Consider the following 144,179-nt stretch of genomic DNA (forward strand, 5'->3'; position numbering starts at 1 on the left):
TAGAAAAATAACTTAAAACCTTCTTCTCAAGAACCACTGGGCTAGAAAAGCTGAAACTTGTGTGGAAGTATCCTGGGGCATTGTAGATTCTAAATTGTTCAAGTCATGACCCCTGGGGGTAGGATGGGACTACAATAATCCAATTTTTGCATTGAAATATATAGGGAAAATCTTGAAAAATCTTCTTCTCAAGAACCATTGGGCCAGAAAAGCTGAAACTTATGTGGAAGCATCCTGGGGTAGTGTAGATTCTAAATTGTTCAAATCATGATCCCTAGGCCCCAATAGGTACTACAAAGGGGGGATTAGGTGAAAAACAGCGAGGCAAAAGTTACTCAGGCGAGCGTTGTGGCCCATGGGCCTCTTGTTTTTAATTATTATTATTATTTGGAAACCTTAACCTATATCTGTTTTGATCTGTGAAGCTCCAGGAATGTAATAATTTTGACTATCACAAAAAGTCATCTTAAATATCTGATTGATTGTATGTTATTTTACGCCCCATTCGAGAATTTAAAGTGAAAGGCTTTAAATTTAGACTCAGGGTCATTGAGCAGTGAGTGTTCTTTACCGTACCAACGCCTACCCTGACACGGGGCCTCGCTTTTTAAGGTCTCATCCTTACTTTCGCTTTAAAGTGCCGAGCGCTTGGAGAAGGAACAGTTATACCTATTTTTTATCGACTTAGGTTAGTCGTGGTCGTGATTCGAACACACGATCTTCCGATCATGGAGCGCTTAAATATTTGATAAAGCAGTTGAAAATGAAAAGTTTCCACAAGGAATTGCTCTGGTATCCAAACTTGACGCAAGTAATGTTTGTTCAAAAACTTTTCCAAAGGTACTAAATCTTCTCTAGAATGAGATTAGCCTGAAAGACATTCATAATACCAACAAAAATGAACTTTAATTACACAAGAAATGATGTCTTGCTCTCTTTATTGGTCAATCACAAAGGGCTACGTCTTCAGCATCGACAGAAAATTTGCAAAGGACTTTGGTACTTTGGATATTCAAACAAAAGATCCACTTAGAATTTTTTGCGCATTTTTTCTTTTGGTTTCATTTTCCTCCAAATTTTTTCAATGGGCCTTAGACTATTTTTTCTTCCAAAGAGATCCTTTAATAAAGGTGGAGTACTTTGTTTGGAAAATTTAATGTGTACTTTTATCGGTTAAAGGTAATGCAAATTTTTTTTCATTGTAAATGTTACATTCTAGGTTTCCAAGAGTTGCTTTCCTAAATTTGCTTTTATGCGACATTGATGTTTTACACTGATTTGATTTGAACTAGGACTGTGTCAATATATCGAATATTCAATACTTATCGATATTCAGGAATGTATCGTATCGAAAAAATAACTTCCAATACGTATCGGACAGGCAGTTTTCCTTATAATTCTGTCAAAATGTTGGGAATTTCAGTTACCAAAGATTATTTTTAACTGTTTTGAATTAAAACTGGTCAATAATGAAATAAACATTAAGGAGATAGCACATCTTAAATAACTATTACAAAATACATAGACAACTATATTTCAAAATGTTATGTTAGACTCACCCAGTTTTTATCAAATTTATGCATTAAATGTCATTTACAAGACATTTTTGAAAGACTTAATAAATAATCCAATATATCGCATATCGCTTTATAAAATATCGTATCGTATCGTATCGAAATATTTTGCTCAATACACAGCCCTAATTTGAACATATTTTATTATGTACTGAAACATAAATGGATTGGGCAGCAGGCATAGCCTATATAAGTCCTCTCCACTTTAATGTTTTACATTAATGCCTGTACACATATAGCATTTATTTTCCCAGAGGACATATTTAACATAACAGATCCAGATATATATGACCCAAAGCGAAGTCCTCGACGCCATTATTCACGTGTCACTTTGGTACCACATAAAATTTTCCCGATTTCAACGGTAAAAGGACAAAAGTTCCGATTCTTTGTAAAGTCTTCGATTTTTGGAAAGGGTGAGAACAGGCCAATTTTCATAATATAAGACAATTATTTTTTTTTATTCAAAAAAATTGAAAATTTTAATTTTGTTAAAGATTTGTATGATGGACTTGTTGCACCTGAAATGAGGGAATCTCTTTACGTGCATACATGGCATCCAAACCTGAATTCAACTTGTAAAATGAAATTTAACTTAAAGGTTTGCATATTATTCATATATATACAAGTATTACAGTTATTCAAATTCTAGAATGAGAGTCTCACGTTTTGGGACAACGAAACACAAGCTTTAAAGCAATCAACTATTCTACTGAATTAATGTATTGCAGGTTATGAAGATTGAAGTAATCAAGTTTTCTAATGACATAGAGTTTAAGTCAAACACTGATCATTCAAAATGGACTGTATCTAAAGACAATTTCTGGGCGTGTGTTGGAGACATTAACAGAGCGGTAATTCTTTTCAGCATGTTTTGCCTACATTGTCTTAAAAATTATATAGATTTAAACATGATTGATCAAGACTAGTATAAAATTAGATACTGAAAGAATTCAAGAATTGAATCACTGCGATTTGCAAGCATTTGACCAAGTAAATGAATCTGACCATAAATGTTCGGGAAAAAAAAAACTTCAGGTAAGCTGTCACTTCAAGTTTGATATGACTTATTGATTCCTTTTGGTATCTTTCACAGACATCCCAGTTCAAGAGAGGTGGCGGAACAATGTGTTTATCCAGTGACTCCGTATGGAACGCTTTTAACTCCCTAATCAAATCTGTGCAGAACTGTCCAAAAACATGTATAGAATCATTTGATTTGTCTTAATACATGTAATCATTTCACTGTTTAAAACGGCATTGGGATTGATGCGTGTAATCTTTTTTTCTGAATCTTTAAAAGTGAAAAAGGGTGTTTATCTCCGAGAGGCATTTTGAAACCAACTTCGAGGATAAAATTTTGCATGATGGCTACACGGAGGGCTAGTGAAGAAATGAATGTTTGATCTTAATCGGGAAGAGTAAAGATAGTGTCGAATTTGACAAAAATATTGTCCTGATCTTGCTCTTGCACAGAGCTATTAGAAGTTGTACACATGTAGTGCACTAAACTTGCAGGGTTAAAATCTCTCATGCTACTGTGGATAAATGTACCGTAACTTCATACTAAGGATGGTAATCAGTGTGCAACCGATGAACCGGTTACTCGGTCAGAACGATGGTATCGCTAACCGATGAATAGGTTACTCGGTCAGAACGATGGCAATCGTTTGCAAATGGTGTAATCGGTTTACACTCAAACAAATTTTAATATGTGTATAATTGAACTCAATTATTTCATCAGCATATTAATTTGAAATTCAATTTTAAAAGCTTTAAAAGTTAATGTTAACTAGTGTATTCAAATCTTATAAATCAATTTGGGGATTGAGATCGTTGGGGTAAAAGGTCAGAGTATATCTTTTATATGTGATGATGATGATGACAATACAGAATAAATATGTTATCCCCTCACAACGGAGTTGGAGGGGATATAGTAACGCGCTTAATAATTATTATTATTGTTATTATTGTTGTTATTATTATTATTTTTTTTAATTTATTAATTTATAAAGCGCAAAATTACATATAGTTTCTATGCGCTGTACAATGTTTTTGCTAACAATTAATGACAATATACCAATAAAAGACCTATCATGGCTATGATAAAATTATTATGGAAAGTAAATGATCGAAAGGCCTTTAACAAAACATGGTAGTAAGATGAAAATTAGTGAACTTAGACTAGGCAAGATAAAAAAAAAATAACTGACACACAGGTAGTTGTATTCATATGTTAGTACTGGATTGAAGTTGAGTTTGCAAGAGATTACACATAGGTTCCTTGACGTTATTATTTTACATTCACAGGGCATATTCATGCTTGAACAAGAGTGTTTTAGGTTCTTGCGGAATGCTCCATGTGCTTCAAGCTATCGAAGTTCCAATGGCAGGTTATTCCACAATTGTGCACCCAGTGTGTTTATGGTTCTTGCACCGTATTTGTTTAATGATTTCTTTACTACCTGTTTCCATTTGTCAGATGATGATCTCAAGGTCCTATGTGGCTGGTAAACAGGACATAACTCTCTCATATATGCTGGTGCTGAGGGGGAGTGTAGTGACTAGTGTATGGCTGTCAGCACTTCAAACAAAACACGTTGTTTTACAGGCAGCCAGTGGAGTTGTTGAAGTATTGGCGAGTTATGTTGTCTGCTCATGTTCTTATGAGACAACATGCAGCGTTGTTCTGAGCCACTTGTAATCAGTGCATGGTTCGATCGGTTATGCCAAGCAGAAGGGCATTGTGATAGTCAAGGTGTGATATGACTGTTGCATTGATGACCTTTGCACACGCTTCCCGAGTGAGATGTTGTTTCACCTTGGAGATTCTCCTAATGTTGAAGTACATCTTTCTTACCAGGTACACCAGGAAGAGAAGGGGGCCAATAACAGACCCTTGAGGCACTCCAGTGGACAGTGGCACATCTGAGGACACACTGGTGTTAATCTTTACTACTTGCGTGCGGCCACTCAAGTAAGACTGTACCCAACGGAGTGCTGTGTCCGTCAGGCCAACTTCGTCATGTAGTCTCTCCAGCAAGAGTGTATGATCAATGGTGTCAAATGCTGCACTCAGGTTGAGAAGGACCAGGAGCACGGCGTCACCTTCATCCAGCACTGCTTCTACGTCTGCTTTTATTCGCAGGATGGCTGTCTCAATGCTGGTACCGGACTTGTAAGCTGATTGTAGGTCATCATGCAGACCATTCCTGGTAACATGACTATTAAGCTATTGTGCAACAATGCGTTCGATGACCTTGCTGATGAAAGGAATATTTGAGACTGGTCTATAGTTAGTAAAGATATTCATATCCAGTCAAGGCTTTTTAAGACGTGGTGTAACTAGTGCACGTTTCAGCTTATTTGGAAAGACCCCGGTTGAAAGTGATGTATTCACCAGCTCAGTATGGTCAGCAGCACCACAGAAAGAACAGTACTGTTCTTCAAGAGCGCAGTGGGGATGGCATCCAGTGAGCAGATCTTGTTTGCATAGCTATTGATGACTTTGTTTACTTTATGCGTCTGGACCTTGAAGCAGCCAAGTTAAGGCACCAGTCTGTCCAGATCTGGAGTGTGAGTGGCTTAGTTTGTCCTTGTGTGCGAAACGGAAGTGAGGTGATTTGCATCGGGATCGATGTAGAATGTTGTCTTGGTTTATAGATATGGTAGCTAAACACAGTTTCGTATAAAATCTAGGGGGGGGGGGGTCTCTCAGAGAAAAATGGGTATGATGCGTAGGGATTTTCCCTGCTTTTTCTATGCAGTGTACATGGAAATTGCAGCTTTTTAAATTTTTATTTGCATAGATTAGAGTTTTATCTTAAGATTAAATGAAAAAAGTATACAAATATTTTTTTTGAGAATTAATTTTTCTGTGACTTTTTAATAGTGGGAGATAACTCTAAAAATACCCATTTTTCACACGTGCAGAATTGCATGATTTGAGTAGCAGGTAAAGTAGCTCTTTAAAGAGCTGGAAAATGTACCCTAAAAGTACAACAAAAAGAAATCTAAGGACTTGTTCTGTGAAATGCATAGCACTTATATTTTCTGATTTCTGTGCCGTTTGTGATCAAGGGAGCTAAAATGCATAGGTGTACTACAATTAGACGCATAAACTTCCCCATTTTCCCTCATGTTTCATGTGTCATATACACCCTATTAGTTAGTGATAAATGCAATATATTTATATATTTATAAAATTCACCATTTTATCTTTCTATTGTTATATAGATACCTACGTAACAAGTCTTCATATTATTTCTTTATGGGGGTCACTTTAGCATAACCCCCATTTAGTAATGTCATGATAACGTCATACATAAAACTGTGTTTTGCACCCTATGCTCCTTTCCGAGGGGATGCTCTGCTTTGCATTACATACCCTTGTTTCATCTTGGTATGAATTTTTTTATCTGATATATTTGGCAAACCATTTCTTTTTACCTTTTGTGTACGTGAATAGAGAAGAAGAAAATAAAAGATATCAATATGCAAATAAAAGGGATATTTTGATACGATTAAATGGTTAATCACTCGAAATGTTAACCATTTGCAATTTTGTATTCGGTTGACGTGCCATGTTATTATTTGTTTATGTAATGGAATTAAAAAATTGCATTTATGCTGTATTTTTTTTTATTTCAGATATATTTCAAGGTTTCTTGAAGCCGACTGCAATACAACAATATCAATATATAACAATGACAATACATAATATATGTAATAGATTTGCCAAATCATAAGTCCGTCGCTAAGAGCATAGTATACAAACTAATAACAATCCATGCAGTTAATGATAATTTCGTGCAGCACATTTGAACATCAGCTGAGGGTATACCAAAGTACGATGCATAAGGAACAATTTAAATTCGCAATTTTGGTACTCTCCTTATAGTTACCATCATGGGGTTTTCAAATTGCTTACATGTTATAATAAATAAGGAAGTTACATTTCCTGTATTTTTAGAAAATTATCATTTGATTTTAGTGCAATAATATATAATCTACTTAAGATCAAATACCAATAATTATATAAATGATTGCTCTCAATTGCTTATGATCACTATTTTACTTTTAAAATAGTAAATTTTTGACGAGACGTTGAATTTTCTTAAATAGAACAATGTTAATTCATCTTTCATTTTCCTTAGTCCTATCTAATTTCTTTCTAAAATCCGCCTTGAATCAAGATCATAACACACATAAGCACTTTGCAATTGGATTTTGATATGTCATAGCCAAAATCACATGACATTGCAGTAAGATCATGGCGTATCGTCACGTCATGATTAAAAATATACCGAGTAGTTTGTGTAAAATCTAGATTTAAAAATTTATACCCCAAAAATTGTCACTTTTAAAGCTAAATTCTGCTAATCTGAAATAAATGATTTTTTTTAAAAAATGATATATTTCTTTTTTATCTTGCCTTGCAAAAGAACACCATCTAAAGAATTTTACTCGGTGTTTTGCGTGTCTGTTATTTAAATGTGGAGTCGGTAAATAAATCGGTTTTTGTTTTAAATTCTTGATATCTTTGAAACGCGATTGATTCAAATTTTGTTATTTAAAGAAAAGTTCTATCTTTATAAAAAATAATAAAACAAATAGAAAGATCTTTTAAATTTTGGTTATCTGAACGTAAAAAAAATACGCCATATATGGCTTAAGACAAATTAACTGCCATGTTTCACTAGAAAATTACCATCCAATTTTTAAAAAAATTATGTAAGGTCCTTATGGTAATATTGAAGTACTCACGACGAGGAATTACCGAAAAAATAATCATCAAAAAGATTGGTATCCGTGATCATGTATTTTGCATTAATAGCTTCCGTGTAATTGCAATAAAAAGTTGATTTTTCCAGGAAAAAATGTTAAACAGTTTATGATACACACAAGTTATAGTATGACCTGTGGAAACTCTCCAGTACGACTCAGTATGGGTACATTTGTGTTAATCCTTATGGGCACACTATTGTCGATGATCATGACACTCTGCTTCTGTTTGAATTGTGTGTCACCATCCGGAAAACCTGTAGACTGGTAAGGCATCGGACATTTTTATACCCACATTTTCTAAATTTATGGAAGTTCCGGAAAATTGTCGTTATCCTAGTCCGTCTGAATGTCTGTCTGTCACACTATGTTCTACCTCAAACTAATCTTACATTTTAAGCAGTAACCAACTCATCTTTTGGAATATCATTCCAGATGTGCTTAAACATGTGCAAACAGATGTTGAAATTCTCATCTTTATCCCGGGGACCACAACTGGGTCCAAAGCAAGTTTTCTACAAAAATCTGTTTCCCTGAATCCCTCTTACGCTCTTACATTTTTCACAATAGCCTAATCATACATTTGAATAAGTCTTGGCGTGCCCTGCATATGAGCATTTAGGAATCAGAATTTCGATTTTAATTCCTCATGGGGTAAATCTGGGACTGAAAACAGACTTTTGTAAATTATAGAATTATTGTGGCTTCTTCCCTTGTTCCTCAAATATGAAGGTGGGTACTTTTATAGACAAACACCTCATGCGGGTGATGCTGTCTTACAACAGCATTTAATTTATATTTGCAAAATTGCTTTTTTAATAAGTGTATCTTTAAACCTTCAAAACTGTTTACCTATGTGTAGCTAACTATATTGAATCTTTTAAAAATGCAAATATCTACTGCTCTAAATTGCATACTCTTCTGTTTATAGGTATATAATTTACAAAGTTCCTAAAGCTACGAGGGAAATGCCAATTAAGACAACGGGAGAAGAGTTTTATTATCTGGACGCTCTCAATCCTGTCTTTTCCTATATAAAAGACAATATACAGGAGAAGCAAAATAATCCTTTATTTAATACTCTTCAGCAAATATATGACGGAGTAAGTACATGAAGTGTTCAAGTAACTCTCTCTCTCTCCCTCTCTCTCTCACCCCAGCTCTTTAGGCCTTAAAGAAATTTATTCTTGGTGACAGAGAAAACAGATGTTTTGTTTTAAAAGTACTAATCACAAAAAATAATTATTCATGATTCCTCAGTTTGGAACCATCTGCAATCATTTTATTTCGAGGATATCACGGAAATATTTTACACAAGTACACTGTACATAATTTAACAATTAGTTCAAGGCAAAATATATTTGTGATAAGTAGCCCTCCAAGGTCGAGAAACTCACAGATATTTCTTGAATACAAATAAATATTGGTTCACACTAAATATCATTCAAATATTGGTTTGTACCATTTCTACTCAGTGATATGATTTGATTCATTTTTTACTGCTGCCCATTTCTTTATATCTGGGCTTGTTGGTATCAAAATTTATAATTTCTCAAACCCAAATGCCTTTTTTACATTTACATGTTTAAGTGTTAGGAAGCTGTATTACTCACAAGGAAGTTGAAACACTTTTATGAATTTCAATGTACGAGGGTTGTTCGGAAAGTTCGTGGACTACCGTCATAACTCTTTTACTTAACGTCATATTATAGCCAAATTTGGAAGAAATATTTCAACAGTAAATTCAAATGATGTGTATTAATTCTTTTCAAAATATCATGGTTTATTTTAAACTTATTTAGACTTTTAAAAATGCGAAAATCGGATCACGGAGCAGGTCAGAATTTGGTAATTTACAATTAAGACACTAAATAATGTCTAAAGTCATATCTTCTGTAAAATGACACAAAAACGGAAAAATTCTATACGTTCAAATTCAGAATTGTTTCATCGTTCTGATTCCAAATTATGACTTAATATTTTGCTTCGTTGAAAAGAAATCAGTTTCAGAAGATAGGTAATTCTTATTGAAAAAGGCAACAAAAAAAGATGACGTCATAGAACGTCACGGCGCAGCAGTTAACCATACAATTTTGTGTTGTACTCTGGAAAACTCCAGAAAAAAAAACTCTGAAAATGCCGGAGGAAGTAGGAAATTTGTCATAAGCGAGTCATGTATGTGTGTACATGGTACAAGCGGCATTTGAAGGATATACTATACTCTGCTTAGACGATGGTGATCTGTGAGAAAACGGATTATCTGTAAAAATCTTATCAAAACATTGAAAAGATAGTAACGTCATGATGCTAAGAGTTTGGCGCTTCACAGATGCTGATCTTGTGAAAGCACACTTATGCAGTGAAAAAAATACAACATTGACAAACAAAATGATGCTACTGGAACAATTGTTAGCAAGATAGATTTCACGTGATAGAGAACATATTTAATGAGTGCACTGGTATTGGGCAATACTATGTGAAATGTATAGGGATAGTATTTTTGAGAACCTCATGTCGGTATGTTTTTGACGTTACAGTGTTGTTGAGTTTGCGCCATGGTTACAAAACGTGTTGATTTTTAAATTAAATAACATGAATTCTATTAAATCACATGGATTGAAATTTTACACTTAAACAAAATAAATATTTTTACATATGATAATATGCACATTTTAAATTTTTTGAAGATAGTATAACGAAGAATGGCATAGTCCACGAACTTTCCGAACAACCCTCGTATATTCCTAATACATTGTATATATAATATAAGCAGACTTTATTTAAAAATGATATGAAATTATTATTAAAGCGGACGATGTATATGACAACTCTTTCACAACATTTTCAACCTCATTTTCAAGGCCTGATATAGTTGATAAAAAGGAACATTTTTAGACATGAAAAGTTTGTATCATTCCTTTTCCATTAAAACGCCAGATAAAAATTAAAATAAAGCATTAAATCAATCACTGTATAAAAAGTTTCGTTATCTATCCCTTGTCTAATTCACTGTTCTTTTTTTAAATTTATTTATTACATATTTTATTTAACCATCCATTACTGTTTTACAAGGTATGAATAACTTTCTTCAATACATTTATATGCGTATGTAGCTAAATCAAGTCGAATTGAACATATATAACTTTATTTTTAAATCTTTTGAAGGATAAGCATTTATGGATGAATTTCAAAGATCTTAAGATGTGTGTTTATGATTCAAAAATATGTTTTCTCAGAAAGCACAGGTTTACGCCATGTACAACGACAATCCTCCACCCCACTATGAATATGGAAATACGACACTTATAAACCAAACATCTCAATGGATCTACCATATTGGTGCTCATATGAAAGGTCTTCCATTATTATCATTAACATTATTATCATTACAGTATAAAAACTTACAAGTTGTTGTTGAAACTGCTTAATTTCGAACACTTTCGTATTAAATGCTATTTTTATACAAACATGTAATTTGACTGGACGGAAGGCGTTATTAAATTAAATTTTCCTCTTAGAAGTTCATCCCAGTCCAAAAAAATCCAACCCAGAAATTTAATGACAATCAATCAAAAACAAAATAAGAGGCCCATAGGCAACATATCTCAACTGAAAACTTTGGCTAGAAATAGGCAGAAATAAATTCAGTATTGTTAAGTGATCCACCCCCCGGCAGAGGCAGGGAAGGGTGCATGATTTGAACGAACAAACAAACTTTAATCTACACTAACTAAGTTCTAGGATGCTTCCATATATATATATATATATATATGATTAATCGTTTTTACAGATTTTCACTACGTAGTCCTATGCAATAGTTTGATCTCATATTGTGCCCCTACCCCTGGGGGCATTAAATTAACAATCTTCAATTTACACTTACTGGGGGTGATTCCATATCGATATGATTAATCATGACTTTGCTGCTCTTGAGAAGAAGATTTTAAATGATTTTTTCTATATACTGCTATTTAAAACTTTGATCGCCCAATTTGACCCAACCCAACCCCTGGGGGTCATAAATTGAACAAACATGAATATACACAACATGAGAATGTTTTCTATTTATAAAATCACTGTGCATGACTTTCCTGTTCTTGAGGGGAAGATTTTCAAGATTTTCCTACATCACTTTATGTATAACTTTGATCCTCTATTGTGGCCCACCCTACTCCCGGGGGTCATGATTCGAACATATCTTAATCTACAGTGGTACCTTAGGATGCTTCTATATTAATGTGACTTATCTTGGCTTTGCTGGAAATGAGAAGAAGATATTTCCTATATATATTCCTTTGTATAACTTTGATCAACTGCTGTGGCCCGACCCTACCCCTGGGGTTCATTATTTGAGCAATCTTGAATCTACACTAACTGGGGATGATTCTACATCATAGACCTAGTAGTGTATCAGCCTTGATACAGGCGTTTTGGACTAGGTGAGACTGCTTCTGGGAACTAGGGCTGTCTCGCCCTCAGAGCTAAGCCCGTTGTCAAATAAATTTCAATCCATTATTTCTGTTAAATTCGTGTGAATTAAGAGTAAAATTTTTAGTAGAGTGTTAAGAAAAATATTTTGTTTGCGAAAATTAGATAAAAATCTTTTAAAAATATTTTTATGCTAGAATATCGAGAAAACTATTTTTAAAAAGAGTGCCAAATGATGGTACTTTTGACGTACCTAGTCCAAAATGCCTGTATCATGGCTGATACACTAATAGGTATATATATGATATAAACAACATCACACTACTGTTTTGATCTCTTCCCTGGTTTCAGCCCTCGGATGCTCTCCGTCCACGCCCTCCGGGCTTGGGCCGATACCAATCGCTCGGGCTGATACCAGGGCCGAGATCAAACAGCAGTGTGACATTTTATGCATATTAATATGACATATTCTGGCTTTGCCTGGCATGAGAAGATTTTTAAAGATCATATTTCCTTTATATTCCTGTGTATAACTTAGATCCCCTGTGGTGGCTCCGCCCTATGCCATGATTTGAACAAACTTGAATTTCAATTTGAAATGAAGCTTTCACAAAAGTTTCATTTTTTTCTTGCCTACTGGTTCTTGACAAGAAGATTTTTAAATGATGTCGATAAATTTTACTAGTTCTAATTATCTAGCTCCCCTTGACAGAGAGCATGGCCTTCTTGTGATCAAACTTGAATCCCCTGCATCCAAGGATGCTTTGTGACAAGTTTGGTTGAAATTAACCCACTAGTTCTGGAGAAGGTGAAATTGTGAAATGTTAACGTCAAAGCCGAAGACAATAACGAGAACGGAAGACTACGGACAATTTTTTAATATATATATATATATATATATATATATATATATATATATATACATACAAATATATATATATATATATATATATATATATATATATATATATATATATATATATATATATATATATATATATATATATATATATATATATATATTTGTGTGTGTGCGTGTGTTTATGTATGTATTAGACAAAATTTTCAATGCTTTAGGTGCTTATGCCTTTGATGAGAACGATGGATTTTGGTTAATTTCAAGTATACCGTGCTTTCCAGCTCCACAAAATCAAGGCTATAGTTACACAGACCATCAGCTCAAATATGCACAGAGCGTCCTATGTGTAACCCTTGACAAGAAGTATCTTACAGAAATGAGTAATATGTGCATATATTTTATACATATATAGCTTTTTTATGATGTCAACCCATAGATATATCGACATCACAAAAAGCCTATCGGCTAGAACGAAGTCCGAAGTAAATATATTATTATGAAGTCGAAAAGTCTATGGATGAATTGACGAATAAAAAGGCTACATTTGTCATGTTCTTTTCGGATTAAATAAAAGACAAATTGATTCACTGAATTAAAATTTGTTAAATTTCAATGAATACCCACAATGTTTGATTTTTTTCACTAGTAAGTTTTATTAACTCGAATTCTCGAATCAATATCGTTAATTACATGTAAAATTTTGCATGGGACATTAGAGACCAGACGATTAATAAAAACGGAGAAATTACTAGCTAAGGATATTTGTAAAAGACTTGTATTTTGATATTTTTTTTAAAGTAATCTGTTAAAGGCTAAAACATGTGTACTTTATTTATATTTATGTTGGGGTTTACATATTTATTTATTGGGTGGGTGGGTGTAGTATTGAAACTTGATTAATATATCAATTTTACATTCTTTTAGGTGATCCAACGATTTAACTGATATTTGATTACAATTGAAATCTTTTTTCACTACCTAAAGGACTTTTTTAAATCAATTTACTTTTTAATCTTTAAAGGGGCATGGACACAGATCTTAAGTTAATATTTTCTCAAATGTTCTGTATAATATCATGACTTAATATATGTTGCTAAAGCATTTCACACGGAAAATATATTTGAAAACTTATTTTGTATGATATTATAGAGAAAATTTGAGAAAATAATTACTTCACATATATGCCCAGGCCCCTTTAAACGTAAAACAAATGGATTAGTCTATTTCAGAGAAAACATTTTATCTCACAAAGCCTATATTTTATGATGGCAGTAAACCTGACTTTCAAAAATTACATCACAGCAGCAAAACAGATAAAACTTCTACTGTCGTTCCTTTCACGTCAAAGGGAGAGCAAAAGTTTTTATTATTTGCGAAATCAGATTACTTTGGAAGAGGTAAGATTATGTTAATGATTATAAATTGGTGTATTATGTACGGAAGCATATTAGTACCACGTTAATTTTTTTTTTTTTTTTTTTTTTTTTTTTTTGAAGTTGGTTATTCCAACTTTAAAGTTGGTAATTCCAACTATATTCTTCATTTTTCCAACTTTAATCCTGGCTGTTTCAACTTTAAAGTTAGTAATTCTAACTTTATAGTTTGTAATTAAAACTTAAATCTTAGCTTTTCCAACTTTAAGGGTAAAATTCCAACTTTGAAGTTTGCTTTTCCAACTTTATTGTTAGTAATTCAAACTTTAATCTTGGTCTTTCCAACTTTAAAGTTTGCTTTGCAAACTTTAAAGTAGGTAATTCTAGCTTTTATCTTGGTTTTTCCAACTTGAAAGGTTTTATTGCAGTTTTAAAATTTAATTGTTAATGTAAATCACACAGACTTGTCACGTTAGCGTATTTTGTGAAGCGCGATGTAGCAGATTTCTCTGTGTACGTTGAAAAGGTATTCAAATCGAAATAATATCTTCAGTTTTTAACTCTATCGAAGCAGCAACATGATATACGTTTGTCTGAAATAAAAGATGACAAATCAAATTGTATCATGTTGCATTGTGAAAGCGAGTTTCTACGTCTTCGCCGCGTTTCACTCGCTATCGTCGCTGCTATTTTAAAATGTTGACAGATTTTTCGGATTTTCTCTTGCTGACAGTTTAAACATATAAGGTTGGATATCCGATTTCATATCGACAAAATCAGTAATTTGGCCGTCAATAACGCAGAAAACCCAGGTTGTATCACGTATATTTTAGTAAGATGAGCGTAAAGAGCTGATCAGCCATTATCGCCTTTGAAGCCACAGGGTCATGTGATCGCTATCTAATTAACTCGGATTTTTGATTCAGGGGTTTTCATTTGTGTCAATAATTGTTTAATTACCGCGGTTTATCCCAATAAAACAAGACATTTATAAACTGTGATCATAAGGAAGGTAAAATGCTTTTAATTTCACAAAATTGAGAAACATGCGATAAGTCCTTTAAGAAGGAGATTAGTGCAAACAACTTGATTAGTATATGAATATTATATAAAATCAATAAAAATATCAATGATCTCTCTCTCTCTCTCTCTCTCTCTCTCTCTCTCTCTCTCTCTCTCTCTCTTTCCAGTAAAACATATTTTAAACAATACTTTTGGCGCTAAATGTTCGCAGCATACATCGTCTCCCACAATATGTACCAATTTTGATGCAAGGTACACTTTGTCGCCCATTCTACAAAAAGAAAAAAAATGAAGAGATCATCTCGGCACTTATTGTTACTGCTGACCGTGTCAGTATGTGCCGATGGACGACAATGTCAGGGTGTAGTACCTAAACGGTTGCTATCGGAACAAAAACGCGTTCAATGTTTCTATTCGAAAAATGTACAGCAAATATATTAGAGACACTTAGAACAAGTTGTAATATTGCCAAAAAGTGACCCAAATCGGTTAAGTCTCGGAAAAATCCTCGTGCAAGGAACAAGTCAGGAATTTCTATAAATGATGCCATATGCTTTTTGCAGAATAACCGTCTAAAAATTCATATATATTAAATATTTCCGAAGCCTGTATCAATTTGCAAGTCAAAATACTCCAAGTTTTCATGCTTCTTTTTATCATTTATAGGTTAGATTGTGTTTATTTTGGTATGTGAAGATGTCTCACTCTATCATATACATAGATATAATAAAAACTATTTTTAAAAGTGTATTTTGAAAGAGATTTCTAGACGAAAGACGATATTCTTATTTTGAAAATTTAACTTGTCCAACCCAAAAGAAGAGGAAGTTGATAATTAAGACAACTATCCTTACATGTGTATCGCAGTTCCACCTTTTTTCATAAAGATAAAATGAATGAGTAAATGAATTCAATTAAGAAATAAATACCAAGTTTAAAAACTTCATTGGGAATTGAAGTGGGTCGGTCATGTGATCAAATCCTGTGAAGGCCGAAGGCCTTCTCAGAAGATTTGATCACGTACCGACCCACTTCAATTCCCATTGAAGTTTTTAAACTTGTTATTTATTACTTATATATACATTTGAGATGGACAATAGAATGTAATCGAATATAAATATTGCACTAACTGTACGTCGTAGATTTTGACAAATTACGCTAGGTGTAAATCGGCTTGAAAAGCGGTTACGCTTCAAATTCATCTGGCAAAGGATTCTGTTTTGAAGGGAATATTCTGTGAAAGGCTACTTTTGATCAATTATAGTGAGCATATTGGTGTCTATGGGAATTTTTGTATTCATGAGAACCCATATTCGATGTTAAAAAACACAAGAAACACGTCCGATGTTTGATAATAAAAAGTTGGAGGAATTTCGGTCGGAAAGGGATGGATGGAGACACTTGTCCGGACCAGATAACTTGAAATCAAGTACAAAATTTGATCAAAAACATAAAATCTACGATTTCAGTAAGGCATATTTATTAATTTATGATGTTGACATGGAGACACTGGCGACAGCTTACATTGTTAAGACGACGTCACAACGATCTCGATGAGTGCAGTGTTTGTCAGCTGTTTGTGGCGTGATTGCATTACATTGATATTTTTCAACAGATTTTCAAATTTATTGTGAGTAAAGTTTAATGAAAAAAAAAACAGCATTCAGAGGTCTGCGAGAAAAATAAGGGTAAACGTTGAGACTATGCAGCTCAGACATGAAACTTATAACATGTAGTTTTCTATTCTCTATGTAAAACCGATCAAAAACTGTATTAAATACTCGTTTACATTGTAAATAAAATGATTATTATTTTACTTGCGTATTTTGTACATTTTTATGCATGAAAAACATGCTATATTGCTTAGTGGAGTAAGTCTTTTTATGTAGATATTACTGCGCTGTGTGATTAGGTCACGTAATGACCTATGACCTTCGAAAAACTTCATACAGGTATATTTACATTTGCAAATGTTTTCTTTTATATAACACTGTTAAAAGCAACGCGTATCTATATCCGTATAAACACGGGTTCCTCGCGTCATAAACGTTCGACGTAATATCTCAGTGACGTCATAAAGGGTCGACGCGCAATCAATGGATCAAATACGTGCCGTTGAGTTTGAAAAAATAAAACGTTTCACGCGTTAAAGATTATAATCAGGAAAATATAAAATATGAATAAGTCATAAATGTAAATATAAGTAATAATGTATCATTTTTAAACATCTATCGGGATATAAATACGGGTTGGTACGGGATCAAATTTTCAATAAAGCCCTTCGGGCTTTATGGAATTTGATCTCGTGACCAACCCGTATTTATATCCCGATAGATGTTTAAAAATGATACATTATTTCTTAAATGAAGATATTTGCTCTCTGCATGTTTATATAATAGAGAGATACCACAAATGTATATATTCTTGATTATAATAGAGAGAGAGAGAGATAATCATATAAATATAATTATAGTTTTAACTAGTAATTTTTGATACGTTAATAGTTTCAATGTTTAAATATAGGAAATACATTTTTTTCTTACTATAAAATTACAGAAATAAATCAAAATATATAAAATGCAAAATTTAATCATTTTTCGTCATAATCTTTCCGTAGATTCTCCTTCTCCAAATTCACAATTATGATATAGACTATAGCAATTACGTAATTACCTTACCTGGACAAATTCCCGTTTTGCACACATTTTTTCAATACCTGAAATTCAAATGTGTGCAAAACGGGAACAACCCTAAATAGAAATTTAACACACAGTTTGAATTTACCTATTGATAGTCGTTGACTTTAAATTTATGGTAGTTTGACACACTGTATGTCAGATACCAACATTTTGAGATATTGTTTAGGATGATGAAAAAAATCAAGACATCCATTGTTTTGCATAAATATATCAGAAAGCTTAAAAGTGTAACACATGATTTATCGAGTTAACTTGCTCTTAATCACCTGTCACAAATGTCCCAGTGGAAAATATTTTCATTGTGACAGGAAAATCTTTAAAACCCGATAGATGTAGGTTAGGGGACACAATGTTAAAGAATTTCATTAACATTCAAACAATGTTAATGTAAAGAGAAAAAAGTAACTGAATCTGATATGAATATAACGAAACTTTCTTTGTTTCTTTTTCTTTTTTTTTTTTTTTGGACATAAGTTTCTAAACGTAATTTATAATTTAATTAATTACATTTGTAAAGTAATTGTAATTTAATTAATTACATTTCTAAGTCCCTGTAATGGTAATTTAATTGAAGGTTTTGGGCAATTAATTTGATTTAATTAATTACTTTTCTACGTTATTGACCCCATCCCTGATGCACCGTTTATAAACTGAAATAATGCACCGACTGCTATTTGAAAAATAATTTCTTGTCCGTTAAGAAAATATGGCTGCACAGACCTAAAAAATATATTATAAAAACATCTTAAACAGCATGTGAAGCATAATGTCTACAAATATAATTGACATTTACCAACTTAACTCGTATTTATCGTATCGTGCTCTGCCAAGTAGAGCTGATCTTCGAAAGGCACCACTATACAAAATCCAAAAGAAAGCTATACGAAGGAAACGAAAATTCAGTTTAAATGAATTCAAATGAAAGAATTTTTCCACCTTTCCAAAGCTTATCTTTATTGATTTTTTAGCCTACATAATAACATTTATACTTAGATTTAAATAATATCTAGAAAAATTTAAGTACATGTATAACCTTTGACATTTTTTTCCCCAAAGCATAGTAGTTGCATTGGTACGCTCTAGCTACAGAAAATATAATTAACACGCCATATTCATACCATCGGATCTTAACTGGAGAGGATGTCCGATCCTCCCTTTGGATTTTCTGAATCATTAAATTTATATAGACAAGACGAGACAACCCCCCTGCCGTCATGAAAGAAAGAGGTTTTTCAGATAGTGAAGTGTTCCACTTTTCTGCTTGTCAATTTTCTTAAATTTACTTCTATTTCTCTCCCTTTTTTGAATGGGCTTGGAACCCACCCCCCTTTTTTTGGAAAAAAAATTGTAGATTCGAATATGAAAAAGGCCTAATATATCCAGTAAGTAATATATATGTACATTTAAAGGAGCATTAAATTATTAACAGACATATGTAATCTTTTTCGAGGTAGAAATGGAGGGGGAGGGGAGAAAAATAATTGTGTGCAATTCCACTTTCGTTCTCATTTTCAATATATGTATATTTTTCGGACATTGGGAGTGGTTGACCATACTGTACATCAAAAATTGAAACTAACAAGCAAATTCAAAGAATTGTGGTCCCCCACTTTCGATGCCTTAGTGGATGAGAAGCGATTATTTATGGCATATTGTAACTGTCTTGTTTGTGTGTTCTGTCTTGTCTGTGCATTATACAAAAAAAAAACAAATTATTGAATTAATAACAGTTATGGCAAAGAATATAGCTTCTCAAAACTACATTAAACTTCAAAATCAAGGTCATGAGGTCAAATATCATGATAAAATCTGAAAGGTCTTGTCACAAGTAATGCACATGTGAAAAATTTTTTTTAATAAAAAACAGAGTATACAATAGGAAAGGTCTTGAAACCGGTAATGCACATGTTAAATGTAAATGCCATATCTTCTTCCAATTAGAAGTTATTAGCAATGTTAAAATTTTTGAAAATTAGGTCAAACTTCAAGGTCGAGGTCATGGGATTAAAACTCAAAGTACATTTGGAAATGCTTGTCACAGGTAATGTACGTGTCAAATATGAATGTCCTATCTTCGCTCCTTCAAACGTTAGTAACACTGATGAAATGTTTGAAAATTAGGTAAAACTTAAAGGTCAAGGTCACGGGGTCAAATAGCATGTTCGGAAACATTTTGACACAGGTAATAAACTTGTCAAATATGAACACCCTATCGTATGTCATTCAAAAGTAATCACCGTACAAGAGGGACAGTACTTTTGGTACATATACCATCACAGTCGTTATGGGGTTTGCATGCGTAAGAGTGTGCAAATTGTTGTGTGAAATTATATATTTGTATTTGTGAATTTTCATTCACAGTTATTGATGTGGGATAGGGTATAACTTTATGCCTTTATCAGTTTGACGTAAAGAAATCGTTTATTGATTTATCTCAGAAATGTGAAATTCTTACCCCATTCTTCCCCTTTAAAAATCTATGCATTGCCCTAAAAACTCTCCTCCTGCATACGTCAGACAGGACAAACATCACATGGCAAAAGATCTAGTTTAAAAAGCAGTAGATTAAATTGGAATCAGGTGACATAAAATTGGCTCACAAAAAGTTATATAGTACAAATAAGACGATAACAAAATAAAAGAACATAATATAGTAAACGACTTTATTTCAGACCTGTATGATTCACTTGTTGCTGTGAAACTAGAAGACAATCTCTTTGTGGAGACTTGGAAGCCAAATCTTCCATCAAACTGTTCAACGCATTACGAGGCAAGATCATTTCTTTCTTACATTTTTGTATACTCATTAATCGTTAAAAATTTTTTTTTTCATAATCCGGGATTTTTTTTCAGGTTCATAATGTAAAGAAGGTGAAATTTGATAATGAATCATACTGGTTTCCTTCAACAATGGATCATGCGAAGTGGGCAGTAGCAGAGCACAAACCATGGACCTGTATTGGTGACATCAATAGAAATGTCAGTGTAGTAGAATTTTACTGGTATTGTACGGACAGATTGTACAGTTAAACCCAGTTTTCCTGGACCTTTAATTTTATTTCGATTTTTGCTGTCTCTCAGTACTTCATAATTTGAATTTCTTTGTTTAAAGCTCATTTAAACATGGTTGACATCATGCGGATTCTATAAGAGTTTATTAAGGAAGTATATATGCACTTAAGTTTTATTATAAACCATTGTAGGAATCACAACTTCGCAGAGGAGGCGGGACAATGTGTTTATATCATAAAGGTGTAGCCAGCCTGTTTAGAGAACTTATAAAATTGTTAGCGAAATGTTTATAAAGAATTTCTTCCAATCAATTATGATGATATCTAAAATTTTAACCAACCAGTACTATTTTCAATTTCGAACGCTATAAGTCAAATATTTAAGTGTAGAAAATCTGGAAATACGGCAATTAAGTATTTTTTCTTCAGAATATTTTATTTCTGAAAATGATTTAAATATGATTTTTTAACATTATGATATCAATGATTGATAATTATTTTTAAATTAAGAAAGAATTGATTTTGTCTTTCTAAACTTAAAGATAGCAATGTGAATAATTTACCAGGGTTGATGCAAAAGTATCGTCACAACTGCTTTATAATCTTTAATAATCGAATTTTTTCAACAAATATACATTCTAATATCCGTTTCTATTTTAATTTTTGTCTATAAATTTCATTTTCTTTAATATAACTTTTTTTAAAAATATTAAGATAATACAATACGTTTTGTCTTTCGTCGCATGGTAAAATTAATTGCCTTTTGTTACTTAAAAGTTATGTATTTATACACATTTGCATACATATCCAGTTTTTATGCCCCCTAATCGAAGATTCAGAGGTACATGCATAGTTTTTGCCCCGTCTGTCTGTATGTTTGTTCGCAAAACCTTTAACCTTGCACTTAACTTTTGATTGGTTGGAGCTACAACTTTCATATTTCACATGTGCATTCCTTATGATAAGATCTTTTTTGGGGTACCAACATATTTGACCTCTTGACGTTGGAGTTTGGCCCACTTCTGCAAAAAAAATTACCAAACTTTAACCTTGGTCATAACTTTTGAACAGTTGGTGCTAGGGTTTTCATACTTTACATGTATATTCATTGTGACCTTTCTTGGGTAAAGAAGTTTTTGACCTTGACCTCAGAGTCTGACCCACTTTTAAAAACTTTAACCTTGGACATAACTCTTGAACATTTAGGACTAGGGCTTTCATATTTCACAGGTATATTCTTTATGACATGACCTTCCTTTGGATACTAAAAATTTTGACCTTGATCTTGGAGTTTGACCTACTTTTTAAAAACGTTAACTTTTGCAATAACTTTGAACAGTTGGTGCTAGAGCTTTTATATATCACATTTGTATTTCTTTTGACAAGACTTTCAACTGGGTACCATTAATTTTGAACCTTTGACCTTGACCTTAGAATTTGACAACTTTTAAAAACTTTAACTTTGGCCATAAATTTTGAGTGGTTGGTGCATGGGCTTTCATATTCCGCTGGTACATTCATTGAGACCAATGCGTTCTTTGGGTAACAGCTTTTTCGATCTCTTGACCTTGGAGTTTGGCTTGCATTTAGGAAAGCCTTTGACAGTGTTGACAGGGAGAGAATATGGAAACTTCTGCGACATTATGGAGTTCCTTGTAAACTGGTAAATATCATCCGCAACTCTTATGAACACCTGACATGCAGGGTCATACATGGAGGACAACTGACAGAACCATTCGAAGTAAAAACAGGAGTTCGTCAGGGATGTCTACTGTCACCCTTTCTGTTTCTTCTTGCAATAGACTGGATAATGAAATCATCTACAGACAATAGGAGAAATGGATTACAGTGGACACCATAATCACAGTTAGACGACCTAGACTTCGCGGATGACCTGGCACTCATGCAGGCACAAATGCAGGAGAAAATTACAACAGTGGAAGAAACATCAGCACAGATAGGACTCAACATCAATATTGCAAAAACAAAGATCCTAAGTGCAAACACACCATCACATGCTTCATTAAATATAGAAGGAAAGGAAATAGAGGAAGTAGAACATTTCACCTACCTTGGTAGTATACTGGACCAACAAGGAAGAACGGAAGCGGACATAAAAGCAAGAATAGGAAAGGCCAGAGTAGCATTCCTGCAACTTGGAAACATCTGGAAGACCAAGGGAATTACAACACGCACCAAAGTTAGGCTTTTTAACAGCAATGTTAAGGCAGTGCTTCTCTATGGTTCTGAGACATGGAGGATGACCGTTACCACAACAAACAGGATCCAGACATTCGTCAACTCTTGTCTGAGACGCATTCTCCAGATTAGATGGCCCGACAAAATCAGCAACATCAATTTGTGGCAAAGAACCACGCCCCTATAGAAGAAGAAATAATGCAGAGAAGGTGGAGGTGGATAGGGCATACTCTACGCAAGCCCCACAATAACATCACAAGACAAGCCCTATCCTGGACCCCCCCCCCCCTCCAAGGAAAACGTAGGAGAGGTAGACCAAAGAACACCTGGCGGAGAGATCTGGAGTCAGACGTGAAAAGAATGGGCAAGAACTGAAATTAGGTGGAAAGCATTGCTCAGGATAGAGGGGCCTGGAGGAATCTTGTTAGCGGCCTATGCCCCCAAAAGGGGTAGCAGGCATAAGTAAGTAAGTACTATTAAGCTGTCATACGGGGGCATCAGTGTTTCACAAACACATCTTGTTGCATATGTTAAGAACAAAGTCAGTATCTGCTTTTTTAAATAGTTGAGAAAAACGGTCAACATCATTAGGAATGGTTTTTTTATGGGTATAAACAGGTAATAAAAAAGGGAAAAAGAAATAAGCATGCATATGTGTAAGCTGATATCTTTACGTTTAAATGATGAAATATGAGCCGTTAGATGGATGTAAAGAATTCATTTTAGAACTTGAAATACTCATATTGCACCAAGAAGCAAAAAAAAAAAAAAAAAAAAAAAAAAAAAAAAACATTCGATACATTGACAAGTTCTTAGCAATATCGTTTATATCTCTAATATCAGTTTGGAATATTCTGGATTGGGCAATCCTTCTCATTAGATGTTATTGAGAACAAGCGAATTCTGCTTGACAAATCAACGGAAATTTAAGCTTATACTTATTATGACGGTTCAATTCTCAAATTTTATTGTAAAAATTTAACTTCTGCGTTTGGTTAAGGAAAAGGCAACTTAAGTAGTATGTGAGATCCCTCTTTTCTTCTATAGTCTTTCAAATGACAAAAATTAAACTTCCCTTTTACATTTTTTATCACAATGACTTGGTTATATCTAGGCTTAAAACAAACGTTATGATTGCTGGGTTATATAACAGGAAAAAAAATTATTTGCTTTGATGATCTGAATTTTCTTTTTCCCTCGATATTTATGTCAATATACTGCAGGTTTTTCACTCATTTGTTATTTATTTAGCACATTCTGAAAATTATTTAACATTCAGTTGCCCCTCGTAAATGGGACTTTTATATATATACGTTTGTGGCTTACTGTATGCTAATATTATCAATGTTTTACATACATATGTACAATGTATATAAGTTTTGTAAATACTTATGTTTTTTTATAAACCTGAACACCATAGAAGCTTTGTTGTTGTATCATATTTTGATGAAAAACAAAGGACTTTAACACAAGGTATTTCTTGAATATCTGCCTTCGCAGTCTTTAAGTTTATTTTTTTTTTTCATCTCATTGTTTTGTCTCCAGAAATCATAACCAATCATGAAGTTTGTGCATTTATGAAGTTGACTGTATGCTTGTCGTTAATTTTACATTCTTAATCTTCATTTTAATAATTTTAAAATCTGCCTAGACCTCTCAGGAGATTTATCTCCTAAAACATACGTTTATTAGATATAAAAACATCATTTTTTCCATAAAATATCTAAAGAAAAAACAGACAAAATGCATTTAGATATAAGCACTACAAGCTCGACTTTTTTTTCAAATAATCGTGGAAAATCAAAAGCTTCAAAGAAAGTTTGTCTCTGACTGTATCAACTGCAAAGTAAGATTTCCATTAGAGCACAAAGTACAAGTGTACTCCTTATCTATCGCACAGGTGCTTGAGGACAGGACCCCCCCCCCCCCCCCGATGCAGACCCCCGGGCTTGTTCGACTTTTTTCTCATAAATTATATATGGCTGACACATCTGTGATATAATCTCTATATCGTCAATTCGGAAAATTGACTTAAACAAACATTTTATAAAAAATTACTTTCCTACCCTATATATAAAAAACGGGTAGGAAAGTAATTTTTTATAAAATGTTTGTTTAAGTCAATTTTCCGAATTGACGATATAGAGATTATATCACAGATGTGTCAGCCATATATAATTTATGAGAAAAAAGTCGAACAAGCCCGGGGGTCTGTATCGGGGGGGGGGGGAGTTTCCTGTCCTCAAGCACCTGTGATCTATCGTATATAAATAAAGTACATGTATACAGAAATACTGATGTAACATAACTCATTAAATAATAAAATATAGTTTAAATGAAGCACTAGTGCTTATGACGAGAGATGGAAGTTCAAATATTGTCATGTGATGATCGATTTTTGCAAACAGGATATAAAACATAGAGTATTTACTTCCCTATTGCCAGATTTTATCATTTTAAGGAAATGTAATCATACAAAATCACGAATCATACAAGTTTAAATTTGGTTCAAAAAGAAACTACAGCAAAAAATCAGAATGTTAACACCTGTGTCACCTCTGACGGTTACTCTATTTACTACAGTCCTGGAACTCTATTTCTGTTTAAACTGTGTGTCACCTTCAGGAAAACCAGTGGACTGGTAAGAAATTTTATTTTCAAGGTTGCTCGAAAGATGTATTTTGGCTATGTGCTTAAAATTTGCTTACGGGCATATAACTTCGAACATTTTCTTTAAAAGATATTGATGTATGTTAAACTACATGTATCATATATAGATAACTCTTCCAAAAAGGTATATAATGTACAAAATTCCTCGTCCTACAAGAAGATCACCAGCAAACACTACCGGAAAAGAGTTTTATTATATGGACTCTGTAAATCCAGTCTTTACATTTAAAGATGTCAGTATACAAGAAGAGAAGGAAAACCCCTTGTTCAAAACTCTTCAGCAAATATATGAAGGAGTATGTAACCATACCGTATTTTTGTGACAATCTCTCTCTCTCTCTCTCTCTCTCTCTCTCTCTCTCTCTCTCTCTCTCTCGGTGTTTTCTCTATAAATCAATAACTAAATAGATTGATAGATCCAATTATTTATAAACATGATTTGTATGATATCCATTAAAGTTTTAAGATACAGGGTGTTTCACAATATATGTTCCACATCTAAAGGCAGAAAGAAAAATTACAACAAAATCTGCATATACATTTTATATATCATTTTAATCAGCAGATATTCAAAATTATTATTTTTAGTCAGAAGTATCCAACATTCTCCATTTCCGTTTCTATGGCAAAGATTTCCTAAAATGTTATACTCCACGTGTTTTCCTTACCATTGTCCTAAATATCTTGACAGACTCGTGTTAAGAAATTTCTAACCACTGCGTTTCAAAGGATACTTGACAGATTTCTTGTTTATATCTAACTTTTTAGAACCCCCAAAGTGCATATTTATTTGTTTATTTAATGATTCATTTAGATAAATGTGTCATATCAGAACTACCGGTGTGTGCTGATGTCCACTTCTCTCGTTCTTCCTTTCAATCAATTTTGCATCCTTAACTGACTCTGAATGTCAGTTGGCTTTAAATGCTGCAATGCTGAAATCTTGTATGCAGACACACTCAATTCAAATAAAAAATGTCTAAATACACTTGATACATTTACATTGTCCCAATCCATTTTCGTAACTCAGATCTGACTTTCTAAAGGTTTTCTCAATGATTGACTTCAATTTGACAATGTTCTCATTTGGGAGGGGGGGGGGGGCAGGATGTAACTGTCTTTCATCTTTACATTATGTTTTATTTAAACTTCTTAATTAACCTTATTAAATGAAAACTAGACAGGGCTTTCTGGTCTGGATATTTTCCTTCATCACACCCTGTACAATATTTAGGATATCGTGCTTATAATAAAAGTTTACAAATTCAAATTTTTGTTGCTAGTTGTACTCCATTTTGAGAACAGCTGAAATTATGACATCACTGAATACATCATCAATGAACTTCATGTTATTATAATTTTCCCAAAATTTTGCAATATCATAATTTTATATTAATATGATTGTCTATGGTACTTTGGTATTTTTGGTATCATGCTTGATATTCAGATTATGGCCATTTAGACGTGTGATATATATTATGAAACACCCTGTATATATGCAGATTGCTGACCATTCTTAACATTGAATAATGATTTTTTCAAGCCAATTCTTTCTAGAAATCATCGGTGTATGCCATGTACAATGATGAACGTCCAGATCGTTACACAGTTTGGTTTACAGCAAAGGAAAACAGAACATTTCAGTGGGAGACAAACGGTGGTGCCCACATGAAAGGTCTAGCCATATCATATAGTATTTTACTAAAGGAAACGAGCGAACAAGACGTGCAGATTGCCTATATATCGTCAGATGCACAAAAAATCATATTCAATTTGTGATTTAAGTATTTAGCGTAAAGTACTTATTTCTGAAAATTATGAAATTATGTCAAACAAAACTTTCCTTGTGGGAAATTTTCTCGGCAAAAATTATTCTATTATTAAAGAAAATGTGATATTACATACATGTAATAGGTTTCGAGCCCTAGCATTAAAAATCCTGAGTATCTTTTAAATTTCTTTGAGACTAACACGTTTACCACTATAAGTATTTCTCGGGAAAATACGAATGTTGTATTATAAAAGTGGAATTTTACGGTATAGTGGGTCTTTGCTGCATGTTTTTGTTAACCAAAAATGTATATTTTTACGCATACTTGAGGATACACTTTCAAAAAAAAAAAAATAGAGCCAACCCACAAGTATGGAAAAATTGTGCTACAGTATGAGAAAAAAAGAATTTGTGCCCTTATAGAAAATGTTATAATTGAGAATTAATTTTACACTTTCATATTTGTTGCACTATAGGCATTTTGCTCGCCTTGTTGGTCCATCTTCTTTGTTCAAATCAAATAAAATTGTGTCATTTTCTTTAAATAACGATATAAATGTAAACAATTTATCACACAAGAGAGGGATCAGACATTGTTTAATTGTTTCATTGGGGGTTGGGGTTGGGGGGGTCAAGAGGGGAGGGGGTTCAGGTATTATCATATTACGTAACTTATATTAAGAGCGTGTAAGTTTGATCCCCTTTGTGTATGCTTAATAGTTTACATTTATATCCTCATTTTAATAAATGGCATAATTGATTTCAAATTTTACAGAATAAAGGAACCATTTAATAGGCATTGATTCATAATTGAAAACATTTACAAAAATATTTGCATTAAATCCATAAAAACAGTAATTTTACATGTATATTAATTGTTGTTTTATATGCACATCTTATTAAACAAAGCCCTTTTATGAGGTCGATCCATAGATACATCGGCTTTATTCGTCGTGATAGGTGGATATGCTTTTTCTTTGAAGTCGATATGTCTACGGATTGTATCAAAGGTCAACATTTCTTATATCATTTTCTGTAAGACAAATAAGTAACAAAATCCTCATAGTAGAACTTTTATGGGATCTTGAATTTCCTACTTAATGTGGATTTTCTCGATTTTATTTTAACTTTCCAATATCTGAAATCTATGACTTAGCAAGTGAAATAAACTAAATCACATTCTGAGTTTCAAAGTATATTTAAGGAATAACTGTCTAATTTTTTGGTTTCATGATGTGATCAATCGATTGGCTTGCGTGATAATTTGCATAAACGCCGAAGGCGTTTATGCATTAAATTATCACGCAAGCCAATCGATTGATCATCGTCATAAAACTACAAAATCTGACCGTTATTCTTTTATATATTTACATGCTCTTGATTCTGCAAATTCACGTGCTACAAGCCCCGCTTCTGTCTCTGTCTGTCCCGCCCCGTACGTGATTTTTTTTTCACCACGCCTATCGATGAACCAGTAGATTCATGTAGAAATAAAGTATTTTTACTATTTGAAATTTTATATCGGACAAAGACATTGGAAATGATATATATATATATAAAACAAATATTTTAGGCGCCTATGCTTTTGATGAGAACGAAGGCTTTTGGTTAATTCTAAGCATACCGAAATTTCCCGCTCCAAGAAAACAAGGCTATAGTTACGGTCAATCACAAATCGCAAAGGGACAGAGCATACTATGTGTTACTCTTGACAAGCAGTATCTCAGGACAGAAATGGGTAAGTCTATTGCTTCTTGTTTTGTAACTCTTAACGATTAATAAGAATCACATGCAAGTTCATTGTTTTAAAAATAATTAAGTAGATTAATTTTGGAAAGATATGTACAATGTCTTTTTAATCCAATTGAATCTGGGTTTTCATAAATATGACTATTTAAGGTTTAAAGTGGCTTCCCGGTCAATTTTACTGATTTATTTATTTCAGAAAAAATATTTTATATAACAAAGCCCACATTTTATGATCGTAACAATGTGGCAATGAAGACGGGGCAAAAATATATCAGCTCTTCTGCTGTGGTTGGCTTCAAATCCAAAGGAGGACAGAAATTTCGATTCTTTGCCAAATCAGACAAGTTTGGAATGGGTAATATTACGTTAGTTGACTGTTCTAACAGTCTGTAATTTCTGTATTTGGATATATTACACTGATGATGGTGCTGATATACAAAACCTTCGAGGAGTGAAAGATTACTTTGTACTAAAATATTTTACTGAACAAATTTAATGAAATAGCTTTAGTACAATTAACCTGATTGAAGTGAATAATTTTAATTATGGTGTCCTTATCATATTTAAAATTAATCTTAATGAAGATGGGAGAAAGATGTTCAACCTCAACTACCAACCCACCCCCACTCTATTTTCTGTATATTTTCTGTCCTTTAAATGATTCTATTTCGATAGACCACAACTATTCTTTACAGATATCTCTTAATTTCAGGTGCTATCTGTTACGTTTTGGACATATCTCTATACAAAGTGATATCTCTTAGTTGCAAAAACTCTTTATGACAAAAAAATCACTACATGTCAAAGCGTTATTTCTTTAACAAAAGAACATCCATTCTGAAAGAAATATCTCTTTTGATTAGAAAGATACTTCCTTCCAAAATAGATTTTTTTCATATCAGTCAAAGATATCTTTTTCTACCAAGTTGATATTAATCAAGGAGGTTAAAAGAGAGTTCTCATTTTGCAAAAATCTCTTTTTGAAATAAAAATCTCAAAGAAAAGGAGATTTCTCTTTCTAGAATTCATGGAGAGATACCTTTTGTCAAGATCAAGATAACTCTTTTTAAAAAGTAAAATTACAAAGTTAATTTCATTGTCAAAAAAGATATCTCATTGAAAAGGAGATATCTCCTACTGGAAAATTGAGAAAGAGAAGTATCTTTCATATCTAATGAAATTTCTCATTCTATTTGATAGACATTTCTTTATGAAAGAAATATATCTATTATAACCAAAGAGATATTTTATTTTGTTAATAAATAGTAAAACTGCTTACCATAGTTGGAAAGAGGCCATTGTCTATATACTGAGGTTGGTGTACTTTTTCCATAGCATTTGGTTCTATAGTTAGTAGCTTATTCCCTTTTATTCAGATGATACAGAATACATGGACTCCTTGCATGAGAGAGATACAATTTCTATCAGATGGAAATTTCTATCATTCAAAATTGTAATCGATTTAGGATGTGGTCTGAAAAAATATGCAGAGAAAATGACTGATTAAATTTTCAGAAAATATTTTCATGACATAAATTCCACATTCACAAGTTTCCAATTTGACCTATATTGATAAAGTGCACTGAACTGAACTTTCATTTGATATAAGGAAATCAACCCAATAGTGGAACTTCAGTATCTCAAACTTTGATATCTCGAATACCATGTACATGTTAAAGTGAGTTGGAAGTCCAACCTCCCCCCCCCCCCCCCCCCAAATATTAAACCACATTAGTCTCAGTCTGTCCATCTGTCTGCCACAAAAACTTTAACTTTGGTCATAACTTTTAAATGAAAATTTTAAAAAATTTTAACATTACTTTTGAAGGAGAGAAAATTAGGCCTTTATATTCAACTTGCATTACATGTGACTGTATTATGATTTTTAAACTCATGACCTTGACCTTGAAGTTTGACCTACTTTTCAAAAATTTTAACATATTGCCGTTAACTTCTAATGGAGAGAAGATAAGATTTTTATATTTGACATGTGCATAACCTGTGACAAGACCTTTCCAAAATATACTATAACTTTTAACCCCATGACCTTGACCTAGAAGTTTGTCCTACTTTGAAAAAATTTCAACATTGCTGGTAATTTTTGATGGAGAGAAGATAGGGTGTTTTTATTTGACATGTGCATAGCATGCAACAAGACCTTTTCAAGTATACTATAATGTTTAACCCCATGACCTTGACCTTGAAGTTTGACCAAATTTTCAAAAATTTGAACATTACTGATAACTTTTGAATGAGAGAAGATTAGGCTTTTGTATTTGACATGCACATTACCTGTTTAAAAACCTTTCCAAATATAATCTAATATTTTGACCTGACCCAAAACTTAAAGTTTAAACTACAGTCTTTTTCATTTTTTTTTTACTTAGATGATAACTTTTGAGTGAGAGAAAATGGGGCTTTCATATGTGCATATCTTGTGACAAGACCTTTCAAATTGTATCATATTTAACCTCATGAACTTGAAGTTTGATACAGTTTTAAGAAGCTTCAATCTTGACTATAACCTTTCTTAAATCAAAAATTTAAATTTTTTGTTTGATGGACACACAAGAAAGGGCATACAAACAAAATGGTTACAATATGCCTAAAATAACTGCACCAAAAGTGGGAACCACTTTCTTTGAGTTTGCTTGTTCTTTAAGTTTTAACCTCAATATCTCAAACTCTTGTATATCTTGAAGTGCTTTCTCTGTCCTACTGATTTCAAGATAACAAGATTTGACTGTATTTTCAGAGGTATTGACATTACCAATTCAAAATAGATAAGTGTGACACAAAAATAATTTCATTTATTATTAGAATAAAATAATTTTTTTCAATTATTACAGACCTGTATGATTCACTTGTTGCATTGGATCTGAAAGACAATCTGTATGTGGAGACTTGGTACCCAAATCTGAAATCCAATTGTTCTACAAAGTACAAGGCAAGAACATTCATTTTAGTCCCTCATTGACCATACAATGAAATGATATTTAACCTTCCTTATTACAATTCTTTCAGGTTTATAATGTAGAAAAGGTGAGGTTTGGTGATCATTACAATTTCCTGTCTACAACAGATCACTCTAAGTGGGTGGTGGCAGAAAGTAAACAATGGACTTGTATTGGTGATATCAACAGAAATGTAAGTAATTATTCAAAAACACAAACAATTAAAATACTATCAAGTTCTTTCAATCCAAGTCAGGCAATAAATTATAAGTGAAATCACTAATTTTTGTGGGGTTATTTTTTATTGTTTTCATGATGTGAAAAGACTCATGAATTCATATCCCACATGAAATGTTCATTTTTAATAAGTCATGCATTATGGTATTTCTTTTTTAACCATGAATTCCCCTAAAACCACAAAAATTAGACCCCACAAAAATAAGTGATTTTACAGTATTCATATTTCTAAAAAACAATTGTAGACGTCACAGTTCAAAAGAGGAGGAGGAACAATGTGCTTAAATCATCAGAAAGTTTCCAAGCAGTTTAGAGAAATTGTGGGAGAATTTAATAAATGTTAAAGAACAGGACCTGTCCTCTAAGGTCTTCGGGATGTGAAATTTTTCAGTCAAGAAAGATGTTACCAACACTCTCAAGCTTGATATACAGCAAATAATTTGAGATTGGAGAAATGTCAGTGTTTCTAATGGAAAAACTGTGCAGAATTATTTTCAATATTTTGCAGCATGAAAAATTCAGATAACTATGATATTGTGATAATACTAGTTCAAGAATAACTTAAAGTTCAGGTATTTTCAATGTCAGCAGTGGTCAATTTCAACAATATTTTAAATATAGCAAGAATAAATCTTGTTTTGAATCTATTTAAAAGATATTAATGACAGGACTCAAAGTATTTTATATATATATATATATATATATATATATATATATATATATATATATATATATATATATATATATATATATATATATACTGGTATATAGAGGATGGACATATATTCTGTAGATTCCTTACTGTTTGCAAAATAACTCCAATGTCAAATTGTGAGAACACACAAATTAATGATTGGTCTACAGTTTTTACAAATATTTCTGCAACATAACAGTAAAAGTCAGTAATTTATTTCAGCCATGGTGCTTCTTGCAAAATTATGCAATAATAAATTCCTTGCACTTAATAATGAATCTACAGCAATATCATCTGATCTCTCCATTGAAAACATTACCTTTCTGACAACCAGAAAACATTGAACTAAAACATTTTTACTACCTACATGTACACATCGAAATAACAGATATTGCCAGCTATTTAAACAACAATCAAAATACCCATATTCTCTTCCACAAAGATGACCAACTAGATAGAAATATTGTAGTCAGCACCATAAGGAAACTTTCTTTAGCAACTGGTTTCCTTTAGTCCATATACAGTAAAACATGGATATAGCAAACTTGCTCATAATGAATTCATGCGTACAGCAGATTTTCATTCACCATGGTTCTAAAACATATTGTAATCTTGACAGATATAATGAATCAAAATTGTTCATCCCTAGCACTTTGCTATGAGCATGTTTTACTGTATGTTAAAATTGGGGAAAAAAGGAAATTTTGTTAGCTAAAATTAATATTCTTTGAGGTTTTACTGAACAGAATTGCCCTTCTGCTATGAAATATTGTCATATTTATGAAAATAAAGTCTCTAAAAGAATGATGATCAATATCAATTGTATTGATTTTATTTTGCTACATCTTTTTTTCAAAGTTTTACTATAAATGTCCTCTGTTTTATCAGCTGCATCAGTAATCAAAAGTCAATCATATTCATCATCAGAAATTGTCCATTTATTGCTCTCCATCCTTTAAACCATAATTTTATTTTTCTTCTTGGACCCATACTGATAATCCTTTTCTGATTTGCTCATTAAGGTGGAATGATTTCAAATAATTATATTGCAAAGAAACACAATTTCTTTTTTCATTTATTGATAGATGTCCCAAGCCTTAAATATGTATGGCAAGGAACTCACTTTATGAAATCAGCAACACAATTTTCATCGTTCCTAAGAGTTCAAGAAGCATAAACATTTTCTGTTAACTGATTCAAATTGCACCATAATCTTGTCTCTGACATCCAGCCTTGTAATATGCATATAAAATAATATTCACGTTCCACTCAGTGTACCTGATCAACAGACACTGCACGAGTCATTATGAAATATCACAGTACTGTTTGTATTATTTTAGTTCTATCCCATTAAACATCTGCTAGCTTAGCCAATCCAAGTCTTCATCATCATCATCGTCTGGAAATAGTGGAGGTGGACGTTGCTTGGAGTCCTAAAAACAGATGAATGAGTGGTTGTTAGAATTCAAGCAATAAAAATGAACATAAATTTGTAAACCCTCCTACCATTAGCTGCAATAATGTAGCCCTCTCCGTTTTTTTTTTAAATCGGGAGAGGGCTACATTATTGCAGCTATCCTACCATCACCCCAACCACCCCTCACACACACATAAGTATTCATCCTTACGACTTTACAGGTACGTTCTCTGCAGGATGAAATTGTAAAGAGAGAGCTGATACTTATGAAGGATATAAACAACTTAAGACTGTGTCTACAAACTATAAATTTTAAATATACTGCACATGAATTACCTGGTACAATGAATTAAATTCTTTAACATTTGTAATTATCAAATATTTTGACATTAAAATGTTCTTTTCTTTCCTCAGACTTTTTACTTACATCTTCCAGTAAATCTTTGGCTTCAGGTTTTTTCTTATTGTCATTTTTCTCCTTTTGTTCTGTGGTTTGGAATGTGTCACCAAAGGTATCTGCTACATGATCATCCTCCCCGAAAAGGGGACTATATGGAAGGAAAACATAGAGGTGGTTAGTGTATACTACAATGCATGTACTTTCTATACAAAAGTTTTCTAAAGAAGCTCTTTTGAACCAACATCATAAGATTAATATAATGCATTTTTGAAACACCCCCAATTTAAATTTGACCTTTGATCTTGATGACCTTTACCAGCTGTGAAGCTTGACCTTTGTCTTTCTCAAACATGAAGTCTCTTACACATTTTACAAGACTGAACAACATGCTAAAGATACTAACTCATTATTCTCTTCCATCTTCTCACTTTCAGCTGACTCCTCATCATCCGTTATCGGTGGAGGCTCTCGTGACACAATAACAGGAACTTCAAAGTCATCAAATTTGTTTGGGGCTGTATCCTCCTTTGGGATCTGATCCTTCACCTCCTCCTTGTCAGGTTCACTCCCTGTTGGGATCTGATTTTTCACTTCTTCATTGTCTGGATCATTGACTTTGGGAGTGTTCTCAAGGATATTCTCCTGGAGTGGTGGTGTACTAGACTTTGTGGATGTCTCTTCTTCTGAGGGAGATTCCTCCTGCTTCTCTGTAGGAGGAGGTTCTTCATTAGCTGGCTCTGTTTTTGTATCTTCTTTTTTAACAGGTTCATTTTCACTGCTTACAATCACTGGGGCTTCCTTCACTGGTTTTTCTTCTTGATTTGTTTTGGGCTCTGGATAGTAAATAGTAAATGATTTTTTTTTTTTCAAAATGTTATGAAATAAAGGATATACAAGTATTAGTCCAAATCACTGATTTTCTTGAGAAATTCTTTACTTACCTGAACCATACATTTTATGTACATCACATCAGTAAAAAATGCATACTTACAGATAATATCAATGGACTTTTGCGAGAAGCGCTGACTTTTACAATCGACGACTTACTTTTACACTGGGACAATATATGGCAGCTCTTTTGCGATATAAATATTTAGCTAAACAGTTAAAGGATAATGATTGACATTTCAAAGCACATAATACATTGTCTAGGGAGGGGAACAAGAAACGCCCTGTACTAAACCCCTCCCTTTCCCACCATGACATACTCCTGCCAAATTATCCTATCGGAACGTTTTTTCTTCCTTATTTGATTCAGTCATAAAATAAGATTGAAAGGAGATACTATCCCTCACGAATAAGGTATTTTAAGTTATGTTATTCTACCTCCCATCATCTCTCGTGTTGATTGCATACCGGTAAATCATGTAAGTGCCCCTAACACCCTACCTATGACCACTAGTAAGGTTTTCTAATCTATTTGTCAATTCCGTACCTCCGTACATAATTCATGTTTAAATGTCCATGTAAGCCGTCGAGTGTAAAAGTCAGTGCTTCTCGTAAAAGTCCAATAAAAGGTTATATACAGTTTTTTATTTCTTAAGATTTGTGGTTTCTGAGATAACAATCCATCCCTTACCATGAACTTCCTCTTTCTCTTGTTCTTCTTCTTCACTGTCTTGATCTTTATCATCACTATCACCTTCTTCTTCACCTTCCTCCTCTTCCTCTTCATCCTCATCATCCTCATCTTCCTCTTCATCACTCTGTTTTGCAGAGGAACTTTGCTGAACCAACTTTAATGTAGTTTCCTATAATTCACAGTCAACAAAATTACATACATGTAAGAGTATGAAGAAAATGTTCTATAGAAATGCCAGACAATCTATGTTTATCTAATTAAAAGTCACAAAAAGAAAAAAAATTCATTCAAAAAAATACCAGTTGGTCACGATCATAATCCAATGCACACTTCTGTTTGAAGTAACAGCTTCTAATTTTTTCACTTCTAAATTCATGAAGTGAACTGAAACTGGCTTTAACAAAGGCCACACACATTTTTTGTCAAATATACATGTACATTAGCAACTTTCTTTTTAAGGAAAATTAAATTTCTATATTGAATAGTTCAGCTCTTCCTTATGTCCTTCTGGTCAAAAGTATTTTTAAAAAAATTGGAAACAGTTTCATTCAAATTAAAAATTTATATCAAATATTTGAAAACACACAAAAATAAGCTGACATGATTCTTTGACGTGAATACCAGCATTTTGCATAATACTGTGCTTGAAGCTTAGAAAATCTTAACAGACTTACCTTAATGACTCCTAAAATAGATGCTAAGACTTCATCCCCTCGATAAGAATTGTCAGCTTCAAATTTAGACCTCAGGTTTTGGTACACTGAATTCATTATCTTCTTCACCTGTTAAAAAATGAAAAAGACAGTTTCAAATTTCAATGGTAATCAGTAACATCTCTGAGAAAACTTGAAGCAATTGCCTCAAAACAAAAGTTATGCAATGTAGATTTAAAGTTTTACAAAGTTTCTGCCTAGGTTTGATTTCAAGAATTAAATGAATATTATTCATCATATTCAACCAGTTTGTCTATTTCTAACTTAAAGACATAAATCAGATCACTTTGTGAGAATGTAGTAGCAGTAGATTTATTTTGTTGACCATTTTGACTAAAATACTTAACAATACAATTCAATGCTAAATTTGTCACTTTATAAATACCGTCAATTTCAATGTTTTTTTTTAATTAAGCATTGATTTGAAAATTTCTGATAATAAAATTTAACCTTCCTACCCAATTTTTTTTTTTTTAATCCTCAGTCAGGAGAGGGCAAGCAAACATTATTTTAAAGATGGCCTAATCTTTAATCTTTTTTTTAATTTGTTGGATAATGCTCAGCATGGATAATTACCTCAGTAGCAACATCTGCACCTTCTGTAGCACTGCTTCCTGGGGTAGTAACTGGTCGATTAGCCAGCTCTCTCTGAAGAACCTGGATCCTCTCCTCAGCTCTCTCCTTGTCTGTCTCCAACTCCTCTTTCTCATTCTCTAAATCTTCAATCCTTTCCTCATACTTTTCCTTCATAGAGGTTGCCTGTGACCTCAGGTTGTCATACTGAAATACATGTAGATACATGAATGTGTAATTACCTCTGGTGTATTCAGCCTCTGACATTTATTTATGTTCTATCTTCATATCAACATTTACTACTTAACAGGAATAACTGATGATAATTTCTATTTTGGCTTGTTATGAAGTAGGTCATGCAAATCACATTTGCATGCGCGAACTTTATTTTCACATAATTAAGTGAAACCCTCTGCTCACAAAAATTTTATTCTTGCATTTATTTGTACAAGTACATGTATTATCAAAGATTATGTTTAACAATAACCAAAATTTGCGAAAATCATGTTTTGTTAATAAATACCAAACAAATTTCTTGTGAAAATTAAGGTGTTACCAAAAATAAGCAATCTATAGTAAATCATTTGTTTACCTTTCCTTTCCATACAGACATCTCCTCTATTTGTTCTTCGAGTTCCTTCTGTTTGGAATCACCACTCAAATGCTCATTCTTCATTGTATGAATCTGATTTGACAATTAATACACTGTTTATGAAAGATGAAAAATCTGACCACATCATAATTGATCATTTTATCATATACTCATCACATGCATCATGATAAAATAAACATGTACCTTGTTTTCTAATACTGCTACTTTTTCTTCCAGTTCGTCCTTTTCTTCCTTCATTGCCTGGAGAGCTCTGTTCTGTTTTTCATTGGCAGCAGTGAGAAGTCTGTCGCATTTCTCTTTCCATTCCCTGTTCAGCTCTTCCTCAACTTCTGCAACCTACATAACAGGTTAATATAAAAAATCATGAATTTTTAAAAATCCTTACCTGTAAACAGATATTTTTGAATCCCTTGTTTTTCTATATTTACCTGCTCAGCAGTGGCGACATCTGTTGAAGATTTCTGTTTACGTAGTTTTTCCCTCAGGGATTTGATCTCTTGCTGAAAATCATCATATATATTCAGTGTATTAGGGCATACCTTTTTTGGTGTTTCTATATGAATGAAGAAGAAGAATTTAAAGAACCTTTTTTATAGGATTTATGAGATTGTTAGCAGGATTTATGAGATTATCTTCACCTTTTTTTTCATTCATAACAAACCTCGAAATTTATCTTGGTTTCCTCAAACTCATCCTCCATTCTCCTTTTTTCTTCTGCTGCCTTTCGTTTTCTGTCACTTAAATTCTACAATAAAGCAGGTACAATAACTTCAATTAATTCCAATTGTTAATAAAATTTACAATATATGCCAGGAAAGATGGCCTACAGGTTGTTTTACATAAACTTATTTCTATAATCTTAAGTACATCAGGAAAAGCAATTGCAAGTATCAAACCTTTTGAAGTGTTTCATTAGTAGATTTAATATCTGCCAATTCCTCTTGTAACTGGGAAAAGTTATTGTCAAGGTCTTTTCTTTTTTGTTTCTCATGCTTCAAATCTTGACTTAATTCTGCAATTTTTGTTTCATCCTCTGCAAAAGATAGTGAAAATAACAAATATACTGGTAAAACTTGTAACTGAAAAACCAATACAGATAAGCCATTATGTAATACTTAAATAACAGCATCAGTATGCATGTATTTCACATTTATTTCTTTGAACAATGTTTAAACTTAGGCAGATGTGCATGAATTACATGCAAACATACCCAACATTAGTGTGTACTGAGTATTTTACCTTCATGCTGTGCTTTCATGGCCTGTATCTCTTTCTGACTTTTCCTTGAGTCTTGGTCAGAGTTTTCGAACCTTTGCTGTGCAGCCAACTCTTTCTCCCTTAATGTGGCTAACTGGAGTTGTGCATCTCCCAGTTGGGCTGTTACTGTGCTCAATTTTGTTGCTAAATTAACCTATAATTAACAAAACCACAATTTTAACGAATATCCATAACTCTTGCTTACTTTTTAATTTCGTGATGTACATATCTTGGGAAGACAAACATCATTGCAATGATATGAATGAAAGATTCCTTGGACGGAAAATAACCTATCTAGTTTTTAAATCACAAATGAATTCCATCATTTACATATGCAAATATCTATTACCTTTTCCTGTTCAAGAGCAAGGACCTTTGCCTGTGACTGGGAGGCAGAGGAGATGAAACCTTCATTTCTCTGCTCCAAAAGACTCTGGCTCTTTTCAACATACCTGTATAGAAATAAAATTACACCTGTAATAGTGTATAGATCCTGATCACTGTGACTTCAGAACCTAACTTTCCTTGTAAAATATTAAGAACAGCTCTAGAATTGATGGCATAAGAAGCAGATATGAAATTCCTACCAGACATGATAATTTATGGCTACAGTGTTTTACTTAAATGGTTACCATGTGATCAATTAGCAATTTTACATTGAATTTTGATATTACTTACATTTGATTACTCTGTAAAAGCTCTGATATTTTCTCATTCTGTCTTTCTATTTTGGCACTTTTATCATAACCTTCTTTTTTCAGTCTCTCATTTTCCTATTTTAATGCACAAAAATAAATAAATTATTTTGCATAATTTGCCACTTATATTATTGTCAAGAATTCTGGACATACTTAACACTAACCTGCACAATTCTTTGTATATTATGCATTAAAACTGAAGACTCCATGCTAGGCATTGAAGATTCTAAAGCCATGGGTCCTTTTTTGTGTAAAATATCAACCTACAAATAAAACTGAATATAAAACTCCAGCTGATTTTCAACGTAACTGTTTTAAATATTCAGAATACTCAATAAATAACTTTAAATATACAGAATACATATTATTAAATGTGTCCATTTATTTCAAAATGAATCTGTAAAGTGAAATGTACATGTACTGGTACACCCAAATCTTTACCAAACATATAGACCAAATTTCAAATGAATCTGTAAAGTGAAATATACATGTACTAGTACACCCAAATTAGTACATAAAACACAGAAGTGTTTAGCAAACATACAAACCTTTTCCAGAAGCTGATCTATTTTATCCTGCATTTTCCCCACTGACAACCTTAGTTCTGTGTTCTGCTGCCTGGTTTCTGTTAAGAGTATTGGTAAACTGGGTTCTCCTGCCTGGTTCATTGTGGGCATTCCTGATGCCATACTCACACCTGTATTCAACCAAGATGCATTGTATTATTGTTTAAAGCCATTCTGTTTTTAAAATTATAGCTCAGTGTAGGAATGTTAAGTACATGTATGTCAAAAAATAAGTCCGTAAAAACTCTGCTCATTAAGAACTACATGTAAATAGATTGACTAGTAAATTATAATAATGTCTGAAGCAGGACCTTGTGCCCGACTTATCAAGGTAAGACAAATTCATAGAAAATGATGTAATGGATAATTTGTTTTAGCATCAATATACATAAAGCACTGATTTTGGAAAAATAAAATACAGTTGAACTTCGGTATCTCGAACAATGATATCTCAAATATAATGGAAATGTTGAAGTGATTTGGAAGTCCCAACCCCTTATTCTTTAAGTATTTTACTCCAGATATCTCGAATCCTCGGATATCACCAAGTTTTTTCTCAGTCTCATTGAGTTTGAGATAACGAGGTTTGACTGTATATTGATTTTGTCCATGTTTTCGAAAGGGGACTGATGTGAACCAGCATTTTTTTTTCCTTATATAACTGGTCCCGATAAACAGTACCATTCCCAATGCCAAAAAACTTTATTTTTTCCCAATTTTGAGACTAAAAATTCCCAATTCAACTGCCAAGCAACAGAGTCCAATGACATCGTATTCTTTTATATGAAACGTAGTATGAGTTGACTAATTGTTTCACTTCCGCTTAAATCGAAAGTAAAGATCAGTCATAATATGGTGGGACCTGTGGTGTAGACAGCTTTTGACAAATTGAAAGCATGAAAATGTGTAAACAAGTGACATTGAATAGACAACAAATAGTAGTTGTTTATTCTTTAAACATGGAGTAATATTTAATGAGGTTGGAATAAATGCAAAATATGTTTCATTTGTTGACGTGAGAAAATTGTCCTTTGTTCTACTTCGATGCTATTTTTCACAATTGAACCGGTACCGGACCCTTTCTCACTCGGTAGAAAAAAATTGCTGTGAACAGTAAAAAATTGGTGTGTTCTTAATATACTTGAACATAATGGACTGGTGTTGGGAAGAAAATGTGTACAACACTATTTTTGTGAGGAGGCAGGGCTTTTTAATAGGAATATGCAGTCTTACCCTGATCCGGTGTTTGCCCTGCACCTTTTAGGGAAAAACAAACACTCTCACTTTTATGCCAGTGATTTTCACATAAGAATCTTACACTAAGAAAGTAGAATGGCTTGTAATAAAACTAACCTGTGTACATAGGTTGTTGCATTCCTCCCATCATCTGTTGTGGCTGGCCTTGATACGTGCTGGTAGCCTGAAATCCATTCTGGAATAATATACAATTGCAATATTATACAATTTTATGTGCAGTATGGTTCTGTGCAGTTGTAGAATTTTCACTGGTAAATATAGCAAATATTAACTTTTACAAAATACTACTAAAGAATGACAAAAATAATCAGCTGTTAGCCTGTAGTAAGTTTTAATCTAAACTGATACAGTACCTGGAGTCCTGGAGGCACCATTCCTTGCTGTAACATTTGTGGCTGGTACACAGATAACTGTTGGGCTGCAGGAATGTCTGTGTGTAAGCAAAGTCAGAATAAATAATGTTAACACTGAATCTTTGTCTACTATGAAAAAAGTTAAGAAGTAAAATATAAGCTGAAGATAAAGCACGAGAAAGCCCAGATACACTTTAGAACTTCGTGTTTGATATTAGTTATTTTTCACTTTTCAAAATCCAATTCTGCCCTGTTTTCAGTTTATTGTTTTCTATCTATATCTATGGAATTAATTATCAAGAACCTTTGACACAGTATTAATTTTTTTGAATGCACCTACTAATGCTGTAAACAGTGGTTGTTCTTTTTTTGTGTGTTTTTTTTTTTTACTGATTGAAACCTGGAAATCACATGTGTAATGTGTAACCGACTCACTCTGGAGAAAAGCTGGTTGTTGTGGCATCACTTGAACAGGTTGAACCGTTGGTTGTGTTGCTGGTTGTCGTGGATGATGAGGCACTGGTTTGGTTACTGACGGGCCTGTTGAAGATTGTGTTGGTTGAACTGGGGTATCCACAACTGGCTGTGGGGATTCCTAGCAAAAAAATTCATAGTTTTGTATTACACCACAAACAAACACTGCATGCCTTCATGTAAGTTATCATTCTCTAAGAGTTATAAATTCTAAAGTACAGTATTTACAATTTAAAGTTGTCAAAAAACAGAATCCATAAGTTTTCATAATTAAAATGAATCATATTTATGAAAGAGAAAAGAAGATTGTAAAACTTTCTAATAATACTTTAAAATCAACAAAGTAAATATGATGTGATAGAAGTCACTTACCATGACCTGTTCTTCCTCATCATCTGGCTGGACAGGAATGGCCCCTACTAATGGTAACATGGGCTGTCCCATCTTGGCCATTCTTGAGATCAGTTTGGCTTTGTTTGAACTTCCCTGCAAGAAAAATCACATGGAATATGAAAAACTAATGCTATATGTCTAAAAAAAAAAAAGAGGTGAACAAAATGTTTATGCAAGCTACAATTAAGTAGAAATGCAGTCAAACTAAACACTTAATAACAAAGTACATGTAATGCCAACTTTGCTTGATTAGATATGTGACTTTAATAAACAGGAGTCTCAAGAGGTCGTGAAATATCAATTCTGTTGAGTACAAAAAGCCATTTTTTTAAACAATTCAGCGTTGCTTGCATGGCACAGTGATAAGAACTTTTTCATCTAGAGTTGCGGAGTAAGGAGTTGATCTGGGTTCAAATCCCACAGCAGGACGTGTAGACCGGTCCTTCGGATGAGACCCTATAAACTGAGGTCCCGTGTTGCAGTAGATGCTGGCACGAAAAAGATCCCTCCTGCTCAATGGCTCAAAGTGCAAAGTATAGGTCTAAATTTGCAGCTCTCCAACAGCAGGTGGTGGCATCTCCATACGAGTGAAAAATTCTCAAGAGGGAGTTTAAACAACAAACAAACAAAACAATTAAGCATGTTCTTCTATACCTGTGCCTGGTGTTCTGTTAAAGACTTGGTCCTTCCTTTGATTGTCTGATTCTCTTCTAGTTCATCTGCTGGGGAGGGGGCAGTGACAGGCTGGGATGAGTCCACTGCAGGGCTAGGGGACTCTGATGATTTGGCATATTTAACCTTTTTTTGAATGAATGCAATCTTTAATTTGTTAATTCAAGTTTGACAAGGATCATGATGAAACAGATATTATGATTAGTAAAGACTAGTATTAAATAATAAAGATACAACAAAAATCGTACCATTTATTATTCTACTTACTCGTACAACCTCGATTTCAAATATAAGAGTTGAATTTGGCGGAATTCTACTCCCTGCTCCTTGACTTCCATATCCCAAGCTAGGAGGAACAACCAATAATCTTTTGGAGCCTTTTTTCATTCCTACAACACCTTGATCCCAGGCCTACAAAATTCAGTACCTTACCATACAGAACTGAAAACACATCCGTTACAAAATTCTTTGCAAAGGCAAGAATTGTTCCATAAATATATTCCATATGTACAGTATACTCTGGAAAATAAGCAATCCAGTATTGAGGCAACATTATGCAGCATACTAAGACCAAGAGCATTTTCCCAGGTAATATTTGAGACTAACACAAATCATATTCTCACAAATAATTAAGAGTTGGTACACAATATAATGAAAACATCAGTTGAATACATCACCTTAATAACTTTGCCCTGTCCTATTTTGAATCTGAAGAGTTTGTCTGCCTTAGCATTACTATCAAATTCCTGCAAGAAGAATTTGATTATTTTCATTAACAATATAATAAATCTTTGTGACATACATGTACTTTTTTACATATCATTTTCTTTTTAAATAAACACAGAAAAGGTTTACCTGTCCAAATGTGTGGTTGGTCAAAAGCCACCCTGTGTATTTGACCTCTACCATATCACCACTATCTACAGCTGTACCATCACCCAGCTGTAAGTCCTGGGACACAAGACTGGACAAATCTAATCCTGCACTGTTGGCTTTTGACAGGGCAACCTTCAACATAAATTTACATCAATAAAACTGATTACTTAATAGATGATGGTCATCATTAAACATTGTTCTTTGCTGATCACCCAAAGATTAAGTAACTGCTAATAAACCCAATCATAAATGTTTACATCAAATCTCTGAACTTTCTATTCAACTTCAAAGGGTGTTTATTCTTAATATCACTTGATATCCAGCATTTGATATAAAGGTCAATATTTACATGCTTGGCAAACTGGACTGCATTTGCATCAGAATCAAACATTATAGACCATGTCTGCCTCTGGTCATCATAAAAGCTCCCATAGTTGTTTGCCTGTACCTACAAGATAATTAATGTGACAATTCATTATCATGGAACCAATTCTTGTGACTCTTTGGGAAAAAAGAAAGGTATATTTACTAAAAAAAAAAAAAAACATTTTAAAAGATACATATACATATATATATAGAAGATATACAAGTATATGTACATATAGAAGATATTTTTATGCAGTTTACAAATTTGAAAAATCACTCTCAAGACTGGTTTATAAAAGAAAATTATGTACATCTTAGAACATATTTCAATATACATGTATAATAAAATTTATTGAATAGCAAGAGCACATAGATGTGCCAGACATTTGGTGCTGTGGTTACTTTGCATATATATATACATGTATCCCATGCAAACTTTCATGCAGAAAAAAATTTAAACTTACTGTGTAAGAAAATGTTGACAATATTGTTGCATTTGCCACTTGCTGACTTTTTGTCACATACAGTAACACCCTATACTGCAAAATAAATTGGCTTCATTAGAGAATATTACAAGTATTTTTGAAATTTTTGCTTATGATTTCACTGGCTTTTGGAAATTCTCTCAACCTATGAAATGTCTTACAGAAAGGCTAGAATGTGATCCTAATATTGCTGCACCCAATTTTCCTTGACTGGCATACTTTCCATCAACACTACAAAATGTAAATTAAATCAGTTATTCTTATTTAAAGCAAACTTGCAAAGAACTTAAAAATTATTTTGCTACATAAATTTCATCACTCACTAAATAAAATAACAAAATATGTTGACAATTGAAAATATTTAAATCAGATATTTTAATATCATTGTTTAATAAACAACTTAACAGAAAATATTTAATGACTAAATTATCTATTACAAACTGTATTCTGGGCATGAATAACAAGTAAATAAGCTTTAATACTATTTATAAGCTTGTACTGCAGTGGCAAACAGAAGCTGCGGAGCTGCACCAGATTGTGCTGTTGACTCTGAAAAATAAAAATTCAATATAATTTTTGATAAAAGATTGCTTTTTATCACACTTTATGCAGTGGATATAGCTCATCGATAAGATATTGTTTTCATATCCACGGTTGTGATGTCACAATGGTTTTTTGTGGATTTGATCAAGTCAAATATCGTGGATTTACATCTATAAAACTGTATAAAACATGAAACAGCTACATGTATGTGTAAAACATGTGATAAAAAGAATCTCCCATGGTTTGTGTTTGGATATGATTTTTTATCCAACTTGTGTTTTTATCCCTTCCCCTTAAACACAAAATCATATCCAAACACAAACCATGGGAGATCCTATATTTACACGCAAGTAGTTATGAACTCAGTATACCTGCTTTCTTTGGCTGCTTTGGAGCGGTGTACGTCAGGGACTCATTCCCACCCTGACTTCCTCCTCCAAACAAAGAGGCCAGTTTAGATCTGAATTTGAAAAAAAAAATTTCTTATTTTATTTAAAATCAAAGACCATCAATAATCATTACAAACCTTATTGCTTAATACTGATCTGCAACTCATCTATCATAAGAAAGGATGAAATTTTGCTACCGTCCACTATTCTAAGATTGGACAATTTTGAAAAATTTCAATATCTTTTTGCCTACTCAAGTTTATGGTATTTTTACTTAGCTGCACAATGGCATATCAGAATAATTTCCTTGAATTGTTAAGATATCTGTTGACAAAAGAACATTAAACATGTTTTCAATAGCTACACGTAGCATGAAATATCCCTTATTATAAATATTAATTCATTTTCAAAATGCACTCGCTCAGTCGATGGAATTTATAAAGATGTACCATTGGAACTTTCTGTATGAAGTCAAACGATCTGATGTAATTTTGCTTTAAACATCCAATATTAAATTTTAAAAATAAACTTGTGTATTTTCCTAGTCAATGCTCAGATTAGCTGCAGAACTGTAGCTCTCTGCTTGAGAAAATTCGGACAGATAAAGCAGAGAGCTACAGATCCAAGTGTTGTAAAAACCTTTAATTTACGCCGCCACTTTTTTGTCACTCACTTCGGGTATTATTTCTTGTATTTTGTGCTTTCCCCCGCTTTAAGAATGGTATCCGATAATTAACCATATATTTTACTCCTATTCTTGATACTTTATTTACCCTCCAATGGTCCCAAATAGCGCTTTATGGTTTTGGAATCATCGGAATGTATTTATTTTAACTGATACTCCAAAACCACATGCGGCTGTTAGGAACCGTTGAAAGGTAAGTTAAGTATCAAGAATAGGAGTAAAATATATTAGTGTTGTCAAATCGGTCGATTTTTAGTAACCGGTTACTCGTTTATTTTTCCGATTGAGTACCCGGTTACTCGGATGATATTCGTTACAGTTTCTATATCTATTATTTACCTCATCCTTTACTTATCGTAGAAATAAAACACAAATGTACTGTATATGAACTTTATTTACAATTACAAACTCAAACAAACATGCAATGTCTTCAAAGAAGAACCCCGTAATTGCTGGTTGATTTTGTGGAGTGTCAAGTAAATCACTGATTTACGAATTATGTTTTAATCCGAAGGTGATTATACTTATTAGTAGTCCCACCAGTATACAATAACTCAATTTCACATAATTTACATTTAATAGATTTCAAATCAGCTGTTCGTTTCAATTACTTCCAAGCTTTAGATGTCTTCGGCATCTTCTTGTTAAATCATGTTCCTCTGACTTATATAATTATGAGGTAGTTATAACTCGGGTCTTCAAATCTTACAAGTATACCCCCTGGCAATGAAAGCTATCAATTATATAAACTGTGAAAACTTATCAAAATAAATTGTTCCTATTTGTGAGCCACTAGATCAAGTTTAATGGTAAACAAAATTAGAGAAATATGTAAGTATACATTTATAAACAATATAACATTTATTTTCTACGTATTTACTGTGTAAAATGTATTTTTATCCGAGTAACCGAATTGCAGTTTTAATAACCGATACTCGCATAGTTCGACGATTAACCGGTTAACCGGGTACTCGTTGACAACACTTAAATATATAGTTAATTATTGGATAGCATTCTTAAAAGGGGAAAAGCATAAAATACAAGAAGTAATGCCCAAAGCAAGGGACAAAAAAGCGGCGGTGTAAATCGAAGGTTTTTACAACACTTGGATCTGCAGCTCTCTGCTTTAGCTGTCCGAATTTTCTCAAGCAGGGAGCTACAATTCTGCAGCTAATCTGAGCATTGACTAGGAAAATACACAAGTTTATTTTTAAAATTTAATATTGGATGATGAACTGATGTATGTTGAATGCACCACCCCCTTTCTTGATAAGAGCGAATGGTAAGAATTTGTAACGAGAGAGGACATATTTTACAGACCCTCCTCCTCCTGATGTGAGAAAATCTTGGTCTTCATCATCAGCACTAAAGAACATGATCAAGAATGATGCTAAAGAAAGAACAACTTCATCAAAACATGGTGTCACTTTCGTCTGCCGTGCGGAAGTTGACAGTCACAAGACATCACAGAGCTAGGAAAGATTTATTAGTTTCGAATCTAGAATTTACAAATAAAACATCTTATTAATATAAAAAATATCAATCGAAAAGTATTATTCTTTGAATATTGTGTGTTTAAAATGGAAATACTGAAACAATTTTATTTATTGATAAACTATACCTAATTTTATATAGATCCGAAAACGTTATTTAAGATGGTGTGACCTTTCACCTGAAAATAGGTTGACGTTGATGACTTGATCATTCAATGAATGAAACTTTATTCATAAAATCGTGATGTATGTTTAATTCATGGTTATTTGGACACTGACTCCATGACATAAGGTAGCTTTAAGAACGTAAGTAAACAGAGTATGATTATATTCATTTAAGAAAGTGGTTCTTGCAAATATCGTTTAAATTTTTTTATCAGATAACCATATGACATTTTGTCACAGCGCGTACGATGCGTACAGCTGCGTTATTCTTAACAGATTGAAACATATTAATTGTTGTTTATTTAACACCAGCTTGTGTAAAAATCGATATATGTACTTTATAGCACGAGTGTAGCACTGGAAGTTAATGTAAACAGGTATACAGTGTGTGTATGAAAAAAAAAAAAAAGAAGGATAGGACACTCTATTTGAGGCAAATTCGCTTTTGGGGTACTGAGGATGTTTTTATAAAACGGCCTAATGCAATAAATCTTCCTGTATACTTTATTTACGCATTGCTTCATTTCGCTCCAATCCTTTTTTTTATACACGTGCACACACTTTCTTTTAATTTCCAGTGGTTGTGTTATATAGCATAAAACACAGAGGTATTGTCATATGATAGCGATACCAGGGCTTTCAAAAAGATTATAAACAAGTGGTACTTTTACAAAAATAGGAGGTACCCTTTGGAATCAATTTTAATTATATATGTTATCGGATTTTTTCTTACAAATATTTTGGGAGATACAATCATGATGTCAGCCAGGTTAAGTACTGGGTACTGGCATATTTTGAAAGGCCTGTGATACCCATCTGGCATGGCTAGCTACACCTGTTCAGCAGAATGTCAGGTATCTCGAGTTCATATCATTACGGCTATATTTTCAAATTGTCATTACCGCTACATACTCATTACCACTACAAAAAAGGTTACATTACTGCTACATTTAAAAGTATACATTTCCTCTACATTGCCTCTTTCGATGCATGTTCAGATTGATTTAAAGTACAACATTTACATATACAGCCATAAGACATGTTTCCCCTGCTCACCACATGGGAGGTGAAATTAAGATTTTGAGCAAAATGTTTTTGGTTTTGTTTTCAATTTTCATTTAAAATCTATTTTATTTAATAAAACATTTTAGAAAGTGTTAAAACCGAGCATGGTTAAAACACAGTCTTTAAATAATTGATAGAGCTTTGGAGGCCATTTGCTTGACGTACTGCTGTCTGGAAATCTCTAATATGATTTATAATGGGTAAAACTTAATATTCTGTGCCATTGCTGGCTGATTCCATATGTAGTGGTAATGAGTTGTAATCGGCAATTGTCTTTTTGATAAAATGTAGCGGTAATGATCACCCAAAATTTCGAAGAAAAGTAGCGGTAATGAGTTGAGATTTCTCGCAATGTAGCAGTAATGTTGACCTCCCGGTATTCCTAAGTGTAATTTCCTTTAATAATTTAGTAAATTTTAGATGAATTAAAATAAGTTTTTCCAAGTGTAATTAATATAAGCCAACTGATAAACAAAGTAAAGTTCTAGCTGCAGCTTTGGCATGATGGTTATCTTTATCAGATTTTAATATTGGTGTTAAAAAATGGAATACTACTTTACATAGTTATGTTAGAGAAGTTTAGAGTATTGTTATGTAAGCTGGTCATATTTCATCATTTCATATAATAAAATAAAATAAATTATATAATTCAAGTCAGTGGTCAATGTAAGTAAATATTTCATTAAAAATGAAAATCTTGCAATTTGATGTTTGTTGAATTTTTGACAAAAAAACCTAGTCTAGAGTATATTTATTATTAATACACTGTGCACATACAGGACAGATGCAGTTCCATTTTATTAAGCAAGTTGAACATTAAAACAGTAGTTATTAAAATACTTCAAAGTCTCTTGCTTTGTATTGATATTCACTGCTGTTCAAATTTTTAATTGGTAAATTATCATTTCCATCAATCTTTTAATTATTGTTTGTGTTGAAATTACATGTATTTACATGACACAAAACGAGGGTGTTTTAAAATGCATGTGTAAAGTGTTATTGAATAATTTACTTACTTACTTTGGTAACTGTTATTAAGGTCTGGAATTCCTCAGGACCCAAGGACAATTTTAGGCTTAAAATGCTATGATTGTACAAGAAGTAATATTGAAAATAAGGGGGAAAAAATGTAAAATTTTCAATTAAGCTGTCATTCAAGATGCGTAGATGGATTTAGCTCCCTTGTTTTGAGTCATTACACAAGTTTACCAAGTGGTAAGTTTGGTAATGTCTTTACAAAGAATTTTGGTAAGTGTCTATGAAGAACATGTTTTATTTGTATAACACAAATGTTTCAATTTGTCAAGTTGTAAATGAATTAGCTGAGAAAATCTCCAGCATATCAAAATTTTCTTTGATATATTAGCTAACATCGATGTGAAGTAAATCCCTGGCAGTTTCCTTCTTAAAGTTGAAAGTATGTATAACTAACATACCAAATCAAGAAAATTGAAATTTTAGTTTACCTTCAATATATGAATTAAAAAAAAAGTTTTTTGATAAAAGAATTAAAATATTTCTAAAAACTTGAAGTGGGTTGAATTCTTTTCTTCCTTTTTTTTTAATAGAGCAAAATCCATAGACTATCATTTCATGATTAAAAAATTTGTATCTTTTGTTAAAAAAAAAGAGGTCTAGGTCATACCAGAAACAAACTTTAAATATGTGATGCATGCATGGGCTTAGTGTTTAAAATACCAGTATCAATTTCAGTAATAGAAGAACAGAGAAAAGTTGAGTGTCAGGTGTTTTAACAGACAAGTTCAAATAGGATTTTTATTGTGTTGATATCAGTACGAGCAATACATTTTTCCTCCCTTTATGGAATGATTTTGCCCACAAATTTTTGAAAGGAAGTTTTGAGTCAATTTTATACCCTATTTAGTAATAATTGCTTTAAAAACTGCAATGAAAATGAAAAAAAAATGAAGATAGCTCACCTGGTAGAGCACCTGACTGGAGAGTCAGGGGGCTCCGGGTTCGAATCCCAGCCTGGTTGCATTTTTCTCCTCTTCTGTTACGTAACAAATTCCCTATTTCAACAATGTTCAAAACTCATTTATTGTAAATAATCCTGATTTCTTTCATATCATTGGTTAAATTTATCAACCTGACTCTCTCTACATCCCAAATTATGTCGGCAATGTTTGCAAGCAAGTAGAATAAAAGTTGGACTATAAGTATGTTTATACGAGGACTGTTCAATAAATTATGTCCTGAACTCTATGACATACAACATAGAAATATGACATTAATCTTGGCTTTCTCTCATGATTGAACCTTTAATAAACTGATAACCGTTTATGTGACCATGTTTTATCACATAGTTTCATTTTGAGAAGTTGGAAAACAGGGGCTATTCGAGACACTGCATTAAAAACGAATGGTAAAGAAACGGTAAACAAGAGTGAAGTCAGACGATTCATTAAAGCTGTTGTAAAACTTGTTAAGAATCCCAAAGAAATATTCACCGAAATATGTGATGTTTACAGCAACCAATGTTTGTTTTATAGACACATAAGCAGGTGGATATCAATGATCAAAAATGATAAAATGGGCATCGATCAAAAATGGGTACTGTTCTTGGCAACAAAGACTTACAACAACCTATGTAATGTTTGCCAAAATTCAACAAATTATCACTGATGATGTATGATTGACTTTAAGACGCAAATTTGGTAGGCATAATTTTGAGGGAAGTTGGCACTGTTTTAAAGAAACATTTGACAGTATAAAAGCTTAGTATTCAATGGTTACCCTATGTTTTGACAAATGAGTGAAAACGACAGCTTGTAAGAATATCCAAACAATCGTTTTAAAAAATCAGAAGTTGTTGTTATCCATGTTTGTTTGAAATTCTAACAGAAAATGAAAAATGAATCCATTGCTTTCAACCCCAAAGAAAAAAATTACAACAAGATGAACCTGATAAAACAGCAAAGGTCTGATAAGAGCAAAGAATTGCAAGAGCACAAAGAAAGTTTTATATACCATTTTCTTCAATAGCAGTGGTCTTGTTGTTCAGATTCTTATTCGGGAAGGCCTTTCAATTTCTGGACGAGCCTAGAAAGCAAAATTTTTGCAAAAAAATTTAAAAGTTTATGAGAAGAAGGAACCAGAATCAGGAATCTTACACATTAATTTTCTTTATGACAGCGTCCGATGGGATAAACGGAAAGTTATGTTTTGTCACACCAACAATATTCACCAGATCTTTCACCCTTCGACTTGTTTCATTTTTCAAACTTGATAAAACACCTTTCGGAAAGGAGAAACAAGTCCAGGAAATCATAGGATCTGCCATATTCCAGTATACGAAGGGCCATACTCAAAAATGTGTGCTAAAAACAATTAGAAATTGAATAAAAATGTTACAGACATGTGTTTCAATTAAAGGAGAATATTTAAGGGAAATCATTAAGTCAAAATCATTGAAAAACGTTTTTTGTTTCTTTCCGAGCACCGAGGACATAATTTATTGAACAGCCCTCTTAAAGTGAACATAAATTGTTGCATAATGGAAAAGACTACCAGTAGTCATTTGCAAAATTTAAGTTGACAAAAGAAGTATTGAAAGAAATATCAAAAGAAGTATATTTCATATATAATTCACAAGTCTGTGCATTATGGAGTGTAACTAATCCCATTGGTCACCTACTGCTTTTGAAGTTCTCTTTTTGGCAAGAAAAATTTTGGATACTATTAACTGTGGAGGGTATCACCATACTGCAAAAGGGGGGGGGGGGGGGTACTGGCCCTTCAGCAACAATTTCCAAACTATATGTATAGTAACAAAAAAAAAATTCTTTTTTTGCTCCAGTTGTTTTTGTTTTGAAAAACAACTGATTAAAAAATTGACCTTTGTACATTATGATAAAAAAAATCTTAGTCACGACAATTTTATGGATCATTACATTTACCAAATGATCTGTGATAAACCTATGTTGATAATTAGGCATTAAGTTATCAGTCATCCTGCATGTTTTTTGTTGAGATGGTAAAGAACAGAAAGTAAGGTTTGATTAAGAACTTCATTTACATTATTGATCTAGATTTAAAAAAAAAGCACTCTTGTATTTTATGATTTTTCTAGTACATGTACATGTATTAATAATAATTATAGTGAGTACATCAAAATATTCACTATTATCTACCATTATCATTGTTATTTTCCATTATTTATCATGGAAGTGAAAACCCCTATACATGTACTAGAATTACAAAATTGTATATCTATAATCTGTAAAATTTTCACATCTGACTTCTTCATCATAACCACTGCATGGGCCAATTTCATTCAAATTTGGCACAAATCTCTAAAAAAAAAATCTTTTCAAAAACATGGACTAATGATTTAATTTCAAGTTCATAATGCAAGCATCCTAGGACTTTTTGGAAGTCCCAAGCACTTTTTCTTAAAGCATTCTATACCCTCAGTATCTTGAACCCTCAGGTATCTCAAAGTTTCTTCTTGGTCCCATTGAGTTTGAGATAACAAGATTTGACTGCATGTATAAAGTGACTGAAATCATGGACTTTTAATAAATTAATGGCTACAGTGATGGTTATCACACATTCCTTTAGCAGTGAAATGAATCTGTGTAATGCGTATGGACCTCTTGCACCAATGGATCAGTGACATGGAATCAGATCTATTAAATAGGCTATGTACAAAGAGAATTTATTTCAATTCAATGTTGGAACATTCTTTTCAATTTATTTTGGTGTTACAGGTCAAAATCACATAATCAATCCCAAAGAAATGTTCATTAACATGTGAATGCATGACATATGGGTGGGTGTGTCCCATCCAAATTTATCTTCATTCTTTAACTTATCTGTTTTTGTTAGAAATTTGTTCAATTGTTCAATTTAATGGTCAGTGTGGAATTTAGATTCCATTATATGTATAACACTGTATTTGTTATTGTCGATTTTAAGAGTTCATTTGCATTCAAATATCCTGAATTTGAGAAACAGGTAAAGGTCATTTAAAGTTGGTACGTCATGTATTAATATGTTTTCAACAGACACATTTGGTATCAATTTTGCTTGGTACATATATACCCCAGATATTTTGTTCATTCTAATAAAACGCTTGTTAAGTCACAAAGCTGGAACATTTCAAGGCAAGTTTTGGGGTTTTGTTTTTAAAAAGATGTGTGATATATCGTTTGGTGTATATTTACGGACCATGAAAAGTATCTTTCGGTGATTTAAATGTAGGAATTTTCATTGCAGATAAAACATCCTGGATGATTCTACGCATAAAGAACTTCGCAATTAGAAAAAGTGAACGAAAAACAACATAGAGGAAGCTGTCTTAGGCCATCCAGAATCAAATTTGGGGCTGCTGGCTAATAACTCCATCTTCCACAATGAACATGATGAATATGTCAATGGTAAGATTAGTTACAATCTTCTTCTGTAGAAAGCCTGGATTTTTTTTAGTTTAAAGAATGTTATTTTATAATTAATAAGTTAAAAGTTTGTTAAAGGCTTAGATGAGCTTTCCTGGTGTCTATTGTCTTTTCACATTTTTGACTTTTTCTCTAGAACCATAGGATAAATATCAATCAAACTTGCCAGAAAGCATTCTTGGATAAAAGTGGTATTTGTTTGTTCAAATGAAAAGCTGTGCCTTATATCAAGGGGAGATAATTAAGATAGTAGGTAGGGACTGGGGGCCACAATGGGCGATCAAAGTTTTATATAGGGATTGGAGAAAAACTTTAAAAAATCTTTTTCTCAAGATCTGCACAGCCATGATTAGTCATATTAATATGGAAGCATCCTCAGCCAGTGTAGATTCAAATTTGTTCACATCATTACCCCAGGTTGTAGGGGGAACCACAGTAGGCGATCAAAGTTTTACATAGGAATATATAGGGAAAATCTTCTTCTCAGGAACAGGAAAGTCATGATTGGTCTTACTTATTTGGAAGCATCCTTAGGTAGTGTAGATTCAAGTTTGCTCAAATCATGACCCCCGGGGGTAGGATGGGGCCACAATGGGTTATCAAAGTTTTACATAGGAAAAATCTTTAAGAATCTTTTTTTCTCAAGAACAGCAAAGCCATGATTATTCATATTTATATGGAAGCATCCTCAGGTAATGTAGATTCAAATTTGTTCAAATCATGACCCCCGGGAGTAGGGCGGGGCCACAATGGGTGATCAAAGTTTTACATTGGAAGATATAAGGAAAATCTTAAAAATTCTTCTTTTCAAGAACAGCATGGCTATGATTGGTCATTTGGAAGCATTCTCAGGTAGTGTAGATTCAAGTTTGTTCAAATCATGACACTGGAGGGTATAGAGGATCGAGTCATAAAAGGTGATCTTAGTTAAGCAAAGTAATATGAAGGATATATCAATAAAAATTTTCTTCTTAAGAACAGTAAAGCCATATTAAGTATTCATATTAAGGACATTGGCAAGTCAAGATTTTCCGGAGAAAGAAGGTTTAATACATGGGTTTTTTCACTTATAAAATAGTGATTGAGAGTGATCTCCCGTGTAGAATTCTCTAAGCGGTGGAAACCAATAAAGCGTATGTTACAGAGATAAACAAAAGCACATGTACTTCCTTCAACGGGTAGAGCAAGAAAGAAAAGTAGAAATGGCTTTGTTGTACATTGTATTCAGGGACAAAGAGCCAATAGGTCGTCATTTACGATAGTTGTGCTCAGTATGCTGGGAAGGGCAAAGATGTGACATATGCTGAAAGGTAGGCCGACTGAGAACAGTTCTTAGCTAGGTCGTGTGAAGGAAGCAGCATTTAGTAACTACGAATAAAAAATAAAAATAAAACAATGCCAATATTTTTGTTACAATGCGTTTCAATCAATTAAGTCAACTACATGATAAAAACAATCAACCAGTCTCTTGATTAATTTTAGCTGTTAAGGGAAGCAACTCAGAAATAATGATCGGTGCCGGTATATCCATGTTTTGTTCCGATATATAATTTTTAGCCAAAATTTCTAGAAGTCATAGGAAATGAAGATACAATAATGTATATATTACAAAAACATTTTTGAAATAAGTGGGTTTGGGAAAAATATTACGGTGAAAAATTATGTAGGTCATTTTACATAGGAAATGCATTGAGAAGTGTAAAAACATTGATTTCACAAAATCTAAAAAAGAAGGTTGGATTGGTAGGTTAAACGGTCCAGAATATAGCCTATTTAGTACATTTAAACCTACTCAAGAGTTCTTGAAAAATTCTATACAATAACCAGGAACCTTGCCAATGTCCTTAATTTACCAGTAGAAGCATCCTCAGGTATTGTAGATTCAAGTTTGTTCCAACCCCCCAACCCCCCTGACCTCTTTTATATTTAAGCTTTTTAATACTGAACTAATTTCTGTTTTTTCCAAGCCAAAGTACTCAGGTGAGAGATGTGGCCCATGGGCCTCTTGCTATCATTCAGCATCTGACCATGGTATAAGGCCCCATTTCTAAATGAATATTTTGTTTAAAGTTCTCATTTTAAGTGTTTGAAATTATTTTGTATATTTAAGTCATAAATACTGAAAATCTGTAATGACTGTCATGATTTTTTTTTTTCATTTGACTAGAGACATACATTTTCTAAAATAATAGTGATTTGACCCTGTCTTTCAGAACTCTATCAGAACTTTAATCTAATATGTATTGTACAACCCCTTTAAGTGGATGAAGAATGCAGACAAGATGATATAACTTTGACATATTTGATAGTGTCCAATCATAATACCCTCTGGTTTATTTGATGTAGAAAGGTTTGGGAGTTGGGGATCAATATTTTATTTATATGTGAAAATTTATTCTAAATATTCTTGCTGTAAATTACGTATTAGATGAACTTTCTTAACTGAAAATTTACATATTTTACTATCTTGCGTGATAGACATAAGCTTTCAACAAGATTTTTCTGATGAGGAATGTACTAAGGGAAATAAATGTAAAGTTAAATGACTGTATACATTAACATAATCCTATCCATTTTAAATTATACTTCTGTATTTCATAAATTTCCTTTTTAATGGATTATTAAGTGAATAAATATAAATAAATACATATTAAATGATATCTAATTAACTCTGTTTGAAGAATGAGGTTTCAAATTACAAAGCAAATTCAGCTGCATTACACTTAATTATCTGTGTACAGTTTTGAATTCCAATCTATATAAAAGTTATTATAATATCATTAAAATTAGTCATAAAATCTAGAAATAAGAATTGTTATCATGATTATTAACTGTATTGATTTTGTTGTTTATTATAATAATGGAACCCATACATATGTCATTACCAAATTGTATTGTGATGGCGAGTTTCTTTGTCTTCGCCGCGTCTCCTTTGATATCGTCGCTGCTATTTTTACAATGATAACAGATTTTTCAGATTTTTTCTTGCTGACAATTCTAAACTATAAGGTTGGATATTCAATTTCGTATCGATAAAATCAGTGATGTGGTCGTCCACAATGCAGAATATTCATGTTGTATCGCGTATATTTTAGTAAGATTAACTATAGAGCTGATCAGCCATTGTCGCCTTTGACGTCACAGGGTCACGTGATCGCTATCTAATTAACTTAGATTTTTAATTCAAGGGTTTTCATTTGAGTCAATAATTGGTTAATTACCGCGGTTTATCCGCAGCAAAACACAAAATTTATAAACTGTGGTCATAAGGAACGTTTTACGCTTTTAATTTCAAATTATTTAGAAACATGCGATAAGTCCTTTAAGCTCTTTAATAGGGATTTAAAACTGTATATTTACATCATTAGGTGTGATCAGATCTCTTAGAAAATAGGAAATTGTGGAATGCTTATCAGACAATCAATTAGCAATTTAACAATTATAATGATCAGTTTAAATGGGTGATTTACATTATATAAACTATGTCACAGGAAGATCACATCCCCATTAATGGGGTTAACAGCAAGCTAAGAATTAGAACAAATCAGTGTTATTTATTTGATATTTAATGATGTCCTTTGTATGTAGGGATGCTTATAACTAGGAAGTGTCCTTATAAGGACATGAACTATTACTCAGGGGCACATAGAGGTCATATATGCACTAAATGTAGGTAAATGTGCCAATTTATTTATTTATTTTTTTTTTCTTAGAGAGATAAGTAAGCAAAAACTAATTGTCTCATATTCATGTATTAGAGTGTTTTCGGCATCACACAAATCCCATAAAAATATTCTGTACAAATGATCCTTATAAGGATGAACTCTACCAGACTATACATCTGATAGACTTTGTAGGATGAGTGACCAGACCTGCATCCATACTCAAGAAACTGGAGGTCTTATCTGCTCCAACTTGCATGAATAATTCGTAAGTAGTTAGTACCAGACTTGCTTTGAATGACGTTGCATCTGACATTTTGCTGGGAGAAGTTTTTGGGCCTGGTTCATTACCTGCCCTGATATGATCAAACTTGCATGGATGATGCATCTCAGGAAACACCACCACCAGATGATTCAAAGATGCTTCAAATGTTCATCCAATTGATATACATGTGTATATTCTGGATAAGTGCTAGATTAAGCTTTTGAAGCATGTCGTAAAATGTCCTACCAGAGTCATGAAGTGTCATAGCTCATTTCCTCATGAATTATCAAAAATCAAATTAATTTCTTAAATATGTTGTCAGTTTGTTGGTTTTTGAAAAAATGCATCATATTTTTGATATATCTTTTAAGTAAACATGAAAAAATACACAATGTGCGGGAACTCCCCCAAAAATGTCTATGAGATACTTAAGGTACGTATTAATTAATATAGATTAAAAAAAATGAAGTTGCCTTGAACAATTTATATATAAAACCACTGGAGGTGGTAATTAGTAGTGTTTAGGTTTCTGAGGTCAGATTTTGTCAATAATACACAGTGTCTTAGCCATCAAACATCCTCTTTTTCATCTCTGATTAATCATAAAACAGAAGAACAATTGAAAGTATAGTCTCAGAAAATCTAGACTGGACAAACAGGTGTCTGTATCAGAGAGTTCTGTTTCACTGATTCATTTCCCCCCTGTGTATGTTGGCTGTCCAATTTTGGGACATATAAATTGTGAGTAAATTTCATCTACTAGTCTTCTCTTCCTTCATAGAGACCCAGCAACTTCAGGTATGCAAATCTTTGGTTAAGTCTTTCAGCAAGTGGTAACTTGTCTGCATAGCTGTGCATATCTGTATCTCTCAAAATTGTCTCCTTTTTTTTTTGCATTGACATCCTCATGTAGTGCATATTCAAATTTGGCAACAAGGGCTATGGTGGGGACTCAGTTTATAAAGTTGATGTCAAGCATTGATTTCCTATAAATTAAAAAAAAATGTTTTCATTAAGACTCTGAGTTGATTGGTACAAGAGAGCCAAATTTCATTTATCTATAATTTGGTTTCTCTTTTAAGAAAAGAAGGTGCATTTTTTGTGGCCTCTTGTTTTCAAATCTTTCATAATATCTGAAATTTTGCCAGGTATTAAAACTGTTTTGAATGTAGGCAAGTGTATTGATTGAAGAATTTAATTCATTACAATTAAAATTAAATTATGTAATTTGACAGCATTAATGGGGCTTTTTGCTTGAGAGTAAATATTTGCTGCACTGAGTTATCAAGATCCAGACTACCTGTTATTTAAAAATGCCCTTTTGTGTAGTTTTACAGGTAAATGACTCCAACACACATTTTAGCATTTTATCCTGATGCAATTTGTGTTAAGTTTTATTTAAACAGGAAATGTTTACGTTGTTACTCCCCTTGTCTGGGACAGGCCCCTTAAGATGTCATGCAAAAGTAACATTGTTTTCATGCTTTGCTTACATCCAAGGGCATGACTTGGTTACTTAGTTGTTGGGGTGCTATATAGATAAAGACTAGCGAAGAGTATTTGTGTTCTTAATCCACCAATATCTCATCAATTAAAGTAAGCAAATTAATTGATTAAAGAAATTTTATACAAACAAACAATTTTAGATCCATGATTAGATATAATTCTTTCTTACAAGTTATTACTTATCAGTGTGAGTTCATGTAGTATATATTTTTTTTTTTTTTTACATATTTTCATGAGAAGATGGAGATTTTTTTTACTTCATTAATTTTTATTTTTTCAGTCTGTAAATTTCCATAAATTTATGAGACTTTTATTTTATTTTTTTTTGACACAGAGATGTCATGTTATTTATTATTATCCCCTTTTCTAAAATTTAAAAGTTTTGAGCTAAATGTATGAAATTTGGATTTCATATAGAAACCTCAATTGTGAACTTGCAATGATGTGTAGTCTAGAGTGAAATTCTAGTTATCTCAGGTCAGTCAATGTCACAAATCTGCTTTGTTGTGCAATCTTTCAGAGGGTTTTATTTACATGCTACGTGACATAATTTAGGTACTTTATCACTGATAAGTGTATGTTTTAGCCTAAATAGACATAATCATTGATAATCTATTCACGTTCACAGATAGTACAGGGACGTGAATATCAATTTTAAAAGGCAATTGTGCAAAATTCTAATGGCATTATTTAGCAATACTGCTTCATAAATTTTAAATTACACATCAATAATATGCATTTCTTTTACCTGAAAAAGAAAAAAAACCTGTATTACTTATCATTTAAAAAAATTAACTGCCCTTGCTGCTCCAGCCATTATGTACCTGTGTTTTATTAGCTCACCTGAACCTTTGGCTCAAGTGAGCTTTGTCTGTTGTCATCGTCATAAACTTTTCACTTTTTCATCTTCTTCCCTGGAACCAATGGGCCATTTTCATGTTCATATGGAAACATTCCCAAGTTGTGTGGATTTTTATGGTGTTGAGCAGAGCTTGAACATCATCTAGCCAGCATCCATCGAAATCGCCTTTGGAAATTATGCAACCAAAGGTGTTGGTGGATGCATCTGCAGAAGAAAATAGCAATACCCTGGTATATCAATTTCTTCAAAATTTCTCACAATGAATAATAAATTAAAAATAAAATTGCATCAATTATATCTACAGTTAATTCTGTTACAAAACACAGATACTTTGTTTATTCGCACAAGAAAAAAGTGATAATTGTTGCGAATGAATTTCTAAAGCAGTGCGTCGAATGACATGAAAAACGTTTAGGAAGGATAGCCATGTAAAAGAAACCCACCAGGCGGTAAAATAATCACAAAATTACATATATACGGATACTAGAAGACTAAAACATTGAACTTCAAACTTTCAACCTTTCACAATTTTATCATAAAAACAGAAGTTATTGACCTCTATTACTGTATTTCTGCATTTCCTCCAATTCTTAGTATACCACACCCAGTCATAACTCATAATCGTAACAGAGACATGGTTGTAGTTTAGATGCTCTCATTAAAATAATCCTAAGACAATTAGTTGACAATTGAATACTTACTTACTTACTTATGCCTGCTACCCCTTTTGTGACGTAGGCCGCAGACAAGATTCCTCCAGGCCCCTCTATCCTGAGCAGTGCTTTCAACCTCCTTCCAGTTCTTGCCCATTCTTTTAATGTCTGCCTCTAGATCTCTCCGCCAGGTGTTCTTTGGCCTACCTCTCCTACGTTTTCCTTGGGGGTTCCAGGATAGGGCTTGCCTTGTGATGTTATTGTTGGGCTTGGGTAGAGTTATGCCCTATCCACCTCCACCTTCTCTGCATTATTTCCTCTTCTATAGGGGCTTGGTTTGTTCTTTGCCACAAATTGATGTTGCTGATTTTGTCGGGCCATCTGATCTGGAGGATCGTCTCAGACAAGAGTTGACAAATGTCTGGATCCTGTTTGTTGTGGTAACAGTCATCCTCCATGTCTCAGAACCATATAGAAGCACTGCCTTAACATTGCTGTTAAAAAGCCTAACTTTGGTGCGTGTTGTAATTCCCTTGGTCTTCCAGATGTTTCCAAGTTGCAGGAATGCTACTCTGGCTTTTCCTATTCTTGCTTTGATGTCTGTTTCTGTTCCTCCTTGTTGGTCCACTATACTGCCAAGGTAGGTGAAATGTTCTACTTCCTCTATTTTCTTTCCTTCTATATTTAATGAAGCATGTGATGGTGTGTTTGCTCTTAGGATCTTTGTTTTTACAATATTGATGTTGAGTCCTATCCGTGCTGATGTTTCTGCCACAGTTGTAATTTTCTCCTGCATTTGTGCCCGGGTATGTGATAGGAGTGCCAAATCATCCGCAAAGTCTAGGTCGTCTAACTGTGACCATGGTGTCCACTGTATTCCATTTCTCCTATTGTCCGTGGATGATTTCATTATCCAGTCTATTGCAAGAAGAAATAGAAAGGGGGACAGTAGACATCCCTGACAAACTCCTGTTTTTACTTCGAATGGTTCCGTCAGTTGTCCTCCATGTATGACCCTGCATATCAGGTGTTCATAAGAGTTGTGGATGATATTTACCAGTTTACAAGGAACTCCATAATGTCGCAGAAGTTTCCAAATTGTCTCCCTGTCAATACTGTCAAAGGCTTTCTCGTAATCTATGAAGCCTACATAGAGGGAGGAGTTCCATTCAGCACATTGTTCGATGATAATGCGCAACGTTGCTATCTGGTCCGTACAAGATCTATTTTTACGAAATCCAGCTTGTTGGTCACGTAGCTTATCATCCACTTCTTCTTTCATTCTGTTCAGTATGATCCTATTAAATACCTTCCCTGGAACATCTAACAGTGTTATTCCCCTATAGTTGGCACAATCGCTGAGGTCTCCTTTTTTTGGAAGCTTGATGAGGTATCCTTCTTTCCATTCTTCTGGGATTGTTTCTACTTCCCATATTTTTTGAAAAAGTGGGTGAAGTATGTCGGCTGAGTTGTCAAAATCAGCTTTAAGTGCCTCAGCCAGGATATTATCAGGCCCTGCTGACTTGCCATTCCTCATCTGTTTTAAGGCTATTTTTATTTCCTCCTTAGTAGGTGGTCCCCAGTCTATGTCTAGGTCCTCATCTGCTGGTGTAAATATTATTAGGAGGGTTGGGTGGAACTGGCCTATTCAACAATTCTTCAAAATGCTCTTTCCATCTCCTTCTTTGTTCTTCTTCCCCTTCTAGTTGCTTCCCTGCCTTGTCTTTCACTGGCCTTTCTTGTTTACTTCGCTTCCCAGCTAGTTTCTTGGTGATGTCATACAAGTCTTTCATGTTTCCTGCTTTTGCAGCTTGTTCTGCTTCCGTTGCTAGTTCCTCCATGTACCTTCTTTTGTCAGCTTTAATACAGTGAAACCTGTCTTATCTGACATGCTGCGGGAAATAAAAACAATGTCGGATTAGGCAGTGTGTCGGATTACCCAGTGTTGAATATTTCTGAGCATTATCATTAGTGTCAGACGACTTCATACAAAATAAAAAAAAAATCATTTTTCATTAGGTTAAGAGTACACTTGTATTTAATTGTCAAAGTGTTTGCATAATTGTGTGTTTCTTCGCTGTATAAAATATATCTGATTAGCATTTCTTTGAGAAACAGCGTTTGTGATATAGCATTAGTAAACTCTGCAGTAATATACGATGTTTTTCTTTTTTTAATGGACAAAACATGGAACTGCCGATCGCTTCGAGATTTCGAGATGTTGCAATTTAATTTTTACTTACTGACAGTCGATATGAAAGTAAATATTTCGTCTACCTTCTCTACACAGTGGTATTGTTTTTTTCTACAGATTTTCGCCATTGTTTATTTCTCAACATAGACTGTGCTATTAATTTTCATACAAACGGGACGTAACTCTAAAACTGTGCGATTGAATTTTAATCAAACAGACGTAATATTTTAAAATTAAAGGGCAACTGAAAGCGATATTTTTTGCTTTCGGCGAATCTTTTATGTACACAGCCTTGCTTGATTCAGTGTATATTAACCCGGAAATGAAACGTTTTCTATAAGACAAGATGCTGCCTTTCAAATTGTGTATTGAATACATGTTACACAGTAGTTCGCCGAACTCATTTTTTTTTCATAACATGACTTTATGAAGGACCCTGACTGCATATTTGATTTTAATTTCAAGCTAAAAATCTTATTTATTCTGTAACGTAAAGGCAATCTAAACACCATGTACTCTTTTTATTTTCTGTCGCGTGGATGCTATTTTTTTTTCAATGCGAGAATAAAATTGATAACAACAGGGACGTACGTATATATAACATCAAAGAGAAATAATTGCCTAATTTTTTAATTCAAAAACTGTTCATTTATAATTGCTTACATAAACACTTTTGAACTCGTACATGTAATTAACTAACTAAGTAGACCAATCTTGTGACCAAACGTGACATTCATGTTACATGTACCTGGCCAGTGGCTAATTACGGTACACCAGTGTAATTATGTCGGATTACTCAGGGTAAATCATAAAGTAATTATCTACTTCTGTTGACGAAAAATCGCCGGAATTCGGAATGTGCAGTGGTCGGAATATACAGTGTTTTATTCTATATAAATTATAAAGAAATTTTTGGGAATAAAATATTACGTCGGAAAGTCCAGTGTGCCGGATTTCACAGTTGTCGGATTGGACAGTGGGCACTGTACTTTGTTTAGTTCTCTTGTTGGCCTCTGCATACTCTTTTTGTGCTTTTGCTTTTTCAGCTCTTGTTCTGCTTGAATTGACTTCAGCCTTCTTAGCCTTCCTCTCCTGTACTTTCCTAAGTGTGTCATTTGTGATCCACTCTTTATGATGGTACTTTTTCACTCCAAGTATTTCATGGCAACTTGTTGTGATGGTCTCTTTTATCCCTTTCCAATGGTCTTCAACTGTTGTTACTTCCCCTATTTCCTGAAGGGCTTGGTACATTTATTTGTTTTTAACCGCAATCTTATACTCCTGTAAGATTTGGGTATCTTGGAGAAACCTGGTGTTATATCTGATTCTCTGAGAGTTTCCTTCTGTTTTCATTTTTCTGAGCTTCAGTTTGATGCTGCCTGTCAATAGATGGTGATCTGAGGCTACATCTGCTGCTCGTTTGACCCTGGCATCCTGCAAAGATCTTCTAAATTTTTTATTGATGCATATATGATCTATCTGGTTTTCAGTTAATTGGTCTGGTGATACCCAGGTGGCTTTGTGTATTCTTTTGTGCTGGAATAAAGTGCCACCAATAACTAGTTTGTTAAATGCACAAAAGTTTGCTAATCTTTCACCATTTTCATTCATTTGTCCCAGTCCATGTTGTCCCATAATCTCGCCATATTCGGTGTTATCATTTCCAATTTTTGCGTTAAGGTCTCCCATCATGATGGTAACATCTCTTTCTCTACAGGTGTCAATAACACTTTGAAGTCTGTTGTAGAAATCATCTTTTGCTTCTTCCTCTGCATCATTTGTTGGGGCATAGCACTGGATAATGTTTGTGCTAATCCGTTTATGTTTTGTTTTAAAAGATGCCCTTATAATCCTTGGTCCATGTGCTTCCCAGCCTATTAATGCTTCCCTTGCTGTTTTGGATAGCATGTCAGTCTCTCCTTGAGAGTGCGATGAATTTTCTTCTTCATGTCCAGAATAGAGGAGTAATTCGCCTGTAGTAAGTCTGCACTGTCCTGATTGAATCCATCTTGTCTCACTTATGCCGAGCAGTGTCAGATTGTAATTTCTCATCTCTGCTGCAATTTGACAATTGAATAGTATTATACATGTATATTTATTAAATCCTTCATATTTTTTCAATGACTAAAAAGAAATGAGATAAATATTCAGCATGAACATGTTCTACGGTGTCTAGACAATTCGAACATTATTGGGACCATGACATAAGGCCCCAAATCTGTAATTGTCACATTTAATCAAATTTAAAAAGAACTTTTGAAATTGTTTTTCATGTTCGACACCATTAAAGCCTTTCAGGCTTTTGATTTTTCTTCATATTATTGATCCTGGGGTTAGAGAAGGACTAAAATTAGAGAGCCATTTTATCAAGCATTGCATGTTTACTTCAGTCTGCAGAGCAATTGTGAATAAAGTGGGTAAAAAAAAATTTAAATCTTCTTATGAAGAACAGCAGGGCAAAGGTGACTCAGGTGATCATTCTGGCACATGGGCCTCTTGTGTAATTTGTAAAAAAAAAAAAAGGTCAGGATGAAAACATCCTGATAATTAACATTCTCCCTTTATGCCTACCTGTGCATCGCTTTTATTGTGTAAGACATATATACTAAGCAGTTAATATTTATGACTTTCTCGCCCATACACACACAAATAAAAGTTCATTCTTTCCATTTTATTGATGTATTTCAATGTTGACACAATTGATAAACAATTGTCTTTATTTTTTTTTGGAATAAGAACTGTTACTTAACCTGTTTTCCCCGAATTTCTAAAGAAAATATTAATATCTATCTAAACAATGATAATTATTCTTTTTACTCATATTCACTTTCTTCTTTAATGTTTGCTTGTTTACATATTGATTTTGTTTATTTCTTGGAAATCAGTGACATGAGTCATGACTGAAGATCAATGTCTACTGATTTATAGAAATTTCCTCACAATTTTATTTTCTAAATAAAGAGCCACGATTCGGAAAACAGAGGCCAATAAATCAGCATGACTGTATGTAGAGTAAATTACAAATTACCTATCATCCATACTGAGAGACTTCCTTACAGGTGTCATAGAATTCATTTGGTGTTTTATCTTCCCAGAGCCTGATCAGAAAATCATTTTTTAGTCAGAAGAGATTCCCATATCTGTGTCACATGTTTGATTTGAGGGTTTTCCCTTAATAGAATTTATCTATTGCGTTCAGTCCCTGACAGCTGTTATTGGGTAGTCCTTCTAAATTGGGCTTCATGCAAATTTCGTTTTGGGCAAAGTGTTTCTTTATTGTGGAATTTTAACAATTTAGAAAGGTAGGCTTTAATGAGTGAGGGGTATATAGAATTAATGCAATGCATTTCAATCAAGACCACTTAGAAGGCACAGTATATATGGTGATATTACCTTGTGCACAATAAAAAAAAAAAAACAAGCAGAATTATAAATCCATCTTGAAGGGAGAGGGTGAAATAAGTTTTAAGAACTAATGCGCCCAATCCCATTGTATATATATTTATTACAATAAAATAAGTTCAAATCAAATCAAGAAAGTGCATCTTGAAAATATATATATTTCTCTTAACATTTTAGGGCATTAACAATGAGATAAAGATCAAAGTACTAACCAGTTTGTAAAGGTTCAGAAATAAATGTAACTTTCATAGAAAGTTAAAGCTAAAGTATTTTGTTGTTATCCAATGTATGTTATATTATAGTGTCTCTGCGGTATTTGGACTTCCTTATGAACGCTGGTCATAGGAACTCTCTCCAAATATAATTCTGCAATGGATTATGTGCTAAGGTTGCAGATGTTGAATAAGGTTTTGAATTCTACAATGCAAGTAACCTAGATTTTCCATATGATTGCATGATCATATTTAATTATTGTATATCCATTATAATTATTATACCTATGATAGGTATGATTAGTAATATATGTTTGTAGTACTGGTAGAATGTAGGAAATAAATACCTGTTTAACATGAATCTAAATTTTTTTTATACAAATCAGTCTGCAAAGTAAAGATTAGATAATCTATTAGAACAAATTATGACATAAGAGAAAATTAAGCTACAAGTGTATATCTGGTAAATTACTCAGCTAATCATTTGTAACTTCAAAATTTTTATGATACTACATATATAATTTTAATAAATAAATGAGAATTTATCAGTAATATAAAAATAATGCCAACAGCAAATTTAAAACAAGCACAGTTATTTTTCAAAGACACAAATATTAAGAATGAAAAGTTGGAAATGCAAACCTAATTATATACACTTCTTTTGAATTGGTGCTGTATGTGAACCAGCTCCTCTCCGATTTTTTTTTTTTTTTTTTTTTTTTTTGGAGAGGTGTAGTCCTCTCCTGAAAATATCAGATTAAAAAAAATCTGAGAGGGCTAGATTATTGCAGCTATATGTGAACATGGAGCTGATATTGGATAGATGCAGGTTCACTTCCTGTTTCAGTATAATCATCGACACAATTTAAGTCATTGTTTTTAATCTTACAAAGAGATTCATTTCGTGATATTTGAACTTCAAACCACACTTTATGTGAATGGCATTACATGTACACATGTAAACAATATTTACATTTCATCTAATATTTATTGGTATCCTTTAAGGAAACAGACCACTCCAAAAGTACTTTACATTAAGTGATAGATTTGATGCACTGATTTCATTTTTATAATGTCTTTTTGTAAAGATTTGATCTACTGTGATTCAGAATATGTTTTTGTACTTGTATAATTGAAGTATTATTTTATCAAAAAGCAATTGATAATGTAGCAGATTTGTTTGTATTGCACATGTAAGTATTTTAAATTTATACAATGTACTTTAAGTTTTTTTTACTTCAGTAGAAGAAAATATTATCATAGAACTGCATTTTGGAGTCACCTGAGTATAAACAAAGGTGACCTTTGCTATCTGTTCATTCTTGTAAACTTTAATTTGAATATTTTTGGCTTCTTCTGTTAAATGGTTGAACCATTTTCAACCAATTTTGGTATGTATAACCTCTGTGGATGAAGGAAGCCACAATTTTGAAGTCTCTGATCCTCTCTACCCATCTAGGGTATGATACATGCATGCATAATTTACATGCATGTATCTTCAAAGTTTTCTTTTCCCCAAGAAAATTTAGCAGATCTCAGAACTGCTTGCACGATAATGATCAGCTCGCCCTCTACCAAAATTTTGATTCTTGACCCTTGGATGAAAAGTTCAGGCCCTAACCAGGTTGGAGCTATAATTGGTCATATATACTGAAAGTGCATTACATCTTTGAAAATCTTATTTACTTATTATTCTTGGACATCTTGCAGGCAAACTGTTTGCATCTCATAGATTACAATAAACAGCTACTAGTCCTCTACTAAAATTTTGAATATTGTATCTCATAGATCCAGGTTTTAGGCCTCAGTAGTGTGGGATTAAGTTGGTGGTTATGTATTGAAAATATAATGGACTTTTAAAAACCCTTTTTACTCATGGACCTCCAGCAGGCAAACCATTAATTAACATTGATTACAGTCAGCAACTATCCCTGTACTGAGTAGGTGAAAATTGTGTCTGAAGGTCCTGGGTTTGGACCCTCAGGATGCCTGGTTTACTTGGTTTTGTAGTGTAAATAATAGTATTACATTTTCAACAGTGAAATACTAATACATTTATTGAATAAAAGTGATAGTTTGTCACATTGTGAAAGAATATCAAAGTAATATTTTGTCACAATGTGAAAGAATATTTACTACAGCAAAATTAGAAATTTTCCATCCATTCACAAAGAGTATTGTAAAAAATACTCCCTTGCCTTTTATAAGTTAAAGATAGTAAATAAACCCTCCTTACAGAGACTATTTGTTTTTTTAAAAATCAGTGTTTACAATGTTTTCAAACTCACAATCACTAAGCTATGACATCTCAACTGCTCAACAGTGATGTCATAGCTTAGATACTGTACATGTTAAAATAAGACAGAGACAAAGGGAAAATCAAAGAAAATGTACCTGTAATAAACAGAAAATTCAATATTTTGTAGTTGTATATGGAATTTATAATTTCACTCGTGAGATGGGATTTTTTGTATATTCACATGTGCTTAATCTCACTCATGAAAATATTTTTTTAAAAATCTTCTCCCTGAAATTTGTGTCGATCCCACTCCCAGGGAGGGTAAATTGAGTGATCATATATATAAATCACTGCAGAAAAAATTTCATAACCTGCTTACACAAGTTATGTATTTTTTTCTGCTATGTTGCAACATTTAAACAAAGAAAGCATTATTATTATTTAATGATATCAAAAAGTTGCCCATTCAAATATCTCTCTCTATAAAATTATAAGATTATACATCAGTGACTTTGCAGTTTAGTCAGAGAATTGAATAGCCTTATGTGTATTGGTTTTAAAGAGCAAAGCTTGTAGAGAAGCAATTTCAGTTATCTGGATGTTTCATCTATCTGGAAGATTGAACTTGGATGTTACATAGCCATCCGGATTAACAAGGCACAACAGTACTCTTTCTATTAAGGCATTCTTTTTTTCTCTTTACCCTTTAGTTATACAAGTCAATTGATTCACATATTCATATCCATATAATGGGACATAAAAGAGATATTAAAATAAAGAACATAGATATTGGATGCTAGGACAAAGAAACAGGTGGCCTGTTTGTGGAAGAGTTGTACAATTTTAGGGGAGTCTTGTTAACAATATCACTATGCAAGTATTGCGTATATGTCTGTCTTGATCTAGGGGGGAAAAATAGATTCCATTCATGACAGAGGAAAAGAAATGTTGTCAATCTAAAAGAAAATTAAACACTGCAGTCTTAAAGAAGTGGTTCAAGTTAATGTAAGTCCTTGAAAAATTTAGAAGTTGTGAAGTACGAACAACAATGATAAAAGCTTTTGATCCTAAAGCTCTTGATCTTTAAATGAAGGCCATAATTAAAAGAAGACAGCTTAGAGATAGATGAAAAAAAGTTTACAGGGTAGCAGTAAATTTAGCTGGAATCAGAAGAAGGGGGGACTCATTGGAAAGAATGCAAATACTGTTATAGATGGTGAAGAGTGCAAGAAGACAAAAATTGAGCAAAAAGTTGGGGGAAAGTGAAAGGGAAAACAGAATGTGAAAATAGGACTTCCATTTGACACCCACATCTCTCTCAGTGATGGGTGGATCAAATAGCTAGCCAGAGGGAAAAAAATATATTGAATAGAAAAAATAAGATGTCATAAAAATTTAAAAACATAAAACTGGAAAGAGGCAAAGAGTTTATGAGAGAGGACGAAAAGTAAAGATTATGAATGTCTAACATGATGAAAAAGGGGATGTTAGGTCCAAGACAAACAAATCCATAACTATTTAAGTCCCCCTACCATTAGAAGCTGATAATCAGATGCCAATAGGTCTGTGTTTATCAGTACCAAACATGAAATTTTAAGTGTTATCAGGTCTATACAAGTGATAAAGAACAGTATTCACAAAGTCCATGGTCAGCAAAAGTACAAAAAAAAAAGGGAGAAAAATGACTAATTAGGAAAACAATATTTGGAGAATGAATGATTTATCCAAAGTACCATATTCCCTTGAAGTCTTTTTACAAAATAAAATCAGTTGTTTCTTCCCTTATTTTGAAAATTCTCATACCAATTGTAACTGATAAAATTCTTCATTATGACCATGTACCCAGTAATATTTCTTCTTTCCTTTGGAAGCTCAAAAAAGAAGTTTGGTTGAATTGATAGAATCAAGGAAGCTTATCTTTATCTCAGTTTATTTGAAAAAGATATATATACACATATACTCACACTGAGTAAAAAGCTAGCTAGTATATTTGCCATTGCATATATATTTTTATGCATGAAATACAAATGCAGAGTGGAACATTGATGTTGATAAGGACCTATTAAGACTTTATGGTTTCTCCGTAGAACATTTCCTGGAGAATTTCAACAACTCTGATAGTATTTTCAGTAACAGTCTGACTTTGACAGAGACTAAATGACAAAAAAAAACCAGAAAGTAATTTGAACTGCTTATTTGTTATCTTTGCAGACAACCATGTCAATGATGAACATGACAGGAATGACTGGTCATGACCACCACAACATGCACGGTAGTACGGGGATGACGGGAATGACCATGGACCACAGTGGTCATAACATGGATGGAGGGATGGGCGGGGGCATGGGTGGCCATGAAGGCATGCATATGGACATGAATAATACTGATGGCTGTGGTAATGGAATGGCAGTAAGTATGTACTTGTAGGGAGGAAAATACCTGAGATACATAAGGTTTTTAGAGAGGAAGGATGTGTTTTTATGCAGGAAAACACTTTTTATGGAGGAACACACTTTTTATGGAGGAAAATATTTTTTTAAAATGTTTTCGGGAAGAAAATATCTTGAGATAGATGTATATTTAGGGGGGATAAAAACCTGAAATAAATGTCTTTTAATGAAAGAAAATGTCTTGAGATAGATGTATTTTTATGGAGATAAAACACCTGAGATTGGTGTGTTTTAAGGGTGGAAAACATCTTGAGATAGATATATTTTTATGGAAATACCTGAGGTAGATGTGCTTTAAGAGAGGAAAAATCTTGATTAATTGATTGATTGTAGTTTGAAGTTTATTTATCACGGCTGAGGTGCGAACCCAGGACCTTTCCATCACAGAGCAAGTGCTTTAATTACCAAGTGAGCTTTCATGAGGGTTTTGAAATTAATTTTAGGAATATGTATACTTAAGAGAGATAGATTCTAAGGGAGACAAATACCTGAAACGGGTGTGTTTTTAGCAAGAATAACACCTGACAGTGAGATATGATGTGTTTTAAGGCAAGAAATGCCTGCCAGAGATTAGATGTAATTTCGGGGGGACTCCTTATACATATACACATGTATATTGTGTGTGTGTTTTATGGGGGAAAAAACAGGAGATATATATGTTTGGCAGTAGAGGGATAAATATCAATGTAATGAACAGACACATAAAGTTCTGCACATGTAAAAAATTCAAGAGAACAGTTTCCGTATGTCAAATATCTCTTGACGCTAGGGGTAAGGTATTTGGAGGGAGGGGGATAATCTCTTCGGAATTTAAGCTACTGGAAGTGATACCACAATAACAACATTCCTTCTGTTAAATTATTTCAGATGTTCTTCCATACTGGAAAATGTGAATATATACTGTTTGAGGGGGTACAGACCAAAACGGTGGCAGGTAAGGGAAAATGTCTTGAAATGAAAAAGTACAATATAAACTAGACTTTATATGTACTACATAACGGTAAGTGGAAGATGGTATTCTCTCTAGAGAAGTGAACAGCCATAGCCTACATCCATGTAGTGGATGTTGGCTATTCCTGTCCACTCTTCTAAAATGAATACTAGTGGGACCCAAACTAGGATAGTTGCAATGCCCATGACACATTTACTTAATGTAATAAAATTGATATTTTCTAGCTAAGACATTCATATTTACTAAAAATGTAAAGGATTGCCAAAGGAGAAACCTACCAATTTTTGGGTAACTTCCTAAAAAGTCAAGGTCAAAATAATTAATGTTACTTTACAAATTGAATGATTAATTTTATCTATTGATGTTAATTTTTTAATTTGATTTTCTTGTTCAGATGGGAGTCATTAATTTTGGTTGCAAAAACTAAACAAAAAGGACAACTAGCACAAATTATGATTCACTGTCTGCCTAGCAATTTCTGGTGCAAAACCTCAATAATTTTAAACATTTGTAGGTATGGTTGCTGCCTGTATCATTATATTCTTACTAGCAGTTCTATATGAGGGTCTTAAGGTGTTCAGGGAGTACCTCCTCAAGAGAGCCTTGGTCACAGGCTCTAAGTACCAAGAGGTTACCATAGGGACCAGTGGACAATCTATTGTTCCAGATGCACAAGTCAAAAACAGGTAGGTAACACTCAATATGGGCAAATTGACTGAGGATTTGTATTTTTTTGCTATTTTTTTTCCTTTCAGAAGTTTAAATTGAAAAATAAATTAAAAAAAAAAACAACAACATGCACCTCATTTCAGTTCAGAATTAATACATGTACATGAGACATGTACATGTTCATGGAAAAAAAATTATGAATTCAAAATGAAACTGAAGATGTTGAATGCTTATAGCTAGAATTGAACAAAATGCTACAACAATGTTGCAGTTTAGGAGTTGGTACATATATGTACTATAAGCATGGCTCTTTTCACATTAACATGCAGCTGCTGGTTGCTAAAAATTTGCAGACAGCCCAAGCAACTTGAAAATAAAAATGTTACATAGATAGGAACTTTCTTCTAAATATTTTCTATATATTTGTACAAATATTCTGATACTAAAGTATAATTCTGATTCAGAACACACTGGGTATTTTATTAAAACAATTTATTCAGTACATGTATATTGTAGATATTAATGTGTTTCAGGAAACTTGAAAAAACTATTAAAATTATTAAATAAATATATTTTCCCTCAAAACTTAAAAAGTTTTTTTTTTAAATAACATGAGTAGGTACCATGAACTGTTCCAACATTAAGATACCATTATTGATTTTAGATCTTCATATGCCCAGAGACCTTGTGCTTCACAGATACCTCAAACAAATTATATCAATAAACTACTACAGTCAACATGTCTACTTCATAATCAGAGAATTATGTAGAAACCTGCATTTTTCATTTCCAAATTCACTAAACTTGTTTTTGTAAAATTTCAAAACATTTTCAGCAATGGACTATCTCCTGTAGATTACAAGCCAGAGAAGAAGCAGTCAATCGGGTGAATTTTATCACCTTCATTGAATAATCTGCTTTTATATCATGCTAGATATATTTATCCTGGTGTGTTAAGGTTCTACCTCCATGTTCCAAAAATTTCTTGCCTCAAGCAGATTAGGTTATGTACTAGAAATTAAAATCATTGTGCATGACTGCAGCATAAAAAGAGCCATTTCTGTATTCATACAATGTAACAGGGAGGATAAAATGAATATCATTACAGACATAATAATTTTCCATTGATCATAGACCAAAATTGCTTAATATTAAGCCATTACTTCTCACAGAGTTTTTATATTTAGAAAGCTACTACTCATAAAAGCTACAACAGGCCCGTGGGAAGCAATTTCAGTTGGGGGGGGGGGGGGGGGGGCACAGCCAAACATTTTTCAGTTGACAGTTAAGGGGGCACTACCAAAAATTTTCTGACAAGCAAAAAAAAAAAAAGAAAAAAAAAAATCAGGCGATTTTATTGAGGGGGCATAAGCATATAGTATCTATGTTTACTATAGTAATCTATATAGTAATCTATATATTCCTACTGCCATGTACAATAATGTACATCAAGGTAACTGCTGAAGCTTTCAGAGTAGTCTAGAAGCTTCTCAGAATTGCTGTGCTAAATGTCTGTTCTTAGCATTTTGAGTTATTAAAATTAACATAATTTCAAAAATATTCTTTTGGTATTCTTTTTTTCTATATGAAATTAAGTTCAAGCTCTGACTGCAAATTTGATAGTTGAACTAGCCAAGGGAAAAAGAATTGTACAGAATGTTGGATTATTAATTTTGTTTCAATTTTCACTAACATTGGCTTCTACTGACATTGAAAGACATTGAAAGATATAAAACTGCTGCATGTAAATTGTTTTCTTTTTAACAGTCAGGAGGTGGTGTTCAGTAGGTCTATTCTACATAGCAGGTATGCCCTGGATTTGTTGTAGTCTGACTTTAATTTGGCACTTAGTATATTTAATTTCTAATTTTAAACATATTTATTTATATACTGTAAATATATACAAATTTCTCTATTACATATCGTTTATGAAGGTTTAACTTAAATCTTAATTTGCTTGATTCAGTGGAAGTGCTGGTATTTGATCTTTATTTTGACAACAATCCCTAAAGGACAAGGGTACTAGCTGTTTTTAAGAAGATCTGCATATAATTTTCTTCTTTTCTAGGGTATTGGTTAGATATAGATATGGAAAGTTTATATACACTGTACTATTTCTCTGTGGTTTTGGATGGATAAGGTAGAAAAAATGATTTTTGTATGCCTATATTAAGACAGATGTAATATGGTAGGGCACTGTCTGTCCATCTATCTGTCTGGCAGTCAGTCTGTCTATCCATCTGCAGACAATTCATTTTTTTCTCCTATACCATTCAAAAGCACAGTTGAGGGAAGGGGGATATAGGAATCACTTTGTCTGTCCATCGATCCCTACAAACAATGTACCTGGCTTGTCTTGATCTAACCTAATCATTTGGACAAGTTCAATGTCACTGGCAGAAAAATGCATGATTCATATCCAGTCAATAACTTTCTATTGGAGAAAGGACCCTGGTAGACAAAAGTATTATTCTTTACATGGCCATATTTTGAAGTGGAGAAATGTTGAAAGCTCATAGAAGCAAAAAGATTGCTCATCACCTTAAAATGTGCCTTGACCATGACTCAAGTCATTGATAAACATAAGGTCACTTTGTAAGAGAGAGACGTTGGATGTTCATACATTAAAAATTGCATATGATCCTAGGGAATGTCAAGACTTTTATCCAGGGTCATTTGGGCAAGATGTCATTTGGACAAGTTCATCATCACTGACTTTTGAAAGAGTATAATTCCTTGAAAAGCCATTTTTTTGTAAAGGAAAAATATATGAAGCCCATTGTGAGGAAAAGGTGGCTTATGAGCTAAAGATTTTACAAGGGTCACAGGTCAAAGAAAGCAAAAAAGGTTTTAAATTTGTTTTACATCCAGTCCATAGGTTTGTAAGGGAGGAACATTTCAAGCTCATAGCTGACACAGAGAAAGGGCCATTTTGTGAGCTTGCTCTGCATGTGCTGTGATTCAAAAAAGATAAAATTTGGCATCTGACTTCATAACAATAAGCTTCAAAACAAGTTGGTTTCAAGGGATATTGCCCAATATTAACAGACTTCTGACCCTTTGAAATTGAATTTACAAGTCAGTTTTCTGGACTGTTTTGGAGATTATAATTTGATACTTGACAGAATTTTAAGGTTGTGCCAGTTTCAATGAATATTATATAGCCTACATAGTGAATTGTACAAGAATGTTTGGGGGGAAAAGTTCACATTTTCAAAGACATTTAGAATGTGGACAGGTTATGAATCTTGTTAACTAATATCTCTTAAACAGAATTATCTTAAGAATACATAAGACTTCATGTAATTAAGAACTGCATGGATAATTTCTTTACAGGCATGGTGACATGTACTAGCATGTGTTGTATTTAACCTTTTGGTGGTGGTATCTAACCCTGCATGGTTGTGGTTTAGCTATTTTGCTTGTATGCATGTTTATTATTTACATTAATAACAAAAAATATTAATCAAAGTCAATCTTGTTTGTTTATACTGTTATAAATGTCTGTCAGAATTAATCTTAATTATTTTAGGTTTAATTTCTTTTTCTTTTTTTTTTTCCTTTTTATAACAATTAAATTTTATCAGTTGTACTTGGAGTACTTGGAGTACAAGCATAAACACTGACAAAAATCCCAAGTTGAATAAGTAAAACAACTGCATTATAGGAGAAACTGTTTTAAGTTTATCAATTGTCTTGTTTAAGGAAAAGTCTAATGTTAAGATTTGTCAGAATCATAAAATAGGCTCTGAATTTCATGACATATTTGTCATTTAATCTGTACCGTTTCATAGTTTATCCAAACTGCTTTTAAGCTCTGAAAACAAACATGTCCATTACATTCAAATGCTACTTTGACTGATATACAATGATGTAGGTGACATGAAAGTTACACCCTTTGCAAAGGAGGCTATAAACTACATCAGGTCTATAAATATTTTAACATAATTGTAAAAAAAAAAAATCCCAAGAGTTTGAAGAGAAATTTGGAAGAACTTTAGTGCAGAGAATAAAGAGAAAGATTGAGAGAAAACTGCACTTCAAAACATGTAATATAGTATGTCAAATACAACAAGCATTCTGAGAGTATTGCATAAGGACAAATCTAAAACTCACTTTTTGTGGTTTAATGGGCACAAACTCTCAAATTGAAATATTTTATAGAATCCAATATCTCTGGATTGGTATTTTTGACTAATAGATGTACAGTATACATGTTAATTAAGTTATACATAGTACTGCTGTGACATTTTGTATGAAATATACATTGTTGTTATTTTTTTTTAATGTATAATCTAAGATTTCTTCTTACATTTCAGAATGACCATGATCAGTGGTTCACATATGATACAGACACTTCTCCATGTCGTACAAGTGTTTATAAGCTATTGCCTTATGCTTGTCTTCATGACGTACAACGTCTGGTTATGCTTAGCCGTGGTTCTCGGAGCGGGAGCCGGCTATTTCTTCTTTGGTTGGAAGCGAGCCGTGGTGGTAGACGTCAATGAACATTGTCACTGAAGATCAAAAAAACAACAATAATGGTGGTTCCAAACATGTGATATATATCAAATTTCTTTTCCTCCTTCATCAGATTATTGAACAAGAATATTCCAGGAACTCAGAGAGCATTATATTTTAGATAATATTTTTTTTATAAGGTTGCAATGTTTAGCATTTTATTTTTTTAAGGAGCTATATATATGCGATGTCCATGATTTTACCGGACAACCCTCGTATGCTATGATCAGACATGAAGAATTAGCTGTAGTTGTAACAGTAAAGTTGTGAATCTACTGCAAGTTAATTAACCTACAATTGTATGATCTCAAATGCCACCCGGTAGGGTGACCAGAAGAGAAGTATATCACTCACCCAGAACTTTTGGGGGGTGGATCAAAAACATCTACTTTCACATTCTTTTTTTGTCTCGTTTTTGTTTCCTTTTTTTCCCTGAAGTAAGAGTACCGGGTGTATGATTCATAGAAGAATACAATCATATGATCATTGATAATTTTTTATAATGGCCGGATTTTAATGTAAAGATACATGGAGAATATAAACTTTTATTTTTCTGTCTTATGACTACCCTTTTTTGTCCATTTTTTAAAGCAAAAATAATATAACTACCCTTTTTCTCATCCATTTTTTAAAGCAAAAATAATATCCAGAGAGAATTTAACAACTTTTTTTACTTGTCTTTTTTTTCCTTTTGCTCTATGCTGGTTGTTGAAGTGACTATAGTACCAAGACTTTTATTGTGACTAGAAGAAGTTACCATGTTAAATATAAGGTGCAAAGTAACACATTTTAAAAATTCTTTCAGCTTTTATTCACACTGAAAAAAATGTAAAACTTGTGGAAGGAAAAGTACTTGTTTTACTCCTTTTTGAATCAAAACATTATTTTTTATTGATTATTCATTTGTATTAACATGAAATTTACATGCACATTCATTTTCTTTGAAAGGATGTAGAATTGTATGTAATTGTACATGTTTAAACAAAGATCATGTTATACAAAGTAAACTTGTTACATTTGTTACAATGTACATCTTGTCTCATAAAGAGTTCTCTCTCTTTCCTTGTGGTGAAGGTCATTTCATCGTCATATATATATATACCATACAATGTCTCTGTTGACCATCCTGCTCATTACAAAATCATGCATCAATGTTATCCTTTTTTTTTCTTTTTTTTTCTGCAACTTTAGCTCACCTTTAGTAAAGCCTTTTTCCCCTTTCAATAGTTTTTGTGTACAATTAATGAATGCCAAATTTTGTACTTAATATTGCCCACATGTATTGTCCTAATGCCTTGGACTATTTTAAAAGAGATTCATCATGTACTTAATTAATTTGAAATATGGTTATTTTCATTTTTTTTTTTTTTAAAAGATATTTCAAGGTCCTGTTTGACACACTGTACATGTATTTTAGCTCAAGGACTATTGTTTAAGTTAAATAATTTGGATTACAGATTCTATACACATATATTTCAGACAGTGAAATTCGTTTTATACATCCATTTAGCAATTTTATAACATTAAATATTACAAAATTATAACTTGGCAATTGTTAGAAAATCTTCTTTTCTTTCTATAAATTACAGAGAACAAAATTTTAACGACTATGAAAAATAGAGACAAAATTGTAAAATTTATATTAACTACATAGCATCATAAAGATGTATTTGTTTTATTTTAATGGATAATTTTAATCTATTTTGATGGAGAAATGAATGATTATAATTGTTGCTTACTTCATAAAGTTTATGAAATCCAAAGTCACCGAAATTGTTATGGTTATCAAATAAAAAAATGTATATCTCATATTTTTTTTCATCATTCATCATTTTCAAGATTTTGTCAAGTTATTGAAAGTTGTATGAATGTATGTGTTTTCACGGTAAAACATGATTGTTTCTTCTCCCATTTTCGTTGATGCTTATGATTATCCAAAAGAAATCTAGTTTATGATTAAAATGCACACAATTTCCGCATACCTTGTGGGGCAAAATTTGACAGAAATGGACGGTTACCATGAGAATTTTAGAAAGGAATGATAGTCAATTACACCAGTTAGAGTTATCTCTCTTTTCAGATTATCAATGAACCTTAAGACATCACAGAAGATGTATTCAGTCTTCCTCATGAAAATAAATAAGATCTATTTCTACAGAGATCTGTCAAGTTAAATTCTGTAACATTTTATAGAATAATAGTATGTTGGAGGTCCATATCTTCATTTCATGGAATCCAGAATGTTATAACTCTTTCCAGAACTAGCACTGCATGCATTTATGTGTAGCAACAAGGCTGCATTGTGCCATTTATTTTCACAGGCTTTACTGTATGTACAGAATTGTTAACAGAGTATTCGAAAGATAGATGACCATATGATAAGTTATATTTATTGACAACACATCTCCATGGAGAAGCAGAAGTCTCTGATGAAACTGGAGCTGTACAGGTTTGAACTTGAAATATAGGCAGTGTTGGGAAATATACATGTTATCTAAGGTTACATAATAATTTCTATTCAGAGAATTATCTTTCATTCAAATCATAATCTATAAGAAAAGTAGCAGTTTGAAATAGTTTACTACTTACTGAATTTTTACACTGAAACATATGAAGGTTAAGTAAACGAAAGAGGCATACATGTTTCTCATGAAATGAATTACTTTAATAATGCATGCTTACATACGAGTATCTGGAAGGGGGGGGGGAATTAGCAGAGTTAATAAAATTATATACTGAAGCAAATAAAAAATGACTTTGCACCCCCCCCCCCCCCCCCCCCCCCCCCCCCCCCCCCCCCCCGAAAACGTGGACCCTATCATCAACACCACGAAATAGATTTTTTTTCACATTCTGAAAATTGCATGATTTGCTTATCAAGAAGTCTGAGTTTAATATGTTTGGAATGGGAATTTAGGTGGGGGGTGGGGGGTCTTTTGTTTTTGTTTTGTTTTCTTTTGTTTTGCTTTTGACTAGAATGGAACCCCCCACCCCCCACCCTGGAAAAAAAATTCCTGGATCCGCGCCTGGCTTAATACCTATGGTTTGGTTAAAGAAGGAGTATCAGGTCAAAATTTAAAGGTAAAAGAAGAGGGGGAAAATGTATATGTATTTTGAACTATCATTTTCAACGAAAAAGAAAGAAAAACAGTTACAACTGGAAACCTTGTTGCCATGGCAACAAGAAGGTCTTCCGTCCCTTCTCTGTCATCAAAGAAGTTGATTCATCATAATACATGTACATTGTGCAATCCTTTTAACTCCTTCATACATGAATATGATAAAACATAAATTATGAAATGGCATAATTCAAACGGGGAAAAAGCATATATCATTCCACAAATAAAACTTATATTTCAACTGGAAAAAAATACAAAAAAAACTCGGGACATTCTTGGGATTGAAGCCGGGTCGCCTGCCTGAAAATTCAACATGCTAACCATAACGCTAATTGGACAATCGCTTCAAAGTGAAAAATGACGAATATCTAGAGTTTGGATAGTTCAATTTTAAAACAAATTATATATTTAGCATTTCGGAAAGAGTCTCTATTAACCCAACGTTTATCAAAGAAAAATTTTGAAAAACAAAAAAAAAAAAAATGAAAATTCGACTTCTTTTCACTTCGTTTTCCATAGCGACCAGCTGCCCCCTCTCCCTTTTTCAAAAACAATTGTACTTGCCTGTGTAAGAAGATTTTAAAATGTATTTCAACAATTTAAAATGCGCAAAATCGTTTTAACGTGTTGCTAATGTACTCTTCAATAATAAAATTCTTAGTTCCGTTTGCATTTTATTTCCGTGCTTGAGTTTTGTTTTTGAGATTTGCAAAGGTTATGCATTCGATCTTCTGTAAAACTTGGGGATTCACTGTTTACAGTCCATCTTTGGTATGCTGTAGATGTGCAATAAGGTTTCGGAATTTTCATTTTCACCCTAGGGGTCAAATGGGGGTCATAAAACGACGTTTTTCTGTATAAAAACCCCTCGTTCCTAGAACTCCTCTTAATTTCCTTATAAAGTGTGAGGAAAGCTTTAACATTCAAAACATCAGAACATGGATGGGGTGGTGAAAAGGTTATAATGATTTTTATTTTGATGTCACAAACTTTGAACACTACGAAAGCATATTATGAAAGGCGTACGCAAAAAGGTGTAATAATGCAAAAACAAAGATGTGTTTGTGAAACACTGATCCCCCTGTATGGCAACTTATAGCAAAGATTAAACTTTCTCAAATGCAAATCAAATATGTTGGTACCCAAAGTAATGTCTTGTCTCGAGGATTATACCTGTGAAATATGAAAGCTCTAGCATCAACCACTAAATAGATATGGAAAAGGTTAAAGTTTTTCAAAAGCAAGTCAAACATCAGGGTCAAGCTCAAGTGGTCAAAATTAATGGTGTCTAAGGAAAGGCCTTCTCACAAGGAATACACATTTGAAATATGAAAGCCATAACACCAACCGTTCAAAAGTTATGGCCAAAGTTAAAGTTTTTCAAACGAAGGTCAAACTCCAAGGTCAAAGGGTCAAAGTTGTTGATGTCCAAAGTAAGGTCTTGTCACAAGGATTACATATGAGAATTATAAAAGCTCTAAGACCAACCGTTCAAAAGTTATGACCAAGGCAAAACTTTTTCAAAATTAGCCCTAGCACCAACTGTTCAAAGGTTATGGCAAAGGTTTAAGTTTTCAAAAGTAGGTCAAACTCCAAAGTCAAAGGATCAAAGTTGTTGGTATCCAAAAAAGGTCTTGTCAAAAGAATTACATATGTGAAGTATGAAAGCCCTAGCACCAACCGTTCAAAAGTTATGGCCAAGGTTTAAGTTTTTCAAAAGTAGGTCAAACTCCTAGGTCAAGGTCAAAGCTGTTGGTATCCAAAGGAAGGTCTTGTCACAAGGATTACACATGTGAAGTATGAAAGCCATAGCACTAATTGTTCAAAAGTTATGACGAAGGTTAAAGTTAGGTAAAATTTTGCAAAACAGGATCAAACTCCAAGGTCAAAAGGTTAAATATGATGGTCTTGTCACAAGGAATATGAAAGCTTTAGCTCCAACCAATCAAAAGTTTGGGCAATGTTTTTGCGGACAAACAGACAGACGGACGGACAGGGAAAAAACTATATGCTCCCGAATCTTCGATTACGGAGGCATAAAAAGGCCTTTTAAAAATGTGTTATTAGGTCTATCAAAAAGGCACTATTACTCCTTTTGAAAAGATGTTATTCCGCTTTTCGAAAAGGGGTTACCGTTCATAGTAGCTCAGTCGGTAGAGCGCTCGCTCCGTGATCGGGAGGTCGTGAGTTCGAATCTCGGCCGCGACTGACCTAAGTCGATAAAAAAATGGGTAGCAACTGTTCCTTCGCCATGCGCTCGGCACTTTGAAGTGAAAAGTGCGGGTCCTTCGGATGAGGCCTTAAATACCGGGGCCTCGTGTCATGGCAGACGTTGGATAGATAAAGGTCCCTAACTGCTCAATGGCCCTAAGTGCCGAGTAAAGGTCAAAATTTGAAGCCGTTAATATGGTGACGTCTCTATATGAGTGAAAAATTCTCGGATGGGACGTAAAACAACATACAATCAATCAATCAATCGAAAAGGAGTTATATTACCTTTCAAAAAGGCATTATTACGCTTTTAAAAAAGGCATAAAAATGTGCTAAATAGAAAGGCATTATAACGCCTTATGAAAAGGCTTTTGGATAACGACTCATAGCTTTTTTTCGTCATGCATACAGCTTGCATGTCCATGTTCAAACAAGAATTTCAAAATTAAGTAAATGAACTTTCTATCTATAACCAACACCACAGTCTTATTCTGGGGTATGTAAACAGAGCACATGAATTTAATTTTTTTAGGGAGTTATTTAGCAATCATCAGTCTGACTGTACAAAACCAGCCCCTACTATTCCACTGTACAACGAAGTGAAATAGTAGGGGCTGACTTTAGTCAGACTGATTACCCATTTAAATCAGGCAAACATTTGCGTGCTGGATTAACATGAGTAAAGGAAAATTTTTCAAAGGTGTATTTTCTATGCATGTCTAACTTAATTATCCCCATGTCAAAAACTTAACCCTTTTCTCTTGGGACATGGATTTCACAATTTGGTGTAGAGTTTTGCTCATACAAACAATTTTAACAGTTTGTAGCTGGATATCCAGAAGAAAATTTTCAAATGTGTTATGCATAGTATAATCAAATCGGACGATTTTTAGTAACTGGTTACTTGTTCCATCGAGTGCCTGGTTACTTGGACGGTTTTCTTTGCACCTCTGAACACCCTTGATTTTGGTATGACTGAAATAAATGTAATACAACTTCCTTACAGTTTCCATATTTATCATTCACGAACAAGTTGTGTTTGTGAAACACTGATGCCCCCGTATGGCAGCTCTTGGCGAAGGTTAAAGTTTCTCAAATGCAATTCAAACTCCAAGGTCAAGAGATCAAAAATGCTGTTACTCAAAGAAGGGATCTATGTCAATGGATATACCCGGTAAATATGAAAGTCCAAGCACCATCCATTCAAAAATTATGGTCAAGGTTAATACTCGTATTTTCTAAAAGTGGGTCAAACGCCAAGGTCAAGGGAGGGTCAAAATTAATGGTATGCAGGTGAAGACCTTCTCATAAGAAATACGCATGCAAAATATAAATGTACCAACTGTTCAAAAGTTATGGCGAAGGTTAACGTTTTTCAAAAGTAGGTCAAACTTCAAGGTCAAAATTGTTGGTATCCCAAGGAAGGTCTTGTCACAAGGAATACACCTGTGAAATTTGAAAGTCATAGTACTAGTACTAACTGTTCAAAAGTTATGACCAAGGTCAAAGTTTTTTAAAAGGGGGTCAAACTCTAAGGTCAAGGTCAAAAGGTTAAAAATATTTACACTCATTGAGAGAATACACATGTGAAATATGACAGCCCTAGCACCAACTGTTCAAAAGTTATGGCCAAGGTTAAAGTTGGGTAAATGTTTGCAAAAGTAGGTCAAAATCCAAGGTCAACAGGTCAAATATGTTAGTACTCAAAGGATGGTCTTGTTACAAGGAATACACTAATGAAATATGAAAGCAATAGCTCCAACCAATCAAAAGTTATGGGCAATTTTAAAGTTGTTGCGGACAAACAGATAGCTAGACAGACGGAGGGACAGGACAAAAACTATATTATATATAAACTTCGATTACGGGGGCATAAAAATAAATGCGCTTTATTTGCACTTTATCTATATATTTATAATTACAAAAGCTTCTAAATAAATTCATTCTCGAATATCTTCTATATAACAGTTGGTTGTTTTTGCAGGGTGTCCTATAAAAGAAACTCAACATCCTATTTTTATAGGGAAAATATTGTATATAGGATTATAATTTTGTACCTTAAAAGTAAGGAGGGAAATGGTCTATTGATTGAACCTAGTTTCAAAGCCCAATTACGTATTTTGAGATAGATTGCAAAAGTTGATAATGTTGGTACAGTGTACTGTGGGACACATTATTAAACTCTTACATATGTTTTTTTTTTTTTTTTTTTTTTTTTTTTTTTTTTTTTTTTTTAGGGATCTTAATTTCTAACCGGTTGTTTTGTTTTGAACATATTTTATTGATTTATTGACATTCAAAAGGATAAGAAACATGTTTCGTGGTTTTCTGATTTGTTTTCTTGTCTATTGAAATGTAACGGGAGAGGAGAAAAATGCAGCGGACCAGACCAGGATTCGAACCCGGACCCCCTGAATCTCCAGTCAGGTGCTCTACCAACTGAGCTATCTGGCCACCGGCGACCGAAACCGTCTGACCGTCACATTCCTCCCTCCTTAAATGTCTTTGGCCCCCGAAGACACCAACCCAGGCTCTTCCCTCTTTCACCTGTCACTTCCAGGGCATGGCACGGCACCAAATGTAACGGGAGAGGAGAAAAATGCAGCGGACCAGACCGGGATTCGAACCCGGACCCCCTGAATCTCCAGTCAGGTGCTCTACCAACTGAGCTATCTGGCCACCGGCCATCGAATCCGTCTGACCGCCACAGAAATAAAATATATATGCATGTAGTTTTCTGATAAAGAATAGAGACAAATAGAATGTTTTTAACTTCTAAAAATTTTCTTGTTCATATGAATAAAGCTACTTGAAAAAACGTGATGTGCTTGTGAAACACTGATTTCACCGTATAGCAGCCTATGGCGAAGGCTAAAGTTTCTCAACTCCAAAGTCAAGGTTAAGAGTTCAAAAATATTTTATTCCAAAGAAAGTGGTACTTGTATTAATGAACATATCTGTGAAATATGAAAGCCCAAGAACCAACCATTCAGAAGTAATGGCCAAGGTTAAAGTTTTCAAAAAATGGATTGAACCCCAAGGTCAAGGTCAAAGAGTCAAAATCAATGATATCCAGGGAAAGGACTTGTCACAAGGAATATACATGTTAAATATAAAAGCCCTAGCACCAACTGTTCAAAAGTTATGATCAAGGTTATTTTTTTTTTAAATATAAGAAATAAACAATAATTTCAAGTTCCAAGGTCAAGGTCAAAATGGTTGATATCCAAAGGTCTTTTCACAAGGAATAGACCCTTGAAATATGAAAGCCCAAGTACTAATTGTTCAAAAGTTAAGGCAAAGGTTAATTTTTTTTAATTGATTAAAATTCTAAGGTCAAAGGTAAAAAAAAAATTAACCCATGGAAAGGTCTTCTTACAATAAATACACATGTGAAGTATGAAATCCCTACTGTTCAAAAGTAATCATTATGGCCAATGTTAAAGTTTGGAAAATTTTTGCAAATGTTGGTCAAATTCCAAGGTCAAGGTCAAAAATATTCATACCCAAAGAAAGTTCTTGTCGCAAGAAATTTACATGTGAAATATTAAAGCCATTGCTCCAACCAATCAAAATTATGGACAAGGTTAAAATTTTTGTTGACGAACAGAAAAAAAAAAATTAATAGACAGACAGACAGCTAGACAGACAGACAGACAGACAGACGGACAGGGCAAAAACTATATACCTCCGAATCTTCGATTACGTGGGATAAAAAGTCAAGGAAATGAGTAGTTTGATACGATTAACAGTTTAATCAAATTAAAAGATGTACAGGTGAACAAAGATGTACTTTATCATGAATCATGAAATCGTACTGTATCATGAATCATGAAATCGTTGATTTTTAACGCGTGTTGTGTTCCATACACCATCCGAGAGGCCCTCGAAGGGTTGTTGAATATTGTCTGACACTTGATGTCAGTGTTGTTTACCAATATCCAATCTTGTATAAAATGCGGATTAACTCAGATAAAAAAAATTTTGGTTCAATGTTTTGTTGAAGAACAGGAAAAATAAATAGGCCTAGAAACTTTAATATTTCCGGATGTTCATACATAAACATGTCTGACCGGAAGTGAGATTTGATGCAGAGAGGATAACATAATGAGATGATGGAAGTGATGTTTTACTGAATTTTCCCTGGGAAGCAGGTTTGGGAAACAATTCAAAAACATGAAGGAGAGGATCTGACATGGCCTTTTCTAATTCCGAAGGCCAGGTGAGTTTTCCTGCATGCAATATTGATCGTATGTTGTAAATGCTGTATTACTACAACTGTACAATGTATCTGGCCAACATACTGACGTTTTGACTATCGTTATTTTTTAAAATCCAGTAAAGCAGCAATGATACATTTATTCCGTTGCGAGTGCAAAGTATTATCTATGCAAGAAATACATTTCAACTGTAAAAAAAAAAAAGAAAGAAAGAAAAGGATAAGGGGACAAGTAATTTATAAATGCTAACGTCGACATCTGTGATGTTGACAGTAGAAGCAGCTCGATGGAAATCCAGCTGACCTAATGGCTAATGTTTACAAATCATAGTTTGGAATATTGCTCGACCAGGCCCGTTATTGCAAATTCATAGTGTGATAAACATTAAGGTGTTAAGTATACCACTATCATCATGGTTATTCTGAAACATTTGCCATGCCAAATAAATATATGTAGATTGTTTGTTACATCTAATTCAAATGAATTCAAATGAAATATATATTTAAACAGTAATATAGCCGGGTAGTTTGTGAAGTATGACATAACAGCAATATTGTTTAATATTAAATATCATCTGCCAACACTTGTTAATTTTTGCCCTGCTAAAGAGCAAGTACCACAGTTATCATGAAAGAGCTAAATTGATAATGCCCCCCCCACTTTTCGACCCCAATCCCTTGAAAATTCCTCCATTTCCATTACTTGAGTTATGAATTGCAAATATTCTATTCTTAAATCTTTATTACAATTGCCTGAGCATGTTTTCTAAGTTTCTGTTTTTGCTAAAGGTATATATATCAATTGGAATTTTATTCAACATTGACTGTTATAATACTTCTTTTGATTTAAAATACAAGTCTTGATATTTTCTCTGACTTTTAACAAATCTGAGTGACATCTGAGCATTAAAGATATTGAAGTTAAAAATCATCAAATATTTGTTACAATCTGAACTGCAAACTCGCATTCTCAGATCAAGATACTGAGGTTCAGATTTGAATTTATATTGTAACAGGAAAGGAGAAAATGTATGGCTGGACCGGGAATCGAACCCGGGACCCCTGCATCACTAGTCAGGTGCTCTACCGACTGAGCTACCCAGGCCGATATCCACGGCCCAAACCATTACATTCCTCCCTCCTTAATTTGTCTTCGCCCTCGAAGACACAACCCAAGTTTTTATTTGCCCCTGGCAGGACTTTCACCTGCAAGTCCAGGGGTGGTCGACGGCACCAAATCTGTAACAGGAAAGGAGAAAATGTATGGCTGGACCGGGAATCGAACCCGGGACCCCTGCATCACTAGTCAGGTGCTCTACCGACTGAGCTACTCAGGCCGATATCCACGGCCCAAACCATTACAATATTATTAACATATATTTACTGTTTTTCAAGGCAAGTCATTAATATGTACTTGTTCGTTCAATAAAGCTCTGAAGATTACATTATATATCTTTGCACAAAGTAATGCTCAAATTTTAAATGTAGCACTGAGACTAGCTGCAGCTACATCTTGCTGATTGTGAGTGTACAAGTACTTCAGTAGCTTTTGAAGGCTGTAGTACTGTATATACTCGCCTATAAGTCGGTTTTTTGGGAGTTAAACTTTGGTCAAAAACTCTTTATCTGACTTACACGCGAGTTATAAAATGATTGGTATTTTATGGGTCAATCCCTCTGATTGAAGCTTAAAAAATACAACCGACTTATAGGCGAGTATATACGGTACGTACAAAGAATTCCTTCTTTGTGGTAGCTAAATGTGTAGCTCAATTTGTTGGAGAAACTGTTAGCCTCAAAGACAATTTTAAATGAAAAATGTCTGAATATTGCTGAATTTTCATTGAGATGAAGTCAGTGGAACTTAAAAAAATAAAGACTTTTACAGTAACACATTGATTAACATGCATCTGTATCTTGGATCAAATCTTGATTTAGCATACTTTGTAGGAGTGTCAAAAAACTGAGAATCCACTTTGATTTTTTCACATATATATACATAATTATCAACATATGTATGGTATCAGTTTTTAGGATATCATAAATCAAGAAATTTTTATCTTTGGTGTCCATCAGAGAGAGAGAGAGAGAGAGAGAGAGAATCAGGATGGTTCCATCTACCGGTATCCAGACCCTCCCCCATTTTTTGAAAAAAAATTATCAATTATCCCTTATAGATAATTATACTTGATGTCTTTGTGCCTTTTATACTTATTATTGTTCCTACATTATTTATCGTTTCACATGTGACTGAGTAAATGGCACTGAGTAAATGGCACTTCTCATATACATATGACAAACCTGACATTCACAGTGAGAGCATCCCCACTAGGTATAGTTTACATCTCAGTAATCAAAAAAGGAAAAAAAAAGACAAACTTTGATCTTTTTGTCTCCTTTTTGTAAAGACTTACATTGAATGAAAACAAAGACTTTTAACATATTGGTATATAATTTTTTTTTAGTTTGTCCTACCTTGAAAGTAAAATTATATCATGAACTTTATAAACCCAACTTTTAAACAGGTTAATTATGCATCTTCTTATATCATAATTAGAAACAGGAAGGATGAGATCATTAACCTGAAAACATGCTGCTTCAATGCCTGGCATGATAATCCCATTATTAGGACTCCTATATAAACCAAATTTTTACCTATTGTTCTAAGCCATGTGATAATTGTGCACGTGTGGGTAGGATAAACATAGGATTAACACAGATTTAATTATCTGTTGCTCTTTGTGAGACAGATATGATATTTGTATTATCAGCTGAATTATCAGAGTTTGAACTGATAATCCTAGCTGTTCACACCCCGAGTTTGGCATATACATGTAGTTGATTGTTTCCCTTTATGCTTCAGGAACGTATCAGTCAAAGGACAGTGGAGACTCAGATGGTATAAATTTCCTTGAGTCAAAATTTGGCTGGCGTCTAGGACCCAAGATTTTTGACTTCATAGTGAGATCAGACAAGTGTTGGCTTTTCTTTTATGTCTATAGCATTAGTTACGAAGTTTTGTTCAGAAGCACATAGCTATAGTCACGATAGTGTATTCAAATTATTTGATGAAAATAGCTTTACAGTGAAATTCAAAGGAAAAGAACAGGATTTTAAAACTGTGAATTCATAGTGGGATATCCAGCTTCATTATAAATTGCAATTTAAAAAAAATTGGAAAAAAAAAATTGTTGACAAGTAAAATTTTCTGGAAATTAACAGTGAAAATTTTCCCCTTGAAGTGACAGCTAGACTGGAGTTCATACGTAAAGTGGCTAACTCATCAGTAAATTATAACTGAAGCACCCTGCTCTAGGTGTTGGATAGATTTCAAGCTTTTGAGTATCAAATTGAGGGGCCTCTAAGCATTTCCTTCTAAAGTGGTCGAAATTCCCGCAATGATATAAATGTTACTTGTATTGGGTAGTGATTTACGTTGACTTGATGTTTGTTTTTGGATTATAAAATGTGAGCAAAAATGACGTTGGTGAGTATTTTTGTGAGAGTGTTTTGTTTTGATTTTTTTTTTTAAACAGTAATTCTAAGTTCAAATACTATATGGTATATTGACAAATATTATGTTTTAAAATGTAAGAAGTACTGTGTAAATGAATTATGAACAATGCTGAAGCAATTTTGTCAACATGAAAATTTTCATGTAAAGTCATTTTCATGTTATAAGTAATAATGGCCTAATTTTGCCACAATTACAGTTTGTAGACATGATTTGGGGTAATAATAGGATGTACTATGTAATTCAAATGAACATATTAGTATAAATCAACAATTGAAAGTTTAATTAAATCTCAATCACAAGAAAAATTAAAGATTTTAATTGGAAATTTTCATCAGGATTTATCCAACCAGTTGAATAAAGGCAACAAAAAATGCAAAGGAAATTAGTTTTAAAAATTGTTTGTCATAAACTTAAGCCATAACAGTGTTTGATTGTAATAAATTACATGTAATTCATTATCATTTACTTTCAGAATATGCACATTTATTTAGCTTCCTTTTTCTCTGTTTGATGAGAAATGATAGTATATTTATACTTTGTGACCCATATTTTAACTTGACAACTTTGTTGTACAGTATTCTGTGACTTTTCCATTCCATGCATATTTGAGTTCCAGACACAATGAATTACTCAATTAGTGAAAAAGCAAAACGTGTTAATTACCGGTAAAACACGTTAAAAGGGTGTTTGTATACATGGTAGCTTGTCAGAGTGCTTCCTCAAAAATAATTGTCATTGTTTATGATACAAAGTAATACATGTATTCAAATGTTCCGAGAAAAAAATATAGAATGATCAATTTGAATCTTATTTTAGGATGATGTGACAAGATTTTGGAGAGAAGAAAAAGAAGATGGGGCGATTTACAATGTTTATCTGAAGAAAGTGACATACCACACAATCTCTGATGTAAGTACCTAATTTCAACCAGGAGAGGCTGTCATAACCTCCTCATATGTTTTTTTAACATAGTGCCAAATTTGTAGGTTTCTTGTTGCTTTAAGTGGGTATTAGGTGGGGATCCAAACTTTTACCTACTTCAGAGCAAGAGAGGGAGGACAAGAACTTCAGTTTCTTCCTTTGAGTATAATGACCCTTAGTTAGAACTTCATATGTATAAAGAAAGAGAAGAATGCTAAAAAAAAATATTAAAATGGATTTTGAATTATTTTCAAACCACCTGTTGTTTAAGAAACGAGAAAAAAGAGGAATTTTAATGATTTTAGATTTTTTTGTGATGTTGAGACTTAAGGGATGTTTAAAGCGATAGAGGAGCATGATTTATTTATTTTGTCATTTAAAAGCAGAAAACTTAACATCTGCTAAATAGTTCTGGAGAGGATTCAGAGTCATTTTTGTGTTTTCATGGATGATGTTTTAAGAGGGTGATTTAAAAAGTGCAACAGAAGCCGTGTGCCACTGTGCACTTTAAAACGGTAATTAAGCCTCTCCACGGGGTGGATTTTTACAGCATTACTCTTGAAACAAAGGTATACCTATTACAGCAGGTATATTGTTGCTGAAAAACAGTTGCTTTTTATAAAAAAAAAATCAGCTTTCCTCTCAAAAAGAATAACTTGTTAATTGTTTGCTTAAGAGCATTATCATCATATAATCAAGATTTTTATCTAAGCATGTCTAGGATGGGGTGTTTTTATGAACAGAAGCTGGGGAGTTTGGAGGAAGTAGAAGGGGAGATTACTTAATAGGATGTTTTCTGACCCTTTGAATAGCTCATTTTCAAACTGCAATAAAATGGGGAAACTGTTATGCAACAGAACAAAACAAGAACTGACTGACATCTCTTAAAGTAAAGTGTTGGAACTTTTGGCAGAAAAAGTTATTTAGGTATGCAGGGAAAAAATGTGCAAGAAATGAAGAAGTTTTCTGGGTTTGGTGAAAGATATTTGTGTTTATAAGTTGCAGCTTCATTTTGGGCTAAGATTCCAGGCTAATGTTTTCATCTCTCATCAGGTTAATAGATCTGAAGGAGAGAAAAAAAGTTTCCTTAAATCATTACATATGAAATGAATTCCACATGAATATAAGTATTTCATTACTAGTCAAAAGAAGAAACACAATATCAACTGTGAAAAAGAATGTAATAACTCTAAATAAATATAAATACATCTTTCTTTATTGGCCAGAAAATCTGTGTTGGAGTAGATATATATAATTATTTTTTTAATTATGGAGGTGATGGGGGTATACAGTAAAACATGCTTATAATGAATTGACACTTATAGTGAAGTGATTTTCATTCCCCATGACTTTAAAATATATTGTAAACTTAATGGATATAATGAATTACATTTTTAATGAAGCAAAATTGTCGCTGGCACTTTGTTATAAGCATGATTTAAGTACTATTATAAATTCTAATAAAAAAGGATTTTTTTTTAAAAAATGATTTTTCAATTCAATTTAGCATTAGCTACAAGAACTTATATTTGAAAAAAATTTAAGCCAAGAGTATAAAATATACATATTTACAAATGTGTAAAGTAATTTTATTGATAGAAATTTGGTTTTTTTGGTAATTGAAAACTGAAATGTAAATGTTGTTCAGCAAGTGTATCAGTAGCTTTCCCTGTCTTCTCATCAGTTTGACTTGAGTTCAATCAGGGTTGAGAAGGTATGGTGGTCAGTTCAGTTCTTTTATTCCTTGTATCAACAGATACATCAGATAAACATAATTACATACATGTAATTACATATAGTATATACATAATTGACATGGCTAAAGAGAATATATATAATATATATTACAATATATTCACACAATTTAAAATGACATTGAGATTAAACGTTTACATATATATATATATATATATATATATATATATATATATATATATATATATATATATATATATTGTTTTGACATAGTAAATCACTCTTAAAAAATTAATATCATAGTTCTAATTTACTTTCCCGTATATGACTTGCTTCTCTTAAAAAATTTCCAAGACCCCTTAATTCCTTTACATTTCGAGCGCTAAATAGTTGTATTGATTTATATACACTACTATTTTGATAATAATATCTTTTAATATATTTCTTTCTTATATTTTCATATGTTGGGCACTGTAAAATAAAGTGAAATTCATCTTCTATTTGTCCTGATTACATAATATGCATTTTCTATCATTTCTACTAGTATTCGTGTATCTACCCCTTTCAATATATAAATTGTGATCAGACATCCTAAATTTTGAAATTATTTCTCGATTTTTAACACTTAAAGGCTTGTTTAGGTAATATTGCAGGCAATGTGTTTCTGTAAGATATTTGTATAAATTAGCTTTGGGCATAATGTTGATTTCTTCTCTTAATTCTTGAATGTAAATATCTTTCATTCTTTGTTCAGTAAGTTTAAATGCATGTTTTTCATCATAATATGTATGCATCAAGAAGTTTAATCCTAATTTATCTAGTTCTGTTTTAATGTTTACAATCCATTCATCATTTTCCTGTACCATTTCTTCATAACACGTTTTCAGAATACAATTTTCTGTTTTTCTCAGCTTTAACCAATATTTCATAATTTTTATTTTTCTTAAAATATGGCAGGGAAATCTACCTAGTTCAAGATAAAGAAGCTTATTACTAGCATTCTTTTTTAACCCTAAAATTTTTTTACAGAACAGTACATGAACTTTTTCTATATCAATTCCTTTGTTAAAACCCCATACTTCGGTCACCAGCTCAGACATGTAGATTTTTTGGGGGTACTATAGCTCCCTTCCACCTTAGTGACCCCCCTCATAATGACCTTATTCACAGGAGATCAAAATATGTTTTTGAACTTCTTTGTCCAACAGATAAAACTTAAATTTTTTAATAGAATGGTCAGATTTTTGAGTAGGGCATGTATCTACCTTAGTAGCCTGATTTATATTCAAATATAAAAAAATAAAATCATTAAAAACGAAACCCTATGAGTATACATGAGGACATTCAACTGGAGGTGAATGTACCATAAAGTAAGGTGTTTGTCTTTTTCTTTCTTTGCTGCCTTGAATTGGGTTTGGCAGCTAGTTCACGGTGAACTAATAGTAAGATGTCAGACTATCTCCTTCAGAGGGATAATCTTACTTCTAAAAAGTTAGAATTATTATCTCACACAAAACTTAAATCATTCTTATCCATAGATGAAATGATCTAGGGAATATATCAATAATAATTGATATTTCAGATTATTGGATAGAGAGATATAATTGGGATCTATGCTGTTTTGACTTAAAATTCATATGTTTATAATTCGGAAATCAGGAAGGATTCAGCTCCCCTGCTGTTTGCTTGTATAGGTGGATAAATAACAGAGTTCGGTGATCAAGGAAATATCTTTATTAGACTAGACTGATAAAATTCAAAATTCCTAGTGATCTCCATAAGTATAAATGCCATCTGGCTGTTAACAAATTTCAGAGACAATGTTTTCATTCTAAATGACATTATAATCATTTCAATGTTTTCAAATGGAAAAGAGGTCTTCAAAGTTGAAACGATACTATACAACAGCAACATTTTAAATGCAAATATGAGGTTCTCAAAAAAAGAGAGAAAAAAAATAATTCACAACCGTAGTAAAAACAAAATAGCTAATAGCTGCTGAATAAGGGTTTTTCTTTATTTCACTTGTACTTTACTCTTGTTATCATATAGATAGCCCTGGGTAATAGGTATGATCAAATATTATGGATGAATCATGCAGATAATATTGTTTGTGTATCTGAAATCTGATAAATGTAAAAGAAAGAAATTTGTAAATCTCTATCAGTCAGTGTACCCTGAAATTATTCAAGGAAAAAAGCTTTTATGTTTAAGAATGATTTGTCATAGGAGCATCAGGGTCATTTAGGTGAGGATTTCTTTATTTAAAAAAAAAGGGGGGGGGGGAGGGAGAAGACACCTACCTCTGCTTTACTGAAAATTTAGAAAATGCTTGGCAGGGTCATTAGAATGATGTAATATTGAACACTTACAGGACAGATAATTGTTATTGCACAGTTTTAATACCGATACTGAAAAATTCTCATAAATTTTGAGATATTTAATTCAAATAATTAATATAAATCAATGGGAAATGTTTTAACTATATAATCAATAAAGGAGTAATTGAAATTACATATAAATTGGTGAATATTGGCACTCGTTGGCTGTACAAACTTACAAGCTTGTGCATTTGTACAACCAACTTGTGCCAGTTTTCTCCAATATAAGTTCAATAACCCTATAATACAGAAACATTTGAAACTCAATTGCTAAAAACCTGAGGATGGCTTATTGGGTTGACCCAAGGTCATTTGGAAAAGGAACAAGGGTCTGAAACCGTTTATACACTTGAAACTTTCCCTATGCGTAAAAAGGGCACATTCTTGCACACTACATTATTCATGATCATCTTAAAATGTCACACTGAGAAATTGCAATTTTTTTTTGTCTTCCACTATCAGCCTGTGATAGTTTTCACTGCAGTTACATTACATTCGTTTTAATTTGGGGGGGGGGGGGGTGTCGGGGGGGGGGGGGGGTCATGAAATATCCTATCTACAGAACAGTACCTCTTTGGGACAGAAAATTCAGACAGACAGACATCATGGCCATAGGCAAGGGTATATTTAGTATAACCCTAATAATTTTGCTGGTTTATAGTATACTATTGAAAACATAGCTACTTTATGCCTGTGCCCCTCAATGATAATGTCTGATGACTTCTTATTTTGCCTGTCAAGGCATTTTTGCATGGTAGTGCCTCCCCCCCCCCCCCCCCCCCCCCCCCCAAAAAAAAAAATAAACTGAAAATGCTTCTGCATCTAGAAATGTGCATGTCAGCGTCAAGTACTGGGAAATTTCAAATGTATCCTATAGTAAGAGTAGGGGTGGGAGTAATATCTGTACAGGATATTTTTTTTCAAAAATCGTGAACATTCATGCAGTTCACACTATATGGTGGGCATGGCAATATATATGTCACAATGTCAATGTACGCTTTATTTTTGTACATTTTACCTTATAGATCATGTTGATGCATCCTTTAATTAGCTTTATTTATAGATTGCACAATACTCAAACTACTATCAAGGTGCATTTCCTTAGGCAACAACAAGAGGTAGCATTTTTTTTAACTTACCAGATTTAAATTGAATGCTTTGTGTTTTTACAATATGCTGTTGAAACTCTTTGCCACAGATTGCTAGATAGCATCAAAATGATTATCATCAGAAGATATAGAGAACAGGCATACTGATATGACTTTTCTAGGTAACATATAGCATACATAGTATGAGAGGCATAATCATAATCTGTATGTGTTCCATTATAGATGGGGGGCTTCTGATCCATGTACTGTAGTAACAACACTCAGTCTTTCTTATCATGTACAACTTCTAGCTTAATATCTCTGCCGGTACAGTGCTGTGTGCAATTAATAATATTATTTACTATGAGAGTTATTGCAATAAATTAGATTTTTTTTTTTTCCCACAACTAGCAACTTTTATCATTGACAAAATTTGGTACCATTAACTGCTACAAGTAGGTTCCTTGTCTGTTCTTGTGTCATACTTTCGGTTATTTTTCAGGAGTAATTTGAATACTCCGATAATTGGTGATTGGCCATGCAATGAGTCACTCTGTTAGTTACACCAGAATGCATAAATTTTCAATGCACTTCCCTATGTATTCAGTGTGTACATGATTCGAAAATTTGATGTAACAGGCAGGATGTTATATTCATCCTGTATATAACCTATTCAGCTTAATGTGATCTCATGAGAGAACTGCATAAATTATAATTAATATTTCCTTATGTTTTGGTCTCGTACCGATATCAACAGGTGTTTACATGTACAACCTAGCTTTAAAAAAATATTTGAAAATTTAAAAAAATATACTTTACTTTATATGGAACTACTTATGGATATGTGGGAAAACAGAAAAAATACATTTAAAACCAGTTGGGAAGAATAAAATTTGTATTTTTAAGTTCGGAGACAGGTGTGCTAATAAAGTTTTTTAGTTGTGCAAATGTCTTGCAGGCTAATGTTATGTTTAGGATGTTTTTTTAATGTGATTAATCTGCTTCTGTGCAACCACAGCTTCTTGGTAAACTTTTGATAGAGGAGCCGCACCAGATCAACCTGGGGCCGATGGCTGCCTTGTTTATCAGATCATCTGCTCTTGATCTGGTGGGTGGCTAGGTGTTTACCATAGACACACTTCAATTGGGGAAACAGTTGATGTTTTCTGACTTCGTTAGTTCATGTTTGAAAGATCTGCCCAACTACATAGACAGTGAAATAACTTAAGTCCAATGTAAAACATATTTCTTTGATGATATAAATCTAATGTAGATGAGAGTTTTTTTATTTTGATCATATAATACTCAGGTCATTATTAATAGAAAGTAGAATTGGAGACTATAGGAATATGAATTGTAAACAAACATATGGATTTAATGGTGGTTTATTTTTAGCCGGGCTCATTGCTCATAGAGCAATATACCGCTATTGCCAGCCTATTCAAACAGGAAGTTGACTGACCAACCACCAAATTAAATTTACATGCAAAAATATAGTATTAACTCCCAACCACTTTTGCGACAATATGTGTACAAATGTTTAATAAAATAAACGAAACTATTGGACCTTTTGTTTTTAACATTTTCAGTTGGACCATTCCAAGGGCCATTTGATGTGGGAGACCCAAAAGATCAGAGTCATCAAAGCTGGTACTCTAGAAAAACTTGTTGAAAGTTTGGTCACAGTTAAGGGGGAGCTTGACTCAACATATGTCAACATCTTCCTTGCCACCTACAGGACCTTTGCTACCCCTAAGCAGGTTCTGGAAATTCTTATCAAAAGGTGGGTGCTTGGCGGATCGGGAGCATGCAGATTTTCTATAAAATGAAAGATTTTTTCTGTTAATCAACAGATTGGCACACAAAAATACTTTCCTTACTTTTCAGGATAGTCAAAGTCATAATTACCAGTAATGGTAGTGTTAAAGTTGTAATAATTCACCCTCCCCCTCCCCTAGTAGAAGACAAATCCATGTATAAAAACAAATGACCATCTATAACTTTGTCCGACCCAAGAACCAAACTGTTTGCCTGAGGCCGTTAAACTTCTATACTGTATTATTAATCAATGTCTAAAGATTACTGAGTATGTGAAAATCCCAACTTAAGGTCTTGACCTTGGTTTCAAGGTCATATGCAGTGAGATTTTGAAATCATATTCCTTTAATGAATAAAACAAATTCAAACTTTTAAACTTGAAAATTTTATCATGTTCTTGACTCAAGGTCAAAGACAGTGAAAAGTTGAAACAGTCTCTGAACTCCAACTTAAATATTTTGTTTGGAATTCAAAGTTTAGTTTATTGTTATCCATGATGTAAAGGTGCCTTTTAACTTTATATCAAGGTCATGTGTTCTATATTTATGACAATAGAAAAGATATGGATAGGGGAGACAGCTGTGTTCTTACTACATGAACATAGTGTTCTAACTATTCTTAAATTTTAAATGTTGGTTTATTGTAATTATAAATGACTGTGTATTATAGATATAAATGGCTAGAAAAGGACAGCAGTGAACACAAGGAGAGAAAAGAAAACAATGAAAACCAACAAAAGTGAGATTTTCATATCATTTAACTTGCCCAATTTGGATGAAAAAAATATTTCCTTTTTTTGGGAAATCTTTTTATTGATTAAAGGTAAATTAATTGTTCTTTTATGTAGGACGTTCAAGAATGTGATATCAGTGTGGATGGATACGTACCCTGATGATTTCCGAGATCACCCAGACTATACATGTCTTACAGTATTAGAGTCATTCTCGCATCAATATATACCTGACAGTGACCTTGAACTGAGAGCTCGGCACAAAATAGAAAAATTTCAAAGAGAGGCTGTGTCCAAATCAGGTATTTATGTAATATATGTATAAAACATATGAATATAATTTGGCTTTTTTATGTTTTCTTGAATTATTTTATATAACAGTAAAAAAGACAAAATAACACATGCTTTGCATTTGTAATTTGTGTGCAGTAATCTGATATTTTGTCCACACACCTGCAGATGGAGGCATAAAGTTTCAGTTCTCCATTGTGGATGAAGTTGATCACATGATTGATGCCGAGTACCAGAAGCCATTAGAATTTCTAGACATACCCAATCAACGACTGGCTGAGCAACTCACATACAAAGACGCGGTAAGTAATTGTGGAAGAGACCACCACCCCACCCATTCCCACCACTAAGTCAATCAGAATTATCATCTTAATATCGTGCAAGGTCAATGTAAGAAAAAATGCATATTTAATAGATGTTGTTGAAAAATTGATGTTATATCATATTGCAGAGAGAAGCTAGCAGTTGGGACTGCTGTTGAAGTTTGCTACAACTGTGTTTACTGTAATATATGTACATGTACTTCACTAGCATATTACCATTAAATGTATAATTATATCCCTTTTTAGGAATTATTTAAAAGGGTCATACCCCATCATTGTCTGGGGGCTGTGTGGGCAAGGAGGGACAGGAAGCTGGGTAAAGGTGGAACGATAGCCCCCAGTGTATTGGCCACCATTGAACAGTTCAACAGGGTGTCATTACGGGTAATAGCCACCATCCTGAGAACCAGGGACCTCAAGTCCTCACAGAGGGCAAAAATCCTCCAGAAATGGATTGATATTGCCCAGGTAAGTCAAACAAACCTAGGATGCATAAATTAGGGTCATGTAGACGATAATTGATACATACATGTAGATTTTATTGGTGCATATTTATATTAATATAGGAGTTAAGACAGCAGAAAAACTTTTCCTCTTTGAAAGCCATTATATCTGGACTCCAGTCTCATTCTGTGTATCGACTGAAAAGAACTTGGGCCTCACTTCCTAAGTAAGTGATCACTGTCCTCTAGATATTAATTTGCCAACACTCACAATGGTAAAAATTAATCTATATTCATAAAACCTAATATCCTTATGAGTTTTTCTGTTCAAAATTGAGATTGAATTTTCCTTCTGGGAATAGGACACATGCAGAGGGAAATAGATAAATGGTAATCCATTGCTTTTAGATTTTGTGTTTATGTGTCATCCTAACAAATTTGGTGTCTGCAGAGCGCTTTCCACTGTGGATGACCTCAGTGTACTTAAAATTTCTGATTGCCACTGAGATTGGCAATTGTGAGTTTTTACAGTAACCCAATACAATCTTTAGAATCTCCTAAAAGTGCTGCACATGCAGATTAGCAGGTGAAGTTGAAATATTTCATTTGTCTGTCTTACAGAGAAAGCATAGATTTATTTCAAGAGTTGGCAGACATCTTTAGCAACGACAATAACCAGATTTTATCTCGAGAATTACTCATGAAAGTAAGATGTGTTTTGTACGCCAAGGTCATTGCTTTTTATCTGTTAAGAGTTGAAATTTCTTTTTATCATATTTTTGTGATCTGCTGTACCTGCGTTTTGTCATCTTCAGGAGGCCACGGCTAAGTTTCCTGATCTCGATTCCAACAATAAGATACTGCGGAGACGCAATCTACAAAAACGCAGGTCCTGGATAGAAAACGTAAGTAAGAGTCTGAAAATAAATTGACAGATCGAGATAACAGCTGAATGTTGCAATACATTATGTAATGAGAATTTAATCACATTATTGGTGTCTCATCTTGTCAGGAAAGCTAAACATTAGCATTTATTTATTTACTTGATTCTAAAAGAGAAAGTGATTAAGGAGTTACTGGGTACAATATACAGTCATCTGATTGCAATTGTCATGAACATTAAACATGGAGATGAAACTGTCAGAAATATACTAAATAAAGCTGGTGATCACAGAAAGATTTATTGACTCACTGGCTTCAAAGCATATCCTAGATAATGCTAAAAACAAACAAATTTATAAAGGAATTTTTTTTAGATGAAATTGTTTGGTGTACTTTTGTAATCAGCCTTGTTCCTTTTGTAGGGAATAGTACAAGGTACTGTCCCATACCTAGGGACCTTCCTGACAGATCTTACCATGATAGACACAGCTATTCCGGACCGCACAGAGTGTGGACTGATAAACTTTGAAAAGCGGAGGAAAGAGTTCGAGGTGCTAGCTCAGATCAAACTTCTACAATCAGCGGCCCAGATTTATAACTTTCAGGAAAACACACAAATTTGGTCCTGGTTTGATTCTGTGCGGGTGTATGATGAAAGTGAATGGTAACTTTGATTTTCTATTCAAATGTCTGTAAACTAGTACTGTGGAATCATTTTGATTCGTGGGATTAAATGTTCATGGGCAATCAAAATTTTACTGGTTTGTGGGGATGTTACAGAATATTAAATGAACCGATACATTCACAACTTAGCATTAGTGGGGATATAAATTCATGGGAAGACTGACCCACGAAATCTATGAACATTGGTCTTCCATGAACAATGTTGATTCTACAGTATTAAAAGCTAATTGATCACTAAAGTAGTTCAAGGAATAAAATAATAATTCTCTGATGGTTGTATAGTTTTAACACAAATGTGATATTTATTATTTTTGCCTTTGATTTTAGAAAGGTCAGTTTTCTTCAAAAATCTAATTTAATTGATATTTGCTTTTAGCCATGACATGTCTTGTTTGATTGAACCCGTCAAAGAAGGTCCTGGTCGTTTAAAGAAGAAATCAGCAAGGTAAATATATATACTCAAATTATTGGGGAAAATAATCCCAGTATTTGGGTGTTGTGATTCCATTTGCATTGGAAAGTTATAAATTGAATGATTTATTTGTCATGAAACACTCACATTTAAGATTGAATGTCTTCCAGTTATTCAAGTTTGCTCAAAGTTGTCAAATATGGTGATAAGTAAGTAGGCATTTCTTTCTGCAAACTGTCACTGTATACACACTACTTACCATGTACGGTAATGGGTAATTTCTGCAGCTATTCAAGTTTTCGGGTTTTATCAAAATCCCCCAAGAATTAAATCACGAGATATTCCAAACCTGTATTTTTGGTACCCACAGATGTCTTCCAGAAATTGTTAATGCAGAACTTTTAAGTTGAAATTTCAAAATAATAAAATTATTTAAAAGATTTAGAAGCAGAAATTACCATTAATGGGGTGTAACAAAAGAATAGCAACATCTGATAGAAAATTAAACGTTTTCACACAAGTTCTGTTTCATTGTTCTGACATCACTGAAAATATGGTAAAAGGTTTAATATAAACATTTTGGGGATTATAATTGCATGCCATTGTCTTCTGTTGAACACTTACACATTTCTAAGGAGAGTACTGTATCATATGATTTTGTTGGCAACTTGATACCAATCTGTATTTATTATATGTGAATTGAAAAAATGTTTTTGTTTTTAGACTAATTTATCGTTCAACAACAAAGCAAGTTCAAATATTTGACAGTGACACTAGCTAACAACATTTATTGTCTTTACAATCTGAATACTATTTTTGCAAGTCTTCAAAGTTCTTTATGCTGCAAGTTAAGGCAGTTCCTTTATACATACATGTACATGTTCATATATCATGCTAGAAATATTCATATACATGTACATTACAGACTTCTAGCTTATAAATCAATTCACTTGTATAATTTTCAAGTTTATATGCATGTGTAATTGATACACATCTATCTTTAAGTCAGCATTATGAATTTCTCTTCTGTGATTTTTTAACAGTATTGTATTTGTATGTATTTACAGCAATAGTATTCTCAATTGAAATACCAAATGATGAAATAAGTAATGTCATTGTAAGATGTATGGAATAGAACTATAAGTCTTACTCACTTTATAATTTTACTTATAGTGGAAAATTAAAGAAGTGAATTCTAGTCTGTAATTTGGTAAATTTAACTTTTGATTTTCTTCTCCCCCCACAGTTTGGGTACCTGCCCGCCTCATTATGAGGGCACTTACTCCCTCTCTGTTGAGTTGTGGTCTGGATAATTCCATAGTCAGTAATTTTAACTCTTGGTTTTCTCCTCTCCCCACAGTTTGGGTACCCGCCCGCCTCGTCATGAGGGCAGTAAGCTATCCCTGTTGAGTTGTGGTCTGGATAATTCCAGTGTCTGTAGTTCTAACCTAGATTCACCTGCCTCTCCCTCACAAGGGGTAAGTACCTTTTTTTAACAACACATTTATTAAATCAATAATTCAGAGAACTATTAGCTATGGAGAAGTTGTACCATGTAATTTTTTTGGTTTTGTTTTGCTATATTCAAATTTTCGCTTTCTTTGTGAGCATTTTTAAATTGTGGAAAAAATAAAGAATCTAGGGGGTTTAGCTGAACCATATGTCAGCTAGTCAGATAAAGAAATCAAGGAATATATTTCTCACAAATTTCACTTTTTCTTAAAATTTTTTGAACTGTTTATTAACATCATCTTCGCTATCCAAGGGCTTCTGATACGCTACTCTCCTCATAAGCCCTTGGCATACGGTGTTAAAAAAAGTTGGGATTTTTTTCTCAAGTTGTGATTGGAGTTGATCGACATCGTTCGACCAATCAGCAATTGTTTTTTGTAAATGACGATATTTGCGTTCGGGATATATCTTGACTCTTTAATATCGGTAATGTAAAACGCAAGTAAACAATGATCCGTAAGATAACATGCCATTCTATGAATAGCAATATAGTGTCATCCAATTTCTAAAGCAACGTGCAAAATATGTGATTAAGAATCTATACTGAAGATGTAGATTTGCATTTTTACATGTTTAAATAACAAATTAACATAACTCAATACCTTCTTGTTAATTATTCTTTAAAAACAAAATTTTTTTAAATACACTTTTTATTTCTGTCGATGACGCAATCTGTGCTTACCTGGTAAGAATCATGATCACGTGACAAAAACAATCCCGTCTTTTGTCAGCACCGTATGCCAAGGGTTTATGAGGAGAGTAGTGTATCAGAAACCCTTGGCTAGCGAAGATGTATTAACATATGAATACAAAATTGACAATAACTGAATAAGGTGACTTCAAAATTGATTATGATTAACACACCAAATTGAAATAGCAGAACACAAACACTAAATTAACACAAAAACTGACATATTTAATTTTAATTTTCTCTTCAGATATAGCAGGACCATGATTAGTGATAGGTAGGATCAGTGGGGCCGTAATAGAAAATCAAAGAAAAATATCTTCTTTTAAAACAGTATCATCATGATTAGTCATATTAATATGCAAGCATCCTCAGGTAGTGAAGATTTTTAAAAGTTTGTTCATATTATGGCCCCTGGGGCTAGAATGGGGCCAATGTTCTGAAGAAAAGCAGAGCCATTGTGACTCGATCAGATGAGCATTGTTACCCATGGGCCTCTTGTGTAGAGAGTAGGATAAATATAATACATATTAAAATCCCCATGGGTTTGTTCAAGTCATCGCCCCTGGGGCTAGAATGGGGTCAATGTTCTGAAGAAAACCAGGCCCATTGTGACTCAGGTGAGCATTGTATCCCATGGGCCTCTTATTTAGAGAATAGGCCTACATATTAAAATTTCATGGGTATTTATTTTTACTACAAGTGCTTCACCACTAAAATCTCAACACTCTCATTAAACATATACTTAATACCTACACGGTACATATTAATACTCAGTATACAGAATGAGAAGCACAACCCATGTTAAATGTTCTGTAGAAAATGCAATGTCAAGTGTTCTTGTTAAGAATCTAGATATATGTATCATCATTTTTTTACAGCATCGTAAGATTGAGAAATTTCCGATACACATACTTGCATACCAAAAAACAGGCATGGACATATGGCTCGGCTAATCACCCCAACATTCTTTGCATAAAAATTGTCACCAGTTGTTACTCTATAGATTACGTGGTACATGGATTACTCTTAATAAACCACTGGGAGAATAATGCAAAAATAGGAATTTGCAAATTAAGTCTGTGTTTTGGAATATTTTGAAAAATTGTGATTCACAGAAAAAAAAACCCTGTTATACCATATCTCTTATGCAAGTATATAGTGTGGCCTAGCTGAGTTTTGAAAGAATTTCATTTATGATTGGTAAATTTAAGATGAAAAAACCTAGTGGTTTGAGAGTTTCCTGTCATTGAAACTATTCAATTTATGATTAGATGGCCATTGAAAATTCTTTACTACAAACTCAGTCTATTAATAATTCATTAAGATTGTATAATATTGAGCACTCCTAAGTGGTAACTAGCAGGTGCTCTTCAATTCCTTCAACCATTCTCTATTTTGATTATGTCTTCCTTGAGCTACTTCTATTTTTGGTATTTTGGGGGAAGTTATTTCTATATTTGGATAAATAATACTTAATTGTCTCTATATTTAGATGTCCCACTCCTCCTCCACTTCCTCCCTTCTGTCATGTGACAGTGACACAACCGTGTCGTCACCATTCCGATCTTCTGACACCTGTGTCATTAAAGTCCGCTTCGAGTCGGGACCTGAATCAGATACTCATGTCTACAAAAGTATAATGGTGAGAAATTGTCATTTTTAAAATGGGAATATTCAACCCAAATATGAATATTTCAGTTGCTGTTAATTTTTTTTTTTTTTTTTTTTTTTTTTTTTTAATAATTTTTGAAATACCAGTACGTAGGGGTCTAGTAATGACATGAAAAAGTTTCTGTTAAATAAAATGCAGTATAATAATAAAATACAGTATGTTGGTTTTTGTACAGACTTATCTGTAGATAAGAGTGACCTTCACCTTTGATTTGTGACTTTAAAAAGTAACTGATGAATATGTCTTTGAGGTCAAATGTGAAGTCAAATGGACCCACCCAAATTGATAAAACTCTATTACTATTGGAAAGAATTCCATATTGTAAAAAAAAAAAATCAAGGTTAAAAAAGGAAAAATATTGAAGAAAATTGCATTTCAAGTTAGTAAATTAGTAGTGTTAGTATTAAAGTTTTGTTCTTGGATTTCAGTTAAAGAATGCAGATCACACACACACTGTGATAGATAAAGTATTGGACAAATACTCTAAAAAAGGTCCGTCCAGTAATTACTGTCTTCTGCAAGTCCTGTCTGATGGAGGTAGGTTCTGGGGAGGTAACTCTACATCAGCTTACAAGAACCTAAATCAAGGTTCTGAAAAAAAAGTGTATAATGTTAATTGATTTTTACCTAAAAGCAATGGGAGATAAATGAACATGTATTCTTTATTTTTTTAATTATCTTGAATGTATGATGGAAATTGTAGTTGTACAAGTTAATTACTGTAAATGTACTTTTTTCAGTGGAGTCATAATTCAACGGAATTACAATTTATGTTCAAATCCAGGGGTAGAAAATTATGTACTGGTAGATTTCTTAAATTGCCACCATATGCCTTAAATATACTTTAAATACGCCTGGACAAATTTCTGCAGAAAATCGTGACCGCGTGCATAGCATAAATTAATACCACACAGAAAAAAAGTACCTCTACAATATTTCATTGTAATTTTAAACATTTGAAGTACCATTATATTTTGTAGTTTATTGTTTTATAATTTTTTTTTTACAGAATTATTAATTCCAGAAAAAGTGAATGTGTTTTATGCCATGAACAATAGTGGTGGTTCTGAACCGGTGTTTGTAGTGAGAACCAAACAGGACCACGAGGCTCGCATACAGCACAGGAAGCGAGGCCGGCGGAAACTCAAAAACTGGAGTCTCTAATTCGTTCATACTTTGTCTATTGAGGAAGCAGGTGTAATTTTGGTGCAATCATGCTCTGGTTTCACAGTTCATTATCTGCAGCTATTTTTTTTGTGTGCAATATATGGTGTAGCAGTAATTGATCAATATAATTATGTCATATCTACGGTACAATACTGGAAAGTGAGTAAAATCACACAGGTTTGAAATCTTTGGAAAAAAGAAAGAGGAAAAAGTTTGCAAGCTGCTTCAGCATTGCAACATTATGTGCAATATTAATGAACAATGGCTGCCATGCACATGAAGAATGTCAGTGTTCAAGAATTCCCATTTCTGTCTCTCTTGTCATTGTAACTAATACATTCATTGTTAACTCCTCGCAAAAGCTTATAATTTTTTTGAAAAATTTCATGATGTCTTTTGTATAGGTTACAAGATGGTACCTTTTGCAGCATATCTATGCAGGTGTAGATTTCATCATCAGTTTATATGTTGTGAAATTTAACTTGTGTGTTGTTTATCATATCTTAATTCTCTCAATGTTAGATTAAAAAGTAAGTTTTACCAGTATTTCTTCATTGGTCTACGTTTTGGTAGTACCATGTTTGTAAAATGTTCCATGGAAATACAGTATACATGTATAATTTTTTTTTTTTGTATTTTAATAATGAGATGGAGGTTTGCTTTTTGTATTGATGTAAAATACCAGAAAAGTATTTGTTAGATGACATGGGTATGCATAAAATTCGACAGGTAATAAAAATCAAGGAAATCTTTCTATGTCAGTAAATTAACTTGTACATGGTAATCAATCTGAACAGAAAAAAGACTACATAGCAATCACAAGAATTATATACTAGTAAATGGTGATATGAAGAGTTTATATTGTTTATTGATGTCACAGATCAGAACTAAATGTACATATAGAAACTTTATTTATCAATTGCAAATCAATAATCTATACTATAACATCACTGTTCTGGATGTCATTTTTTTCAGATACTGACTGATAGTACAGACATCAAAGTACTTGCTGGGATATTTTTAGCTCACCTGAGCCAAAGGGTCAAATGAGATTTACTGATCATATTTTGTGTGTGGTCTGTAAACTTTTAATATTTTCATCTTCTTTGGGACAAACACGGGGTCAATTTAAAACAAATAATATATTCAAAGAAAGGCAAATTTTTCATTCAAAGGGGAAGAGATTATAAATCATGAAATTAGAGTGGAATTGTTTGAAAGTATTCTATAGTATATTGCATCGGTCTGAAAAAAGACTAAACTTTATATGTAAGGGCTTTGATATACATGACTACATGTGTAGTGAAGATTCATTTTTTTCACATTATTTTCAGATTTGTTTTTGTTTGGGCCAAAGACCTCTATAAATTAAGATGGCCCACGATAGAAGGCTAAAAAATTCTACATTTGAATATATAGATGAGCTTTGATTCAGAAAGAGTGCAGTGTGTATGTGACTCAGGTGAGCACTGTTGCCCACAGGCTTCTTGTTTTTAATGTGACAGGGTGATTTATATAGAGCACAAGGTATTTATCAAGTTTTTTTAATGAAAACTGTCTGAGATGCACATTAAAATGTACAGTATTTTGTTCTTTGGAGAGTTTTAACCACGATGCTGGTTTTGACTGACATACGAAATGGCTATGATTATATGTCAATGTACGTCTTAGACTTTACATGTTTATATATATATATATATGTTCTGTATGGTTGTGATAAGTATCCTAAATGCTCTGTGACTAAACAGAAGCTATATACACTTGTATAGCCAGTAATTTGAATTTAACGGAAATTCTGTCTAGTCAGTAGAGATATATCTTTTCGAAACCCACCAATGGTTATTTTTAATGCATGTCAAGTAATCTTTTCGAGACCCACTGATGGTTAATTTTTTTATAATGTGAGGTATATCTTTTCGAAACCCACCAATGGTTTATTTTTATTAACTGCTGATGATTAATTTAATTAAAATTATTTTACAGTTCAGAAATTTTGGAATTAATGTGTTCCAAGTTTGTATACATCAATATTTTATAACTTATAATACTGTTTGCTATTTTTTTTTTACATGTATATTTTTATGCATATGTTGAAGACACAGGTGCTCGATTTTTTCTTAATAATATTTAGAAATCCAATCAAATTGCATGTTTTGGTGATAGTTGGACAAAAGAAATGTTTTTCTTCAAATAATCTGTCTGTTTGGCATATATTTTAATTTAGTAGATTAACTGATTTTTTTTTTATGATCTGTGAAGTTTATTTAGAATTACATGTACTACTTTGGAAAGAGATTCAAGTATTTAAAACTACAGCAATTAAGGTATATACAAAGTGGCAGCACCCACAAGTTATATAATCTTAATTTTCTGTTCATTGTTAATTTCTTTCATTACTTTGTTCCTTGTTTATTTTTTAAAAAGTTTCATCAAGGAAAGCAAGTACATGTTATTTTGTCAGCAACAAAATGCTCTTACCCCTCCATCAAATGAAACTTAAAACATAGCTGGATCTATGATATGAAGAATTTAAACATTTTAGTCATAGTGATGATAGAGGGTGGGCAAGTTGGAAATTATATGTCAAAAACGAACATGCATTTATTATATGTCTATTTTAATACACGTACTCTAAGAAATGAATGAATATGGAACCTAACAACTCAAAACAGTGTGGTTAAATGAAGCCTAAACAGTACATGATAAAGGACTTATGTAGGAATTTCCCACAAAATGCAATAATTGTAATGTTATAATAAATATTAATATGAAATTGTTATTTATTGTTTTATCATGTCTTTCCCCAAACTTTGACAAGGGTTGAAGAATCTCTTGTCATTCAGGAGCAGTAATATATCTAAATTCCTTCGAAGGATACAGGCATAAAATGGCAACACAATTTGATTCACTGTCACCAAATTTAGTTTCTTTCATTCCAGTGAAAGGTTTCAATATTATAGCATGGAATGGAATTGTGCAAGATGGACTGACCTTAGTTGAGATGTTATATTCATGGATCAGAGATGACGACTTTTAATTCTTAATATAAGAAGTTATTCTAACTTGCTATGTTGCACACGACCTAAGACTGTTATGGTCTTTACTGAAAGTTACATATAGTGCAATATGTCAAAACTTTTGTCCAGAGTATGTATAACTTGGGAAACAGACTTTGTAGCACATGCCCAAAGATTGGATATACGGTATTGTAATTTTGAGGTTCAAAATGTTGATATTAATGTTCCCAAGTTAAAAATCATGCTGCAATGAGAGGTTTTCAGTTCACAAATCTTTCAAATGTTAAAATATTTAGTGGACTGGTAACTCTTCATGCTGTCAACCATGATGATAGATGCATTATGATCTTGATCACATTCAGTCCTGGGAGAATGGCCAGGGGTTATGTTTCAGGCATCAATTTCTATCAGAACGTCTTTTCTGTATTTTTAAAATGATAAAAATAAATGAATTCATTAAGCTGATTTTTTTTTCTTGAAAATTTAAAGACTTTGAACAGGCCAAGTAAAGCAAAAAAAGTGCCCCCCCCCCCACTTCCACCAACTTACATGTACTAGTAATTTATTGGCAAATTCACTGTTGCTGTAACATTCTCCATATTGGGCAGATTTAAAGATTTTTCTCAAGCAGATATTGCTCCTTTCTTTGTCATTTAACAACAAGCCAAGTCTAAACCCACAGCAATTTGACAGAATAAGCAATGGATCCAATGGGTATCCATATACTGGTAGATATTTCTATGAAAATTTATAATCTTTTCTCTTCTTGCTCATAGGTATATTCCAATGGTGATTTCGTTTACATAATAAGCATAGTGGTGTTGCAATAAGTCCAAATTGCTTCTACTGAACGTACAATCCATAGAACTGATGATTCAAGAGATTAACTTTCTGAATGCTTTTATTTTTAAAAAAAAAACATATCCATCTAAAATCTATAATGATTCACAATAAAATGAACTCCCTGTATCGGCACATATGAAACCTTGTAAACTGTTTCAAACAAAACAATATTTTTAAATGTTGAACTCATGTATGACCAACAGATATTTGAGAAAAAACATGTTAATATTTATTATATCGGACATTGCCACATACAGCTGCAGCACACTTCATGCTTAAAATAGTAAAAAATCTCAACAGAAATCAAGATATTTGCAATATCTACCATTTGATAACATGAAATAAGAAAATGACATTCGTTTTTAATTAAAATTTGAGTGGTACCTTGGGATAATAAGAGAAACACTTTTTTTCTCCAACATCAAACACTGAAATGATACCTTTAAGATCCACTCTTAAACTGAACTATACACATCTGCGAATAATACTAATCGAGTAAATTTTTTTAACATGATGAAGAAAAATGACAAGCACACATGAAAATGTATTACACAGTTTTGATCCCTTCTTTGTCTTTTTTATATGATATACAATGCACATGTAAAGAATATGAGACCACAGTGAAAACAAGAGGCCCATGGGCCACAACGCTCACCTGAGTAACTTTGGCCCTGCTGTTCTTCACCAGACTTTCCCCCATGTAATACACCTATTGTGGTCCCATCCTATCCCAGGGGTCATGATTTTAACATTTTAGAATCTACACTACCCCAGGATACTTCTACATTAGTTTCAGCTTTTCTGGCCCAGTGGTTCTTGAGAAGAAGATTTTTAAAGATTTTTTCTATATATTTCAATGTAAAACTTGGATTCCCTATTGTGGCCCCACCCTACCCCTGGGGGCCATGCTTTTAACAATTTATATCTACACTACCCCAGGATACTTCTACATTAGTTTCAGCTTTTCTGGCCCTGTGGTTCTTGAGAAGAAGATTTTTAAAGATTGTTTCTATATATTTCAATGTAAAACTTGGATTCCCTATTGTGGCCCCGCCCTACCCCATGGGGGTCATGATTTTAACAATTTAGAATCTACACTAACCCAAGATGCTTCCACATTAGTTTCAGCTTTTCTGGCCCAGTGGTTCTTGAGAAGAAGATTTTTAAAGATTTTTTCTATATATTTCAATGTAAAACTTGGATTCCCCATTGTGGCCCCGCCCTACCCCCTGGGGTCAGGATTTTAACAATTTAGAATCTACACTACCCCTAGATGCTTCCACATTAGTTTCAGCTTTTCTGGCCCAATGGTTCTTGAGAAGATTTTTAAAGATTTTTTTCTATATATTTCTATGTAAAACATTGATTCCACATTGTGGCCCCGCCCTACCCCCAGGGGTCATGATTTGAATAATTTAGAATCTACACTACCCCAGGATGCTTCCATATAAGTTTCAGCTTTACTGGCCCTGTGGTTCTTGAGAAGAAGATTTTTTAATGACCCCACCCTATTTTTGTCTTCTCTTGATTATCTCCCCTTGTGAGGGGACTTGGCCCTTCATTTAAACAATTTAAATTCCCCTTCACCCAAGGATGCTTTGTATCAAGTTTGGTCAAAATTGGCCCAGTGGTTCTTGAGAAGAAGTCAAAAATGTGAAAAGTTTACAGACGGACGGACGGACTGACAGACGGACGGACGACGGACAAAATGTGATCAGAAAAGCTCACTTGAGCCTTCGGCTCAGGTGAGCTAAAAAGTTTAAGGCATCCATTTATAGCTACTCCAACCAGACCAGATTAGGAATCATTCCTTGTATCAACTTTCTCTCTGTCTGGTGAGGCTTCATCAATATCCCTATGATGTTTCGAGTGTGATTTATGCTTAGAATTATGCTCTTTGGACTTGGATCTATGCTTGTGCTTTTTTTCTTTCTTTTTCTTTTTCTCTCTGGATCCTGACCTTGATCGCTGTGACCTTGCCTGTATTCTTTCTTTGCTCCTGGACCGTGACTGATGCTGTGACCTTTCTTTGCTTCTTGAACGATGCTTAGGTCTTTCTTTGCTTCTTGATCTGTGGCTCCTCTGCCTTTCCCTACTCCTTGATCTGTCATTTCTTTTATCTCTCTCCTGTCTGCGACGCTCTCTCTCAAGCTCCCTGGCAAAATCATTCCGAGGTGACCTTGACCGCCTAGGTGACCGTGACCTTCTTCTAGACTGTGAATATCTTGGTGGGCTTCTTCGTCTATAGGGTGACCTAGATCGATGTCTTCTAGGGGACCTTGATCTTGCTCGGACAGGTGATCTAGATCGATGCCTTCGAGGGGACCTTGACCTTCTTCTGGGGGGAGTTCGTCTTGGAGGTGTATGTCTGTAGTCAGGTGATCTAGCAAAAAAACAATATCAAAGTTGATAACCTCTCCCAAATCATTACACTGCTATCATCTACTTGAACATTGAGTAAACAGAGAAAAGTAACATATTGTTCAGTTATGAAATTTGTCAAGATACCTATTTCTGCGATGAAGATTTCTTTCAGCTTCACCAAATGAGACTTCCCCATCAGGAATGTGCCTCGGCCTCCTGTGGTCCTCCTGTTCCTCTTCCTCCTCCTCCTCATAGGTGGGAGCCTGGGGTGGCCTCTCCTTCAATTTTTGCATGATGTCCTTCTGCACAGGGACAGGAATCCTGGGAAACAGTGTGCAGTACCATTCCAGTTTTACCATCCACTGGCGGAGTACCTCCCCAATTGTCATTTTGTGTCCACCTCCCGCTTTCACATCTATTTCCTGCAAAAATTCAGGGACAAAACTTGAATCTGAATTACATCACATGGATACAATTGGCAGGTGTTGCTCTAGACTCTTGCACAAAGAAAATGGAATATGAAGTTAATAATTTTCACCATAAATCTTTTTTAATCTTATTATCATTATAATAGAAAATACTATGAAGTATTTGTACAAAACCAAGATATTTCTTGAAATATGTTTCCAAGTGAACAGTTCACCTACACAACAATTAATGTGCCATATTAGTATAACTGCATTATAGTAAACTGCATTTTGTATTCAGATTGAAAACATGGATGCAAATACTTGAGAATTTCATTCCGCATGTTCCATCATGTTGCATGTATAGTGTTTTTCCTTTCCCAGAAATTTCATACAATGATTCAATTCTTTGGAGAGTAAAATTTTTCGAATTTGGGGACATGCGAAACAAATAAATGAACCCTATTCATGCAACATTGTGGGGTACAAGATTGACCTAAATATGAGATGACTGAAACTTTGCACATTCTACAAACAATTCAAAATACCACATATGCATGAACATTTATAACAAGGTATGCTGAATATCTTAACCTCTTTGGGACGAACGCTGTAATCTGGTATCAGGCCTCTACACCGCAGAGACTAGAGCTAACACCCTGTAGTATACAAATAGTAGTCAAAGCAAAAAGTACAGCAAAATAAAGATTTTTACATCATTTTAAGTCATTAGTAGAAAAAGTTATGAAACAGATTTCCTACTTTGTAATAACTCTATACTGATTAAGTAAAAAATATCTTGTAAATGCTTGTTTGAAATAAATTGAGTCAAGTGATTTTGAAAGTGAAAGTAGGAAATTCTGTTTCTGGTACATTACCCGGTTTTTGGCAGACAAGCTGTCCTTTCATACCTCCTCATCATCCAGGTAAGGCTCGTACCAGTCCCACATCTCCTTTGGGTCCTGGCAGTATCTAAGATACAAAAACCAGGGTCACATTCATCTTTAAAAATATTGTGTAATATGCATATTCAAAATTTCTTAGCCAGATTTCAAATTATGATTTTTAGAGATTTTTTCTAAAAACTTTAATGGGGAATTATGACTTCTCAGTTCTGTATAAAAGTTATCTAGTCTGGGTAACCTGGCACTGTAAACAATTAAAGCACCAAGAACAAACCTGATGTACATGAATCCCAGGCCCCGAATATATGGTGAATCCTTGTGGGTAATTAATCCCATCAGCTGTTTGCGTGTTAGTTTCAGTGTGTACAATTTGTACAGTAGACAGTATGCACTCGAAACTATTCCACCTGCACCTACTCCTCTTACCTGTAACACAAATGTAAAAACAAAACATTGACTTTTTGTAGAAATAATGCACACAGCAGGAATGTTGATTTCTATACAAAAAAGACTGTGTAAATTTTCATTTGATCCATTTCTTTGCTTATATTCACCTTTCAAACAAAGTAACGTAAATAAAGTGAACCACAGTAAAACTTATAGCGAAGTGCCAGGACAAACAATTTTGATTGGTTATAGACATAATTCTTTATATCTGTTAAGTTTACAATACGTTTTAAAACCATGGGGAATGAAAATCACTTGGCTGTAAGCGTGAATTCATTATAGGTATGTTCATTATAACCATGTATAACTGTGCTAGTGCTGAGGAGCAATAAATGAGTTTGCTGTACTTTTAAATGTTCAAATAATATCTCATATGTGTGCAAAACTGAGAATAACTAAGAGATAACCTAGTTTGCTTTAATGATCAGTTTGTCTCTAGTATGATTTTTTTCTGTCACTTTAAATACTGTCTGTGCTGAGTTGTTTAGGGAATAGTAGGATGAAATATTACTGTTCTTTGACAAGAAGTAATCTAAAAATCATAGTTCTCCAATCTGGGTTCTATTTAATCTGCCAAAAATTTATGGAACCACTTGTAGTCAGATTCAGCAAGTTTTACTGTATGAAGCTTTTACCCTCAACTATCCAGTAAGTGCATTATTGTATTTTAATTCTTTCTCAAGTTAACATACCCCTCCACACATCCCTGTCTGTCCAGCTGTCTTCCTACTTCCTTTTTCCCATGGTTCTAAATGATCCACCTGAATAAGGTAAAATTATAAAGACATCATAATTCAAATCATACCTAGCAATTAGAATCGACTCTCGAGTGACTTGTTGTTTGTCACTATCTTTTGTGAAGAATGATATTGAAAATAAAAATTTTTAAACTTCATTGCACTTTAAAACTGAATTATTCTTTTAATATTTACATGTATAAGAATTTTTTTTGTGAAATCAATTACACTTACGAAGATTAATCAACCTAAAGAAAAGGTCTTACCTCTGACTCACCTTGTAGTAAATTTCATCAATGACCTCATGGTAGGTTTTTAACTCGTACAAGTTAACTTTGAAGTATGGTGATGCCTGGATGTTTGTTAGAATTAATGGATTCAGGTTCATCGTTTTCTCGTTCCCCCATGTGTTCAGTGGGTTGTTGGGAGCCATGATCTAAGATGGTACCTAAATTGGACTACATAAAAATATAATACATTTACAATGTAGTTCTTTTAATTTTTATATCTAGTGGTACAAACTTTGTAATGTCCAACAATATTTAATATTTTGCAGAGAAAAACAAGTAATTTGGATCTTTATTCAAAAACTTCATTAATTTTGAAAAAATAATGTTCAACAGTTCAACAATATGGAAATATTTTTGATAAACATACTAAAAGTACTCAATTAATCTTTAGTATTTGAAATGAATTATTATTTTCATTGAATCTTGATGCAACTTATAATATGACCTCTTTATATTAATATCAATACTAAAGAGAAACAGATAAATACATACGATTTTTTAGAAGGGGGGAGGGGAGAGAGAGAGACAACAACATAAAAGATACCTAAAAGTCTGTGAATGGTAGCCAAAAATTCTCCTCACACAATTTGGCTGGCAGCTGTAGGTACAATGAAGCAAACATCATTAGTTTATTGAGACAGGAAAAAAAATGCTACACTGGAATTACAGTAATTAATCGATATTCAGTGTATTCTAATCAAGAAATTACTGTACACCGAAGAAAAATGAAGTTGCATCATTAGATACCTAGTAGATATTTTGCCATTTCCATCATTTCACTTAAATGGTACAAAGAAAAGACAAATAAATGTTTGTGAATTTGTCATATATTAAGATCATTAGACTCTTTAGTTAAAGCAAACTCACATTTAAAATGATACTTTTATCTGTTTGTAGTGGAGATGACAGTGATCTCATCAAATTTTCCAACTTTTTTAATATTAACATGTAGATCTGCTAAATATTTGGTTCAAAAGTATGTTAAATCCTGGTTGAGAAATACTGGAATTTAATAGTTGAAGGACCAATTAAAAAGAACCGAGATCAGTGTTTGTAGTGTTTGAAACTCACTGTAAAATCAGGTGGACTGCATGCAGGGCTGAATGCCTGGATGCTCAAAAAAGCCATCAGCCCTGTCAAAGATCTACTAGCCCCCCCCCCCCCCCCCAAAAAAAAGAGAAAAAAATTGCTATTTCCAAAAATTATTTAATTTTTACTACATGAGTCGTGATGTAGTCTGCCTGTGGCTGGCTTCTATTAAAGTGATTATGTGACTATAAGTACTCATTACGCTGCGTTTCTGGTACAATAAGTGGTTTGAGACAAATTTATCAAATGAATGTAAATTTTTTAATTACATGTAATGGACAGTTTAACATGTCCAGCAAGTCAGTACAAGCAAATTTGTTCACCCGCAGCAAAATTTATGTGTCTCAGGCAGTCAGGTTCAAGTTTATTTCAAACACTGTTGAGATAAACGCTGGTGATCAAGGCTTGTCCAGTTGATGCAACAGATTCCAATGTGCATATTGAGGCTAAGTTCCTCCTAAATAGCATTAGCTGGTGAGAGTGAGATTCAGATTGGCTGTGAAACTCACAGGTACTTGGGTCTAGGTTTATAAATATGTATGTACCTTATTGATATGTAAAAATAAAAAGTACTTTTTTAACATATCAATATAAAGGTACATACATATTTATAAACCAAGACCCAAGTACATGTATTGAAACTTTTTGACATACAACTGTAGATTAGAATCAATCTAATCAATTTTTCAAGAGCCGAACCAAATCTCCCTGAGATCACTCATCAGAATGTGTAATTCTACAAGTTGTTTCGACTACAATTCAATCTTTGGGCATTTCTCTATTAATAAAAAAAAGTCATGAGTCTGATGAGATCTTTAGCATGTCTAGAGCAGGCCAGCGTACCATTTTGCTATTAATGTTGGCCGAGGCTATCCGCACGACGGTCGTGCTAATTACCAGTGTTATCCGCACGACGGTCGTGCTGATTACTGAAGTTATCCGCACGACTGTCGTGCCGATTGCTGAAGTTATCCGCACGACGGTCGTGCTAATAACGGAGGCTATTCGCACGACAAACTTTGAAAGAATTTTATATTACATGTAATTTGTTTTTTGTTTATAACTTTATATTATTTTAATCCAAATGCTCATTTAATGTTCTAACCAACGATTATGCTGTTTTGTCGTGCGCATACGAACAACAAATACTTTATTTATATAAATAAATTTTTACTCGGTGTTTTGCTATTGTATGTAGAAACTCAAAGCGAATTTTACACATTAGACGAGACACGAAAAGTGAACTTATCCCTTACCATGCTTACTCTTCAGAAATTCTTAGCTTATTCAAAGGCTAGCTAGAGTGTTTGCAGTGGCATAATTACGATTACGGTTTTTCAAAAAGATAAAACGGCCTTTTTCAGTCGAAATACGACACCCAAATTTCAATTTTATATTATATATTAAAAAAAAGCTTCAGGACAGTCCGACACTGACGGTTAGTTTACCCCATTTTGTGCAAGTAGTGCCATTTAAAAAACTAGAGTTTTTTTTTCTTTAAAATTGTCTGGAATGTATATGAGGTGGAATGGGTTGATATTAGATAGAAAAAAATGTCTGGAATTTTTTTTAAAATTACAATATTCATATATTTGGAATCTTTGCTTTTAGGAGGGGTATAAAGAAGGCCTTTTTTAAACCTGCTTCTCAAATTTTAAGGGAATTTGAAATATGTGCAATCTAGGGGTTATTTGAAGTGTCACGGCATGGCTTGTACACTACAAATTTTCCTGAGATTCAGAATTTTTTAGACTTGAATATTTATAGCTCTGTGCCAAATTTCAGGTGAGTTGAGGCAGTGAAATTCTTTAAATTAATTTTTATGTTATAAAGGAATATCAATATAATAATTGGTAGTCTGTGTCCTATGATACATGTACACGTGAATTATCCAATGCCCTGTTCACACGGAGAGTTTAATTCGCAGTAAATTAATGCGAAGTAAAGTAATGCGAATTAAACTAATGCGAATTAAATTGCGTTCACACGATAGCTAATGCGAAGTAAACTAATGCGAATTATAATTTTATTTCTACAACAAGGCTATTCAGTAAGGCTATTATGACGTCATTTATAAATCACGTAATATTGTGCAGAGCAGATATCATTTGACACAATGTCATTATAGTGTCTGTAACGTTACACATTTTAGAGATTAACAAAATTTTCCTTTGTTTTCCACTCAAAAATAGCACAAGTACCTATATTTGACCATCCACATGTGCCTGTGACTTAATTCTGCCCTTACGCATGCGTCAAAATTTAATTCGAATTAGCTTCGCTTAGCGTTCACACGGAGCTAATGCGAAGTAATTTAGTGCGCAGTAAACTAATTCAAATTAAACTAATTCGCATTTAGTTCTCCGTGTGAACGCGGATCAAATTTAATTCGCAGTAACTTACGTTTAATTCGAATTAAACTCTCCGTGTGAACAGGGCACAAGATTACGGTCTCAGTATTGTAATAAAGTAGACAAGATGTGAATCTATCCCATGTTGTTGTTTTTTTTTTTAATATTTATATTTACCAGTGTTTACTACTCTGAAGTTAAATTCGGTGTCTTTTTGTCTTTTCTTTTATGGATATGGATTATATCGTATCACATTAATTTTAAAGAATTTTTGAATGAATTTAAATGTTCCTGTATATTTGAAAAACTCCTAACAAGTTTGATCAGCGTACTTATATAAGAAAACGTTTAGACGAAACTTTATATATGTTGACGATCAACTGATCAAAGTATATAATTATGCATAAATTTACTAAAAAATCCTCTATGAATATATTAGAAATTAATTGATTTACTGTTTAAAATAAGAAATTATTTTAAGATAAAATAAATAGGGAAAATACGACAGAATATTTTCATCATTTTATAATATCTATGTGAAGTAATGTAAACGTTATTTTTTCCACGGGGTCACAATTCCACGGAATCACAAATTCTGTTCAATTTGCAGATAGAAAATTATCCGAATTTTGGATTGCCTTTGCACATCTTAAAGATTTTTAAACTTGTACGCTGTGATAAATTTTCACATATAACGAGAAAAAATGTAGGTCTACAGTATAATGGAAGGAGAGAGAGAGAGAGAGAGAGAGAGAGAGAGAGAGAGAATTAATAGTTAAGACCATCCAGAAAAAAAATGGAAAATTATGGAAAGAGAATGTAAACACCATAAAGACGAAAGAAAATTATTGAAAATAAATAGCTATATTTTTTTATATTTCCAGTCAAAATAACGTTAGAAGTACGTTACATGTACCTAAGAGTGATATAAAGGACGAATAAAAAAATAATTCTTATTATACGGTGTCACGACGATTCACGAAGAAAATTCAACGTAAACAAATTCTGCTTAACTGAATGTTATAATTAGTTCTACATGTGTGTATTAGGTGCATCCCTTTTCCTTTGGATTAAATTTTTGGTGAAAAGTTTACATTTGATAATGTATATAATGTTAGAGTTATCTCTCTTGTGTCGTGCGGATAAGAACTGTAATTAGCACGACTGTCGTGCGAATAACAAAAATAATCGGCACGACCGTCGTGCCGATAGACACTTCCATTAATGTTTGTATAGACAATTACAATCAAAAGATTATAAATATCAATTCACTCTTTAACCTGTTAACTGCCACAAACAACTAGTATCCCAATTCAAACTACGTGTGAAGACACTGGACGGAGTGATTATTGTCAATATCCGAAATGTTCCTCTGTATCTTAAATTCGAAAATTGGCTCGTTTTACATCCTATTATCGAAAGAGGAGTCTTTAATTAAAAACCATAATGCTTTAAACTTATTCTAAGTTTCTTACAACATACCTTTAAATTACTCTAGTGACTACAAAACCTCAACCATTGTATATTTTTTTCAAGCTTTTCAAATACGACTAATCACCGTCTCACACCGGAAGTAACGCATTCGGAATCAAAGAACGATAACTTATTCTCCATTTCGTATAGAACGCCATGTGAAATAAAGTTGGAGGTATGATTTAATGGGCGTGTCCCCTTTTTAAAAGGAGGGAGATTAAGTGTAACCAGAGTCATAAATAACATCTATTTATGTCCCTGGGAGGTAATTTCAATAATTAAGTTGCTGCCGAATAATTAATCAAAAGTTTATCATTTTCAATTTGGATTTTATCACCAAAGAAGGAGTAGACTTAGTTGATTTAGTTCACCCTATTTTGGGTCTTTTTGCGATTCTTATACCAAACTGTAAATGACGTGAATCCAACACATTTTACAAGCAATAGCAAGATCTACATATACATGGTTATATTAGGTAGAAATTTGTACAAAACCATTGCCTTGGTGCCAAGAATCAAAATTGAAGCAATGATACATTAGTGGGGTGCACGATGTTTCGGGACCACGACGTTTCGGGACCTGACTAATACGACGTTTCGGGACTAGCAACAAGACGGTTCGGGACTTGGGTAAAGACGATTCGGGACTTGAGTTAATTTTTTTCGGGATCTAAACAAATTATTTTATTATGGTGATATAGCATATTATTCTAATTACACATAGTACGTAATATTTCAAGCTAAATCCGAATTTTAATTTTTATGTATATATATAATAAAAATTGTCATAAAGATATTCTTTGATGGGTTTTTTTTCATAACAGACGAAGAAGAATAAATCTTTACAATATTCATTTTTATTTCTTTTTATTTTTTTATCATTTTTTTATTAGTTATTTTTCTTGTGTGTGTGGTGATGGGGGGGGGGGGGTCCAAAATTTAATCTTCTCAGGTTGATGATAGATATTTTAAAATATTCAAGTGATCTCCAGCTACCGTCGAATATATCTTTAAAAAACATGTCAGTAAATTGTTAAAACAACAACTGGGATCAGGTACACATATCTCAACTGATACTCTGTACATAGGGATGTGTTACGTACATGTATAAAGACGCCGCCGGTAATGGGAACTAAAAAGATTGTGTGGTTTCTTTTGAAATTATTTTAAGAAAATAAAAATCTAAAAATATGGAAAAAATATCGTTTGTCTATTGGTAAATGAAATAATTCAGAATCAAACAATAGTTCAACAAAATATAAAGGTTTTCAAAATGTTTTGATCTTGATTTTGTCTACCTTTTCCCAAACGGTTTCAAATATTTTTTTTTTCCAAAAAGTTTTGGCATAGTATCTGTAAGATTCTTCCCTGGAAATGTTACGAAAACATTTTTAAAGTTTCCAAAACATTGTAAATAAACATATTTTACAAATGTTGCGAGAACATTGGCCCTAAATTTAAAAAAATACCATACTTTAAAAAAAGCATTAAATGGTATAAACAACATGATTTCATTTGATATCGTTTCAAATAATGTCTTTAAAAACATTTTAAATTTCATCTTAGCTTTATCTATTTAATGTGGCAAGGTGGAAATTTGAAATTTAAGTTGACCTGTTAACGTAGTCAATGTGGAATGTCTTTTAAACACTTTTACAGCATGAAAAATTTAATATTTGCAAATTAAATAATATTTAGTATTTATTAGCTCACCTGAGCCGAAGGCTCAAGTGAGCTTTTCTGATCACATTTTGTCCGTCGTCCGTCCGTCCGTCTGTCCGTCTGTCCGTCTGTCTGTCCGTCTGTCTGTCCGTCCGTCTGTAAACTTTTCACATTTTTGACTTCTTCTCAAGAACCACTGGGCCAATTTTGACCAAACTTGGTACAAAGCATCCTTGGGTGAAGGGGAATTTAAATTGTTAAAATGAAGGGCAAAGTCCCCTCACAAGGGGAGATAATCAAGAGAAGACAAAAATAGGGTGGGGTCATTAAAAAATCTTCTTCTCAAGAACCACAGGGCCAGTAAAGCTGAAACTTATATGGAAGCATCCTGGGGTAGTGTAGATTCTAAATTGTTCAAATCATGACCCCCGGGGGTAGGGTGGGGCCACAATGTGGAATCAATGTTTTACATAGAAATATATAGGAAAAATCTTTAAAAATCTTCTTCTCAAGAACCACTGGGCCAGAAAAGCTGAAACTTAAGTGGAAGCATCCTGGGATAGTGTAGATTCTAAATTGTAAAAATCATGACCCCCAGGGGTAGGGCGGGGCCACAATAGGGAATCCAAGTTTTACATTGAAATATATAGGAAAAATCTTTAAAAATCTTCTCAAGAACCACTGGGCCAGAAAAGCTGAAACTTATGTGGAAGCATCCTGGGGTAGTGTAGATTCTAAATTGTTCAAATCATGACCCCCGGGGGTAGGGCGGGGCAACAATAGGGAATCCAAGTTTTACATTGAAATATATAGGAAAAATCTTTAAAAATCTTCTTCTCAAGAACCACTGGGCCAGAAAAGCTGAAACTTATGTGGAAGCATCCTCAAGTAGTGTACACTCTAAATTGTTCAAATCATGACCCAGGGGATAGGGCGGGGCAACAATAGGGAATCCAAGTTTTACATTGAAATATATAGGAAAAATCTTTAAAAATCTTCTCAAGAACCACTGGACCAGAAAAACTGAAACTTATGTGGAAGCATCCTGGGGTAGTGTAGATTCTAAATTGTTCAAATCATGGCCCCTGGGGGGAGGGTGGGGCCACAATAGGTATTACAAGGGGGGAGTCTGGTAATGAACAGCATGGCCAAAGTTACTCAGGTGAGCGATGTGGCCCATGGGCCTCTTGTTTACAGTATTATTTAAAGTTTGTCATGTACCTAACTATGTAACACCACATATAATATTACGCACTGGTCGGGTATATAAGAAAATCGATAATTGAGTTTCATTGAGATTTGTAGTCTGTGTATACACAGTAAACAGGTAAACATAAATTCAGACATCCATATCATTGTAGACAAATTAACAATTTTGATAGTACAATAATATATAGCGGGAATATTTGGGACTTTCGTGGGAATAATTTTTTTCTAATTAAAATAAATGAATAAAATCGATTACTTTCATCATCGAGTACATGTACTTTGCATAGACGAAGAAATTGTCTAACTTTGAAACGTTAAGATGAAAAATAAGTTAAACGTGTTTATATTTTGAAAATTAGTAAGTTCGGTTTATTTCCAAATGTTGCATACATGGTATATATATACACATCATACTTTCAGTAAAATTTACTTTACAAGCTGTTCTTTGACGTTACATGTATATATATTTGAAATGTCAAATACATGCTGATTTTCTTACCCATTTCGTTTTTTTTTTCCTTCTCTGCTTAACGTATACATGGATGTGTAGGAAGTTTATAGCTTAAGTTATAACATTTCTCTTACCCGTAACATTTTGTATAAATTTGCTTTTATGATTTTGTTGCATATATAACCTGAAATAATAATTATAAATTTTATACATTGATGTTTAAAAAGTTGAACATGGAATATTTCAGATTCTGATTCAAAACAACTACCCGTAAAACGTAAAGTTTTTACTGCACATGTGCTAGCTTGAGCCTTTGTAAATTTTGTAAACAAATATGAAATCAAATACCTAAAATTTTTATTAAAAAGGAGAGAAAGAAAGTCTTAGAAAGAAAAACACGTCCGTGGTCTTCACACAGCAGTTATGATTGTCTCCCGGCTTTAATTCTACAAACTCTCGTATCAAACACTATAAATAAATCAAATACATATTTAAAAAAAAAAATTTGAATTAAATTTTGGTCAAATGTTAACCAAATACTTTATAAAGGTAATATATCAAATACTGTAATAAGAAATTAAAGAGACAACACCGCGGGCGTTTGATTTTCTCGGCAGGCGTGCTCCATGCCGCAGGCAAACTTTAAAACTAATAAAAACTCCAATCAGTGCTTCTTAAATTATAAATTGTGTATCAAACTGAGAAATTATACATGTATAAATATAAAAACACAAGTGAATAAGTTTTATTTCATTTCCTTTACAAAATATTTAGAAGTCCCGAAACGTGTTAGCCCAAGTCCCGAAACGTGTTAACCCAAGTCCCGAAACGTGTTGTCAGGTCCCGAAACGTCGGGGTCCCGAAACATCGCGGTCCCGAAACATCCATAATTCCATTAGTGTCGCTGTCCGGAATTTGATTTTACCCGGAGTGTTTTTATAAGACAATTTCTCTTTCAAAAATGCCTTCAGTATGTATGCATATTTTAAATGTAACGTCAAGCGGATTGATACGTTTCTGACGTACGTTATTGTGACGTAGGCAACCCAGGTTATACGATATAACCGAATTTTTCTATCCAATCAAATGGCTCGTTACAATCAGAATTAAATTATATTTATGGAAAGAAACAAACATTTCATAAAACTTCATTTTACGACTTGTTTCCAGGACTCATAAGTCTACCCATCCTTTTTTAAAGAATAATTGTTAAAAAAAAAAAAAACAATAAACTTTTTTATGCTCCCGAAATAGAATTCAGGGGCTTATAGTTTTTGGTCTGTTCATCTTTCTATCTAGTTGTCCCAAAAAACTCTAATCTTCTCCATAACTTTTGATTGGTTGTAACCAGGGCTTTCATATATTTCATATATGTATTCTTTGTGACAAGACCATTCTTTGGGTACTACTGAACATTTTTGTTTGCAGGTCAACGACCTTTAGTTAGAGTTTGACATTTTTTGTGGAAGATTCTAAGCGTCTCGATGAGCTATTTTATGGAGACTTCAGTGTTTCAAACACATTTGGTTTTAAAAGTTGGAAATAAAAACAAGCTAATTCAGAGGATTTGTGAAAAAGGAAGAGAGTGGAATCACTGGGGGAAAAAAATTGTAGACGGAGAAAGAAAAAAGATCAACATTGACCTTTCAGCTTTTGGCCTTAAAGTCAATAGGTGTCTTTTTAACATTAAAGAAATTCATGACCAAAAGTTTCATTAGTTACAGAAAAACTAAAATTATTATTTAATGTAAAATTTAACACTGTAAAAGATACCCATTTATTCTACCATAAGCATTATCTCAGTCATTATCAGAGGGACCTTTGATAAGGTGACCTCTACATTTAAAGACATATTCCACTTTTCTTGTGTAAAAAATATGTTGTCTAAAAGTTGAAAAATCAGCTCAGGTCAATACAATCACAAAAAATATATTTGCAATATATATTTCTGACCTTGACCTGTTACCTTTTTACCTCAAAATCAAAAAGGGGGTCTCCTTTAGGCCATAAGGAGTTGTGATATATATTTTCATTGCAAAAGTTCAAAGACTTCTTAAGATATTGCCGGTGTAAAGACGAATAATGACCCTCATAGAATAATGACTGGGGGTCATTTTTCGCTGTCGAATAATGATCCACGGTCATTATTCAACGTCGAAAAATCACCCTTTTGCCCGTAGAAAAGTGTCATCACCCTAAAAATCTGCATACCCCATGTGAGGAAAAATGGCCCCCGTAGAATAATGACCCCTTGTGGATTAAACCGGATAAATATGAAAATTTTAGGGCAAAATAAAAATAATAAATCAAGAGACCCGTTGGTCAAAATGCTCACTTGAGCTAAATTGGGAATAAATCGATGATATGTTGATCTCATTAAGGTCTTCCGCTCCAGCGGGAGACCTTCTACTGATTCTGATGGTTAAGATTATTAAGGTCTTCCGTCACAACGGAAGACCTTCTACTGATTCTGATGGTTAAGATTATTATTCTTTTTTTTTTCTTCTCCTTTCTAGACGCCAACTTTGGGGCCTCATATCTCGCTCATTTCTCAACGGATTTTGCTCAAATTTGCAGGGTTTATAGACGTTACAAAACTCTATCAGAATGTTGTCAAACATGTCAAAAATCCACTTCCGCTTTTGAGTTATCTCCCTTTAAATGAAAATTTAGGACTCTTCATTTCCGGATAAAGGCTCCGAGACTACAAAAGCTGGAGTAGAAATTCTACCGAATTTAAATAAAAGAAGCATTGAAGTTGTGCACATCTATTTTTGTTTTTTGATTTCTGTGTTCAAAATGGCGCTAGATAGGGGTAAAAAATTAGAACGCCTAAAAGCGCGAAAATTTACACATATTTTCCTATGTATCTTTTAAACTAAAAATATTTTGTTAAGACATGTTGAATAAAAGTTGTGCACAATTTAAAGGTCTTTCATTTGGCACCTCCAAAAAGGGGCTGGTCCCTTAAATTAGGGATCTAGGGTCCTTGAAAGTTTTCGTTTTATAACTCAAAAACGGTAAATATTTCGATATAGCTGTCGCTAAAAAAGTTGTTCTTTAACATATTATTGATCTCGTGAACTTGTTATTTTGTTCGAGTCTTTTTTAATAAATGAGCTAGAAGCTTGACCCATATACAGATAACTAGTTTCATTAGACAAGTGAAGGTGAAATCTTTATGCGCATAACTGAAATAAACTTGCTATAAATGATAAACCTATCCAAAATAAATACTAATACTACTTTAAAATAAGTTTTTACGTGTTCTGTGGTTTCATTCCAAATTATTGAGTCACACATTTTCAATACGTCTCGGGGTTTGTTTTTGTTTATAATTACGTAACCGGCCATCCCCCGATCACGCGTGACCTAGATCCAGTGATCAATGGCCATACACTAAACAGGCATTGCCGTTCTAAATCTATTTTGCAAACTCAACTATGTACGGATAATTGTTTGGTTTTTTTTTAGTCAAATCGGATCTTTCAAATTATGTCATCTTTTCTATGTTGGTCATGTTGGTGATATACTTATTAAATTATTGTGGCCGAAATTACAAGAGATCCATTGCGTGTGAACCAGCGACCTGCGTTCGTAAACAAAACATCTTTTCGTCGTTTAATGTTGAAACATACACTATATTAAATTTTAAAGAAAAAGTTAGCAAAAAATAAATCAGTTTTTAACTGCATTTAACTGCGTTTCACATATACCCGGGTTTTGTGTTTGTTTACAATTAATATGTAACCTAATTATGTAGCCGAGGAAGCAGCTATTAGTGCTCATACACAAAACATTGTCGTTCTATATTCATTTTTGCTGACACAATGATTTACGGAAAATTATTTTTTAAATCATACCGGATCATTCAATTAAATCATTTATTCTTATCTTAATTTGATTTAATTTAAATCCAAAACATTTTATTAAGGACGTATAAAGGTCCCCGATTTCATGAATCCTAATCTTTAAACTGCATACATGTATATTTCTCAATTATGTGTTATTATGTGTTTAATTTCGGAGATTCATTGCGTGTGGTTAATTCTGCAGATAATTCTAACTTGACACACAAGGTTTAGACAAAGAATTCAAAAGAGATATATTTTGAAAAAAATAAGATGCATTGCTAAACACTTTTACATTATTTTCTTTTTAAAATAGCTATCTTTATGATTACACCAACTTTTAACATGCCATGTGAAAAACTCTGTCGACTATAGTTTTGTAACTCCAGCATATGACAAGTACATGTGCTTTTTATTAAACACCCAATTTTCCATTGACGCCCACAAAATCTACCTAGCTTAAGATCGATAACATACCGCCCGACAATCATACAAAAATAAAACAATAGCTGCTGATTTGATTGACAGGCCAGCAATCTGCGCTACCTGATACTGTAGTCTGAGTTTGCATGTTTTGAAAGCAATTACACGTACCTGGTCACGCATCAAACGCTTTCATGTACCGCTTGAAAAGTCGCTTTGTATACACTCTGGTAAAAACTTATATATTTGTTGGTAATTATGTTTCACAAAATAATTGAGAGAAGAGAATTAAACTTTGATTTCATTATTTTTATTTTCACTGCTGTTTTGTACACTGTACTTGTACGCGATATGTCGTCCAAGATAACTGTACAGCTTTCCGAAGAAAAAAAAAACTGGCGGCTATTCGAGCCCCTTTTCGCCTTCAATGTCCTCTTCAAAACACACCTGTTTACAGAGAAGAGATCATAATATTCAATAAAATATTTCATATTATATGTAATCTGATTTTGTATGTATAAGTATCTGAAAGGCTATATTGTGCTGAATTTTTTAAAATACATGTTTTATGTAATACATATTTTTTAGCATACGATAAAATATCGCCAACACTATAAGCTTAATTATTTCTAATGTCCAGAACTGTGTAACGTAAATGTCATGCATTTAAGAAGTATGTTAACTTTTTATAATTTAATTACACTTGCACGCGCGGTTCAAAAAAAAATGTACAAGGAGTACATATACATGGACTTGAATATAACAAACTTATTAGCACATCTAATGATGAAAATAAAAATAATTGATAATACACTTTTACAACTTCATTTCAATGATAAGTTATTCTTAAACTTTACTTCAAATGTCAGAAAGGCCAGCACAGCCAAACTACTGTTAATTGTCTCTGTTTTAATTACAATGTCAATCACAATAACTTTTTTCTTTAGATCCCTTCATTTCTTATTTGTACATAGTTACATGAAATCCATGCACGGCGCTACACCTGTCAATCAAAATTGTAAACTTCTGGTGCCACGGAAGCATTTCCCCTGTGGTGTAAAATATTCTTTAGGTCAATTCTAATTTTACGCTTTTATAGATACAGTGTAATATTTCGAAACAACGTTTTAATTAAGGCTGAAGATGCATGCTGTGAATTTATCAAACCTGCAGTCCTAATTGACGATCCGTTCTTACATGTATATTATAATTAATCAGTGAGTCCAGTATTTGTGACAAATTTTGATTGAGATTTCACTTTCCCTTTAGGATAAAACGATTCATTAAATAGATTATTCATATGAGATGGATAGCTGTACTACATATAAATGTATACTTTTCACTTTGTAACAAGAATCTGTCATTGACAATTAAAAGTGAAGAGTTTAGGTAAAAGACTTTGACAAATGACAAGTTATTCCTTCTTAGTCACTATATAGCTTAAAGCTATATGGTCGTGCCCCCCCCCCACCCCCCGCAATTATGTTTTTATTATTTTTTTTTTTTTTGATTAGATATCAAAAAAATTTGATTGTTTGTGCCCCGTCCCAGAAAAAAATGAAATTGCGTTCTACAGGCTTAAGTCAGAACATGATTTTCATAATGATAATACATTTATCAAAATGTTTCTACCCCTACGATTCGTAGTAGTGGTTTCGAATACCACCACGTCGCCCGCGTGGCGCAGTGGTGTGAGTGTTTGCTCTAGAGTCGCAGAGTAAGGAGTTAATCTTTACGTCGGGGGTTCGACTCCCTCTGCGGGACGTGGAGACCGGTCCTTTGCATGAGACCGTATAAACCGAGGTCCCGTGTAGCAGTAGATGCTGGGACGAAAGAGATCCCTCACTGCTCAATGGCCTTGAGTGTCGAGTATAGGTCTGAATTTGCAGCCCTCCACCGGCAAGTGGTGGCGTTTCCATATGAGTGAAAATTCTCGAGAGGGACGTTAAACAACACACAAACAAACAAACTATTCCACTACGGGACGTGGAGACTGGTCCTTCGGATGAGACCGTATAAACCGAGGTCCCGTGTAGCAGTAGGTCCTGGGATGAAAAAAATCCCTCACTGCTCAATGGCCTTGAGTGTGGAATTTACAGCCCTCCACCGGCAAGTGGTGGTTTTTCCATATGAGTGAAAAATCTCGACGGGGACGTTAACACACAAACAAACAAACAATTTCACTACAGAACGTGGAGTATGGTCCTTCGGATGAGGCCGTATAAACCGAGGTCCCGTTTAGCAGTAGGTGCCGGCATGAAAAGAAATCCCCCACTGCTCAATGGCCTTGAGTGTCGAGTATAGGTCTGAATTTGCAGCCCTCCACCGGCAAATGCTGGCAGCTCAAGGGACGTTAAACAACAAACAGACAAACAAACATTTTTGTGTCGCCTGCAGAGCAGAGCAGCACTTAGCGATCAATTTACCTGGCGTCTGTCTTGCTGTCCGTCCGTCTGTCACACCTTATATCTCGAGAAATGTAAGAGGTATGGGTTTGATAATTTGCACATATAGCTTGACACTATGGCTTTTGTATTTTTCCATGGCTTCCGACCTAGATATCCTTGAACTTGAACTTTGACCTACTTTTCAAAATAACCAATAATGCCGATATACAACTTCTTTTTGATATTTATGAGGGAAGTCTATGCTATTTAGAATGTGCACTGTTTGTCATAAAACATTTTGAAAAATACCAGCGTTACAGTTCACTTGACCTTTGACCTATTTTGTGAAATATACTTCGGAGGGTTAAATTTAACTTATGTCTTTTGAAATTACAGAGGCAGGGTTTAATAATTAACAGCTATACATGTTTATGATCTCATGACAATGTATTTTGACACTGTATGAAATAAAGAAACCACAAAAACTGAAATTTAAGTACTATGAAAATACAACGGGATCGGTATTCCAAAATGGATGGTGTAGACTGACAATTGCTGATATGAAAGACTGAAGCCTCTTTCGAAGGATTGTCGAAATCACGTACTTAAATAATTTATATATAATTATTTATAATAAATTTATTCAAATTTCATTAATATCCATTTTAGCTTTCAGGGGTTAAGGATTTGCATTTCTATTTGATTGTTAGATTCTATCGCAGTCTTACTATCCCTGGATTGTTTTGTTTTGTTTTTGTTTTTTTGGCATGAACTATATTCAATGCCTTAGCAAATAAATAGCTGATAACTTTTAGACTTAGTTACATCTTTAATGAAGCTAAAAGCAGGCGACACATGCGTTCCTGGGAACACTCTAGTTCTGTAAGAAATCAGCAAAGACAATTAAGCAGAGATTTTTGATGAATAAAATGGTTTTTTTTAAACCTTTTTTTATAACGCTGACTATATATACATGTATGGTCTGCGTTATAAAACATGATGTGATAGGGTAACGTAATGCACCTTGTACACGTACTCAAAGATGCCGACGTTTTTCAATATCGAAATTGGACATAAAACATATATACAATAAAATTTGAAGCCAGCGAGTTAAAAGTAATAAATTACAACTATATGGAAACGAAATGAAACAAGAGGCCCATGGGCCACATCGCTCACCTGAGTAACTTTGGCCATGCTGTTCATTACCAGACTCCCCCCTTGTAATACCTATTGTGGCCCCACCCTCCCCCCAGGGGCCATGATTTGAACAATTTAGAATCTACACTACCCCAGGATGCTTCCACATAAGTTTCAGCTTTTCTGGTCCAGTGGTTCTTGAGAAGAAGATTTTTAAAGATTTTTCCTATATATTTCAATGTAAAACTTGGATTCCCTATTGTGGCCCCGCCCTACCCCCGGAGGTCATGATTTTTACAATTTAGAATCTACACTACCCCAGGATGCTTCCACATAAGTTTCAGCTTTTCTGGTCCAGTGGTTCTTGAGAAGAAGATTTTTAAAGATTTTTCCTATATATTTCAATGTAAAACTTGGATTCCCTATTGTGGCCCCGCCCTACCCCCGGGGGTCATGATTTGAACAATTTAGAATCTACACTACCCCAGGATGCTTCCACATAAGTTTCAGCTTTTCTGGTCCAGTGGTTCTTGAGAAGAAGATTTTAAAAGATTTTTCCTATATATATTTCAATGTAAAACTTGGATTCCCTATTGTGGCCCCGCCCTACCCCCGGGGGTCATGATTTGAACAATTTAGAATCTACACTATCCCAGGATGCTTCCACGTAAGTTTCAGCTTTTCTGGTCCAGTGGTTCTTGAGAAGAAGATTTTTAAAGATTTTTCCTATATATTTCAATGTAAAACTTGGATTCCCTATTGTGGCCCCGCCCTACCCCCGGGAGTCATGATTTGAACAATTTAGAATCTACACTACCCCAGGATGCTTCCAAATCAGTTTCAGCTTTTCTGGCTCAGTGGTTCTTGAGAAGAAGATTTTTAAAGATTTTTCCTATATATTTCAATGTAAAACTTGGATTCCCTATTGTGGCCCCGCCCTACCCCCGGGGGTCATGATTTTTACAATTTAGAATCTACACTACCCCAGGATGCTTCCACATAAGTTTCAGCTTTTCTGGCCCAGTGGTTCTTGAGAAGAAGATTTTTAAAGATTTTTCCTATATATTTCAATGTAAAACTTGGATTCCCTATTGTGGCCCCGCCCTACCCCCGGGAGTCATGATTTGAACAATTTAGAATCTACACTACCCCAGGATGCTTCCAAATCAGTTTCAGCTTTTCTGGCTCAGTGGTTCTTGAGAAGAAGATTTTTAAAGATTTTTCCTATATATTTCAATGTAAAACTTGGATTCCCTATTGTGGCCCCGCCCTAACCCCGGGGGTCATGATTTTTACAATTTAGAATCTACACTACCCCAGGATGCTTGCACATAAGTTTCAGCTTTTCTGGCCCAGTGGTTCTTGAGAAGAAGATTTTTAAAGATTTTTCCTATATATTTCAATGTAAAACTTGGATTCCCTATTGTGGCCCCGCCCTACCCCCGGGGGTCATGATTTTTACAATTTAGAATCTACACTACCCCAGGATGCTTGCACATAAGTTTCAGCTTTTCTGGCCCAGTGGTTCTTGAGAAGAAGATTTTTAAAGATTTTTCCTATATATTTCAATGTAAAACTTGGATTCCCTATTGTGGCCCCGCCCTACCCCCGGGGGTCATGATTTTTACAATTTAGAATCTACACTATCCCAGAATGCTTCCACGTAAGTTTCAGCTTTTCTGGCCCAGTGGTTCTTGAGAAGAAGATTTTTTAAGTTTTTTCCTATATATTTCTATGTAAAACATTGATTCCACATTGTGGCCCCGCCCTACCCCCGGGGGTCATAGAATCTACACTACCCCAGGATGCTTCCATATAAGTTTCAGCTTTACTGGCCCTGTGGTTCTTGAGAAGAAGATTTTTTAATGACCCCACCCTATTTTTGTCTTCTCTTGATTATCTCCCCTTGTGAGGGGACTTGGCCCTTCATTTTAACAATTTAAATTCCCCTTTACCCAAGGATGCTTTGTACCAAGTTTGGTCAAAATTGGCCCTGTGGTTCTTGAGAAGAAGTCAAAAATGTGAAAAGTTTACAGACAGACGGACGGACGGACGACGGACAAAATGTGATCAGAAAAGCTCACTTGAGCCTTCGGCTCAGGTGAGCTAAAAAAACATGTGTAAACTTGTCAAGTTGGAAACACTCAGAATGGGTATTGTTGGTATCATACAGACTGTGTCATGGCCTTGACTCAAGTTCAACGTCACTAAGAACAAGATGCTTTTACTGGATGTGTGGTCTGAAAGAACATGTGTTAACTTGTCAAGTCGGTAACACAGATAGGTTTGCGTCATAACCAGAGTGTGTCATGGCTTGACGCAAGGTCATCTGGACAAGTTCAAGGTCACAAAATAGAAAGTGTACATTATTTTATTGTCTTTCTACTGGCGAAGCATTGCAAGTTGATAGTCCCTTAAAAGATTATTTATCATCTTAGAATATGGCATGACCTTGACTCAAGGTTACTGCTCCAACGGAAGACCTATTCGTTGCTCTGCAACGAGCTCGGCTCTAGTTCTTATTATTCTTTTTTTTTTTCCTAGACGCCAACTTTGAGACCTCATATCTTGCTCATTTCTCAACGGGTTTATCTCAAATTTGCAGGATTTATAGACGTTACAAAACTCTATCAGAATGCTCTCAAACATTTCAAAAATCCACTTCCGCTTTTTGGTTATCTCCCTTTAAATGAAAATTTAGTAGGCTTCATTTCCAGACAAAGGCTCATAGACTACAAAAGCTGGAGTAGAAATTCTACCGAATTTAATTAATAGAAGCACTGAAGTTGTGCACATCGGTTTTTGTTTTTCAAATTCTGTATTCAAAATGGCACTAGAGAGGGGTCAAAAATTAGAACGCCTAAAAGAGCGAAAATTTACACATATTTTCCTTTTTATCTTCTAAACTAAAAATATTTTGATAAAACATGTAGAATAAAAGTTGTGCACAATTTTAAGGCCTTTCATTTGACATCACTAAAAAGGGTCTGGCTCCTAAAATTAGGGATCTGGGGCCCTTTAAAGTTTTTGCTTTATAACTCAAAAACGGTAAATATTTCAAAATAGCTGCCGTAATCAAAGTTGTTAATTAACATCTTATTGATCTCAAGAAAACGTTATTTTGTTTGAGTCTTGTGTTCTAAATGAACTAGAAGCATAACACATATACAGGTAAGTGTTTTCATTCAGCAAGTAAACAAGAGCTGTTCACGCGTGTAATTAAAATAAACTTACTATAAATAATAAACCTAGCTACATTAGATTCTAATATTTTTTTAAAATCAGGTTCTTGAAGTATTTTGTGCTTTATTTCCAAATTATTTACTGACAACTTTCCCTTTTATTTCGTTTGTTTTCAATTTGGATAAACCAGTCTACTAAACAGGGGATAAAAGATAACCTTTTCTTCTTATCATATAAAATCAAACAATAAGGTTAGAAAACTAGAGCAGAGCTCGTTGCAAAGCAACGAGTAGGTCTTCCGTTGGAGCTGCGAACAGGAAGAAGTGACCTTGAGTCAAGGTCATGCCACATTCTAAGGTTATAAGCAATCTTGTAAGGGGTATCAACTTGCAATGTCTCACCAGTAGAAAGACAGTTAAGGAATGTTGTTTCTCCGTTGATGACCTTGAACTCGTTCAAATGACCTTGCATCAAACCATGACACACTCTGGTTATAAGCAAACCCCATCTTTGTGTTACCGACTCGACAAGTTAACACATGTTCTTTCAGACCATTCATCCAGTCAAAACATTCTTTCCTTAGTGACCCTAAATTTAATCAACATGGCCGTAGGAACCGAGGGAGGGGGGGGGTGCCCCCAATAATTTTGCCGATATATAGATTACTATAGTAGACATAGATACTATAGCTTGTGCCACCTCGATAGAAACGTCTGATAACCTTCTTTTTTTTGCTTGTCAAGGAATTTTTGGTAGTTGGTGACCTTTTTTTTGTTTGTCAGGAAATTTATGGTAGTAGTGCCCCCTCAACTGTCAACTGAAAATGTATGGCTGTCCCCCCCCCCCCCAAAAAAAAAACCCTCTGAATTTGCTTCCTATGGAGCTGATCAAGGCAATGATACACTCTGTATGATATTAGCGATACCCTTTTGTGTGTTTCGCAGTTGACAAGTTCACAGTTTGCATTTATTGCATGATAGTGAGGGAGACATGAAGATTTCTTCGCCCATAAAAAATCATATTCCCCGAGGGCAACTTGAAGATTTCTTCGCCCATGAAAAATCATACTCCCCGAAGGCAACGCCCGAGAGAAATATGATTTTTCATTTGCGAAGAAATCTTTATGTCTCCCTCACTATTATGCAATAAATTGTTTATAATACCGAATTAACCAAAATGCAGGAATTACAAAGGAGATCCAATGAATAAAGCAAACATGCATTTGATGAGAACGATATGAAAGAGATGTAAGTTACAGGTACACCAATAGCCTCGTTTCATTAAAAAAAAAATCCTACGTGACAAGTTTGTGTGATCACACCAGTAACATTCAAACACCATTACATTTTTACACATTCAAATCGACACAATCAATCAACGATAATATGCTGACGGTGCGACCGTTGGGCGAGTGCATTGTTCACTTAATTTTAAGATCCACCTCTTCAAACAGCACGAGACATTTGGAACGTCTAGACTGTGACGTCTCATGACGTATGTTAGCTGTATTTCCATAAACGAATTTTGAAAAGTGCAAACATTTTAATAAAGAACGTTTAATCTAATATCTGTATGCAATTCCATTAATTAAGGTGATTTTTTGGGGTGAATTTTTAGTTGTTGTTACCACGCGAACGAAGTTAGCAGCGTCGCTATAAACAATCTAACTCCTCACTCGTTTAATTGTGACGTCACAATCGTGAAACACGACGTTTTGTTGCAGGGCAAAAATGATGGACACGTGACATTCTCGGCCAATCAAATTCTATTTTACTAGTGATTTTTCACTTGTAAGCTAGTTTTCACAGAGGTATAATAAACGTTTTTTTAGACCATACATCGAAATAAATTATCATAATTTCTATAGTCGTAATTTATTAGGTTCAACTCACTGCTTTAAAGGATCATTGTAAATGTTTTATGCCCAATTTGGATACTGAACAACATGTGATTTTTGAAACACTGATGCCCCCATATGGCATCTTATGGCAAAAGTTAAAAGTTTCTCAAATGCAAGTCAAACTCCATGGTCAAGATCAAAAGATAAAAAAAAAATGTTATTACCCAAATAAAGGTCTTGAACAAAGAATATACTGTGAAATATATACTTGTATGAAAGCCACAGCAGCAACAGTTTAAAAGTTATGGCCAAGGTTAATTTCTTTAAAAGGTCAAACTCCAAGGTCAAGGGAACATAATTGTTTGTACTTGAGGGAAGGTCTTAATTGTTACAAGGAATACACATGTGGTATTAAAAAAGCCTTAGCACCAACTGTTCAAAAGTTAAAACCAAGGTTAAAGTTTTTCAAAAGTAGGACATAATCAAAGATCAAGGTAAAATGGTCAAAATTAAAGGTATACAATGACAGGCCTTGTCACAAGAAAATTACCTATGTAATATAAAAGCCCTAGTACTAGTCATTCAAAAGTTATTGTCAAGGCTAAAGTTGTTTAAAAGTTGGTCAAACTCCAAGGTCAAGGTCAAATGGTCAAACATATTTATACCCAAGGAGGAGACTTATCACAAGGGATACAGATGTGAAGTATAAAAGCCATAGCACCAACTATTCAAAAGTTTTGGCCAAGGTTATAGTTTGGTAAAATTTTGCGAAAGAGGATCAAACTCCAAGTTCAAGGTCAAGAGGTCAAATATGTTGGTACCTGAAGGAAGTCCTTGTTACTAGGAATACACATAAGAAATATGAAAGCAGTAGTTCCAACCAATCAAATTTTATGGGCATAGTTAAAGTTTTTGCGGACAAAGAGGCTAACACAGTCTAACAGACAAATAGACAGGTGGACAGGACAAAAACTGTATGCCCCCCGGATCTTCGATTACAGTAGCATAATAAAATGTCGGCGTCTTTAGGTTTTCGCATTGGCCTTAAATCTGAAAATCCAACGGATTACAAGGTGCATTACGATACGCTTTCACATCATGTTCTATAACCCAGAGCATATTGTCTGCAAAGATAAATATTTAATTCAGTATTTAATTAGCTATGCATAATTATCTATGCTGTTTTAAAAAGGAAATATAAAAAAAAATATTTATTTTATATTTTTCGATGTAGAGATATACAGAAAATGTTTTCCAATTTTAAGTCCTATCGCAATACACATTTTAAAAAAAAGTGTGTGTTGGAGGGGGGGGGGGGGTCATTACATTTTTGCTGGGATTCGCCTATGTATGATCGTAGAGAAACAAAGAGTGGGGAGGGTGCAAGCAGCATACATATTAAATACTACAACAAAAGACTATTTTCAGAAGGTCTGCCCCCCCCCCCCCCCCGTACAATCCGTACAACGGACCTGTGAGAAAAATACTGATCCTACATTCAGAGTCCCAGGGCACCAGGAAAGAGTGGCAAAAAGAGAATATCGGTTTATTTCAGTCTATAAGTCGAATCAAAATATCTTTTCCTCAAGAGTCTTCTTTCTTTGAGTTCTTCACAGTGATCGTGTGATTTATTTCATTTAATTTACGTTCTGTACTGGACTTGGAAAATGAGGACATCTTTAGGTTCCTGAGCTGGCCTTGAAGCCCGCAGAACAGATTTTCTGCTTTATGATAAATTCAAGTGATATGTAATACGGTATTAATTTTGTGTTGATTTTATTAATGTTAATTTCATCAAGAAATATGAAAAATTAATGTTTTAACTATACATAGTGAGGCATTTTTTGTGTGGAACGATTATTTTGGGGTTTTCACGATTTTTTCATATGGTACACATGATGAGTAAGTGCAATAAATATAATTTGTGGGGTCTGTCCAAAGTACCTGTTGTCAAGCCCGTAGAAAACAATTACAGTTTTTTTGGGAAGGGGGGGGGGCAAATAGAAATTTCCACAGGTACTTGTACTCGATTTTTTCCTATGGTACACATGATGAATAAGTGTAATAAATATAATTTGTGGAAAAAAATGTCCAACAAACATTGGGGTTGAATTTGGGGGGGGGGGGATCCTGTCCACAAGTACCTGTGGAAATTTCTTGATACATAAACAGAATTTAAAAGCATGTATTAGACATCTTTTGAAGGGGAGAGGGCACGGCCGTAATTAAAAGTTATATAGAGACTAGGAAGGAATGAACTGTCATTAAATTTTGGTTAAGAACTATTACCTAAACTCTTCACTTTCACATTTTCAATTACAGATTCTTGTTTTTAAAAAGCTATACATGTACATTTATATGTATCTATTAGATGCATAAATTATGTTATTAATCATTTTATCTTAAAGGAAAAGTAAAAATCTCAATCAAACTTGTTCCGCATATTATGCTCTCTGATTCATTACTCAACAGATGCTTCATATACATGTAAGAAGGGAAGACTGCAGACTGCAGGTGTGATAAATTCACAGCATGCAGCTCCAGCCTTAATTCCAACTTTGTTCCAAAATATTATTATTCAACGCGAAAAATTAGAATTAGCCGATAGAATATTTTGAATCACTTCGGAAATGCTGCCGTAACACCAGACTGAGTTCACAATATCGAGTGATTTTGATTGACAGGTGTAGCGCCGTTGTGCATGGATTTCGTGTAACTATACATGTACTGCAGATTGTGGTTGAAAATAATAAACAAACAGATCTAAAGAAAAGATATTGTATACTATACATATATTTGTTAAGAACCAGTTCATTCATGAAACGAATTTAGTCGTATTATGTGGGCCCATGTTAGATTTGACAGGTTGATTTACTAGTAGAAATTCAATGGACCACCGTCATTTAGGGTATTCCGAATCACCCCGCACATCGCGACTCTCGGTAATATACCTTACCGCTGTACCTCGCACGACACATGCACAGGTGTGACAACCAAACAGTCATTATTAGTAAGGTCTATACTTATTGCATACAACAAATAAAGAGGTAAACATAATGCGTTAACTAAAAGAATTAATTATTTTAATTCATTAACTTCCTATCCTTTTCGAAGAAAATGCCCGTGTAGAAACGTATTTCTCATCGATGTCGTGGCGTTGTTGGTGGATGAAACATGGCATATAAGGTATCGATAGAACGGCAATTTTATAAGCTTTTGTGAGTATTATTTGTTTTTTATAACACCTCAAAAATATACTAGTTATGGCCGCATTTGTAGCCCCCTACAGTTTCGAACCACGTGTGTACATGCCCCTAGCCAAATAAATTGCACACGCTACATGTATACTTGTTATATGTCAGATTATTATTTTTTTTTATAACATTGTTTTTCTTAAATGCAAGGGGTATGAAAGTAATGATTTGACAAAGCAAGAGCTATAATAAGACTATCCCGGGTCCCGGTATACACTTGATCAGTGTTGATCAATGTTCATATGTACGAGTACACGTATGCAAATAATTCGATAGCTTTTGAAGATTTCAACATACATTTTTGTAACACGCATATTTGTAATAACCACTTTATATACAAAACAAAATTTCATTCTCTTATATGGTAATATGGACGTCGTAATAGATCTGACTGAATGCTTGACATGCCTGTTTCAAAAACGTTTCCTAAGTTATCTTAAGATATGCCTAAGTTATAACTTTAGAAGTTCCTAAGATTTATCACAGCTGTATCACGAAACAAAGTTCCTAAGATTTATCACAGCTGTATCACGAAACAATCTTATCTAAAAAAAAAATTATAAGTCATTTCTTAAGTTGTGCCTTTAAGGACTAATAAAATAACATTCCCGCTCTATATACAACTCTCAGTATGGTATATATTTTTAGATTCAAAAAGAAAGGGTGCGAGGATTAGGGATTGCCCCCACTTTTAAAGGATTTGGACACAAGTATGCTTAACTTTGCGAAGTGTTTTGCTAGATCTAAGCATTCACAGACACACCCTTTCAAGCCATCTTCCCTTCCGAGCACACGATATTTGTATTTTAATTTTTAAACATTGTTCTAGGCGTTATACATTTACTTTATTTTGTTCTTATAAGGTATCTACATGTAAATAAAATTTTAAAATGAATGCTTCGTAGCGAACACATGCGAGTTTATATTTTTCAAACAATCTTTGCCAATTACTACACTGCATGTACATGCTAGTTGTTTGTGCGGTGTAGAGCAACAATGTATTTCAACATCGAGGTGCCCGCGGCTCTCTGTGGCCACGTGTATGTAAACGAGGACTGGACTACAACACTTAAAGACACAAAGCGGCAGAGACGGATGAAACTGTTTGCTATATTACAAAGACTTGAATTATAGTACATGTATATTTGAAGGAATTTTTATTTATGTTAATGTTTATTTAATTCTATAAATAATAAATGGACATTCACAAGAGTGGTGGTAAAAATAATATGTGCGTAGCATGCGTAGTAATTACAATTATTTACCGAAGCCCCCATTCAATTACAATTGCAGATGAATTAAAATACAACAACACGGGATAGAGCAATACTTTTTTTTAAATGTATTGTTGCGTGAACAGACAAAAACAGCGATTAAAATTCAAAATGATTTTTATGCACCAGTGTTTGGAATTAAGATTATAAAAGATCGGTAAAGTAATCTTACTGATTCGATATAATTAAAAACATAACTTTCCATTAATTAATAGCTCTTTGTACAAAATTGACATTATACGCGATCACAAATACTAGCTTTGTTTATGGTCACAGGTGGCTAGTACACTGGTGACCTCGATCAACAGCGTGGGATTCGCGCGTTGGGTTACATAACTAAACATCGAGCTGAACATGGAGACCGTAATATGCATACAGCTAATGATCGTGAATTATTCAATGCATACAGTTTAAAATCACTTACAAAGTTTGTTGTAATAATAAACGTAGAAAGATAGATTTAATATTCTCCGCTTTTGAACACTATTAACCTAATTTAAAAAAGAAGAAAAGAAAGACTAGTTGTAATAAATAATTTAATAGTGAACCATAAACCACGTTTTAAACCTTATTAAAAAGAAAATTATCATTAAATACCGCAGGGTATATTATTGATAGCAAGTCTGTTTAAGTTATACACATGAAGAGGTCTAATTTCCTTGCCGAATGAAAAACGTTACCTGTTTACCTGGCCTGCTTTCTAATACGTATTACGCAATACCCATGGTATACTCGAACAA

The 144,179-nt window shown here is 33.4% G+C and overlaps 5 protein-coding genes across 10 annotated transcripts; 3 read left to right on the top strand and 2 right to left on the bottom strand.

The window, feature by feature from the left end:
- Positions 1-7,488: 7,488 nt before the first annotated feature.
- Positions 7,489-32,898, top strand: LOC133192958 (uncharacterized). The gene is made up of 18 exons (XM_061328960.1): positions 7,489-7,625; positions 8,290-8,461; positions 10,595-10,712; positions 12,864-13,025; positions 13,875-14,042; positions 20,413-20,510; positions 20,594-20,719; positions 20,944-21,026; positions 22,342-22,414; positions 22,619-23,057; positions 25,476-25,591; positions 25,728-25,916; positions 27,178-27,295; positions 28,965-29,129; positions 29,337-29,495; positions 31,990-32,087; positions 32,165-32,287; positions 32,577-32,898. The coding sequence occupies exons 1-18, from the start codon at positions 7,489-7,491 to the stop codon at positions 32,673-32,675; spliced, it is 2,643 nt and encodes an 880-aa protein (XP_061184944.1). The 3' UTR covers positions 32,676-32,898.
- A 1,184-nt stretch (positions 32,899-34,082) lies between these two features.
- LOC133192169 (FK506-binding protein 15-like) lies at positions 34,083-48,763 on the bottom strand. The gene is made up of 30 exons (XM_061328114.1): positions 48,658-48,763; positions 46,635-46,723; positions 46,203-46,269; positions 45,882-45,951; positions 45,700-45,774; positions 45,219-45,317; positions 44,849-45,001; positions 44,671-44,739; positions 44,261-44,404; positions 43,976-44,119; positions 43,301-43,414; positions 42,890-43,049; positions 42,455-42,531; positions 42,198-42,276; positions 40,827-40,975; positions 40,443-40,541; positions 40,259-40,353; positions 39,930-40,032; positions 39,563-39,734; positions 39,220-39,356; positions 38,985-39,068; positions 38,752-38,823; positions 38,507-38,659; positions 38,303-38,395; positions 37,714-37,917; positions 37,099-37,206; positions 36,422-36,593; positions 35,246-35,675; positions 34,870-34,990; positions 34,083-34,458 (listed from the first exon to the last, which is right to left on the bottom strand). Exons 1-30 carry the CDS (start codon positions 48,711-48,713, stop codon positions 34,387-34,389), a joined length of 3,660 nt encoding a protein of 1,219 aa, XP_061184098.1. The 5' UTR covers positions 48,714-48,763; the 3' UTR covers positions 34,083-34,386.
- A 266-nt stretch (positions 48,764-49,029) lies between these two features.
- LOC133192177 (high affinity copper uptake protein 1-like) lies at positions 49,030-79,082 on the top strand. 3 transcript variants are annotated; one of them, XM_061328127.1, is made up of 7 exons: positions 49,030-49,136; positions 55,302-55,462; positions 72,687-72,884; positions 73,793-73,859; positions 74,392-74,563; positions 75,382-75,432; positions 78,866-79,082. In XM_061328127.1, the coding sequence occupies exons 2-7, from the start codon at positions 55,439-55,441 to the stop codon at positions 79,065-79,067; spliced, it is 714 nt and encodes a 237-aa protein (XP_061184111.1). In that variant the 5' UTR covers positions 49,030-49,136; positions 55,302-55,438; the 3' UTR covers positions 79,068-79,082. The 3 variants fall into 3 exon arrangements, with proteins under 3 accessions (XP_061184111.1, XP_061184113.1, XP_061184112.1); XM_061328129.1 differs by lacking the exon at positions 75,382-75,432; XM_061328128.1 differs by lacking the exons at positions 49,030-49,136; positions 55,302-55,462 and adding an exon at positions 67,906-67,924.
- A 9,371-nt stretch (positions 79,083-88,453) lies between these two features.
- On the top strand, positions 88,454-109,353 carry LOC133192170 (ral guanine nucleotide dissociation stimulator-like 1). 3 transcript variants are annotated; one of them, XM_061328115.1, is made up of 17 exons: positions 88,454-88,619; positions 92,950-93,042; positions 99,808-100,001; positions 100,706-100,774; positions 100,884-101,068; positions 101,226-101,359; positions 101,627-101,848; positions 101,947-102,050; positions 102,445-102,529; positions 102,639-102,728; positions 103,128-103,369; positions 103,766-103,834; positions 103,972-104,010; positions 105,162-105,279; positions 107,497-107,646; positions 108,105-108,213; positions 108,686-109,353. In XM_061328115.1, the coding sequence occupies exons 1-17, from the start codon at positions 88,593-88,595 to the stop codon at positions 108,838-108,840; spliced, it is 2,085 nt and encodes a 694-aa protein (XP_061184099.1). In that variant the 5' UTR covers positions 88,454-88,592; the 3' UTR covers positions 108,841-109,353. The 3 variants fall into 3 exon arrangements, with proteins under 3 accessions (XP_061184099.1, XP_061184102.1, XP_061184100.1); XM_061328116.1 differs by lacking the exon at positions 88,454-88,619 and adding an exon at positions 91,874-92,103; XM_061328118.1 differs by lacking the exon at positions 103,972-104,010 and having other exon boundaries at positions 88,455-88,619; positions 108,686-109,352.
- A 3,390-nt stretch (positions 109,354-112,743) lies between these two features.
- LOC133192171 (pre-mRNA-splicing factor 38B-like) lies at positions 112,744-122,800 on the bottom strand. Of its 2 annotated transcripts, XM_061328119.1 has the most exons (8): positions 122,776-122,800; positions 118,398-118,451; positions 117,841-118,021; positions 117,519-117,587; positions 116,654-116,805; positions 116,386-116,446; positions 115,212-115,489; positions 112,744-115,086 (listed from the first exon to the last, which is right to left on the bottom strand). In XM_061328119.1, the coding sequence occupies exons 3-8, from the start codon at positions 117,994-117,996 to the stop codon at positions 114,501-114,503; spliced, it is 1,302 nt and encodes a 433-aa protein (XP_061184103.1). In that variant the 5' UTR covers positions 117,997-118,021; positions 118,398-118,451; positions 122,776-122,800; the 3' UTR covers positions 112,744-114,500. The 2 variants fall into 2 exon arrangements, with proteins under 2 accessions (XP_061184103.1, XP_061184104.1); XM_061328120.1 differs by lacking the exons at positions 118,398-118,451; positions 122,776-122,800 and having other exon boundaries at positions 117,830-117,966.
- Between the last annotated feature and the right edge of the window lie 21,379 nt (positions 122,801-144,179).

Source organism: Saccostrea echinata, unplaced genomic scaffold, assembly GCF_033153115.1.
Source record: "Saccostrea echinata isolate AGI-Se365-2 ecotype Australia unplaced genomic scaffold, CSIRO_AGI_Sech_v1 ptg000025l, whole genome shotgun sequence".
NCBI classification, from domain to species: domain Eukaryota; kingdom Metazoa; phylum Mollusca; class Bivalvia; order Ostreida; family Ostreidae; genus Saccostrea; species Saccostrea echinata.

Excerpts from the sequence above, each read along its gene's own strand:
- LOC133192177 (XM_061328127.1), top strand. The coding sequence starts at position 55,439 with ATGAACATGATGAATATGTCAATG. Across the intron at positions 74,564-75,381 it reads GATGCACAAGTCAAAAACAG|CAATGGACTATCTCCTGTAG; the intron begins GTAGGTAACACT and ends AAACATTTTCAG. Across the intron at positions 75,433-78,865 it reads GAGAAGAAGCAGTCAATCGG|AATGACCATGATCAGTGGTT; the intron begins GTGAATTTTATC and ends CTTACATTTCAG.
- LOC133192171 (XM_061328119.1), bottom strand. The coding sequence starts at position 117,996 with ATGGCTCCCAACAACCCACTGAACACATGGGGGAACGAGAAAACGATG. Across the intron at positions 117,588-117,840 it reads TTGATGAAATTTACTACAAG|GTGGATCATTTAGAACCATG; the intron begins GTGAGTCAGAGG and ends TACCTTATTCAG. Across the intron at positions 115,087-115,211 it reads AATCTTCATCGCAGAAATAG|ATCACCTGACTACAGACATA; the intron begins GTATCTTGACAA and ends TTTTTTTGCTAG.
- LOC133192169 (XM_061328114.1), bottom strand. The coding sequence starts at position 48,713 with ATGTTCTTTAGTGCTGATGATGAAGACCAAGATTTTCTCACATCAGGA. Across the intron at positions 46,724-48,657 it reads CTCACATCAGGAGGAGGAGG|ATCTAAACTGGCCTCTTTGT; the intron begins GTCTGTAAAATA and ends TTTCAAATTCAG. Across the intron at positions 39,069-39,219 it reads CTAATGAAACACTTCAAAAG|AATTTAAGTGACAGAAAACG; the intron begins GTTTGATACTTG and ends GCTTTATTGTAG.
- LOC133192958 (XM_061328960.1), top strand. The coding sequence starts at position 7,489 with ATGACCTGTGGAAACTCTCCAGTACGACTCAGTATGGGTACATTTGTG. Across the intron at positions 14,043-20,412 it reads ATCAGATTACTTTGGAAGAG|ACCTGTATGATTCACTTGTT; the intron begins GTAAGATTATGT and ends ACTTTATTTCAG. Across the intron at positions 29,130-29,336 it reads GTATCTCAGGACAGAAATGG|AAAAAATATTTTATATAACA; the intron begins GTAAGTCTATTG and ends TATTTATTTCAG.
- LOC133192170 (XM_061328115.1), top strand. The coding sequence starts at position 88,593 with ATGGCCTTTTCTAATTCCGAAGGCCAG. Across the intron at positions 102,051-102,444 it reads ACTTGGGCCTCACTTCCTAA|AGAAAGCATAGATTTATTTC; the intron begins GTAAGTGATCAC and ends TCTGTCTTACAG. Across the intron at positions 103,370-103,765 it reads GTGTATGATGAAAGTGAATG|CCATGACATGTCTTGTTTGA; the intron begins GTAACTTTGATT and ends ATTTGCTTTTAG.